This window comes from Mus musculus, chromosome 10 (assembly GCF_000001635.26).
Source record: "Mus musculus strain C57BL/6J chromosome 10, GRCm38.p6 C57BL/6J".
Taxonomy (NCBI): Eukaryota; Metazoa; Chordata; class Mammalia; order Rodentia; family Muridae; genus Mus; species Mus musculus.
In genome coordinates this window covers 80,924,463-81,063,911 of record NC_000076.6, presented here as the reverse complement: position 1 = coordinate 81,063,911, position 139,449 = coordinate 80,924,463, and the positions used below count along the sequence as shown (strand labels likewise).

The 139,449-nt window shown below is 52.1% G+C and overlaps 5 protein-coding genes and 1 pseudogene across 16 annotated transcripts; 5 read left to right on the top strand and 1 right to left on the bottom strand.

Moving 5' to 3' along the window:
* Positions 1–3,640: 3,640 nt before the first annotated feature.
* On the top strand, positions 3,641–19,841 carry Sgta (small glutamine-rich tetratricopeptide repeat (TPR)-containing, alpha). Of its 5 annotated transcripts, none has more exons than NM_001358550.1 (12): positions 3,641–3,784; positions 11,661–11,796; positions 12,583–12,689; positions 12,829–12,913; positions 14,031–14,130; positions 14,555–14,659; positions 14,936–15,074; positions 15,470–15,532; positions 16,236–16,273; positions 17,348–17,437; positions 17,600–17,722; positions 18,909–19,841. In NM_001358550.1, the coding sequence occupies exons 2-11, from the start codon at positions 11,697–11,699 to the stop codon at positions 17,715–17,717; spliced, it is 945 nt and encodes a 314-aa protein (NP_001345479.1). In that variant the 5' UTR covers positions 3,641–3,784; positions 11,661–11,696; the 3' UTR covers positions 17,718–17,722; positions 18,909–19,841. The 5 variants fall into 5 exon arrangements, with proteins under 5 accessions (NP_001345479.1, NP_078775.1, XP_006513940.1 ...); NM_024499.2 differs by having other exon boundaries at positions 12,826–12,913; XM_006513877.2 differs by having other exon boundaries at positions 3,716–3,994.
* Positions 19,842–26,573: 6,732 nt separating this feature from the next.
* Positions 26,574–35,372, top strand: Slc39a3 (solute carrier family 39 (zinc transporter), member 3). Of its 6 annotated transcripts, none has more exons than XM_006513027.3 (5): positions 26,574–26,708; positions 26,801–26,924; positions 28,907–28,994; positions 29,979–30,300; positions 32,212–35,372. In XM_006513027.3, the coding sequence occupies exons 4-5, from the start codon at positions 29,998–30,000 to the stop codon at positions 32,953–32,955; spliced, it is 1,047 nt and encodes a 348-aa protein (XP_006513090.1). In that variant the 5' UTR covers positions 26,574–26,708; positions 26,801–26,924; positions 28,907–28,994; positions 29,979–29,997; the 3' UTR covers positions 32,956–35,372. The 6 variants fall into 6 exon arrangements, with proteins under 6 accessions (XP_006513090.1, XP_030100662.1, XP_011241562.1 ...); XM_030244802.1 differs by having other exon boundaries at positions 28,903–28,994; NM_001358898.2 differs by lacking the exon at positions 26,801–26,924 and having other exon boundaries at positions 26,597–26,708.
* Positions 35,373–38,076: 2,704 nt separating this feature from the next.
* On the top strand, positions 38,077–44,323 carry Diras1 (DIRAS family, GTP-binding RAS-like 1). Of its 2 annotated transcripts, none has more exons than XM_006513438.4 (2): positions 38,077–38,331; positions 41,442–44,323. In XM_006513438.4, exon 2 carries the CDS (start codon positions 41,497–41,499, stop codon positions 42,091–42,093), a length of 597 nt encoding a protein of 198 aa, XP_006513501.1. In that variant the 5' UTR covers positions 38,077–38,331; positions 41,442–41,496; the 3' UTR covers positions 42,094–44,323. The 2 variants fall into 2 exon arrangements, with proteins under 2 accessions (XP_006513501.1, NP_660252.1); NM_145217.2 differs by lacking the exon at positions 38,077–38,331 and adding an exon at positions 38,535–38,573 and having other exon boundaries at positions 41,442–44,322.
* Positions 44,324–48,986: 4,663 nt separating this feature from the next.
* Positions 48,987–115,288, top strand: Gng7 (guanine nucleotide binding protein (G protein), gamma 7). 2 transcript variants are annotated; one of them, NM_010319.3, is made up of 4 exons: positions 48,987–49,056; positions 65,868–65,920; positions 110,966–111,081; positions 112,166–115,288. In NM_010319.3, the coding sequence occupies exons 3-4, from the start codon at positions 110,998–111,000 to the stop codon at positions 112,289–112,291; spliced, it is 210 nt and encodes a 69-aa protein (NP_034449.2). In that variant the 5' UTR covers positions 48,987–49,056; positions 65,868–65,920; positions 110,966–110,997; the 3' UTR covers positions 112,292–115,288. The 2 variants fall into 2 exon arrangements, with proteins under 2 accessions (NP_034449.2, NP_001033744.1); NM_001038655.1 differs by lacking the exon at positions 48,987–49,056 and adding an exon at positions 62,547–62,679.
* On the top strand, positions 108,306–109,664 carry Gm3828 (annotated as a pseudogene).
* Positions 115,289–131,707: 16,419 nt separating the features above from the next.
* On the bottom strand, positions 131,708–133,821 carry Gadd45b (growth arrest and DNA-damage-inducible 45 beta). The gene is made up of 4 exons (NM_008655.1): positions 133,553–133,821; positions 133,363–133,464; positions 132,661–132,883; positions 131,708–132,379 (listed from the first exon to the last, which is right to left on the bottom strand). The coding sequence occupies exons 1-4, from the start codon at positions 133,594–133,596 to the stop codon at positions 132,266–132,268; spliced, it is 483 nt and encodes a 160-aa protein (NP_032681.1). The 5' UTR covers positions 133,597–133,821; the 3' UTR covers positions 131,708–132,265.
* Between the last annotated feature and the right edge of the window lie 5,628 nt (positions 133,822–139,449).

Below are 139,449 nucleotides of genomic sequence, written 5' to 3'. Positions count from 1 at the left end.
GTAGAGGCAGGCCATGAGTGAGTGGCAGGGGCAGGAGGGGGGCGGGAGGGAATGGGGGAAAGTTGGGAAGGAGCGAGAGGACAGACAGCAAGAAGGCAACAGTGAGAGCGAGAATTTTAATTTTAGTTCAGTATTCATGTGCACTGTCCCCTGTGTCTGTGTGTCTGTTTTTATTTCTTCCAGATTTTTCCATTTGCTGGCAGTGAGGGAACAGAGACACAGCCACACTGTTGTTATCATGTGCAGCCTGAGGAGACACCTGATCTTTCTGGACTTGGCTACAGACTACAGAGTGTTCGCGACTTGGATGAGGAAAGAATTTTGTGAGGGGCCTATAAATGAATTATTCCTCTTTAAAAGAGGTTATTTATTTATCTTATGTATGTGCATACACTGTCACTGTCTTCAGGCACACCAGAAGAGGGCATCAGGTCTCATTACAGATGGTTGTGAGCTACCATGTGGTTGCTGAGATTTGAACTCAGGACCTCAGGAAGAGCAGTTAGTGCTCTTAATCACTGAGCCATCTCTCCAGCCCAAATTATTCTTTATATAAATGTTAGTAACGAATTAACCCAGTGGCTGTATTTCTTTACTTTATACATTCCTCAATAATCACATAGAAAAAACCATTTATTTAAAACTCCACTTCAGTATCTGAGCAGTTCAATCATCTGCCTTAGTTGTCTCTGCTAACTCGGCTGCCTCCCAGGCCAGCCCACAGTACTGGCATGTTGCTATTGCTCTGGCTCTTAGGGCTTCAGGTGTGCCTCCATGATCTCGCTCCTGACCCCTTCCTTCACCGCTCTAAATCTCCCATCCTCCTCACTGATCTGAATCTCCTTCTCTCCTCTCCTTCCTCTGGCTGGCCGATGTCCCACCCTATTTTCTCTTCTGCCCAGCCATTGGGTGATCAGCATTTATTGACAAGGCAGAGAATAGATGGGAAGAACTGTTTACACAAACTTGAGACAGGATATTCTTGGTATAAGCATTACAATGCCCTGTCCCAAGATTGAAACAAGATAAGAGAGCAGAGATCAGCATTTGAGTAACACAAGAGTAAAGTTTATATAATGCACAAGAACACTAGTGGCCAGTTCCTGAAGCAGAGTTTGCCAAGGTGATTTGAGATAGGCCATCATGGGGCAAGGGGGAGAGGGAGTCAAAACCGAAGCAGGCCACACGGATACACAGTCAAAAGCAGAGAGACAAACGCAGTGTCTTTCCCAGCCTGTTTTCCTTCAGCATCTCTTTTCCTGGGGATGGTGCCACCCACAATGGGCGGGGCCTTCTCATGTCACTTATGTTTGGTTTTTTGTTTTTTGTTTTTTGTTTTCCCCTGAGACAGGGTTTCGATGTATAGCCCTGGCTGTCCTGGAACTCACTTTGTAGACCAGGCTGGCCTTGAACTCAGAAGTCCTTGTGCCTCTGCCTCCCAAACGCTGGGATTAAAGGTGTGCCACCAAGCCTGGTGTCACTTATGTTTAATCAAGGTCACCCCCACAAGCAGACCAACTTCATCTAGGCACTTCATGGAGACTCTTGCTAAGCGATTCTCGGTTGTGTCAATTCGATAGTTAAAACTAATCTGATGAGATAAAGATCAGAAATCACAGGTTGTAAGAGGGTTTCATTATGTCAGTACCCTTTCCCTGTAAAGGGAATTTTTGGCAAGATTTCTAGAAAACAGTATGTTTTCACCCTGGAAAGAAGAAAAGTCTTAAAGAGTTGGTAATTGCCCTGGAATTCTCTGATAGAGAATGGCATCAGTTCCTGTGAAGGTGGCAACATCTTCTCTCCTCTCACGTCCCTCACAGCTTTTCTATCCTGACTTATTGCACACCTCACATCCCTAACCAACCCAGGACACTAAGTTTGGTAATTATAACTACGCCATGTCAAAGGTGGGGTGTGTGCAGAGGATTGGCAGGATCACAGCATATCATATCAGCACTTGGACACTGATGCAGGGGGATGGACAGAGTTCTTGCTTTTCTTTTCTGCTTCCAAGACAGGGTTTCTCTGTGTGGCCCTGGCTGTCCTGGAACTCACAGAGATCCTCCTGCCTCTGCCTACTGAGCGCTGGGATTACAGGCCTGTGCCACCATGGCCCACCTGGAATTCCATAAATTTAAGGTCAACCTGAGCTACATAGTAAGACATGGTAAAATGAAAATAGGAGAGATAGTTCAATGGTTAAGAGTACATATTGCAAACTGGGTAGTGCAGTTTTAGCCCAACCTTGCCTACGGTATGAGACCCTGTCTCAAAGAAAATAAAAAAAGTAGAGTACATACAGCTTTTGCAGAGGGCCTGAATTGCACTGCACCCAACTCTAGCCTTGGGGATTCCATGCCCTCTTCTGATTTTTATAGGCACTGTATTCCCATGCAGACACCCACACATAGACATCCACATAATTCAAAAGTAAAGATAAGTTGGTTTTATTTATTTTTATTTATTAATTTTTTTTTTGGTTTTTCGAGACAGGGTTTCTCTGTATAGCCCTGGCTGTCCTGGAACTCACTTTGTAGAGCAGGCTGGCCTGGAACTCAGAAATCTGCCTGCCTCTGGCTCCCGAGTGCTGGGATTAAAGGCGTGCGCTACCACGCCCGACCTGTTTTTATTTTTATTTTTATTTTTTTATTTATTTTTGGTTTTTTGAGACAGGGTTTCTCTGTGTAGCCCTGGCTGTCCTGGAACTCGCTCTGTAGACCAGGCTGGCCTCGAACTCATCCCGAGTGCTGGGATTAAAGGCGTGGGCCACCACGCCCGGCTCCTGTTTTTATTTTTTGAGACAGGTTTTTCTGTGTAGCTTTGGCTATCCTTTGTAGACAAGGCTTGCCTCAAACTCACCGCGATTCCCCCGCCTCTCCAGTGCTGAGATTAAAGGCGAGCACCACCACTGTCTGGCTGCTAATCTTTGTTTTTCTTTTAGGCATCAGAAAGAAGTTGGGGTGTGCAAAAGATAAGTTTGTAAATAGGTTTTAAATATAAAAATAAGTGAAGTAGATTGTTTAGTGGTTAATCACACTTACTGCTTTCACAGAAAGTGGGATATGCCAGTTTCCAAGATGGGCGAAGTGGATGAAGAGTTCCGGGCCAGGCTGGGCTCGTAGTATTGTCATTTTAAAAAAAGGAAAAAGAAAAAAAAAATTACGAAAACAGGGGGCTGGTGAGATGGCTCAGCAGGTAAGAGCACTGACTGCTCTTCCAAAGGTCCTGAGTTCAAATCCCAGCAACCACATGGTGGCTCACAACCATCCACAATGAGATCCGATGCCCTCTTCTGGTGTGTCTGAAGACAGCTACAGTGTACCTACATATAAAAATAAATAAATCTTTAAAAAAAAAAATTACGAAAACAGAACCAAAAACTTCATAGCATCAGTTAGTGGCTTTGATTCAGATTTGTCTTGCTGAAAGCAGCTAGATCACGTGACAGACTCCATACCACGTGGTCTGCCTTGGTGCCTCAGGGGTCCGCCGCCGCCCCACCGTGCTTTAGGCCTGACCCGCTTGGTGACTGTCAGACTAACTTCCGGTTTTCCTGATGCCTCCAGAGGGCAGTTTCCATAACAACCAGCTTGTGACCCCCCTCTTCGCGTGACGTCACTTCTGTTTTAGAGCGAAGGGTGCACTTGAGCGCATGCGCAAAAGGAAACCTACACAGGAAATGGTTTTTTTCTGCGCAGGCGTCTTGGTCCTGAGGGCGGAGCTTGGCTGCGCCGCGGTGCGCAGGCGCAGCCGTCGGTGGGTCGGGTCTTCGGTCGACTGAGAGGTGAGGCTGGGGGCTCCGCCGTGCCCCGTATGGGCGTCGGGGGTCTGTGGGTTTAGCTTCGCTGTGCTCGGGAGCCCCTGGGACAAAGGTGGCTTGTGATCCGGACTTCTGCTCTCTTCGGGGTCACGTGAGCGGGCGGCGCAGAGAGGAAACTGAGGCAGACAGCGTCCCAACCCACCCCCACCCCTCGTCGCTTTTTCTCACGAAAAGGTCAGCGTTTAGGTGTGTGTGGGGCGGATCTCAGTTTTCTCGGGGCCCCTAAGGTCTAAGACCCTCTTACATTGCCATTCCTCACCCTGGTGACCTTGCTTAGCCTGTTGCCTGCCCACAGCCTCAGTTTTCCTCTTCTGTACAATGGACGTTGTCACCATTGTCTGAGCAGTTGTGGGTGCTCCTTCCCATTGGGAGGGTGTGTTTGATTTTGGTGCCAAAGGTAGGTAGTGTGTGGGTTTGAAGGGCAGAGGGCCAGCTGTGCATGCTAGGGCAAATAGCTTGACCTCTCTGAGGAGGAGTTTTCTTAAAACAATGGTAAGGCAGGTGTGCTGACACATGGGCAGAGGCAGGAGTATCGTGGGACTTCCATGCTAGCAAGGACTACATACTTTGTCTCAGAAAACGAAACAACCAAAAGCAAAGACTCGAGCAAATAGTCTAGAACTTTGGTCCACAACCTATAATCCAGTCTTTCAATTGAGAGGGGGAGACAGCTGGATCGCGGGGAGTGAGTTCAGGCCCAGCCTTGGATACCTAACACGGTGGAGGTAGCTGGACCACAACGTGAGACCCTGTCTGAAAATGAAATCGACATAATTAATAGTTTGTTTGTTTTGAGACAAAGTCTTTATCTGTCTCTGGCTGTCCTGGAACTCACTATGTGAGCCAGGCTGGCCTCAGCGCCACCTCTGCCAGGACTGTAGGTGCCACCACCTCATCTGGCATCATAATTAACGTAAAAAGGATGTCAGTCTGGGCCCGTTTAGTTGTAAGCTGGGCTTGCTGGCTGTCATCCCAGCTTGTAGGAGGCTGAATCGGGAGGATGGAAGTGAAGTTCAAGGCTATGTTGGGCTACATGGTGAAATCCTCTTGTCTCAAAAGCCAGGTTGTAGTGGTGTCCGACTTTGATCCCAGCACTCAGGAGGCAGAGGCAGGAGGAGCTCTCAGAGTTCGAGGCCAGCCTCTGGTCTACAGAATGAGTTCCAGGACAGCCAGGTTGCAGAGTGAGACCCTGTCCTGAAAAACCAAAACCAAAAATGAAATGTTAGCAACAACAAAAACAAAGAAAGTCAGTTGAAATTGTTATGTCTCTGTGTCTGTCACCTGGACATTAATTGTCCTAAGGTCCATTAGCAGAGGTCTGTTAGCCTCTGTGGTGGCTGGTGAAGGCACACGTTCCCCACCAGTTGATTGAGATGACTTTCCTGTTTTGTCCCTCTGTGGTCATTTATTTGATCAGTCTTTCCTTTTATTGGTCATTCTCATCCACAGGGACAGTGTATGGGGATGTTTGTGATCGGTGTGACTGAAGGGGCTTCTGATGTGACACTGACACTGGGTGGGGGTCAGGAACATTGCCCACAGAACAGTGCTTCTGTTGGGGAAACAACTCAGTGAGCAACATGCTTGGCATGAGGGTCTGAGTTCAATTCCCTGTGGATTCCCCATGGAAAAAGCTGGGTGAGAGTGCTGGGGGCACTTGTAATTTCAGTGTGTGTGTGGGGGAGCACAAGATAGGCAGATACCGGGCTCTCTGCATAGCCTGCCTAGTCCCAACATCAGCTCCGTGTCCCAGGGACAGACACTGCCTCTAAAACATGACATGCTGCCTGGAGGGAGTATACTCACTCTTGATCTACCTTTAGTTTCCACATGTGTATGGACACACACACACACACTACACACACGCACACTACACACACATACACATACTACATCACACATTCACTCACATATACACACACAGACACCTCACACATACACACACCACATACTCACATAGACACACATTCACATAGACACACACCACACACTCACATAGACACACACAAATACATGCGCGCGCGCGCGCACGCACGCACACAAACACACACACACACATTGATGCTACTGGTAGCCGATAATGAAGCATGCCTTTAATTCTAGCACTCCAGAGGCAGACATGGGCGGATTGCCTTAAGTTTGAGGCTAGCCAGCTGTGCATACTGGGCTCTGGTGTTAAAATGGAATCCGAGCCCAGTGGCTCCTCACCGCTGAGGCCTCTGTATAGGTTGTATGGGTCCCGAGGTTGTGTGTGCATCCCATTTCTCGGGGTAAGGGATTGCCTACTGGATTAAGTACCTGGAGCCGCTGTCTGAGGTCCCAGCTGGTACTTCATGGCAGGGTGTTGGCACCACAATGAACCATACTCCAAGCCTTCTTGGTGTTTCGTTTTGAGACGGGGCCTCCTGCATCCCAGGGCTTCCTGTGTGCCGAGTGACACTCCACCCATTGGGACTTGGCCCAGGCAGCTACACTGGAGTCCTCAGCACAGAGTTGGACTCTGTGGCCGAGCCCGGCACTTGCCACACTGACCTCCAGAGAAGTTGAGAGGTTGGAGGGAACAGGCAGAGCCAGTCTGCAGCCCAGGCCACCTTTATACTGGTGGCAGTCCTCCTGCTTCGGCCTCCCACGTGCTGGGTGGCAGCTGATGCTCGGGTCTGGCTGGGCTTGGAGGGTGCTGTCTAGAGCGTGCCCTGAAGTGATCCTGCACTCCTGAGTGTGTATCTAGGAAGTTCTGGTCGTACCGAGGATTTAGGCCAAGGGTTTATCATAGTGCTTCCTGGCAGAGAGTGTGACTCCCATCTGTCACCTCCAGCCCACGTCACATACCTGCCACCCTGTGAGCAAGAGTCTCTGTGGGAATCAGCCCTATATCTTTCTGTTTGACGCAGGGGCTCATGTACTCCAGGCTGCCCTCCAACTCTGTAGCTGAGGTTAGTTAGCCCTGGACTCCTAGTCCTCCCGAGTGCTGGGATGACAAGTGTGTAGGCATGCTCTGCTTCTATATGTTTATTTTTGTTTTGTTTTAAGATTTATTCTTGATTTTGTATGTGCGTGAGAGCGAGTGCATGCATGTGCACATAGAGCCTATGGAGGCCAGAAGAGGGTGTGGGTCCTCTGGAACTGGAGTTCAGGTGGCTATGAGTAGCTCATCTAGGTGCTGAGAACTGAACCCCGGCCCTCTGGCAAAGCAGCAGTGCTCCTAAGCAGTGAGCTGTCCCTACCACCTGCTCTGTTTTCTGAGACAAACTCAGTCTGCAGCCCAGGCTGGCTTTTAACTTCCAGCAGCATCCTTGAGTGCCTAAGCCTCAGCCCCTGCTCTGTTAGGTTTTTATAAGGAGGGGGGCTGTGTTTCCCAAGAGGCTTCTCATGGCTTAGAGGCCCACCTTCTCAGCTTGGCTCTGCCACCACTGTGCTGTGGATGGCAGCTGGGGCTCAGGCTCAGGAGGTGACTGTCCAGAATGCTCTGGGTTTCACAGACTGAGATGAGGCCTGAGGCTCTCTGAGGTTTGGGAGCAGGGTAGGGCTGGGGGTGGAGCCCTCAGGTTTTCAGTCTGCTGTGTGGGGAGGAGGCCAGCCTAAAACTTTGGGGTTTTGGAGTTCCCGCTCCCTCTGTCCCCATGCAGGTGCACGTGAGGGTCTGCCAAGGTCTTTGAGGGCTGTGTGCTGTGACATCTGCTTGCCTTGCAAGTGGATATGGACTGCGGTTTGGGGAGTTGCTGTGTATGGAAGGAGGCTGGGTGGGCCTAGACAGGCAAGGCGGGGCCTATAGGGTCTCTGGGGTGAAGCCCTTCATTTTGTGGTCTCACTTGTCTTTTTATCAACTTTGTCCTGGACAGGGGCCTAGGGAAGGACACTCGTGAGTTGTGACAGGCCTAGGGAAGGACACTCGTGAGCTGTGACAGGCCTAGGGAAGGACACCCGTGAGTTGTGACAGGCCTAGGGAAGGACACTCGTGAGCTGTGACAGGCCTAGGGAAGGACACTCGTGAGCTGTGACAGGCCTAGGGAAGGACACTCGTGAGCTGTGACAGGCCTAGGGAAGGACACTCGTGAGTTGTGACAGGCCTAGGGAAGGACACTCGTGAGCTGTGCTGGGTTGGGTTTGGACTTGCATAAGCTGGGATGGAACTTGATTTGTTGAACGGGCTAATCTCAGACTTTTTCAGCCTTTTCCCTTCAGGCAGGGCACCTCTGTCTCTGAAACTAGGTTGGTGGCCAGCAAAACCCAGCCATCCTCCTGTCTCCACTCATGCACCTGGCACGCAGGTTACTGATCTGTTCATACAGCCACAGCTAGCGTATAGGGTGGGTGCTGGGGGCCTGAGTCAGGGCCTTCCACCTGCCTAGCAGGGTCAGTTACCCACTTGGCCACCTCACCTGTCCCAGGGTTTGGGGTTTGATTGAGACAAGGACAGTAAATCTGAGGCTGGGTGGCCACACTATGTCAGAAAGAGTGGAAGGGGGAAAGAGGTGTGCAGACAGCTGTGAGGAGCTAAGTTTCCTCCTATATAGGGGAACTCTGGGACCCGGTCCTGTTGCCCCCTCACCCCTGTGCCCCACAGACCAAACCATGCCTGGCTGGTGGGCAGCTATACTCATAAAGCCCACACTGTTCTGAGATAATAGGCCTTTGAGACTTTTGTCCCTTAGCCAGAACCTTCCCAAACCCTGCGGGCCCGGGATGTGAGAACTGGGGCCTCATGACCACAGAGAGAGGTCAATGGATGTCGGTTGCTGGACACCCCCAGGGGAGGCGATTCATGCCCCAAGTGTCAGTGGTTCACAGCTGGGTGGGGTCTTGTCAGGGCCACTGTTCCCTTTTGAGTGGTGACAGTGCCTGTCAGTAGCTGGCCCACAGACCCGTGCTGTCACAGAGGACCTGCACATCAGGTCTGGTACTGCAGCAGAAAGTTCCACCCTTTTCCCGAGGACCTCCACGCCCTCCGTGGAGGATAGATGTTCTCTGATGGGGCATGCATCCCTCATCTTAGCCCACTCCAGACCAGGAGCTCCCTGCTCAGACATCACCCAGGGTTCCCTGACTCCACCTAGCCCTGGGTTAGAGTGTATCACTGTGCCTAGCTTCATACATCGGTGCTAGGGATTTGAACTCAGGTCCTCATGTTTGCAGAGCAAGCACTGTGCTCTCTAAGCCATCTTCCAGCCCTAGTTATTTCCGTTTGTGTGCATGTGTAGGTGCTGTGTTGCTGTCTGTGTGATGGTCAGAGGACAGCTCAGGAGTCAGCTCTCTCCTCCATGTGGGACCCAGGGATGGAACTATGTTGCCAGGCTTGGGGCAAGCTCGCTTACCCACTAAGCCACCTTTCTGGCCCACCGGTCCTATTTTTATTTATTCATTTGTTTGTTTAGTCAAGGTTTCACCATAGCCCAGACCAGCCTAGAGCTTGTCCCCCTGCCTCAGCTCCAGAGTGCTAGGATGATGGGTCCGGCATGCCTGGCAGGCTCATGACCAGTGGATGCTTGTGTGGAGAGGGTTCCTTTCGGAGGAACTGAATGAAGGTCCAGCTTTGGCCTCTGACTTCAGCCCACTACCGTCATTTGATCCCTGGGTTGTGTCCCTGGCAGTCCATCTGTCCTTACAACGGGACCCTGAGACCAGGTCTGAGCCAGCTGTACTACATAGAGCAGTTGCCCCTTGGTGCTGGCGGGAGGATGGAGGGCCCTCCGGGTGAAAGAACAGAGTTCACTCTTGTAATCTCAGAGCCTGGGTGGGTGCTTCTGAGGGGAGCGACTATTGCAGGCCCACCCCATCTGTGTCTCCATACAGTGGTCCCCATGAGAGAGGGTTTCAAATATCTTCATCATATTAATGTTTTGAGGATAGGGTCCCAAAGTTGGTACATGCTAGACAAGAACTAGGGACTGAACAGCACCTCGTGACCTCTGCTGGATTTCAAAGCTTGTTTATCTGTGTGCCTGTATCTAGAGCAGAGGGTGTAAGATCCCTGGGGCTGGAGCTGCGGGTGCTAGGAACTGGCGGTGCAGATCCTCTGCAAGGGCAGCTTAGCCTCTGAGCCCTTCCCCACTCTTGCCCCTGTACCTGCCTACTTGTCATGAGCCAGGGTCTCCCTGTGTAGCTGTGGCTGGCCTCTGACTCCCGGCAGTCTGCTTGCCTTGGCCTCCCCAGTGCTGGGAATAGATGTGCACTAGCACACACAATGCCAGTCCTTACTGGTCAACTCAGACTGACCTTGAACTCAGCATTATTCTCCTGCCTCAGCCACCTGGGGACCAGGGATCACAGGCCTGTGCTAGTGCCCATCTAAATTTTTCCTTTTTGGGTTTTAACTTGAATCAAGACCCATCTGGTCACCTCTGTGAAGACTCTGTCTCCAAAGGTCTCTGGGGTTCGGGGTCTCTGTTAAGAAGCTTAGGGGACACTGTGTGGCAGGTGATATGGTCTGCTTGTGGGATCCACGGCCGTGGGTACCAGCCTGGGAGCAGCCCTCCATAATGCTTTCTTAATGTGTGTTAGCTTGAGATCGGATTCTGCTGCTCTCAGGTATTGGTCCAAGGCTGCTTTCTAGAATGTTCTTAGGTGCTAGGTGAGGGGCTGAAAGCATGGCAAAGTGGTAGTAACTGGTGCAGTTGGCATGCATGTCCTCAAGCCAGGGTGCCTGGGTCACACAAGCATGTCTATTGGTGATTGGCCAACACCCCACCACAACTCCTCCATTCCAGGGTGCTCAGGACAAAGGGAATGGCGGAGGTGGCCTGCCGTGCATGGGGGAGGGACAGGCACAGGGAGCATGGGACACGGAAGGATGTGCCTCACATCACCACCTCCATTCCAGAATCTTACCCAGCACCTGTGAATACTGCTGGCTTCACGTCTGCCTCCAGGGGAACTCAGGATGGGGTGCTGAGCTGGGCTGTCCCCTTGGGTGGCTGTGAAGTTCTTCAACTCTACTTAACAGGCACCACAACTGGGCTCTGGCGTGGAGCAGAGGTCCACAGCCTCTCACTATTGTCTTTGAGAGTCCCATGCATGCTGGCCTCTCCATTACATGCAGGGCTATGGTGGCTGTCATGTGATCGCATGCTAGGTGCCAAAACTTTAGGCCAATTTCTTCTGTCTAGACTAGAGAGGCCACAAATCTGAACTGGCATGGTTCGAGCTTCCAGGTGTCTTTCTTTCTGCCTTCTCTCAACTCTGTCCTGTGGTGTCTGCTGTTGTACAGGGGTCTAAACACTCTCTGAGAGTGTCTGTCAGTGCCAGTCCACCCCTCATGGCTCCCTCTGAGGCTCAGGGATGCGGCCTTGACACTGTGCCCACTCTGACTCACCTGCTGCCTCTGAAAGTTCCCTGGGCTGAAGTCACTCTGACGTGGTCAGGAGAGCCACCGTCAACTGTCCCTCTAGAGTCCAGAACTGTCCTTGTGTCACCACATAGTGCACCTTGCAGACCAGGGCTGTGAGCTGCAGCACCTCCAAGCTTTGGGTATAGGGTGGATCGAGGAGCTGGTGTCCTCAAAACCTTGGGATCCCAGAATATAGCCCTGCTCATCGTGCACTGTGGCACTGACTGGCTGGTATGCTGCAAAAGGGTAAATTGAGGAAAAGAGTGCCCTGAGGCAACACTGTCAGCTCAAGGCATGCCCTTCTCCCTAGCACTGTGGCAGACAGGTCTGTGGTTCCATGCCCAGGCTATCCCCACCTGTCATGGGGGAGGAAGAAAGGCTCTGCACGGTGGCCCTAACACTGGAACAGACCAGTTCTCCTGGACTCTGGTAGTGGTCGGGTCTGGGACCCATGAGTCAAGGACAGATCTCCTCCATCTCTGGCTCCTCACCTAGTACTTTGTGCTGTTCCCACAGATCCTGAGCAAGCAGTGTCACCTCACTAGTCTCGAGATGGACAACAGGAAGCGCCTGGCCTATGCCATCATCCAGTTCCTCCATGGCCAGTTGCGGCACGGTGGGCTCTCGTGTGACGCCCAGGAGAGCCTAGAGGGTGAGTGTGGGCTGCTGCCCTGCCAGCCTCTGCTAGGGCTCAGGATGCCACAGATGCAGGAGGCAGGCGGCTTCTGAAGCTGAGAGCCGTCCTTCCTGCTTATGTGTGTGAGGGGCCTGTTACATCTGGTCTGTTTAAGAGGCTTCTGGAAGCTTGAGTTATTTGCTTGCTGTCGTAGCCAGCTTTCCTGCAGCCTGGCAGTTTGTCTCCAGGAATTGCAGATCCACAGTGTGGATACCAGTTTGCAGAAAGGAGGCTGCCCCAGGCCACAGGGACACTAACCTCTCCACAGTGGCTTGTGCTGATAGTCCAGGTCAGAGCCAACCCCTGCATTGTAACCCCAAAGGACACACCACCTCAGGCCCCATGTGTCTGCCCTCTTACTGTCAGCATAGCAGGGGCAGACCAGTGAGCATGTGTGTCTGAGAGGCTGACTGCAGGGGACTGAGAAGGACTGAGGTACAGGGCCAGGTGTTAAGGCGTTTGGAGACTCACTAGGGCTGTGCTGGGGCCTGCTGGGAAGAGCACTTGCCCAGCTCGTGTGAAGTCCCGGCTCAAACCAGGTATGGTCGTGCTCACCTTTTATCCCTGCACCCAGGAAGTGGGTGCAGGTGGATCAGGGTTTCTTGGACATGCTTGCCTATGTAGAGAGTTCAAGGGTACCCTGGGCTTACATGAGAGTCTATCGCAAGAAAAATGGAAGATGTCAGAGCTTCCTGTGGGCTCCAGTGAGGTGGGGCCTCCCATGAGCTCCAGTGAGACTGGCTTATCTCATATCCTGCACAGTTGCCATCCAGTGTCTGGAGACAGCCTTCGGGGTGACGCTGGAGGACAGTGACCTTGCTCTCCCCCAGACCCTGCCAGAGATATTTGAAGCAGCCACTTCCAGCAAGGTGAGCCTGGGCTTCCCTTGACTGTGCCCACGATGGCAGTGTGCCGTTCTGTGCTGAGGCTTGACAGCGCTCTGAGCTGTGTGGCATCCTGCAAGGGCAGGTGTGGCAGGGTACAGTGAGATTGTTTCACCCCCAGCAGGAGATGCCACAGGACCCGCGGGCCCCTGACAGGACACCACCCTCTGAAGAGGACTCAGCTGAGGCAGAGCGCCTCAAAACGGAAGGTGAGGGAGACAGATGTCCCCATGGGGTCTGTGCAAAGTGCTGTAGGGATGCAGCCCAGATCAGCCAGGTCCCATTGGCGGGGGCGGGGCTGGGGAGCTGAAGAGATGGTGTGGCAGTTAGAGGCTTCCTGCACTCTCAGGCAGCTAGCTCAGGGCTGGTTCTAAGCCCAGGTTTGGGGCATCTAGTGCCCTCTTTTGGTGTCTGTGGGCACTGCACCTACACACATACACACACATATCCCCCACTCAGAATAATATATATTTATGCTTTAAAGTGGCAGACTTAGGCAAATCTCTGTGAGTTCAAGACAAGCCCAGTCCACATGGTACATTTAGGCCACCCAGAACTACATCATAAAACTTTGTCCCCAAAACAAAACAAAAAATATTTTTAAAAATTAAAAGATCCTGGTTTGGTGGCTCAAACCTTTAATCCCAGCACTTGGGAGGCATAGGCAGATGGGTCTTTGTGAGATTGAGGCCAGCCTAGTCTGCAGAGCAAGTTCCAGGACAGGAAAGACTACATAGTGAGACCCTGTCTCAAAACACCGAAGCCGAGGAAAATAAAGCTTCATGGCCTGTGTGGATGACGCAGCTCAGGAAACACCCAACCCACGCGCTCAGGCAGACTCCTGGTCTTGATTGCAGGCCACGTGTGGCTCCCAGAAGGCAGGTGGTCTTGGCATTTAACCCAGGCTGACCCTCCCTGTCCATGGCTCTGCATGGGATGTGTTTGGCTGGAAAACAAGCTTGTGTAAGCTGGATTCTTGTTATTGTCACCAGATGCAGCATTGGACCACCATGGACCCTGCTCTGCCACTGTGCACCTGGCACACACAAAGCTGGCATCTGTCCCCAATACCACATTCACCAGGCTTATGTCACATCTGTTGTCCCCACATGGGAGAGGCAGGGAGGGTCAAGAGCTGGTTACATCATAAGTTGGAGGACAGCCTAGGATTCATGACCCCTCACCTGAAGAAAAAAAGTCCCAGTGTGACCTAAGGATCAGATCTTCCTTTGGGAATCTTAGACCAGAGGAGATAGGTGTTATATGGGCAGCATGGGCCAGCCTGGGCTCCTCTGCCTCTCTCTCTCTCTCTCTCCCCCCCTGCAGGTAATGAGCAGATGAAGCTGGAGAACTTCGAGGCGGCTGTGCACCTCTACGGCAAGGCCATTGAGCTCAACCCTGCCAATGCTGTCTACTTCTGTAACAGGTGTGGGTGGTGTGGAGGGCACTGGTGAGCGATGGGGTGGGGTGTGGACTGTGCATGGTGAGCTGCGTGCGTGTGGCTCTGCCTGAAGAACGGAGGTCAGGTGTGGCATGGTGCTCACATAGGACCCTGAGCTGTTTAGTCAGCCCTGCCCAGCAGACAAATGGACAGTGCAGATGCACTGTCCTCGTGGCTCTGGTTGGCATGCAGGCTGCTCTTCAGCTGCCATCATGTCCTTCAGCTTGCTTTGGTGTAGGAGGCAGGGTTTCACGGAGCCCTACACACCTGCCAAGTCCCGTGTGGGCTGTGAGCTTCTGAGGTCCCTGTGTGGTGGGCTACAGTATCCACCTTCTGCCACAGACCAGCTCCTGGAGAGGCCTCCTGTGGAGGGCCCGGGAGTCCCCGACTGACAGTTTCCTCTCCCCAGAGCTGCGGCCTACAGCAAGCTGGGGAACTACGTGGGGGCCGTGCAGGACTGCGAGCGCGCCATTGGCATCGACCCTGGGTATAGCAAGGCCTATGGCCGCATGGGGTGAGTGCAGCGATCTATTGTGGGCCACACTGTGTCCTCAGACCTGTGTGGGGCTGTTTCCCCTGCCTGTATGGGGTCCTTCCCTGGTGTGGCTCTCTGTCCTCCCATGTGACCTGCGTGGGGCCCTTCCCCTGCCTTCGTAGGCCCTTCTCCTGCCTGCGTGGCTTTCTGTCCTCCCATGTGACTTCATTGTTTTCCCCAGCCTGGACAGGGTGGGTTGGCACTAGGTCCCATCCAGCTCGCATCATGGCTCCCCTGGCACACTCTTGTCCCCAGCCTTGCACTATCCAGCCTGAACAAGCATGCAGAGGCTGTGGCATACTACAAGAAGGCCCTGGAGCTGGACCCTGACAACGACACATACAAGTCCAACCTCAAGATTGCAGAGCTGAAGTTACGGGAGGCGCCAAGCCCTGTGAGCCCATTTCTCAGGAGGGGGTGACGGGAGGCCAGGCTGGAGCCCCTGCTCTGAGAGGAGGCTGGGGAGGGTACCTGGGATGCATGCGAGGATGACGCTCAGAGGCTAATGCTGGGTCCTCAGATGCAGGGCAGAGCACTGAGCCATGTGGGTCACTCATGGAGCTGGGGACACGCAGCAGGGACCTTCTGCGGTCTGTGAAGTGGTAATAAGTATGACGGCCACAGACGTGGTGCTGGCTGCCCAGTGTAGTCACAGTGACAGGCGGGTTGTTGGGCCCTCCTGGCAGCACCCTCCGTGGGGAGTGTAAGGTTTCCTAAGGGCAGCCAGACGTCTTCCCCCAGAGTGGCCAGCCTGGCTCCAGATGCCATTAACCAATACTTTTCCTGCAGACGGGCGGCGTGGGCAGCTTAGACATCGCTGGCCTGCTGAACAACCCACACTTCATCACCATGGTAGGCGCACCCCATCAGCTCCCTTGCCACCCAGGCCAGGATCCCTGCCACAAGTCTGCCTCCTGGTGAGGCATCTAATGAGATGGGCCCACAGGGAGTGAGCATGCCTGTGGCACAGCACTCCTGCTGGAGTCCCTGCAAGGCTACAGCTGTGTGAGGCCATTCCTGGCTGTCTCAGCATGCTCTCTGCACTGTGGTCACCGCAGCATCAGCTAGTCAGTGCTGGTTGAACGTCCTTGCTGAGTGCGTTATTTCTGCAGCAGGGCTAACAGAGACAGCTTTATGGGCACATCCTTAGGAGTGGGGTGTGACTACATGGGGCCTTCTCTGTGTGTGACTGAGCATCATTTGTGCAGTCCAGGGGCTTCCTGGGTTGCAAACTTGGCTGTTTGCAAGGCCAAATTCAGTTAGGCATGGTGGTACAGGCCTGAGGGCCACTGGGGCACAGAGACAAGGATGGCCAGTTCAGGCCAGCCTGGGTTGTATACTGACCTGTCTGACACAGCAGGGACTTGGGCACGGCTCTGGTGTCCTGTATGTAGAGTGTGAGGACCAGAGCCCACCTCAGCATTGCAGAGGAGGAGCTAGTGTCCAGGAGAGCCAATAGGAGTAGAGGGCACAGCTGCCCAGGGTGTGTCTGTCTGTCTGTCTGTGTTTCTGCCTCAGGGAGGTTCCTGACACCTGTGCCTTCTGTTCTCTTTAGGCTTCGAGCTTAATGAACAGCCCCCAGCTACAGCAGCTGTAAGTGACCCTGCTCTGGTCCTTCTGTACCTAGAACACAAATGACAGGGACATTCGTCTGTTTCTTTTAACTTTTACTTTGTGTGTGGATGTTTTGTGTGTGTGTAAGTCTGTGCACTGTGTGTGTGCAGTGCCCAATATGGCCAGATGAAGGCATCAGGTCCTCTGGAGGTGGAGTTAGATGGCTGTGGCTGCTCTGTAGGGCATGTGAACCTGGTCTTTCCTGAGAGCACCCAGAGCTGTAACTGTGGAACTATTCTCTGCTTACTTATTAATTAATTCTTATTTTTAAATTTATTTTGATGAAAGAAAGCCAAAGTTTTTTTTTAAATATTAACGTTTTGAGGTAGGGTCCCACCATGTACCTACAACTGGCAGAACTCTGTGTAGACCAAGCTGACATTGAACTCAAGAGTGTTGGATGAAGTCACCTAGGCCACAGTGTCACACATGCAACTGCTACTACTGTCTTGAGAGCCTTCTGTCCCCATGAGCCATTATCCAGTCCTCTCCCCATATTTATGTTCTGTCTTTACAGTGTCCTGTTGTGGACATTTCTCATCATAGTCAGGCATTTTGGGTCTGGCTCTCACATTGACACAGCATTCTTGGTGTCCCTTTGTGTTACAGTGTGTGTCAGCCATGTTCCTGCTCAAGGATTTGTAATATTTCAGTGTGTCATGAGCTGTTTGTCCTGACTACTGTGAATGTGGTGGTGTTAGTCTTGTTCCCAGATTGGGAGCTTTGGGGCAGCTCCTGCTGAACCAGGGCAGCTCTGTCTCGCTAGGCTCAGCTCTGTCTTGCTGGGGGCATCTCTGTCTCTCTGGGGGTGGCTCTGTCTCGTTGAGGAATGAATAGCGGGGTTGGTTTTCCTCTCCAGCTGTACAGGGTTTTCTCAACACCAGCTTTGGTACTCCTGGCTTGTTCTCCACGGGGTGTCCAAGGTCTATTCCACTTCCTGGTAGCTCCCCACAGTCCTTAGCTTAGAACCTGAGAAAGAAGGGGACGTGAGCATGGGTCATGGGAGGTGGAGGGCAGTGGCTGTGGGCCTGTGCTGAGTCTCTTCTCCTGCAGCATGTCGGGCATGATCTCCGGAGGCCATAACCCTCTGGGCACGCCAGGCAGCAGTCCGCAGCAGAGTGACCTGGCCAGCCTCATCCAGGCGTGAGTACTGCTCTTGCTGGCTCTGGTGGCTGGGAAGGGGCTGGCACTCACGAGTGAGGGGTGAGCGAGGGGGGCCCGGAGGAGGGGAAGGACTGGGAGGATGGCCTAGTGGAGGGGCCCAGAGGCGTGGGGAAGTACAGTCTATCTCTTGGGTATCCACAGGGGCCAACAGTTTGCACAGCAGATGCAGCAGCAGAACCCAGAGTTTGTGGAGCAGATCCGGAGCCAGGTGGTGCGCAGCCGGACACCCAGTGCCAGCCATGAGGAGCAGCAAGAGTGACAACGGTGAGGCCCCCATCGGCTGTCCTGGCCTTGCCTGTCAGGACCTATAAGAATGCTTCCTGTCTAATGTGGCAGGGCATTTTCTGTCCAGAATGGCATGGTGGCTCCACCTTTACCATTTTGTCATTTAGAAAATATCTTCATTTATTTATCTTATTTATTTTATGTGTATGAGTACACTTCAGATACACCCATTACAGATGGTTGTGAGCTACCATGTGGTTTCTGGGAATTGAACTTAGGACCTCTGGAAGAACTATGGAGCCATCTCTCCAGCCCCATTTTGTCATTTTTTAATCTCAGTAATGCAGGTGAACCTCAAGGCTTTGTATGTGTAGGCTCTCCTCCCTGACCTCACTCCCAGTCCCTCAGGGTGGGCTGGGGGCTATCTAGGTGAGGGTTCCACCCCTGAACCTCATTGGGGGAATCTGCAGGACTTGACCTTTGAACACACTCCTAGACTTTTTCTAGGGGAGTTCTGTGGTGGGGCTGGACCCCTGATCATGCCCCGGCTCTGTTTTTATTCTTATATTCATGTGCTTGTGTGCGTGGACATGTACAATCATGACCGGCCTCAGGTGTTGGTCCTCAGCCCACCTTAGGGAACTGTCTCTGGCCTGGAGCTTTGTTACGTTATCCAAGCTGCTTGCATGGGTGGTGGTTTCCAGGGATGCCCTGTCTGTAGTCCCTGCCCCCCTTCACTGGATTTACTAGCTCATTCCGATGCTTGACTATTTAATGGTTCCTGGAGACTGAATGCACTTCAGGAAGTGAGCACTTCAACAGTCGAGCCGCCGGGCGTGGTGGCGCACGCCTTTGATCCCAGCACTCGGGAGGCAGAGGCAGGCGGATTTCTGAGTTCGAGGCCAGCCTGGTCTACAAAGTGAGCTCCAGGACAGCCAGGGCTACACAGAGAAACCCTGTCTCGAAAAAACCAAAAAAAAACAAACAACAACAAAAAAAAAACAGCCATCCCAGTTCTGATGTTTAGTTTTGTATTGTTTTGGGTTTTGTCTCAAGTTGCCAGAACTGTTCCTAAATTCTTGATGCTCCTGCCTCCTCCTCTAGAGTGCTGGATGACAGGTGTGTACTACCACATTTGGATATCAAAAGTTTTACTGAAGCCCCAGGTGCCCCTCACTGGCTCCTCGTCTGGCTGTAGCTCTCACTGCCCGTCTTCTGTCTGCAGGTGACCCGAGTGTCCCTTCGCTCCGCGGCCTCCTGGTGTTTTAGCATTTTCTCCGTCGGGCAGCTCGAGAGAGAAACTGGACCTGCATGTTAAGACGGACTCGTCCCCACCTTGTGTTTTCCTTCATCCCTCCCCTTCGGTTTTGTACTCTTACTGGCCCCACACCTCCCTGGAGGAGTCTACAGAAGACGACACACCAGCACCAGTTCCTCCAGCCACCTAGGAGCTGCAGGGAGGGGTGGGGTGAGTGTGAGTCACTGAGTGACAGCCTGGGCCCTCAGGTCTCAGGCCCCACCCTGCCGGGTTCCTCCTAAAGGGACTTGAGTAGCTGACTCTCATCCCCACTGCCAGCCCCAGCTGGGCACCAGCGTCCCACACCCTCGCCTGGTTGCAGGTCCCAGCAGGTGCCCCCGCCTGCCTTATTCCAGTGGCCTGTGCCACATAGGACTGAGGCCTGTGACTTCTGCCCAGCGTGTGGACCATCCGTGTCTCTTTCCAGCTTCCCCTCCATCTTTACAGCCATCAGCCAATCCTAACTTTGTGTCCAGTCCAGCACCATCCTCAGCCTGGGCAGCAGACATAGACATTGACCCATCTGTGTCATCCTATCCTTGATCTCATGGGAATTCAATGTCTGGGGTTGGCAGGGAGTTTCGGGGTATCGGCCCTGAAGCAGCCACCAGAACCATCTTTGTTGGGGTCAGTCTGAGTGAGGGTGTGGATGTTCCCACACACATTCTTGGCCCTAGGAGCAGGTGATGAGATCACAGGACAGCTGAACCCTTGGGGGGTCATGATGGCATCAGGCTTTGGCAGATAGTGTCAGAGCTGTGTGTGTGGTAGGTAGCCAGTAGGAAGATGGGCCCCCGAGGGCAGCAGCGCCACCTTGGGCACAGAGTGCCTGGAGAATAAAGACAGTGATGACGCTCTGCCTCTCTGCTTCCTGTGTCAGCCTCTTGAGCCCCTCTGAGCCCCACTGCTCTGAGAGCTAACATACCACAGCGGGAGAGGCGGTCTGTCTGGCCTGCAGGATGCAGTTGCTGTGGGCTCCAGTGAGTGTGGCCTGTGCACCGCATGGGAAAGGAGGTTCCCACCCTCCCTGAGGGCCAGGCCATGCAGCCAGCAAGCCGCCCCCCTGCTAGTTCCCTGCTGAGGGCCAGACAGCAGGGGACATTTAGGATTCAGTGAGTACATCTTGTCCGGTTTCCATAGATGACAGGAAGATCATGTGGGCTGCAGGTCTGTGGCTGTGAGGGCTCAGGCTCACTGGGGCAGGCAATGAGAGGGCACCCAGCTTCTGGAACCAGTCTCTCAATTTCTGTGTGGCCAGAGAGAAAGGCCTTGACCTGGGTGTGTAGTCTAAAGAGTGGATATCCCTGGGTGTAACTGCACTCAATCCCCAGTGTTGGTGACCATCTTCCTTCTTGTTAACGCAAATACTTGGCTGGCCATGTCTGGGGTTTGTAGCAGGGAGAATTGTGGGTAACAGGCACCCCGGAGCTTGAGGGTGTTGGCCTCCATCTATGTGCCTGTTACCCAGCCAGACATACATGTGTTCTCTGAATCAGAAACCATAACTTTTTAAGGTTTTGCATGCCCTTAACCCCAGCGTTGGTGAGGCAGAGGCAGGTGAATCTTTTGAGTTCCGGGTCATCCAGGGTTACACAGAGAAACCCTGTCTTTTAAATCGGGGGTGGGGAGGAGCATCAGTGCCACAGGGTGTGTGTGTGGTCAGTCCTCTCCCAGTGATGGAACTTAGGTCATCAGGGTTAGTGATAAGCGCCCTTACCAGCCGGGTCATCATGGTCGGCCCACCCTTGAGGACTTTGTCCCACCTATGTGGAGATCCTCATTTGGGAGGGGAAACAAGAAATAGAACATACTCAAATGCAAGCTGTCTCCCAAAGGTGGCCCATGTGTCTACAGGCTTGCCAGGTGACTGCCAACAGCAGCATCTTGTCTCGAAAAGACTTGCCAACAGATGCCAAGCTAACTTCCGGTTCAGCCTCTGCTTAGAACTCTGCAGCCCCACAGTAGTTGGGTTTCTTCCCTGAGACATGCTCTTTATGTAGAGCCCAGGCTAGCCACGAACTCAGGAGTCCTGTTCCAACCTGAGTGCTGGGATGAGAGGCCTGAGACTTCAGGTCCAACATTGCAATCACAGAAAAGCTGAACCACAGGTCAGGGTTCAGGTGAGTTATACTAGCACTCGGGAGAAGTTGGAGAACCAGGAGTTCAAGGCCACCCTTATCAGGATTGGCTCACCCAGCAGGTGCTTTTGGACTGGACAGGTGTGGGCTCTAACAGCTTTGTGACATCCTTCTCTGCTGACACCTTGAGGGTCCCTGTAGTGGCTGACCTCTCATGGGATCCAGACTGCCTTGGGAATACAAATTGTCACGGGAACTGGGCCGTATCTAGGGATGCCTGGCTGACACTGAGTCCCTTCCTGCAGTGGGTATAGGCCCCAGAGACAGAAGGGCCCAGACATCTTGGAGCACCTGTCCCATTCCCAGCATATCAGAAGTGTTGGGTTGGGTTTAGTTTTTCAAGACAGGATTTCTTTGTGTGGTCCTGCCTGCCATGGAACTCATTCTGTAGACCAAGCTGGCCTTGAACTTAGATGCATATAGGCATAAAAATTTTTCAACCTGTCCTTTAGCCCACTACCCATTAGAGATAGTGGAAGACAAAAGTTATTAGGACATGGGTGAAGTGGACCTGTTTAGAAATAGTTCTTTGATTGAAAGTCCACTAATTTGTTGTCAGGATACCAGGAGTTCAGTCCACATATGAACCAGCAGCTGCAGTCTAGTCTTCTTGAGGGCATTGAATCCCATCATAGATGCTCATGAGTTATGCAGCTCCCGGGGATTGAACTCAGGACCTCTAGAAGAGCAGTCAATGCTCTTAACCGCTAAGCCATCTTTTCAGAATTCTGACGTTTTGTTCTTAGTGCTTGCATGGCTCTTCACAACTGTAACTCAAAGTTCCAGTGGGTGTGATGCTCCCCGTGGCCTCCTGCAGCACTGCATCTGGTGCACAGGAACACCCACGCAGTGCACAGGAACACCCATGCAGGTGTAAAGGGAGTAAATTGAATCCCGGCACTGGGAAGGCACAGGCAGGTGCATCCCTATAAATTCGAGGCCAGCCTGGTCTACATAGTTCTAGGACAGCCATGCTACATAGTGAGACCTTGGCTCAAAGGAAAAGAAAGACTGGTGGTCACATAAGCCTCTTTATGTCTCTGCCCCTTTGACAAAGTGTTTCAAAAATATGAACTCAACCGAGAGATGTTGAGGCTGTTCCAAGTGTGGCCAGCAGGGGTCTCTCTGTGCCTTAGCCTCCAGGCCTCCGGACACCCTGCCTGTTCTTGCAACATCAGGACAAGGTGGGCAAAGCCACAGCTTCGCCATCAGTCCTGCATCCTAGAAACACTCCCGGTGCCCAGACATAAGCTTTGCGCTCTTGGAGTAGGTTATCCTTGCAGGAATGAGAAAACGTCCCTCTAGCCTGAAGTGGCTCAGCTGGCCACCCATGCACAAGTCACAGAGGGACCCCTCACAGGACCTGGCTGGCACAGGCTCACAAACTTTCCCTACAGGAGCTGGGGCCTGCGGATGAATGTGCACAGTGCTGCCTGCAAGGTCATTCTCAGAGCTGTGAGCTCCTTTCGGGAGGTTGGTTCCCACCCCCCTCCCTGTCCTGTTCAAGGTCCAAACTACTGAGCCAGCTTCACTCTTGCCATCTCAGCACTAGGGAGGCTGAGGCAGGAGAATCAACTTTCAGGCCAGACAACTACAGACCTAAGCCCTGTCTCAAAATTCAAAAGAGTTCAACAGTTTGCATGCTTACTAGTGGCTAGACTAAGCTTCCTTCCCTCCCATTACTATTGTCTGTGTACATTTGGGGGTTGTGACGATAAACATTCATGTGACAGTACTCCTTACATTTGGGATCCTCTGCAGATCTGCAGCCCCAGCCAAAAGAAGGGCAGCTTTCCTTGTGCTGCCTTTTCCTGGAATGTTCTGGAGTGACAGCCCCTGCGTATTCTCTGTGTGTTTCGAGTCATTTTGAGTATTGCATACTCTTCCACTGTATGAATTTACCACAGTATTTTTTTTATCTACTTCTCAATGAATATTAGGGTTTTCAGCTTGAGAACTCCATAGTTTATATATATTTTAATATAATATATTTTTATACATATGGTAGTTTTGTCTGCACATCACTTTTCTGCCCAGGACCACAGAGGCCAGAAGAGGAGGTCAGATAACCTATGACTGGAGTTATTAATGGTGGTAAGGCACCATGTGACTGCTGAGAATTGAGTCCAATTCCCCTGCAAAGGCAGCCATGCTGCTAACCACTGAGATGTCTCTAGAACCAGTTATATCTATAGAAGAGTTATTTTTTTTTATTTGAGTGTGTGAGTATTTTGTCTGCATGTATGCCTGGTGGCATGGAGGTCACCATCCATCGTCAGATCTCCTGAATCTGGAGTTATGGATGGTTGTTAGATGCCAGTTTGTATCTTTTTTTTTTTTTTTTTTTGAGACAGGGTTTCTCTGTGTAGCCCTTACAGGCCCTGACTGTCCTGGAATTCACTCTGTAAACCAGGCTGGTCTGGAACTCAGAAATTCCCCTGCCTCTGCCTCCTAAGTGCTAGGATTAAAGAAGTGAGCCACTACTTTCCCCGCTCAGTTTGTATCTTTTAAAAATCTTTATCTATGTCCCAATTTGTAGTGCAGGCTGGCCTCAACATCTCAAATGTCAGAGCTTCTGCTGTGAACCAACTCCCAACTCCCTTTGTTTGTTTTTCTGTCTTAGAGTTTCATGGCTGTGAACAGACACCATGACCAAGGCAACTCTTGTAAAGGCAGACACTTCACTGGGGCTAGCTTACAGGTTCAGAGGTTCAGCCCATTTTCATCATAGCAGGAAGCATGGCAGCATCCAGGCAGGCATGGTGCATCAGCAGCCAAGAGTTCTACATCTTCATCTGAAGGCAGCCAGGAGAAAACTGAAATTTCACACTGAGCAAGCTTGAGCATAGAAAATCTCAAAACCCACCTCCACAGTAGAAATTCCCCCAACAAGGCACCACCTCCTAACAGTGCCACTCCCTATGGCCAAGCATTCAAACACGTGAATGTACTGGGACCATAGCTATTCAAACTACCACAGTCTTTCTATGTAATCCTGAATGTCCTGTAACTTGCTATATAAATCAGGCTGGTCTTGAACTCACAGAGATCTACCTGCCTCTACTCTTTCCTGAATGCTGGGAGAAAAGGTTTGCACTACTATACCTGGTTGATCCCAGCACTTATGAAGTAAATGTTGTAATTGTTATTACTTCTACTACTTCATGTATGTTTGCACAGTGGGGGTACAGCACATGTATGTGACATGTCATGTATTTGGAGGCCAGAGAACAATTCAGAGTCTGTACTACTTTTCCAACCCTGCATGGTCCCAGGCATTGCAATCTTGTGAGCCAAGTTCCTTTGATCCACTGACCCATCTCAATGTCTCCCTAGCCCTTCCCTGTAGGGCATCATGTGGTTTTGCCTGGCCTTGACCTTAGGAATTAACCGAAGCTGACCTCATCTTCCTGCCTCAATTTTCCAAGTGCTAGGATATGTTTATTTTAGACCTGTTAAAAAAGATAAGTTGGTTGTGTTATCCCAGGACTTGAGAGGCAGAAGCAGGCAGATCTCTGAATTTGAGGCCAGCCTGGTCTATAAAGCAAGTTCTATGACAGCCAGGGCTACACAGATAAATCCTGTCTGAATAAAACAAAACTAATGAACAAACAAAAAATTTAATTAGTTTAGGATATTTGATATAGTGACTTGATGAACTCAGCCATAATTCATATGATGCTGTCAGCCATGTTTGCTTCAAATCTTTGAGTGAATATATATTAGTTTCTATTGACTAGATACACAGAGCTGTGGCTGCGCCATAGGATGAGTATACACTGGACGCCCATCTGTACTGTCTGTTAGCCAGGAAGGAGAAAGTCCCCAGGCGTCACTGTTCTTCACACAATGGCTTCAAATCTGCTGGTTTAGAAATGACCTTTGCTGGGCTTGGTGGTGCACATCTTTAATCCCAGCACTTGGGAGGCAGAGGCAGGCGGATTAATGAGTTGGAGGCCAGCCTGGTCTCCAGAGTGAGTTCCAGGACAGCCAAGGCTGTCCTGAGAACCCTGTCTTGAAAAACAAAACAAAACAAAAGAAATGACTTTTATCTGGAAACACCCCAACTCTCCAACAAAATTCAAGCAGATCTATAGTTAGTTAATCCAAACAATAGAATACTATTTAACAATTAGAAAGGAGGACTGAACACAGCTCATCAGTTAAGAAGACTGACTGGCTGCTCTCACAGAGAATGCAGGTTTGTTTCACACATTGTAGCTCAGGACCACCTGTGACTCTGACCCAAGGTCATGCAACACTTTCCTCTGACCTCTTTGGGCACCAGAGACACACATGGCACTTAGACATGCAGGCAAAGCATTCATACACATAAAATCAAACCAAATAAATCTTTAAAAAAATAAGTTATTTACTTATTTAGATGGACAATGGTGGCGCATATTTTTTATTCTGAGCACTCTGGGAGGCAGAGGCAGGCATATCTCTGAGTTTGAGGCTAGCCTGGTCTACAGAGTGACTTCTAGGTCAGCCAGAAACCCTGTCTCAAAAACCAAATAAATAAGTGAAAATACGAGAAGCTCATGTCACATACATCAGGGTAGGCTCATGTGTTAGTGTGCTGTGCATGGCTCTTTTGATACAGTGTCTCATTCTGTAGGCCAGTCTTGGAAGACAGAGTACATGGATCTTCTGCCTCAGCCTCCAGAGTGTGCTGGGATGACAGACATACATCACCATGTGTAAAACTATAGTGTTCTGTAAAGCTTTGATCTGCAGTGAATGAAGCGTCTTTGTCATCTTTGTTGTCTAGCACAGTAAAAGCACGGTTTACACAGCATACATATTGTGTGAGGTGCTCTAGATATAGCAGGAGGCCAGGTATGGTGACTCACACCTACAATCCAAGCGCTCGGGAAGCTGATGCAGGAGGATTCTGAGCTTTCTGCATGCCACCCAGCCTGGGCTGCTCAGCAAGACCGTAGCTCAAACAAATGAATGTAAAAATAAGGCATACTGTGTAGTATCTGTAGGCTCTACTCAGGTGCCATGTCACTTCAGGAGACATTTCCTAGGCTGCAGGTATGGGTAGAATGATTACATTGTTAGTAACTGTAGTGATTGAGGGGCACAGTAGACCTCTTGAGCTTGAATTTATTCTGGCTATCAATAGATATTTGGTGGACGCCTGTATCTTCTTAAGCCGCGAGGAAAGACTTCAAGAATGTTCCATTCGCTGTAGGAAATCGCTTCCTGCCAAGCCTCCAGCCACACTCATTCAGTACCACGCGACCCTGGACAGCTCCGGGATGGAGGCCCTACTTCCGGAACTATGTTGCCAAGTAGTGTTTTCTATCGGAATCATTTGGTAGCTGCACTCATGTTTAGAAAGGAGAAAACTGCTTTCCGGAGCCAGTAGGCGTTGCAGAAGGATTGGCAGCAGCATCGACCAATGGACTATGAGTTCTGTCGAGTGGCACTGACAGTGTCCAATAGACGCTGATGTGGGCGGGGCGTAGGTAGCAGCTCGCAGCCCCGGGGGTCTCGGCTGGTCCGCTGCGGCGGGGTCCGGACCGCGGGGCAGTTGGCGGCAGGTGGCACTGGCTGGAGGCCTGAGGAGCTGTCAGAGGTACAAGAGGGGTCAGGGCGTGGCCTGGGCGTGGCGGGCTTGGGGCAGGGCGGAGCCGAGGGCCCTGGCCGACCGTGCCTGCCTGTTCACAGAGTCTTTGCTTCAGTGTGAGGCTGAGTGGAGCACACAGTAGGCGCACAATAAGTGATTAAGGAAAGACTGAGCTTGTCGCCCGCCAGCCCTGCCCCGACTGGCCCGATTTTGAGAGCACCCGAGGTATCCCTACCTGACCCTGTCTTCTAGCATCAATTGGGCGCCTGTTGTATGCACTTTGCCTTGTGTTCACAGCAGTGGAGGGAAGGACTTTAAGGGAGTTATTTTTGTTGTTAATTTTTTAAAAAATTATAGTAATTATGTCCTTTATAATATTCCTCTAGAATATTTTAATTTTAAAGTTTAACTTAATTTTAACCTTATTTATTTCATCCTAATTTTCTTTCGTATTTTATTTTCATTTTTTTTTTTGTTTTTGTTTTTGTTTTTGTTTTTTTTGTTTTTTGAGACAGGGTTTCTCTGTATAGCCCTGGCTGTCCTGGAACTCACTTTGTAGACCAGGCTGGCCTCGAACTCAGAAATCCGCCTGCCTCTGCCTCCCAAGTGCTGGGATTAAAGGCGTGCGCCACCACTGCCCGGCCTATTTTCATTTTTAAAATTTACTTTCCTTCTTTTTTTTTTCGACAAAATTTACTTTTCAAATTTATTTTATGTGTCTGTGTTTATGCACATGTGTGCAGTGCCCAAAGCGGCCAGAAGAGGGGAATAGATAGATCTTTCTAGGCTAGAATGGAACCTTGGTCATCTGCAAAAACAGCCAGTGCTCTCAACTGCTGAGAGTGTCTCTGCTGCTACTATCTTATCTTATTATTTCATTTCTTTATTTATATTTCTTTCCAAGTCAGGGTTTCTCTTTGTAAACCTGGCTGTCCTGGAACTCACTTTGTAGACCAGGCTGGCCTCGAACTCAGTAATCTGCCTGCCTCTGCCTCCCAAGTGCTGGGACTAAAGGCGTGCGCCACCACTGCCCGGCTGTATTTTCTTTTTAAATTTTGTTGTATTACTTTATTCTGAAGTAGGGTCTTCCTCACTGTCCAGGCTGGTCTCAAATGTGTAGCCGTTGTCCCGCCTCACCCTCCTGTGTACTAAGATGATAGTCACATCCCTTCAGACCGTGTATGTGCACACGTGAGGAGCCTAAACTTCCATATCAGTGTCTTCCTTGATCGCTCCCATAATTTAACATTTTACATATATGTGTGTTTTGCTTCTTTTCATGGCTGTGCACCTGTTGGGAACAAAATAAAGGGGGACCCTGGGGGCCCTGGGGAAAAGTGGGGGAGGAAAAGGGGTCTAACGTCCTGCTAGGGTTCCTGTGCTCTGGGCAGGCAGATGCAGGCAGAGCTGCCGGACGCTTTTCCACAGGGCCCAGGGTGAGCATGCCTGACTCATTTAAGAGCTTTATTATAGAAATGCAGGGGAGAGAGAGAGAGAAAGGGAGAGAGAGAGAGAGAGAGAGAGGGAGAGAGAGAGAGAGAGAGAGCGAGAAAGGGAGAGGGAGAGGGAGAGAGAGAGAGATTTATGGTCTTCCCTGTTGCTAGGTAACTGGGGAGGAGTTTAGCCTGAAGGTCAGAAGCTTGGGCCATTGCTTACATGACTACTGACCATGCTTCTCTTGAGGGGGCTGTGGGAGGTGGTACCTTAGTCAGGGGCCGGAGTTCCAGGAGCATGAGGGAACACCTACCGTGTCATTTAGGTGAATTATAACCATCGGGGTTCAGACCTCAGTTTGACTGGAGACCAGCCTTCAGTTCCCCACATGTACCCCTTATGTGCCTGGTGCCTGCAGAGACCAGGAGGGGCATTGGGTCCCCAGGAGCTGGATCTACAGGTGGGTTGTGGTCCACCATGTGGGTGCTGGGAACCAAATCCAGGTCCTCTGGAAAGGCACCCAGTACTTTCAGCATTGAGAGCCTAGAGCTGTTGACTGGGCCAGAGTGGCTGGACAGCATGTCCCTGTGGTCCCCTTTCTCCACCTCCAAAGTTCCAGGACAACCCAGATATATACAGTCCCTTTGGTGCAGTAGAAGGGACAGGGCTAGGGCAGGGACAGGATGCCGCTGACTGCAGAGGGTGAGCCGGGGTGTGTTCAGCAGCACGAGGGAAGCAGCTTCACTCCTAATGAACCATGCTTTGTGAGGCAGGAGAACACGTAAGAACAACCCTACATTTTGGCCACCACATCCACTGAGCCAGCTGCCACCTTGCACCTGCCCTGCACCAAGCCTCAAGGTGGGTACCAGGGCTGCAGCTGGGAGCAGGAGTCAGGTGGTCTGCAGGAGGCCTTCCCAGGGACAAAATATAAAGATACCTGTGGAGGATCCAGGGATGTGGGGTGGGGTGGGGCAGGGCGGGGATGCTCCAGGCAGACGAAGTAGTCTGTGTAAAAACCCTGGGGCTGGCACAGTCTTGGCAATCAGGACTCTGGCAGGCTGGTGTGAGTTGAGTTGAGTTGACACCAGTTATGTAAGGCCTATCCTTGGGGTAACAGGTTGAGATTCTCTGTCAGGGCAGCAACACCATGAGAGTGCTCTAGCACCAATGGGATCATTCCATGCTTGTGTTTAACCTGGAAGCTACTCAGCTCAGGTGGCTACCAAGCAGCTGTCAGCACGGAACCAGGAGCTAAATATATTCAGCTTCCTGTGCCCTGCATGAATGTGTGTCTGTGTGCACGTGTGTGTGAATGTACATGTGTGTGAATGCATGTCTGTGTGCATGTATGTGAGTGTGTGTCTGTGTGCATGTGTGTGAATGTGTGTCTGTGTGCATGTGTGTGAATGTGCATGTGTGTGCATCTGTGTGTGCATGTGTGTGAATGTGTGTCTGTGTGCATGTTTGTGAATGTGTATGTGTGTGAATGCATGTGTGTGTGCATGTGTGTGTGTGTGAATTTGTGCATGTACTGAAAGCCAGAGGTAAACCCCCAGTGTCTTGCTCAGTTGCTCTCCACCTTAGTTCTGGAGTCAGGGTCTCAGGAACCTGGAGCTCCCTGGTTCCTTGCAGCTGGCTGCCAGCAGGCCCTGGGTAGCCTCCTGTCTGAGGTCCTGCCTGCCTGCACCACCTCCCTAGCCCTGTATCACCTTCAGTTGTATAAGCGTGTATGCCCATGTCTGTGAGTGACTCCCAGAGTAGACTAGTAGGCCCCGTGTGGCTGACTGGTCACTACCACTCCTTAGTGACTACACAGCTAACATGTCTGCCCTGTCCTCACAGCTTCTGAGCAGAGCCATGAATGCCTGGCCCTGCGACTGGGGCCGGTAGCCCCCACAGCCTTTGGCCTGTGACTCCATTTGTGCTTTGGCCCTGTGTGACCCTGGCGGCCACCATGACGAAGCTTCTGGTGGCCAAGGTCCTCTGCATGGTGGGCGTGTTCTTCTTCATGCTGCTGGGCTCCCTGCTGCCTGTGAAGGTCATCGAGGCTGACTTGGAGAAGGCGCACCGCTCCAAGAAGGTCCTGTCCCTCTGCAACACCTTCGGGGGTGGCGTATTCCTGGCTACATGCTTTAATGCACTGCTGCCTGCAGTGAGGGACAAGGTGAGGCCTCAGTGGGGAGCTGGGGGGCTGAGGGGCTCAGGTGCATGCGTGTGTGTGTGTGTGTGTGTGTGTGTGTGTGTGTGTGCATGTGTGTGTGTGAAGGCCAGAGGTTGGTGTCTTCTGTAGTCCTGTTCACCTCGTTTTCTGGGACAGGGTCTTATTGAACTTGGAGTTTACTGAGGCAGAGGAGGCCAGTAAGCCCCAGGGATCCCTCTGCTTCTGCCCTCTGCCCTGGCCTGTGCTTACAGGCATGTGCCACCACACCCAGCCTTCCAGATGGGTTCTGGGGTTACAGCAAAGCAAACCAGCATCTCCCAAGCTCCCGTGGATTCCAACACAGATACCCGAGGAAGACAGGGAGGAGAAAGCAAATTGTTGTGTGACCTTGTGTCAGACGCTTCCCTGTCTGAGCCTTATCTATTTACCTGGCACTGGGGCTATCCCACAGGTGAGCCCAGTGGGTAGTGAATTTCAGACAGAGCAGTTGCCCACTCCAGAGTCCACAGGCCATGTGCAATGGCTCCTGTTGCTTCCTCTCCATCGGCTCTTGCTACAACATATATTGTGGCATAGCACCTTGACACAGCTTGGGTGTGTCTCCTCAAGCTTCCTGTGGGCCGAGCAGGAGTCTGGGCAGAGCTTCCTGGGGTCCTCAGGGACCCAGGAGACAGACACCAGGACACATTCTGGCCACTTGCCAGCCCTAGGTCCCTGTTTTCACTGGCTGTGGTTGGAGAGGCCCCAGCCTATCCCCATCAGTGTGGCTGCATGGGTCATGAGCAGGGTGGAAGACAGTGTAACCTCCTTCAGGGGACAGTTGTATCTCAGACTGTAGAGGTAGTGAGGGCTGCCAGCTCTGCATATGTGAAGGGAGTCATGTTAGACCTGGGTGGGCCTGGTCTCCCGGCAGCTGCCCTGGCCATTAGGGACTTGGAGACCTTAGTCCTGGAGCTAGAAAAGCCTCTGTCAAGGCTGCAGTGACTGGGGGTTGGGGCATCCTTGCCAGAAGTGAGCAAGGATTCCTGCTGCTAGGATGCTGGTGAGACCCCAGCTCACCACAGGCTACAGTGGCCTCCGTCTGTGCCCATGAGGAGTCTGAGGTGACCAGGTCTTGCTCTGCAGCTACCTGCCACAGCCTCAGGCTGGAACCTGGGCCCTTGGTGGCCTTGCTCTCCACTCTCTGCCCTCGGGTGTACATGTGACAGCTCACCCAACAGGGCTGGGCTTCAGACATCCTTTGCAGCAAGCACAGTTCACAGTGCTGTCTCTCATGACTGGAATCATCTCTTGAGACAGCCCAGGCAAGCCAGCCAGCAGCCTTGTTTCTCAGCACAGTTTTCCCTTCTATTTTATAAGTTTCTGATACCTGTGTGTGTGTGATGATCACAGGCTTTCTGGAGTTGGTTTCTGCCTTCCATCATGTCGGTCCCAAGGGGTTTGAACTCAGGTTGTCAGGCTTGGTGGCAAGTGCCTTGACCCATGAGCTGTCTTGCTGGCCTCTCTCCTCTCTCTCTCTCTCTCTCTCTCTCTCTCTCTCTCTCTCTCTCTCTCTCTCTCTTTTTCCTGTTAAAAACGTATTTTGGACAATGCTGGGAATGGAAGCCATGCAAGACAGAGCTGTGCCTCTCAGCCTCGCTCTGGCCCTCTCTGCTTTAACCTTGGTATGACTTGGGCTGTGTCTTTTTGTTGTCCTATGGAGACAGGATCTCTCTGTGTGGCCCTGGCTTGCTTCTGAGTGCTGGGATTAGAATCCTGCATCATCATGCCCTGCTCTCTGTGCTGTGTCATTGCTTGAGGTGGGGTCTCCTTGGGGCCAGGTAACCCTCGGGCTCGCAACCCTTCTGCCTTAGTCTCCTGAAGTGCCCCTGCCTGGGACGGAGGCCTGCAGCTGACCTAGCCTTGTGTCCACAGCTGCAGCAGGTGCTGAGCCTGGGCCACATCAGCACCGACTACCCGCTGGCGGAGACGCTCATGATGGTGGGTTTCTTCCTCACTGTGTTCGTGGAGCAGCTGGTGCTGACCTTCCGCCGGGAGCGGCCTCCCTTTATAGACCTGGAGACCTTCAACGCCGGCTCAGATGCGGGCAGCGACTCGGAGTACGAGAGCCCGTTCGTGGGTGTGGGCAACCGTAGCCACAGCCTGTACCCTGAGCCCACAGCGCACACCCATGGCGCGGGGCTGCGGCTGCGGGAACTGGGCCGCCCAGGGCCTCTGCGGCTGCTCAGCCTGGTCTTCGCGCTGTCTGCACACTCTGTGTTCGAGGGCCTGGCGCTGGGGCTGCAGGAGGAGGGTGAGCGTGTGGTCAGCCTGTTTGTTGGCGTGGCCATCCACGAGACGCTGGTGGCCGTGGCCCTGGGCATCAGCATGGCCCGCAGTGCGGTACCCCTGAGGGATGCGGCCAAGTTGGCTGTGACCGTGAGCGCCATGATCCCAGTGGGCATTGGGTTGGGCCTGGGCATCGAGAGTGCCCGCAGCGTGGCCAGCAGTGTGGCATCGGCGCTGCTACAGGGCCTGGCCGGTGGCACCTTCCTGTTTGTCACCTTCCTGGAGATCCTGGCCAAGGAGCTGGAGGAGAGGAGCGAGCAGCTGCTGAAGGTGCTGTTCCTGGTGCTGGGCTACGCCGTTCTGGCCGGAATGGTCTTTCTCAAGTGGTGAGCCCTGAATCCCTGAAGGACACAGAGCACGTCCCTTGACAACCACGCTCATGGGCCATGGTTCACACACAGAGGCCTCCCGGGCTGGTCACCGGTCTCTGCCATCCGCCAGAATCTGGCCCTACAGACACTGCTTTTAAAAACGTCTTAAAGTTCTCTACCAAAGCCTGTGTGGCCATGTCACCTCATATCCCGTCACCCCTCCAGTTTTTGTTGTCATTCCTGAGCCATCAAGAATGGAGCCCAGGGTGGGGACTGGCAGATGGGGATCAAAGTGACCTCAGGGACCCTGCCATGTTCTCTGTGGAGCCCAGGCCCTCCCTGCCACTGCCACCCGAGTTTTTCTGGTTGCTCCTGTGTGACAGGTGACAGTTTATGAAAGGAACAGTACATGTGGGTCACATGAGCAAGGGGACAGCCCAGACTGTTTGCCTGGCCCTCAGGAACAGCCCTTCTTGTTCTCTTGCTCTGTGGTGTGGCGATCACCAGAGTGGAGGGGCCTCCTCTGCAGAGGGCATAGCAGTGAGACTCCAGGGCCACATCCTGACAGGGACAACTCCCAGGATGCAGGCAGGAGCAGGGGAAACTCAGCAGCTGGCAACGTTGGTGCATGTCACCATGGTAATGCCAGCATCTTGGGACAGCCTGAGTGAGGACTCTCTGGGGACATAAGCCTGCCACAGCTCACCACCTTCCCTAACCTGGGGTCTGTGTAGCAGGCTTCACCTCAGCACTGCCTTCCCTCCGTTAGCTGAATGTCAGACTCCTCCCTAGTGCCCTGTCGCCATGGCCAGGTGACCAAAATGACTTGTCGAGTGTGCCCCTACCCAGCGACACTCAGATGATACAAGGCACAAAGAGACATGGCCTTGGGGACAGCTGGGGCTTGGGCATTGTCCTCAGAGCCCCAATGCCTGGGCTCCCTTAGTGCTGTAATACACCCAGGTTCACACGCCGCTTGGCACACATTCAGAACCCCGGGCTCCCAGTGAAGGGCCCACTCTGCCAGTGGTTGAAGCCTCTGCTAGCAGTTTCTGGGGTTCTTTCCCGAGGAGCCCCATCATGTAGATGTGGTGATGTACCCACAGTGCCACCTGGGCTTACTGTCCTTCTATCCTCTACTTAACTATGGGTGGGTGGGGGGCATCCAAATGGTTCTCCAGCTTCCCTTGGCCCCAGGTGGGCCCCACGGGGCCACCATGCCCCTGCAGGTATGGGCTCAGGTGACAAAGACTAGGCCAGGGTAGGAAGGTCCTTAGTCTGGCCATCCCAACAGGGAGTCTGCACCTCCCACATGGGTGCATACAATGGCATTCTCTCCTTTCCAGCACCAACTGCTCTGCCCCTGGGGACAGCAGCAGCAGTGGATCTGGACCCTCCCCATTAGATCTCTTGAGTCTCTGAGAGTCATCCCAAGTGCCAGCTCACTGGCAACTGGGGGCCTCTGTGTCTCTTACTGAAAGTTCCAGTTTAGCTGACAGCCCTTGCCCCAGCTGCAGGAGACCCTGGGCCATGCTAGGACCTGTGCAGCTGTCAGGAGGAATGGGCATGGAGGAGAAATGGACATGCCGGGATGCTGCAGGGGCCAGGCCACCCCCACCCCACTGCCTCCTGTGGGGGACACAGCAGGAACACAGCTAGACAGGAGGAAAGAGGGCGGTGCGGGTGGCCCAGCTTCACTGCTGATCTGTGTGTGTAATAACAGCATGTCAGCTTCTCCTATGGCTTGTTTGTGTTCCTGTAATAGAAGTTATTAGTGCAGGCGGGATCCGGCACAGCCAGCTCCTGGCATCCTGCCCTCATTGCACTGCAGGGGCCTGACCGATCTTTGCCCTGCATCCCACCTGCCCAAGGAAGCTTTTCAGCTTGGTATTCCCCCACGGGGCGAGGGTGTTGTCTGTGGGGCACCCCGGGCTCCACGTGCACCTTCCCCCACTGTTGTCTCTGGAGTCCACCTGCTCTGAGCCAGGAGCTCCATGACATGTGTCCCAGATGTCATGCATAGTCCTCCTGGGGAGGGGTCCCACCTGTAAGTCAGCCCCCAATGATGAGAGGGATGACACCAGAACACCACAGCATCATTAGTGAACGCTCCCACAGAAGGGAAATCCAGGGACGCTGTCGGTGAGGAGCAAGCGTGGCAGACCTGAGTGCGATTCCAGGGGCTCACGTGCTGACAGAACTGACTCCTGCACTGTCCCGATCTCCACGGGTGCTTAGTGGCACACATGCACACACTTGTGTGTGCTCGTCCCACACCCCCTGATATGTGTAATAACAGTTTTTAAGCTAGCCATGGTTACCCACTCCGTTAATCCATGCACTCCAGATACAGGTGGATTTCTGTGAGTTCCAGGCCAGCCAGGGTTGCAAGTGGGCCCTTTTGCAAAATAAATAAACAAGTGAAGATTTAAACTATTTATTTATTTGTTTTTTTTGAATGGATGTTTTGCACCACATGGGTCTCTAGTTCTCTAGGAGACCAGAAGACAGCATCATATCTGATCTCCACAGAGGCCAGGCTGCTGAGGGCTGTATGGTGACATGCTATCTCAAACTAACAAACAACAAAATACTGGGCTCCAGAGTGCCAGCCCATGGGGGTTTCTTTGTTTGGCTGGTGTGTGTGTGTGTGTGTGTGTGTGTGTGTGTGTGTGTGTGTGTGTGTGTATGCACACAGTGCCTGTGGAAGCCAGAAGAGGGCATCAGATCCTCTGGAACTGGAGTTACAGATAGTTTGTGAGCCACCAAGTGGGGGCTGGGAATTAAACCTGTGTCCTCACCTTTAATCCCAGCACTCGGGAGGCAGTGGCAGGCGGATTTCTGAGTTCGAGGCCAACCTGGTCTACAGAGTGAGTTCCAGGACAGCCAAGGCTATACAGAGAAACCCTGTCTCGAAAAACAAAAAACAAAAAAACCCAAAAAAACAAAAAACCTTGTGTCCTCTGCAAAAGCAGGCAGTGTTGTAACTGCTGAACCAACCCCAAGCCTCACCTTGGTTTTTAAGACACAGTGTCAGTATCATGGAGTGGAAGATTTATCTAGACCACTGGGTCAGCAGGAATCCTCCTGTCTCAGCCCCTCCCCATGCTACCACAGCAGGATTGAGCCACCCCGCTAGCTTTGGGTGTGGGTTCTGAGAATCCATACTCTGTGTGTTTGCAAGTACGTACTTTACAGGCTGATCCACCCTCTTAAAGGCCTTTCCTCATCCACCTCTGCTGCTGGGGACAAGGCATGGCTTTTAAAAGAGGCAATGGGTGTGTGGGACATGACAGACAGACTAGCGCTTCAGAATGCAGTGCAGGCTGACTCGTCTCAAGTCCCTGAGTCCCAGTTCCTGCGGATTTGCCCAGTTCAGCAAGGCAGGGCAGAGTACAGTGTCCCCACACAGGCGCTACTGCAAGAGGGAGACAGGAACTAAGGTTGTCTTCAGTGGCTCCTGATGCCTAGAGCCTGGCCTGGCATCTATAAATAGCATCAGCATGTGGCCAGGCTCCTTCCAGTGAGTCAGCCTGGGCTGGTGCCTGAAGGAAAGCCAGGGAGCTGGTCAGAGCTGTGCTGAGAGCTCCCCCAGTCTCTCAGGGGACCCAGGCACCCATCACAGACAAAGGAAGCCTGCCTGCTAGCCCCAAACTCCCATCCCAATTCTCAGTACTCAAGAAATAGGGCCTCATTATGGGTTTCTTTCCAGCTACTCGGGGGAGTGAGGTAAAGCTGTAGCCTGGGGCACTTTTTTAGGACAGGGTCTTCCAGAATAGAGCTCTGGCTTCCCACTAGACTGACTCCATCTTGAGGCAGGGTAGGGGGACTGAGCCACCTTCTGAAGGACTCCCACAGGGCCAGACTAAGAAGGAGGTAAATTCATCAGGCAACAGCTTGAGGCAGCCTAGGATGAATGGGCACAAATAGCAAAGAAAGAGCTAGGCCAGCCATGGAGATCCTGACTCCAAGTTGGCATGCTGTGCTGTAACGCCAGGAGAAGGGGCCATGTTAGAACTGAGCAGGGAGCCGGGCGGTGGTGGCGCACGCCTTTAGTCCCAGCACTTGGGAGGCAGAGGCAGGCAGATTTCTGAGTTCAAGGCCAGCCTGGTCTACAAAGTGAGTTCCAGGACAGCCAAGGCTACACAGAGAAACCCTGTCTCGAAAAACAAAACAAAACAAAACAAAAGAACTGATCAGGGAAGGAGTGGGTGAGCCTGGGGGACCAGGAGAGGGAAGAGGATGGCCTTTAGCTGGCCTAAGTGGAAGAGGCAAGAGGCCAGCCTGGTCTACAGAGCAAGCCCCTACCACAAACAAAGATACTTTAAAATCAGTCTTCAGAGAGCTGGCTCATTAATTAACAACTGTTCCAGAGGACCCAGGTTCGATTCCCAGCACCTGCATGTTGGCTCTCAATTGTTTGTGACTCCAGCTCCAGGGGACCCGATGCCCTCTTTGGATGTCTGAGGGCATCAGGTATGCAGGCAAAGCATTCATACACAGAAAATACAAATAAATCTAAAAATTAAAACAAAATTTAAGTGACATTTTCTTTATCAGTTTCTGTGTGTGTGGAAATCAGAGGACAATTAGTTAGAGCTGGGTCTCTCAGCTGGGTCTCTCTGTTCACCACGTGGGTCTCAGGGAGCCACCCAGGCTGTCAGGCTTGGAAGAAAGCACCTCTACCTTCTGAGCGCTCTCACTGGCCCCAATATTTAATGATACAAAGTAAACTTTTGTTCTGTTTTCCTTGCAGTGTGTGGGTGGAGCCAGGGCGACAGCAGGCTTGGCAAGATGGCTTCCCTAGACCACATACCAGATGAACATCGGGGGTCTTTTTCTCTTTTCCTCTTTTTGTTTGTTTGAGGCAGGGTCTCACATTTTCCAGAAACTATGTAGAGGCTGACCTTGACCTCCTGGTCCTCCTGCTCTGCCTCCAGTGTTGGGATGCGAAGTCGACATGTCAGGCTGGGCCTCTGCCACGCTCAGGATGGATCCCATAGCTGCCAAGGAATCGATTGGCCCTCCAAGCTACAACACCAATAATAGGGTTCTTAGTGTTTTGTCTTTTATTCCTCTCTTTCTCCCCTTCTTCCCGAACCCTTCCTTCCTTCTCCCATAGGGGTCTCTACTCTGTATCTCAGAATGGCTTTAAACTCATAGCCATTCTCCTGCCTCCGGCTCCCGGGTGTGGCTGACATCTTAATCTATGAAGGTTTATATACTCAGCTCACACCCTCTTCCATCACCTCCTTCTGCCCGTCGCTGGATCACTCTGCCCCCCCCCCCCAATTCCAGTTCTCCCTTTTTGCAGTTGGGGCGACCCCTGACTATTGGTCACCATGTCTTCAGGACCTCACACGATGGGCCCTGTCACCCACCCGCGTTCCCTAAGGTACAGGTAGCCACGTGGTATGCGTGGGTGTGGGTGTCACGATGCCCAGAGCTCTGCATGCCCCCGGTTGCTGATGGACACCCAGGGCGGGCTTGGCGGTGACCTGGGGCTGCAGCTGCCCGGGCCCGGGTCCTGGCAGGCGGGGCGGGCGGGGCGGGCGGGGCGGAGCGCAGCTGGGGCGGGGACATCGGGACTGCGGCGGCGCGGACAGCAGCGCAGCGGCGGGGACCACAGCGGCCCAGGTAGGCGGCGGGGCAGCCGCGGCCACAGAGGGTGGGGAGGGGTCCCCAAACCACCATGATCCCTTTGTTCCGGCCCCACCCTCCCGGGCCACCGCACCAGGCTTTGCTTGTCCCCGGGAGTCCAGCGGTCACCATGGACAGCTCCCGGTCGCCCCACCCCTACCTGACCACGCAGAGCATCACTTGGGACCTTCTGGGCCCTGGTCCCCTCATACATACCCTGTGCGAACTGCCCGCTGAGGCCCAGGTCCTTCACTGCCCCCCACAGAGCTCTGCACCCTCGTGACCAAGCCCCTCTCTCAAGACTCCTTCCCTCCTCTGAGACCCTGACTCCCAGGAAGCCCCATTCCCTTGAGTCCCTAAAACTGCCCGTTCATCATCATACCCCTAGCCTGCAGCCCCTAAATCAGCCACCCCCATTAGTCAGTGCCCCTGCCCCCAGACTCTCCCCCGCCAAGGCCATCCTGGATTTTTGCACCTGAGGTGGCTTCAGGGTCCCAGGGCCCTGCCCTGTGCTGCTCTGTGGACTGAGAGGTTTGGGGCAGGCTGGCCCAGGGCTTGGGTGACTCAGACAGTGTGGCCAAGCACCTCAGAGCCCCCTGGGCACAGCAGCTGAGCAGGGCCCAGCTTTAAGTCCCTCTGAGTCATACCACCTCTTAGAACGCGTGACCTTGAGCAGAGCTTGTCCCACTGCAAGTTCAGGGCCCTCTCCCTGATCCCCAAAAGAGGGAGATCTGGATTGCACAAGACCCTCCTTGTCAGGGGGCCCAAACCTCAGCATCCATCTAGTGGGCATCCCTACTGGGCACTGCAGCCCCTGGTGCCCACTACCGAGAAGAAGTTGCATTGAGGGGTGCATGCCCCACCTCCATTTGCCACCTTAGATCCCCTCTGGGCAGTAGGGTGGGGTCACCATGCATCTCCTCCCATTACCCACCAAGAAAAATGTTAAGACTGCTGGGCTGGGGAGCATCCCCACGCCAGCACTCCAGCTCTTCCCCAGGCCAAGAAGTACCCTGTGTAGAGGGCTGGAACACTTCAAGTAAGTGTCCAGCTCGAGAGTTTCTGGTGTCACTAGTGTTGGCTCCAGTTGTTGTGTTTTCCTTTTATTTAGGCACATTCGATAATTTTGAATATGGCTTCAAACCCCATGGGGGATGCTCGTCCCCACCCTGGAACCCCAGCTTGCCATAACTTCGGGGGCTCCTTGGAGGCTGGACCTGAGGCACTTACCCCTAACCATATTCCTGATTCTCTATCTCAGGCAAAGCCTAGGTGTGTGCCATCCCATAAAAGAGAAAACTGAACCCCAAGGACATAGTCACCCCTTCAGTGTCATAGTCCCTAAGTCTAACTCCAGGGAGTCCTCAACCATCTCCATATGTGAACCATGCTGAGGAAAAGAATCGGAAGGGACAGCAGTAGTGGGGACAGACCTCCCTAGTGTCCCCTCCACACAGTCTTCCCCTACCTCTCCTAATTTAGGAGTCCTCATACTGTGTGACCCTCTGAGAGCCATGAACTTCTCTGAGCAAAGACAGGAGAGAAATCCTGTCCCAGCCAGGAGTTCTGTTGAGAACACAGTGGCCTGAGCAGGAAGCCAAGGCATGGGCATAGGGAACAGGGAGCCCCCACTTAGCTTCGAGGCTTTCTCGGCTTGGCCTGGGCTGTGAGTCCCAGGAACCTCTGCTTCAGGATTTACGCGTGCGATTCCTGGATGTCCTCAATGTCAGAGTCAGTTAGGAGGCTGTTTCATGTGGCAGGTTCCCAGGGCCAGGATGGAAGCCTGTCTTCAGGACACGTAGGGCTGAAGCACTGTGTTTGTGTGATGGTTGTTTTCAGGTCTGATATCTGCTTACCGTCTTGTTTTTCTTGTTGCTTTTTTTTGTTGGTTGGTTGTTTTTGTTTTGTTTTGTTGGAGACATGGTCTCAATGTTCAGTCTAGACTGGCCTCTGACCCTAGGTTGTATTTTTTAGACAGAATCTCACTCTGTAACCCAGAGTAGCCCATACTTCACTGACCCCTTGCCTCAGGCTCCCTGGCTCTAGGATTATGGCTGTGTACCACCACATCTGATTTTTCACAATGTGATTCTTTTTTTTTTTTTTTTTTTTTTTTTTGGTTTTGGTTTTGGTTTTTTTGAGACAGGGTTTCTCTGTGTAACTCTGGCTGTCCTGGAACTCACTTTGTGTAGACCAGGCTGGCCTCGAACTCAGAAATACACCTGCCTCTGCCTCCTGAGTGCTGAGATTAGAGGAGTGCGCCACCATGCCCGGCTGGGATTCTTTTCTATGTATTTTTCCCTTCTGTTTATGTGAGTCTGAACAATACATGTGTGCAGTGCCTTCGGAGGCCAGAAGGGGGCGTAAGATCCCTGGTGGTTGTGAGCCGCCATGTGCGTGCTGGGAACAGAATCAGGTCTTTGTGAGAACAGCCCATGCTGTAGTCACAAGAGCAGACTTTTCAATACCCACCCTGTTTTTTTTTTTTTTTGAGACAGGGTCTCTCTCTCACACATAAGGATGGGGCAGGAAGATGGCAAAATGCAGGGAGTGAGGCGCTTACACTGGTGCAGAGCTGGAGGCTGGGTGGAAGTCAGGTCTGAGGTGGGACCCAGAGTGCTGACTTGAGTGTCTTTGCATCCTGGCCTCATCAGCACCATCTCTCAGGCTCAGCCCGGCCTCTGCTCCGGGCACTCCTGGCCTTATATTTGTCAGAAAGGGCAGCCAGGGCAGCTGCGAGGACCACTTGGGAGATACTTGGGTGGCATGGAGGCAGGACCAGCACCACTGTGACCCGGCCATTGGGACAGGGAGCTATCCTGGTCTCATAAGGCCTTACATGTTTCACCGTCCTTTCTCCAACAGGGTCGGTCTGGGGTTCTAGCTGCCGGCCCTGTCCTCCAAGCCGGCTCCGGAGAAGATGCCAGAACAGAGCAATGACTACCGTGTGGTCGTGTTCGGCGCAGGCGGCGTGGGCAAGAGCTCGCTGGTGCTCCGCTTTGTAAAGGGGACGTTTCGTGACACCTACATCCCTACCATAGAGGACACGTACCGGCAGGTGATCAGCTGTGACAAGAGCGTGTGCACACTGCAGATCACGGACACCACCGGCAGCCACCAGTTCCCGGCCATGCAGCGGCTGTCCATCTCCAAGGGCCACGCCTTTATCCTGGTGTTCTCGGTGACCAGCAAGCAGTCGCTGGATGAGCTGAGCCCCATCTACAAGTTGATCGTGCAGATCAAGGGCAGCGTGGAGGACATCCCCATCATGCTGGTGGGGAACAAGTGTGATGAGACGCAGCGGGAGGTGCACACGCGCGAGGCGCAGGCCGTGGCACAGGAGTGGAAGTGCGCCTTCATGGAAACCTCAGCGAAGATGAACTACAACGTGAAGGAGCTGTTCCAGGAGCTGCTGACGCTCGAGACGCGCCGGAGCGTCAGCCTCAGCGTGGACGGCAAACGCTCCAGCAAGCAGAAGAGGGCTGACCGCATCAAGGGCAAGTGCGCGCTCATGTGAGCCCGCCAGAGCCAGCTTGAGTCTCCCGGGCTCCTTCTCCCCTCCCTCCTCCCTTCCCTCCTCTCTCCTCTTAGTATTCCTCTCCTCCCCACCTCCTCCTCTCTCCTCCTCTCTGCTCCTCCCTTCTTTGCTCCTGCTCCTTCTCCCCCTCCTTCCTTCCTTTGCCTTGCCCCTCCCTCCTCCATCTCTCTTCCCTCTTCCTGTCCCCACCAGCCTACAGTAAGGTTGGGCTCCATCCCTGCCTCTTCACACCTCCATAGCTTCATCCTTTGCAGACCTCTCCCTCTATATCTCTTTGCTCCCCCACCCCCATTCTATCTGCACCCCACAACCACACACTGGAGGTTTGATCCCTGTGGATCTGAAAACAGGGACCTGGCTAAGGAACTGCTCATCCCAGTCAGGCCCAGAGAGGTTACCTTGCCTCTCCATCTCTGTCCCTGTGTGCCCAGCCATGCCCACTGTCCCTGTCCCTCACATTCTATCACTGTGACCTCTGGGGAGTGCCCATTGACCTCATCTTCCTTCACTAATATCTTATTTCTTTCACCTGATCCTGTCCTTTCCCCGTGACCTCTGACCTGTGGCCTTCCCTGGGTCCAGAACACCCCTGTCCTCTCCTGTCTGCACACCAGGGTGGATGGGCCCGAGGGCTGGGCCTCAGGCACCAGGCAATAAACACAGGGCCTGCAGCAATGCCCTGGCCACCCCGAGTACCACCTCTGGAATAGCAGACGCCCACAGCACAAGCCCAGGACTGTCCCTTCAGGGGAGGCACACTGGAACCCTGAACTTGGAGTGTGGAGTGGCTGCCTGGACACTGCCCACCTGGACACCAGCCTTCTGCTGAGATAGAGACCTTGGCACAGTGGCACCTCGACAGCCACCCCGACTGGGGGTTTGGGGTGCTGAGGGTGGGGTGCCCAGCTGAGAGTCTATCAGCAAAGTCCCTGTGTGCGGTGATAGGACTAGTGGCTGCTGCCCTAGGGCTCTGACAGAATCTGAGCCTCTTTGCTGGTCATGTGTACTCTGGAGACTGTCCCCCATGTCTGCCCTGAGTTACGGAGCCCCTGTGGTATCTGCGAGACTGTCCAGGAGACTTGAGTGGCTCCTGGGCCTGTGTCCCACCCAGATGAGGGTGACTTAGAATTCTGTGTTTATGTGCCTGTGTGTGTGGATGGGTGTGTGTCTGTCTTGGGATGGGGTGTTCTTGCACCACTTTGTGTTCTTAGTGAGACCACAGTGTAAGTGGCCGTGTGTGTGTGTGGGGGGGGGCACCTAGACATTGTGGTGTGTCTGTATGGCTCTGTGTTTTCAGGGGTGGGTGACACAGGCCTGTCTGATGAGCACCAGGTCTGTTCCAGGCTGTGGCAAGCTGGCTCCTGGCTCAGAAGTGACAAAGCTGCAGTACAGAGGCCTCAGTGTGAGGTCATCACCTCACAGTGGCTACAGACCAGGCTGTGGCCTGAGTGAGCTGGAACCTCTGGGGTGGGGACGAGAAAGAGAGAGGGAGAGAGAGGGGGGAGAGTGAGTGTGTGTGTGTGAAGGGGGAGAGTGTGTGGGGGAAGAGTGAGAGAGATAGAGTGTATGTGTGAGAGGGAGGGAGAGTGGGAGGTAGAATGAGAGAGAGTGTGTATTGGAAGGGAGAGAGAGAGTGTGAGAGAGTGTGAGAGAGAGACAGAGACAGAGATAAAGGAGATAAAGAGAGACAAAGACATGGTCACAAAGAGACAGAGAAGCAGAAAGAAGGCTGAAGCCAGATGACCAAGTAGGCCGGACCCCACTGTGTTCCCTTCTGTGTGCCAGGCACAGGGAGAGCCACAGCCTGAAGCCTGAGTCTGAGCATAGCTGAGCCCTGACCTCTAGCCAGCCCAGGGCCCCCACAGCTGCCACCTGCTCCCAAGCCCCGGGAGTGGCTCCTGGCTGGACAGGGGGTCACAGCCCTTTCTCAGGGACACACCCTGATAGCACAATCTCTGGGCCACCCCAGGCTTCTCCTGGCTGGCCTTGCCCATCCTGGGGAGAACCGGGCTGGGTGGCAGGGGAGGCCGGAGCCCACCCTGGCTGCTGGCCAACCTGCCCAGGCATCTCTGGTGCTGGGGACCCCGCCAGGCCTCGCTTGCTGTGACCCACCCCTGCCCCCCGCATGTGGGAGCCCCATCCCATGTGGGGTCTGTGTACCGTTCTCTCGTAGACCTTGTCTTCCTGCAATAAACACGTGGATCCTGCCTCCCCTGTGCTGCATGTGGCTTCTGTGGGGCTTTAAGCTGCCTGCTGCAGCTGAGGGTGGGAAATGGAGGGTGGGCGTGGGGGACACGGGGAGGGGGGATTGCAGTGGGTGTCACAGCCAAGGTCACAGCCAAGCTTACTGGGCCATGAACAGTGTCCATTCCTTATGTGGGCCTTGCTGGCCTCCCTGGATCCTGCCCCAGGGGCTCAGTCTTTTACTCAGCCTCTCTCTGATTCCCGCCCAGTCCTTCAACTTCCCAGGCTGCCCTCTGCCATTTAAAGGACAGATTGGCTGAGCTCATTCATTCACTCACTAATTCATTCATTCACCCATTCACTGTGTGTAAAAGGCACCACAGTACGCCCAGCTCTGACCTGGAGCCCAGGTTCGGCCACAGTGTGCACCGGCCAGGGTGCCTGCCTTCTCAGCCCCTCCACCTTCAGTCATGTACAACTGAGCATGGCCACCCCTGCCTCGAATCCCAGCATGGGAGGCTGCATAGGGAGGCACATTGCCAGGAATCCCAACAGAAACAAGGGCTGGAGGGGTGGCCCAATGGTTAGAAATGCTTGCAGCTCTCTCAGAGAACCAACGTTCAATTCCTAGCACAAGGAAACAAGTCAGGATTCCTGTAACCCCAGCCAAGGGAGCCAAGAACAAAGCAACACCCTCCTTTTAGCCTAGGATAGAAAACATAAGACCCAGGTTCAGGGAGAGACCCTGCCTAGAAGAAATAGGCAGAGCCAAAGAGGATAACAGCACCCTGCATTGGCCTGGCCATGGCGTATCAGCCAGTGCCCACACTCAGGCACAAACATACGTGAACAAACAACAAACAAAATAAAAATTTAAACCTCACAGAACCAGAGAAATAAAGAACAAAAAGAGAGAAAACAAAAACAAAGGAAAAAAAAACATAAAAAATACCTACATCCTGGGAGTGTGGTCATGGATGGTGCCCCGCCTAGAATCCTCCAATAAGCGGCGATGAGGGCGTGGTCAGGATGGAACTCCGCCTAAAATCCTCCAGTGAGGGGCGATGAGGGCGTGGTCATGGGTGGAGCCTGCCTAGAAATCTCCATTGAGGGGGGTTGAGGGCGTGGTCAGGATGGAGCTCCGCCTAGAATCCTCCAGCAAGGGGCTGGAGCCTCTCCTAGGTCATATGAGGCCATGGACTCCATGCCCAGAAATGGAAAAGAAAGGCTGCATTTATCTTTCGTATAGTAATAGGTGAAATTTGGCTGTGTCTCTCCTGATGTGGATGAAACCCTCGATGCCGTTTCTGTCCTGTATAACCTGCATGTGATGTCTCATGTACAAACACACACACACACACACACACACACACACAGAGACACATGCGTTTGGAGGTGGAGCAGCCAGTCCTCCTGGCTACACAGTGAATCTGAGGGCAGCCTGGGGTACATTTGTGAGAAGCTGTCTCAAAAAAACAAAAACAAAAACAAAAACAAAAACAAAAAAAAAAAACCAACAGTTTGTGTTAGTTTAAGACAGTCCCACTCTGGAGCTGGAGAGATGGCTCAGCGGTTAAGAGCACTGACTGCTTTTCTAGAGGTCCTGAGTTCAATTCCCAGGCACCACATGGTGGCTCACAACCATCTGCAATGTAAAAAGGGACCTGATGCCCTCTTCTGGGGTGTCTGAAGACAGCTACAGTGTACTCACATACATTAAATAAATAAATAAATATCTTAAAAAAAAAAAAAGTCCCACTCTGTGGCTCAAATTGGCCTGAAACTCACAGCAATCCTACTGCCTCGGTTTCCTGACTGCTAAAAGGTTATGTGTGCGTGATTATGGCATACATGATAATATTTATTTATCTGATTGTTTGTTTATTTGTTTATTTTGGGTTTTTTTTTTGAGACAGGGTTTTTCTGTGTAGCCCTGGCTGTCCTGGAACTCACTCTGTAGACCAGGCTGGCCTCAAACTTAGAAATCTGCCTGCCTCTGCCTCCCAAGTGCTGGGATCAAAGGCTTGCGCCACCACTGCCTAGCCATGATGATTTTTTTAAACATTTAAACATTTATTTTTCTGTCTATTTATTTATTGTGTGTATAGGTCAGAGGACAGCACACAGCGGTCTGTGTTCTACCATCATGTGGCTCCTGGGACTCAAATTCAAGTCTTCAAACTTAGCCACAAGTGCCTCTGTACATCAAACTGTTGCTGGCCCAGCTCAATTTTTTTTTTGTTTGTTTGTTTTTAAAAGATGCATACTGGCTTTTAAGACAACAAGAGTCATAGAAACAGGCTGGCTTGTGGCAGCCAAACCTTTAATTCCAGCACTTGGAGGTAAATAGATGGGTGAATCTCTGTGAGTTGGAGGCCAGCCTTGTCTACACAGTGAGTCACTATTTCAAACAAACAAACAAACAAACAGGGCTGGAGAGACAACACGGCAGTAGAGAACACTGACTGCTCATCCAGAGAACTAGGTTTCATTTCCAGCACCCAGTCCCAAGGGATCCAATACCCTCTTCTGGACTCTGCAGACCACTTGCATACACACACACACACACACACACACACACACACACGGTGAGCACACAGACACATGCATGCACAACATCTTTACACACAAAATAAATACGAACAGTTTTGGAAAAAAATAAAACAAAACAATGTAAATCATGGAAATGAAAGAGTCTAGGTAGGTCAGGGTGACAAGGTCTGGACCTAGGGGAAGGGGATGTGCCCAGGGCGGGCAGCTCCAGCGCTCCCCCTGGTGGCCTCTGGGCTCAGTGCGGTCTCCTGAATCTACTTAGACTCAATTGCATGCCACAAAAGGGTAATTTTTGTGGATCTTGTTTTGAATTACATTTGGGAAATTTGTGTGTGTGTGTGTGCACGTGTGCATGTACACACGCTCCAGTATGTGTGTGGTAGTCAGAGGACACAATGGTCTAGCCTTACTGGAGATTAGATTCTCTCAGGCTCTCAGGCTTGGAGGCAGATACTTTTCCTGTTGAGCTACAAACCTCTTAGTGTTTGTATTTATTTATTTATTCATTTATTTATTTATTCATTTATTTATTTATTTATTTAAATTTTATGTGCACGGGTGTTTTGCCTGTGTGCATGTCTGTGTGAAGGTGTCAGATCCCCTGAAACTGGAGACAGTTGTGAGCTGCCATGTGAGTGCTAGGAATTGAACCCAGGTCCTCTGGAAGAACAGCTAGTGCTCTTAACCACTGAGCCGACTCTCCAGCATTAGTTAGTTTTTGAAACAGGGTCTCATGTTGCCTACAATGGCTTCAAACTCACCCATGTAGCCCAAACTGAACTCAAACTTGGGGCAGTCCTCCTGCCTCATCTTCTCAAGTGCTGGAAGATAGCCCAACTCTGCATCTACCAGGTGAACCACAAACAGTAGTAGGGTCTGGGGACAGCCTGGATGGGATGTGCCAGGGAAGAACACTGAAGAAAGGTTCTGGGCTTTCTCTGAATATAAAGTGCAGTGTTTGTGTGTGTTTGTGTGTGTGAGCACACGTGCATGTGTGTGCCTGTCTGTGCATGTCTGTGGTGGGGGCATTCATATGTGTGTGCATGTATGTGTGTGGATGTGTGTGTGGATGATAGCCAGGTTCCTTCAGGAATGACAAGAGTCCAGGGAGCCGAGCCAGTAGATTGTCTGTCACAGAATGTCAGTCCACACCAGAATCCTGAGGTCACCCACCCAGGGGCTGCACTGGTCTTTCCCTGGGATGGCTGTTACCTGCAGGGATGTTCCAGATGTCTCTGAGGTCACCAAGAAAACTTGTAGAGAATGCAGACCCATGGGCTGGGGCTTCCAGCATGAGTCCCTGGTGCCACTGCCCCCACTGGAGAGTCAAAGTCATCCTCTCCTGCATGGTGAGTTCAAGGCCAGCCTGGGCGGTTTACTGTGACCCTGTCTTAAAATATATATATATGGCTGAAGTTATAACCCAAGCCAAGTACTGCAAAAGCCAAAAAAAAACCCAAGTAACAGAGAGAATAGAAAAAACCGGAGATGAACATCAGAATACAGAAATGATAAACAAGCAAATAAAAAATCAGTATTTCCTCACTATCCTGGGTCTCTGCTCGGGATTCAAACTCGTTCCTTGAAAACCACAAGGGAGCTTCCTGTCCCTGGCTCCCATGGGGTTTTTTGACTGGACCTTGCTGTTCTGTTAGATCTGGGCTGAGATGGGGAGTTTGATCGGTGTTTTCTTACTGCTAAAATGATGCTCAGCGGAAGATGAATATTATCACAATATGGGATACAAATGTATGCAAACGTCATAATGAAACTCATTATACCATACAATAAATACACACCAATAAAATAAACTCGAAAATCCAAACAAAACAAAGCCTGACTTAGTACATGCCTAACGTTAAGCAGCTTCTCCTCAGAGAGGCCCCTTTGATTGCACCATTGATTGCCAATCTTTAGACGCATAACCCCGCCCTCCAGCTAGTGAATGGCCCGTGGAGACGCCATTCCTGGGTTTGGCCCGCCCACTCGAGCCCGAAGCCCCGCCCTGCCCCCAAGGCTAAGCCTACCAGACTGTCGGCCCTAGGCTCCTCCTCTGGACCAACCTCCGCCACCTTGGCTTCTGATTGGTCCGAATGCTACAGAGGCTCCGCCCTCATCGCGGGAGACCCCGCCCCATGGAAGAGCCCTCTCTAGGCCCCGCGGTGCGTTCGGCTGTGCGGCTGCTGAGACACTGGCTGGAGGCAGGTGAGCTCCGCATGCTGAAGAGACTCGGGGTGTATCGGGGAGGAGTGGGCTGCCTCAGAGAGGACGGGGGCAGCCCAGAGAAGTGGGGTGAAGTCAGACAAGAGTGGGGTGCAGTCAGAGAGAGTTGGGGTGCAGTCAAAGAGGAGTGGGGTGCAATCAGGGAGGAATGGGTGGCAATCAGTTATGGAGGAGTGGGGTGCAGTCAATTAGGGAGGAGTGGGGTACAGTCATACAAGACTGAGTTTGGTGCAGTCAGATACGTATTGGGTAAGGTGACAGGAGTGTGGTGTAGTCAGGGGAGTGGCGTACAGTCAGGAGAAGTGGGGTACAATAAGGGAGGAGTGAAGTGAAGTCAGACAACAGTGGGATACAGACAGAGAAGAATGGAGTTCAGTCATGGAGAAGAGGGGTGCAGTCAGGGAGGAGTGGGGTGCAGTCAAGGAGGAGTGGGGCACTACCTGTTTGCTGTTTGGTTGCACACAGTACCAACACCTTGGAGACAAAGACATAGAGCAGGGGGAAGGTACCTGTGTGTCCCTCTCAGGGACTCAGGGTACATAGGCTTAGATCTTGGGGTGCACAAGGCTCCAGTGTTGACTGACTGTTTCAGAAACTTCCTGTGGGAGTGTTAGGGGCAATAGTGTTAAGGTGTGTGGGCAGCTCTCCACTGCGGGGGTGGGATGGGGTGGGGGTAGGGGCGAGGTGGGAGAGAGGGTGACGGTGGCTGGCTGGGGGACCTCTTGTTATAGCACTGAAACTGTTGCCAGGTGTCAGGGAACCAGGCACCAAGTTCACCGGTTTGCAGCTGCAGACAGGTCTAGTGCTCTCAGTGGCTTTGGGACTCTGCTTTGATCTGTTAGCTGCTGTCCCTCAGTCCTCAGTCCCCCCTACCTCCTCATGAGGGCAGGGCAGCTAGCCCTGGGTAGGCTCCCTGCAGTATCTGCCAGGGAAGATATGTGTTAAGGCCATTCTGGTGCAAGCTGTCACAGAAAGACTATGAGGAACCCCCCTTGACTCCCACCATCCTGGGGTGCAAATGAGAATCTCTACCCCGGTGGTGGCAGGCGTGCTCTCCCAGTCCTTAGGAAACTGAGGCAGAAAAATGGAAAATTTGAGGCTAGCTTAGGCTACATAGTGAGTTCCAGGACAGCCACGACTGCAGAGTGAGACACTGTCTCAAAAACACCACAGTCAGCTTGCAGTTTAGTGTAAGATTGTCTCTGAACTTGGGTGACTCTGCTGTGCAGGGAACACTGGGTAACATCTAGGGACATGTGTAACTTTCTCAAATCAGGGAGGAGGTCCTGGCATGCAGTGTGGAGCCTAAGACTGCACAGTGCCTTGCAGGGCCCATAGTGTCCCACAGACAATGAACAGGCCCAGTGTCCACAGCCCAGAGGTGTGAAAAACTGCCTGAGATCTATGCAGCCAGGTTGGAAGGATGTGGACTGGGATAGAGCCCGGGGTGGAGAACCTGCCTAGAATCCCCCAGTGAGGCACTAGGGTTGGAAGCCATGTCCATCCTCCTGCCTCAGGCTCTACAGTGCTGGGATTACAAGGTATTTGTTAGGATGCTTAGTTCTTCCAGGTGGCTCGTTCTGTTCTGTTTTTAAGACAAGGTCTCCTGTAGCCCAGGCTACCTCCAACTCTCTCCTGATCCTCCAGTCTCTGTCTTGAGTGGCAGGACAGGTATGGGTCACCACACTTGGCCCTGTGAAGGTTGCTCATACTCCGATTTCTATTGCTTTGCTTTTCTTCCTTCCTTCCTTCCTTCCTTCCTTCCTTCCTTCCTTTCTCTCTTTCTTCCTTTCCTTCATTCCTCCTCCTCTCTTCTTCCTCCTTTGAAGACGGGGTCTCATTGTGTAGCCTAGGCTGGCCTGGAACTCCCCCTGCCTCTGCTTCCTGAGTGAGCTTAATGGAGTGACTTTCACACTCAGTTCTGTGTGACTTTGAAATTGTGAGTGATTGAGCCTGCATCGCCCGCACCCACAGTTTGTTTCGTGAAGGATCTTGGGGGTCCCCTAGTGAGTCCAGTGTGCCCAGGCGAAGAACACTCAGTGGGGCGGCTAATCTTTGTCTCCACAGCACAGACTTGTTTTTTGCTCTGGCACACCAAGTAGTAACAGGAAAACTGCCCCCGCCCGCCAAGGTGTTGTCGCAGGTTTTTAATTTGTGTCTAGAAATAGTGACTGGAATGATGCTCACTGGGTTGGGGACCTGTCCCAGCATGCACCAGGCCCCCGGTGCTGTCCCCAGGACCTCAAGAATATATCATAATCTCAGGAGCAGGTGGATCTCTGTGAGTTTGAGGCCAGCTTGGGCTGCACAGTGAGACCCTGTCACTGTGGGGATTGGTGGAGACCTTGGAACTTTCTAGAAAGAACAGCTACCACAGCCACTGTGGTTGACACAGGCTGAAAGTCCAGACTCTTTTGTTTCCTCTCTGGCTGGTGTGACTATATGACAGCGGCCTGGTAGGTCACCGCTTACTTGCCTTTCTTCCGTGGAAGATTGTCCCACGCCTGAGCCCTTTCATGGCTGACCTGACCCTGGCAATTCCAGGTTCTTGTGACACCAAGGCCAGGAGGGAGGACTTGTTTCTGTTGCCTCCTGTCCCACTCCCACACTGGGAGGCAAAAGCCGCCATTTGTGACTGAGTAGGAGACACCTCAGCCTGCTCCCTATCTCCGCCCCTCATCCCCATGGTCTGGCCGCTTTCTCCCTGGCTCCTGGGAAACCAGTCCTGTCATAGTCTCCTCTGGTGGGGGTTGGTGACAGGGTCCGCGATGGGACATCGGAGAGCCTTCTCAAACGGCTGCCAACTTCTTCCTGAGAACTTGGGAAAGGGGATAATCTGATCGATTTTCATGTTTTAAATTCGGGTCTGATTTGCATATTTTAAAATTCAACATTTTAAGCATAATAATTTAGGGTTTTCCTGAGCTCATCTCCGGGTGCAGCCATGATCCATAGATGACAGGCTAATGCCACGTTCTCCGCCCCGCCCGGCCCCCGCCCGCCCCCGCCCCCGCCCAGCGCCCACAGATGCACTTCCAGACTCTCAGTTCTCCTGATTTGGACATTCCCATCATGGAGTCTCAGGTTGTGCGACCTTATGCCCTGGTCTCTCACTGATCTCTGTGTCCTTCGGTTCCTCAGAGCCTGGCTCTTGTTCACTGTTGTGTGGTATTCCAATGTGTGGGCTGACCATGCCGTATTTACACCATCCATTTGTAGACACCTGGACTGCTTCTGACTTTTTTTTTTCTCTCGAGACAGGGTTTCTCTGTGTAGCCCTGGCTGTTCTGGAATTCACGGTGTAGACCAGGCTGGCCTCGAACTCAGAAATCCGCCTGCCTCTGCCTCCCAAGTGCTGGGATTAAAGGTGTGCGCCACCACCGCCCGGCTGCTTCTGACTTTTGTTGTGAATTGTTGCGTTGAAGTGAGCTTGTCCTGGTCATATTGGCTTACTGTACTGAACTTAGGCTTTCTTCTTTGTTCTTTTTGAGGGCGAAGGTGTGAGTTTATCCATTCTCCTCGGCGGGCCCTTCTCATCCCAAAGCCCCCAAGCTCAGAGCCTGTCCTCTTGCTGGGTCTAGCCGGTTAACAACTGACACACAGATCGCAGATCAGTTTCCTACTCTCACTAGGACCTCGGTGGCCTTCCTGAGAACCCTGACTAACACCCCACTGCCTCTTCCGTGCCCCATCCCCAGCCAAGCAGAGCTTCCCGCTCCTCTTGCTCTCTGCTCTGAGGGCATTCCTTCCTCCCAGCCCAACAAAGGCACCTTGTGAGCCTGCTCTCAACCCCAGGACCCGTGCCAAGTCCCAGATCATGTGATTGGACGGCTGCATGCTTGTGTGGTGTGTGTGTGTGTGTGTGTGTGTATGGGTATGTGTGTGTGTGGTGTGTATGTGGTGTGTTTGTGTGTGTGTGGTGTGTTTGTGTGTGTAGTGTGTGTGTATGTGTATGGGTATGTGTTGTGTGGTGTGCATGTGGTGTGTTTGTGTGTGGTGTGTGTGTGTTTGTGTGTGTGGTGTGTGTGTGTGTGTGGTGTGTGTGTGTGTGGTGTGTTTGTGTTTGGTGTGTGTGTGTGTGTTTGTGTGTGTGTGGTATGTGTGTGATGTGTGTGTGGTGTATATGTGTGGTGTGTGTGTGTAGTGTGTGTGTTGTGCATGTATGTGTGTGGTGTGCATGTGTGTGTGGTGTGTGTGTGTGTGTGTGTATGATGTGTGGTGTGTGTGGTGTGCATGTATGTGTGTGTATGTGTGTGGTATGTGTGTGTGTATGATGTGTGGTGTGTGTGGTGTGTGTGTGGCATGCATGTGTGTGTGGTATGTGTGTGTGTATGATGTGTGGTGTGTGTGATGTGCATGTGTGGGGTGTGTGTGTGTGTGTGCACACCTAAGGGACACACTAGGTATGTGGCATTGACTTGCCTGTCATCCCAGCACTTGGTCTCTGAGGCAGGGGGATCATGAGTTCAGTGTCAGCTTGAACTAGAATGGTAAGACCCTGTCTGAGAACCCAGAAGAGAGAGGCTCCATGGGTCTTGCACCAGCATGAACATTGAATTCAAATCTCAAGAACCTTCCTAATAAGCCATGCATGGCCACGCCACCCGTGACCTCAGCACTGTGAGAGCCAGAGACAGGAGGAGCTTGCTGAAGTCCAGCCTCGCTTTAGGCTCAGTGAGAACGCTTGTCTCAAGGCAAAAAGGTAGAGATAGAGGAAGATACCCAGCATCCTCCGCTGGCCTCCATACGTGTGTGCAGGCCCTGTGTGTATACACTATATACACACATGCAAAGCAATATTTTTAACCCAATAAAATAATTGCTTTGGGACAGAGAGGTGGGTCTGGGTTCTCAGGGGGCCTGGGGCCCAGGAACAGGACCAAGGAGGAGTTTGAGATGGAGTACTACTTGGCCAGGTAAAAGATGTGGCTAGAGCCCCCTGAGATTTCCAGTCTCCTTCATGTCAACTCAAAGTGGTCGGGTATGGTACTAGCATCATGAGTTGGGGTATTTTGAGGCACTTTCCTGGGCCTAGTTGGTGTTGATTTTCAGCCTGATACTCTTCCATTGTGTGTGGAGCCCTGGTTGTGTGGGTTCGCTCATGCATTTGAGCTTGTTTTAGGGCCGTTCCTTCCTGCAGGCTATTTTGTCCCCACCCCATGCTGGAACCATGTATACAGGATTGGTTTTGTTTATTTTTTTAAGTGTGAGTGCTTTTATCTTTCTTGGTCTGAGAACACTGAAGGAAGTGCCCAGCGGGGCCATTAGCCACCATCAAACCCACAGATTGCATCTTCTGTACCCCTTGGAGTTTTCTTTGTACATCAGTGGGTCTTTTGAGGTGGCTTGGAGCTTTGGGGTCTCTGTAAAGATGGGAATGGATGTAACCCAGGCTGTCCACCCGAGTCTCAACCTCAGGCTCGAGTTCCCCTCTGTCCTCTGTGCCCTACTTCTGTGGAGCCAGCCAGCTCCAGATGTCTGTCTCTGCTTGCATTGTGTCCCCGTGATGAGAGTGGCTATGTGGCAGTCAGTGTGTCCTGCTGCAATTTTGGCCCTTGTGGCCATGCATAGGACTCTCCTCTCCAGTGTCCCTCAAGTTAGAGGCTTGTAGGCTTTGTACCAGCAAAGCAGGTCCTGAGGTCTGGTGAGACGGCCCAGTGCATAAGGGCACCTGACTTTCACATGTGAAGAGCCAAGTTCAAATCCTCAGCACCTGTGTAGAGGCTGGGTGTGAACGCACAGGTCTGTGACCCCAGCATTAGAAGGGGGTAAGACAGGCTGGAGAGGTGGCTCAGTGGTTAAGAGCACTCACTGCTCTTCCAGAGGTCCTGAGTTCAATTCCCAGCAACCACATGGTGGCTCACAGCCATCTGTAATGGGATCTGATGCCTTCTTCTGATGTGTCTGAAGACAGTGACAGTGTACTCACATACATAAAATAAATTTTAAAAAATTCTTAGAAGGGGAGCTCACTGGCTGGCCAGCCTGGTGGAGAGACCCAGGCTACTTGACGGTGTGACCTCATGAGAGGAAATGTCCAAGCAGGAGACTGCAGATGATTTCAGGGTCACTGGAAGGAAGTTGACAGGGAAGTGAAGAGGAGGCCTGAGGAGATGGCGACTGTGCTCTCAGGAATTGGATCTGTGAGGGCAAGATAGAAAGGAACGAAAATATATGATAGGTTTCATGGCCCAGGCCTTCACTCCCAGCACTCGGGTGGCAGAGGTAGGCGGGTCTCTGAGTTTGAGGCTAGCCTGGGCTATTCTAACAGACTGAAACTGTGCCCCTGTAATAAGCTTATATGACTATTGTTTATCTAATGTGTTAATATTTATTAAACCAGTGACAGGATTAAGGGACCCAGTGGCAGAAGCTGTAACTGGTCTCAGCTGACTCCTTTAGAAACTGGAGGGGCTGTCAGTGGATCCTGTGGGTTCTAGAGCAGGGAAGGTGACCTGGTGGAGGCTGAGGGACATGATGGAAGGCCTGGACTTCGGCTAAGGCCTAAGGCTGTGGCATGTTAATGCCTGGTGGGCATCTCAGGCCCTGCAGGGTTCTGAGCACTGACTCTGCCTTCAGGACCCACTCTGTGCCAGGAGATCCCCAGAGTGACAACAATATCCCTGGTCACACATCTATAGGGACAGGCTCATCCTTGATCCAGAAGGCAGACCAGGATCCCGGGCAGCCTGGTTAAAGGAGTAATTAAGTGGCCCTGTTTCCTCTCGGGCAGTGACACAGATCTGTCCCTCTCTTCAGAGCTGTCAGTGATTCAAGAATGAGAGACTTTGGGTGCTTTGGGGACATCAATGTGAGATCTCTACGTCTGAGTGTGTCTCCCTAGTGTCCCTTGTGAAAATCACCCCCTTCAGCTGAGGAGCCACAGTCTCAGGGATGCAGGATCGGCACTGTCAGCACTCTGCGGTCCCCCAGAGCTGTGGGGCTGTGGGCATCTACCCAGGAGGGGCACCACGAAAGACCGTGGATGGAGAGGATACAGGGGGCTTAGTGTGGATTAGTCACTGTGCCAAGCCTGAGACAGACAGCTAAGAGGTCTCCTCGGGGCTTCAGGACTCTCAGTCCGTTGGCTTCTATTCCTTCACAGCCCACTCCCTCCATCCAGGCTCTGCCTCCTGACAGCCTATTTGGCTATGATGGGTTCGATGGGTTCACCCATGGATGAAGTGAGCGCTGTCCTGTTACCTGCCCTCAGCGCCACCAGTTCGAGAACAAGTTATCTACACATGAGCCTCAGTGGGTGAGGGGGAATCTCCAAACCATGGCATGATGCCCTATGCAGGATCACAATCTGAGGGCGGGCAAAACTGCAGAAATGTATTTCCTCAGTTTGAAAGGCCAGGAATGGGGAGTGGTCAGAGGTGGAGCCCCAGCTTAGAATGCCCCAGTGAGGAGCTGGGGGCGTGGTCGGGGTGGAGCCCTTGCCCAGAGTCCCTAGGTGCTGGTCTGGGTCCGGGTGAAGCACTGGCTTAGCATACCTCAGGGTTTTCGGGTTATGGCTGCTGTAATTTCTATTTGTGGGCTCCAGGCTGTTTTTCAGTCACAGTCTCCCCTACTGTTCTGTCTGTCTGTCTTGTTATACAGATTGCTGCCAGTTAGTTTAGGACTCTCCAAACTGCCATGATGTTCTCTTCTTGAGTCTATGAAGACCCTTTTTCCAAACGTGCCGACCTCTGAGGTGTCTCAGAATAGTCTCATAATATTTAATAGTTAAATTAACCCGGTGTCTCCGCCCTGGGCACTGTAGACACTACACTGTTCCAAGTCGTTCTTTGTGGCTGGGTTTGGTAGTGTACATCTGTCATTGTGGCACATGGGCCATGGAGGCAGGAGGACCAGAAGTTTAAGGTCAAGCTCAACTACATAGCCAGCTTGAGGCCAGCCTGAGCTACATGAGACCCACTTAGACTTGCTAGTGTTTTCTTTGTGTTTTTTTTTTGTTTTTGTTTTTGTTTTTTTCCTGAGACAGGGTTTCTCTGTGTAGCCCTGGCTGTCCTGGAACTCACTCTGTAGACCAGGCTGGCTTCAAACTCAGAAATCTGCCTGCCTCTGCCTCCCGAGTGCTGGGATTAAAGGCGTGCGCCACCACGCCCGGCGCTAGTGTTTTCTTGAGCTCAGTGATTGCACACAGCCAGGTTCCGACAGCCCAGGCGCTTGCTGCTTGAATGGATGACGGCACAGCTAAATTGGGCATGTTGTGTTCCAGAAGGGTATGGCCACATTGGTTGTGTTTTGGGGGAGGGGATGATGTGTTTCCTCTGTGCTTGTGACTATGTCTGAGAATGGTTCATTGAAAGATTCTGTAAATGGTTTGCAGCTGCGCACAGTCTGACGTAGTCTCTATAGCACGTTCTACGTGTGATAGTGTGACTGTCCCCAAGTGTGTAAAACTCCAGATTTTTAAAAAGTCTATTCTCATCTCAACCAGACGGGGAGGTGTTAGCATACTTCTGTTTTAAGAGGAGTGTCACAGTATATATAACAGCATGGTGTCATTTTCTAACCAACAGAGTTCTCAAAAATGCTCAATTTTCAAGCCTGGCTAAGTAGAGAAACTCTCTGAAGAGTAAGGCTACTAAGTAAGGACATGTGGGCAGCTCTTTATGTATTCTGGACTGCCACTAAGGATTGCAGTCTCACAAGGGTGGATCTGAATGAGAGACTGTATCAGTCAGCCAGCACTGTGTAACAGCACTGTCAGCATCCCACTGAATGACAGATTGTATCACTCAGCCAGCACTGTGTAACAGAGTACCAGCAGCCCACATTTAAACATTTGTTGCCTATTGTAGCATGCTCTCTTGGGTTAGGACTCCAGTACAGTTAGCAGGTCTGTTTGAGCTCTTTGGGGTTGCTGGATAGGTGTTGGGCTGGGGTGATGTCATGGCATCCAGGGGGAATCACTGGAGAGGCCCACCCTGGCGAGCTATGATATGACAGACAGCGAGGCCTCTCGATCCACAGTATTGGTGCTGTGTGTTACAGGGTGTTAGCTGACTCATACGAGCCTGAGAGCCAAATCTACCCTCGAAAAACACAGATCTGAAAAGGTTTTGAAAGACCTGGATTTAGAATCGCTATCAGTTCTTCTTTGGGTGCCCCGCTGATGCTGGGCCAGTTTTCCGTGTAGCCAGGCCGCACAATTGGGCTATTGTGTGTGACCAGAGTCCTCCAATGCTTCCAGAAATGTCACACGATGTTGTTTTCACTTAGGAAGGATTGCTCAAGGTGATTATTTAGAGGGAAGTTCACCAGTTAATTTATTGAACTCTCCTGGCTTTAAGAGGTGAGCATACAGGAAGTGAGATAGAGTCTCTTATAGGCTGGCCTTGAACTTCTGATAGGCTTGCTTAAGCCTCCTGAGTGCTGGCTGTTGCATGTGCACCCTGTGTCTCTTACAGCCAATTACCTGTGCTCTGGAGCAGGGTGAGGGACAGGGGCTGGGTGTCTTGAGATAGGACAAGAAAGGACAGCCACCTGGATGGCATCTTTTGGCGGTGACTTTCATCATGATGAGCCCATAACATCCCTGAACCTCAAATGTCCCAGGTGAAAAAGAAAGAGGTGCTTTGGACCTCATGTGGAGAATTGGGACCCCAGGCAACACATATAGTACCTGTAGGCCAGGAGGCATTGGGTCCCCTGGAACTGAGTTACAGTCAGTTGTTAGCGATGTGTTGGTGCTGAGAGCCAGCCGAACTGGATCCTCTTCAGGAGCAATCAGTGTTTTGGACCATTGAGTCATCTCTCCATCTCTGCCTGGGGCTGATCTCAAGTTCATGGCCCTGGGGCCAGGCCACTCTGTCCCTGCAGGACAGATAGCCCTCCAACAGTAGTTTCTAGACCTCAGAGGAGTGCTGGACAGCGGGGCCCACAGTCAACTCAGCAGGCTGGATGTGAAAGACATATACACGTGCACACAGTTTCCTGCTGCTCAAGATTAGAGCCCACAGCCTCTGGGGTGACGGGAGGCTTGACAGACTTCTTCTCTCCAGAAATCCCAAGGTGGCTGTCAGGATCGCATCGCACGTCAAGCCCTGGAAAGCTTGGTAACATAATGCTGAGTGTTGAAACCTCAGACACAGACAGACTCGGATTGCCACAAATGGAGTATGGGGCAGTGTCATTGGCCTGGCTAAGAGGGGGCCAGGAACTGTGCTCACACCCTGCAGAGCCCAAGAGGAGGAGGGACCCCAGGGAACGGTGACTCTGCAACGAGAGAGCCTTTTGTGGAAAATTAGCTGTGTGGAGCCAGGGCCAGTAGCTCAGTCCTGTGAGTCCCCAGTGCAGGCACAGGTCATGAGCCCCCCTGGACAGACCAGAGTGTGAGGGGCAACTCAGCCCATCACTGTTACAGTGGAGGACAGGAGCTGCTGGTGGATCTACTTGTCTGAGACCAAGCAAAGTCCATTTTGGATTTTGTTGTTCTTGTTTTTTTGAGTCAGAGTTTCTCTGTGTAGCCCTAGCTGTCCTGGCACTCACTCTGTAGACCAGGCTGGCCTTGAACTCAGAAATCCGCCTGCCTCTGCCTCCCAAGTGCTGGGATTAAAGGCGTGCACCACCACTGCTTGGCCCATTTTGGATTTTTGAGACAGGGTGTCACATAGCCCAGGCTGGCCTCAAACTCACCATGGAGCACAGGCTGTCCCTACATTCCTTCGTCATTCTGAGTGCAGGGTGACAGGCAGGCGCGTGCCGTCACACCGGGTGTATATGCTGCAAACGGATCCGGCTTTGTGCTTCATGAGCTGAGAGTGCCATGCTCTCACTGAGCGAGCTCCAGCTTCAGCTCCTTTGAGAAAACTTGAGTTTTCCATCTGTCTGTCTGTCTGTCCGTCTATCTCTCAGGGGCTCTTAACTCACTAGCAGGCCAAGCTGTGTACTTTGCCTGGAGATCCTCGTGGCTTTGGTGGCAAAGTTCCTGTTTCTCATCTCTCCTGAAGTGAAGGACATTGTGCCTTGGGGGCTGTAACAGGAGCAAACCAAAGGCCACATGTGACCTGTGGGCACTGAGTTCTAATCAGATCCACACTATTGAATACAGTGGCTCTGATGCGTTTCTGTTTGCTTCCAATGCTAAGGTTTGAACCCAGGGCCTCATGTGTGTCAGGCAAGCACTCCCCCACCTCAGGAGACAGAGGCAGAGGCAGGAGGATCTCTGTGATGTGGAGTCCAACCTGGTTTACACAGTGAGTTCTAGGACAGCCAGGGCTACAGAGTGAGACCCTGTCTTGGAGACTGAACTGAACTTTAGTCATCAGACTTGGCAGCAAGCTTTTTTCTGTACTGAGCCCTCTTGCTGGCCCTCTTCCACTTTTTCTTTCTGACACAAAGGCTGGATTTGAACTCTCTCTGTGTTGAGGCGAGCCTTGGGCTTGTCACCCTCTTATTTAAGATTTAAGAAGCTGGGGTTCCCAGTCTGCCTCATTCGGCTTACTTATTGTAACAAGCTTTGTTTTTATTTTTAAACAGAGTCTTGCTATGTTACCCAAGCTGACCTCATACTCCCAGCAATCCTCCTGCCTCAGCCTCCCCACTCCTCCGTGCTAAGATTATAGGCTCATAATCCATTCCAGAAGCTTCTTTCTTTCATCACTTCTGGTTTTCTTTCCACCCGTAAAGCGGCTGCTGACTTTCAGTCCAGCCCCAGCTGCACGCTGTACGCTGTACAAGGCCCAGGAGTCAGGCTCATGCGTGAGGGCACCGTGCTGTCCCCAGCCACCCTCAGTGTTCCGGAAGCTTCCTCCAGCACAGCCCCCTTGCATGGGGGGCCATCTCCCCTACCTGTCTCCTCCACGGACCCACCCCTCTCTAATTTGCATATTCTGTTTTTAGTATCTTCTCTGGATTTTATATAATAGTGTCGTTAGGAGGCTGTCATGGGAACCAAAGGCTCCGGTTTCAAAGTCTCCTCTGGAAGCACGGCGTCTTTCTCCATTTCTTTTTAAATGAATTTTACATTTTGGAATAGATGGACAATAAGCTAATTGAGGAGCGCAGGGCAAAGGCGGCTCCATGACTCAGGTCTCAGGATGGCCGGTCCCCTCTCCTCTGGACAGTAAAGCAGCTCACTGACAGTCTTTGATGTCTGCCTGATCCAAGGTCATAGCCTGAGGCAGGAGAGTGCTAAGGAGGCCTGAGTGGAGGTTTCAGAAATATCTGCTCACTGGGAGCTCCTCAATATTCTCCAGTACTGACCTTGTTCTACGAGGCCTCCACCCAGTGAGGGGCTGGGTCCCGGCTCCGCTGTGAGTTCTGCTGTGCGTGGGGGGTTAGTTCTACCCCAGCACTACAGCGGGACACCAAAGGGAACCAGGATTGATGGGAGCCCAGAGCCACAGCCACCCTGAAGATAAGCCAGGGTGTTTGTGTGTGTGTGTGTTGTATCTGTGTGTGTGATGTGTGTGTGATGTGTATGTGTGTGTGTGTGATGTGTGTGTGTGTATGTGGTGTGTGTGTATGTGTGATGTGTGTGTGGTGTGTATGTGGGGGGGTATATGTGTGTGATGTGTGTGTATGTGTGTGTGTGTGTGATGTGTGTGATGTGTGTGCGTGTGGTGTGTGTGTGTGTGTGTGTGTGTGTGTGAGTGAGTGTTCACCATTGGGCATTTTTGCAAGGTGACTGTGGGTCCCCGTGTGCCTCTTCCTTTGGACACAGCTTCTCTACATTCAGTTGTCTCGCTCTGTTTCTGCTCAGGCCTTGGTGAGTGCCTGGGTCAGAGGACGACTCCTGGGGCCAATTCTCCCTCCACCATGTGAGTCCCAGAGATTGAACTGGGTCATTCCTCAGGCTTGGCGCCCCCTCCCCGCCCCCAGCCACCTGCAAGCTGTCTCCACACACCAGTCACTGTGCCATATCACACCAGGGGAACTCCTGCCATGGAGTTTGTGCAAGCCGGGGACTTGCCGAGCACTTGCAGGGTCCGGGCCGCCCCCACCCTGTGTGCCTGGTACCCCAGGGAGGCCCCATCTTGTCTGTGTGTCGGACTCCATTGCCTCCCAGCTAAGAGGAGACGACTGCACGGATCCTGCTGGCCACAGGCGCAAGGCGGGGACCGGAATGTTCAAGAACAATCAGGAAGCTGGCCACCGTGGAAATGTCACTCCAGCGCTCTGGGAGCTGAGGCAGGAGGATTCAACCTGACCACAGTGCCCGCAAGAAGCATAAAATACTTTGAATGGTTGGCGTTCAGTCCTTAAGTTCAACTGTTCTGCCCTGACCACTCAGGGCTGTGACACAGCCAGCTCCAGGTCCCCTCTCCCCCAACCTCAGTCACTCAGCACCCTGGTCCCTGGTGCTTCAATGCTCTCTTGCCTGCACCCCGCACCCCATCCAGAGTGGAACCGTCACCCTCTGCTCCCTGCCTTGGCAATCAGTGTTCCTGGGTGACATATTTAGATGGTTGCTATGGTGATGATGTTGACAGCTTCATGTGGCACAAAAGAAGGGCCCCGCTTTGCTATATCGAGCCTGCAGGAGAGCGGTGCCTGAGCCACGTGCCCATGTCAGCGTGGGAAGGGAAGGGGGCTCAGACAGCCCATCCCACCCACTCGCTCCCTGCGGAGGAGCTGCGACCTGCTGGAGAGGTATGCCTGTCACCTTGAGAGATGTGCAGGGAAGAACAGTCTCACCTGAGGGTGACTGTGTCTTCCAGGGGACACTGGGCCATGTCTGGGGACACGTGGCTGCCCCAGCTCAGGAAGCGCCTGGCATATGGGGTTGGGGGCTTCTGTTGAGCATCTTCAGGGCCCAGAGCACCCACTGAAGATGACCCAGGACCGTGTGCATGGCGCCCCTGGGCTAATCATTTGGAAAGCCGAGAGTCCTAGTTTCGGCTCCTGTTGTCTCTGTGACACAAGCAATTTATGGGACCGAGGGGTTTCCTCTGGCCACAGTTCTAATGTCCATCCAGGCGGGGAGGACGTGGTGGAGGGAGGTGGGCGTGGCGGCGGGAAGTGGGCGGGGTTCTCAGTCACGAAGCAGAGAGAGGTGATCACTCTGGCTCAGCTTAATCTCTCCTGCCTCCTCAGTCCAGGACCTCAGGTTGTTTGACAGCCTCACCAAGTCAGGGTGGGTCCCACGTCAGTTAACAATGTGTAGACTTCCTCTCAGATGGGCTTGTTTCCTTGTTGATTCACTGTCACTGTCAAGGTGATGGTGAAGATTAACACCAAGATCACACTGAGACAAGAAGATAACTGAGCTCGAGACTAGCCTGGATTGCATAGTGGGGCCCCGGTTCCAATAAACCAACAGATGCGTGATCGATGGGCCTTCCTACAAATGAATAGTTATGTGCGTTTCTCTATGACAGCCTATTCCCAGGGTGCACTGGGCAGCGCTTTTTGTTCGTTGTTTTGAGACAGGGTTTCACTGTGTAGCCCTGGCAGTCCTGGAACTCGCTCTGTAGACTAGGCTGGCCTCTGTAGACCAGAGAGCCTCCTGCTTCTGCTTCCTGAGTCCTGGGATTAAAGGCGTGGGGCACCGCTGCGGCCACCACCACCCGGCTTGTTCGAGTCTTTCAAGTACCTTGTCCGTTTAGGTATCACTGTCAGTTGATGGGAAGATGAAATTTGGGGCCACGGCTGTTGGGACTTAAATCAGCTAACAATGTACTTATTTTTTTTTAATGGGTCTGACTGGGACTGGTGGCAATGCGCAGTGTTCTAAAAGCACATGTTCTTGCTTCTGAACTGGAGTTTAGTCACTGGCTCCCACAAGGAGCCCTGACGTGTGTGACGTCATTCCCCGGGGCTCTGATGCCCCCTTCTGGACTTTGAGGGCGCTGCATACACTTGGCCAATATATGGGCATGGCTGTGCGTGAGCACGTGTTTGTAAGACGTTTTCTCATGGTCACCTCCTCATGACTGTGCCTGCTCATTGTCCACGACGGGACCCCGGGTGATGTCGGGGACACGCGTGGCTGTTACCCTAGGCGAGGAGTGGGTGGAAGTCCTGGATGCTGCGGCCACGGTGTCCACCCTGGGGATGATCCTGGAGGATGGGGGGCTGAGGGGAGTGTCTTAGTGTAGCTGCGGGGTCTCATGCTCCCTCCAGCAGCCCTCATTCGCCAAAACGATACTCTCCTGCCCACTGCAGACAAGAGCAGGAAGGGGTCACGAGTCAGAGCCTCGGGAACAAGGAGGGTTGTCAGTCCGGTGTCATTCTCAGGGAGGCCAAGGAGACCTGGAGTCCTCTGAGACTGATGAGAATAAGCATGGGCAAGGGAGACGCCCCCCCCCGAAGGTTCTAGAAGAGGCTGGAGCCAAGGGATCCAGGGCACCAGGGCAGCTCTGCGACGCCTCGACCTGCACGCGGGCGTTCTTGGCAGAGTGAACGCTGCTCCTCGCCCCACATAGAGCCAGGCCAAGGACAGGGCGCCTAGGGGGGACCCCGAGTTAATTATTTAGGAATTTTTTTTCTGCTCAGCATAGGCACCAGCGCACACCCCGTGTTTACAAGACCCCAGCTTCTGAGATAAACTCCCTGTCCACACAGCATGCACCCCAATTCCTCCTAGATGACGCTGTCCAGTTTGTGTCTGAGCATGTGTGAAACTCAGTTTCCTGAAGTGTGATTGCGGGACAGCTGGATGGCAGGCACCCAGGGCCCTTCCGTAGTGTTATTTTATAGATGCTACCATCGAAATCCACTTTATCTCACGGAATCTGGACCTCTAAAAACTCAGGGGGCTTGTTGCTCCAGCTCTGGCTTTTCATCACTGGGCTAGCCTCGGAGCCCGAAGGTTCCGGCCGTTTCCTTCAGCGACGCTGCCACCTGCAGGCAGTAGCCTGGATCACAGCTGCCTGTGACACCATGCAAAAACTCAGGAAAGGTGGTGTTTGGGTGGAGCACTATCCCAGAATGCACCAGGCCCGGGGTAGCCCCAGCGCCACACAAGCAGCATAGCATAGCGAGGCAAAAAAAAAAAAAAAAAAAAAAGTGCAGGTGCATAGCCCAGGCAGGAGGATTGTTAGTCAGAGCTCCGTAGTGAAATCTTGTCTCAATAAAATAAAAATAAAATAAAATAAGGGCTGGCTAAAGGGCTCAACAGATGAAAACGTCTTGCTGTCAAGCCTGAGGTCATGAGTTTGAATGTCAGAATCACCACCCCTCTCGATGGACCGATAGATAGACAGATGGACAGATGAATGTACAAAAAACAAACAGGAAAATAGTGTTGGGGATACAGGGGTTTGGAGAAATAAACCCATAAGCGTCTTTCCCTATGAATCATGTTGGGCAAGTGCAGCATTTATTTTGCTCCCACTGTATACAATGTATACAAAGTGCTTTGTAGAAATGACCTGGTTCAAATCCTCAAAGAGTCTGTGAGTGCTGAGCGTGCCTATGGCTGGGGATCTTCCCGCGTGTCCCGCAAGAGTGGCAGGAGAGGCGCACTGTGAACCTGAGCCAAGTGCCAAGCCTTCTGACTCGGCAGCCCCAAGATGGACAGTCCCCTGCCTCTATTCCCCTGATCCTCTCTCCAGTTCTGCAGACAAATGTCTCATACTCACCCACTCCCACCCGCGATTTCCCTTTCAAATGCGCGGGAGATTAATTATGAATTCCGCCTCATCCTTTTAGCAAATTGCTGTTCCCAGCAAGCCGCCCACACGGGAACCGAAGCCCACAGTTTGTCGGGGCCTCAGGAGCAGCTGGTTGAGGGTTCCTGTCGCTGCCTGAGCCAGACGTGACCTCCCATCCAGAGACCCAGACACTAGCCTGGCACCCTGCGGTGCCTAATTAATGGACAGTGTTTCTCTTTTCAGGGTGTGAAGCCTTTCTATTGGAACCTCAGTGCTGGGACGGTGGGACGGTGCAGGTAGGTGCTGTGCTCGCGGCATTGAAGACTGGGTGGGAGAGGGGCGTCAAGGTGGCTGTGGGGGCGTTGGGCTGTCCAGGATCATGCAGAGATCATGCAGGATGGGGTCTCGATGCCTGGCAACACGGCGTGGATGTTCTGAGGGAGGCCATGGTGCTGTGTGGGGTGATCTCGACCTCAGACAGGGTCAGGGTGCAAAGGTTACAGCCATGCAGTCAGTCTCTTAGCTGTCTTGGTTCCACCCCAAGATGCTTTGGGCCCGCATCCCGTTTCCCACACCTATTTTGGCACCCCGTTTCCCACATCCCATGTTCCCTGCACCCCATATTCTGAACTCATGGGTTGAGGCTCCTTAGACCTAAAAGCTGGATGTGTTCAGTCGTGATGTGCCTTTGAGATTTGGCTTTGTTTTCTGGGTGTGTGAGGAAACCTGCAAGATTGATACTTTGAGGAGAAAAGGTTTCGTTTTGACTACCAGTCCTGTTGAAAACTTGCGAGGTTAGTCTGTTTCTGTGCCTGTGTCAAAGTGCCCAAGGCTGCAGCTGCTTTAGAAGGGAAAAGGTTTGCTGAGGCTCAGGATCGAGTATGAGCTGCATCGTCTTAATTGATTCCTGTGACTGTTACAAACTGCCTAAGGCTGGAGCCATTATAAAGAAAAAATTTGTTTGGACTCTCAGTTCAGAAGGGAGGGCAGTGTGTCGTGTTGGAAGATCACCTGGCAACAGACTGAGGCCAGGCCTGGGCTGTTAATGTTTTGTTTTGAGAAAGTGTCTCATTATGTAGTCCAGGCTGGCCTGGAACTTGCAGAAACCCTCTTGCCTCTGCCTCTTGAATGCTAGGGCCTGTGCCAGCACAGCCTTCCTTGATTGTGGCCACAAATTCTCTCTGGTAGACCCTTGAGTGTTGGAATTGAACAAATGCCCACCATGGGGCATAAGAAATGGCTCAGTGGCTACAGCACTAGCTGTTCCCATAGAGAGCCCAGGTTCAAGTCCCAGCACCCACACATGGGCTCCCAACTCTATGACTCCAGCTCCGGAGGAAACAGGACGACCCCTTCTGGGTGCTTCGGATACTGCACACATATGTAGGGACACACATTTCATTGAAGATATAAAAAAGTATAAGAATACTTTCGTCTGTATGTCTGTCCAAATGTTAAGAGTATATTAGAAGCCACGTCTGCACTACTTGATTGTGCGACTCACCCCACCAGAACATAACCACACAAGGGCTTGGGATTGGGTGCAGTCACGCGCTCTTGTCTCCCAACACCCGGAAGTGGAAGCAGGAGGATCTGGAGTTCAAGGTCATCCGCAGCTTCAAAGTGAATTGGAATCTGAGACCAACCTGGGCCACCTTTCTCTCTAAAAAATAAAGGAAAATTTAAAAGGTCAGCTCAGCATGGTGGCGCATGCCTTTAGTCCCAGCACCTGGGAGGCAGAGGCAGGAGGATTTCTGTGAGTTTGAGGCTAGCCTGGCCTACCCAGTGAGCTCTTATCTCAAAAAACAAAACATTAAATTTGGCTTTTATATTGTCAGGGTACCCCGTGTGACATCAGGGCACATCGTGGCAGGCATGATGGAGAAGCCCCGATGTGGGGCGGACATGAGGCTGTGGGTGTCACTTAGGGTTCAGTGTGCCCCACAGAGAAGCCTCCAGGGCTGAGTCCCTGACCTTGGGGACCTACCAAGGAGCTCCTGATATGAAGACTTTTCTGTTGCAGAAGAAGCAGTCTTTCTTTCAGGAGCTCCACACAGAGTGGGCTGAAAGATAACTCCTGAATTTTTTATTCTTTCTTTGTCTTTTTTTGTTTTGTTTTGGTTTGGTATTTTGAGTTTGTTTTTCAAGACAGGGTTTCTCTGTGTAGCCCTGGCTGTCCTGGAACTCACTCTGTAGACCAGCCTGGCCTCGAACTCAGAAATCTGCCTGCCTCTGCCTCCCAAGTGCTGGGATTAAAGGCGTGCACCACCTTTGCCTGGCCTTTTTGATTTTTTTGAGACAGGGTTTCTATGTAGTCCTGGCTGTCCTGGAACTTGCTCTATAGTCAAGGCTGGTCTCTCAATTCAGAGATCTTCCTGCTTCTGCCTCCTGAGTGCTGGGATTAAGGTGTGCACAACCACACCCAGGATCTTTAATTTTTTTATTTTAATTTTATGTGCATTGCTGTTTTGCCTACATTTGTGTCTGAGTAAGGGTGCCTGGTCCCCTGGAACTGGATTTATGGGTGTTTGTGAGCTGTCATGTGGTTACTGGGAACTAACCAAGATACACTGTGAGAGTAGCTGGTGCTCTAACCACTGAGCTGTTAGTTCATTCCAGTGTCGGCACTTTAAAAAATTACTACATGTATTTATGTGGGCACGTGCGCATGTCCTGAAGCATGTATGGAAATTTACGGGACAATTTGTAGGAGCCTGGCCTCTCCTTTCCCGATGGGGAGTCGAACTCAGGTCTTCTGGCTTGATGACCAGTGTATTTATTGCTGAGCCATCTCCCTCATCATTTTGTGCAAGTTTGGCCGGGATAGCAAACAATGTCTGCTGTTACCACGTGTGACCACTAGGGGGCAGGAGAGATCCGTGCGTTTCTGCACCGCAGCACACAGGGGAGGCGTCAATGGGTTGTGTATCTCATACAAAGCTTGGAAAAGGAAAAGTGGAGGCTGACTCCGCCGTCCACGATCCTGGGGTGACAATCACCACTCCATGCCCCCCAACCCCATGGACAAAACGAAGCTCGAGAACATGTGGCAGGATGTGGGTGGGAAGCTCCTGTCACAAAGTCAGCGGACACAGTCAGCTCAGCACCCTGCAGACCCAGGGATGTCAGGAGAAAATAGCATGGCCACAGAGCCGCTCGGGAACCCTTCTCCATAAAACCTTGACGCTCGGGGGATCCACGTGAGCTCGGAGCCCCGGAGCAGCCCCAGTACAAGGTGTTTCTTCAAGTTCCCATTTTTCTTGCAATTTGGGGACATTTTTGCTGGGAACATGACTGGTGCCTTTTGTCAGGAACCGCCCTTGTGCAGGTGGCTCAATCTCTGGCTTCCACACACACACACACGCCCTTGGCTGCTCACCCTCCGGGTCTGTTCCAGGTGTGTTAAAATTGTGCTGTTATTGGGCCTCTGTGGACAGGCTGTCCTGGGAACACACCACAGAGATACAGGTCTGTGGTGCTTGGCTCACAAGGTCATAGCAGCTGCCAGAACACCAAACATGCCCAGTGCTTTGTCACAGTGTGTTCACATTGTGTCTCAGCAGGAGTGTCCCCTGATGTGACCTAGAGGCTTCTCCTTGCACAGTCTGCAGCTCAGAAGTCCAGAAACTTCTCAGAGCATTGAGGACTTCGAGTGTGACATTTACTCTGAGAAACAAGATGTGTTAGTGTGATCCTACCCCACGCTTCAGGGGATCCTAGGTGACATCTAGGGACATGTGCAGCTGTCACTCTGGGAGTGCTTCTGGCATGGGGGTGGAGACTGTAGAAGCTGTTGTGTTCTGTAGGGTCAAGGACACCCTACAGAGGACAACTTTGAGTAGTGTCTCCAGCACCTGGGGACACTGATGCTTTTTTTTGTTTGTTTGTTTTTGTTTGTTTGTTGTTGGTTTTTTTTTTGTTTTTTTTTTACTTTTTGAGACAGGGTTTCTCTGTGTAGACCTGGCTGTCCTGGAACTCACTTTGTAGACCAGGCTGGCCTCGAACTCAGAAATCCGCCTGCCTCTGCCTCCCAAGTGCTGGGATTAAAGGCGTGCACCACCACTGCCCGGCTGGGACACTTAAACATTTACTGGAGTAGAATATGTCACCGGGACAGGGGACTGACCCTCTTTTCTCTCGTGGCTTAGTGTGTGGGTTTCCATGTGAGCAGGACCTCAGTGGGAGCAGGTGGTTGGGTGGCACAGAGTCTCCAGGGTCCCTGGGAACCCCTAAGCCAGGACATCTGTGCTGAGGACAAGCTATCCCTTTTGCCCATCAGAATTGGTGGAGACTATTGCAGGGACACAGACCCTGACCAAGAATGACCCAGCCCCAAGCATCCACAGTGCCGCTGACCATGGAAGAAGAAGCGTCTGTGTTGTTTGAGACTCCGTTTCCTATAGCCTAGGCAAGCTTCAGATACTCTTTATGTGGCTAATGACGACATCGGGGCTCTTGATCCTCCTGTCTGCACCTCCTGAGTGCTCTGTGACACGTGTGTACCACCACATGCTAGGGACAGAGCCCAGGGCTTCATGAATGCCAGGCAACTGAGCTACAAGTACCCCACCAACCAAGCTACAAGCACCCCACTGACTGAGCTGCACCCCCATCTCAGGATCACTGTCTTTATTTTCTACAATGCCCTCTGGTCCCCTTCCAAGCCCCGGCAAGCAGCTCACTCCTTGAAACGCCATGCACCCAATTTACCATTTGAAAATCGAGATCCAGAGAAATCTGCACAGAAAGAGCTAGAAGTTTCCTCTGCAGTGGATGCTGTTGCTAAGCAACCACCTGAAGCATCAGCTTCCCCCAGAGTGGTGCTGATGCAGGAATAGGTCATTCTTGGATTTGCTGGGCCCCAGCCTCTGTTGACTCAGTGCACATGGGGGTGACAGTCATGTACGATGATGTGTCAGGGGTGGTGGAGACACAGGGGAGTCAGCAGAGGCTAGATACAGCTCACCTGCAGTGGGTGGAAGGCATCCCACAACACCCCAGGTCCACGCCAGTGTCTGCAGAGCTGGACCCTTGCCTTGATTTAAGATTATCCTTATTTGTGTGGGGGAGGGGGTGTGCAGCACAGACAGAGGCCAGAAGGGGCGTCATCGGGTCCCCTGGAGTTGGAGTCATAGGTAGTTGTGAGTAGCCATGTGGGAACCTCTGCAAAAGCAGGCAGGGCTTTTGTCCTTATTTTCTACAATGCCCTCTGGTCTCCTTCTGAGCCCCTGCAAGCAGCTCACTCCTTGAAAGCCCATGCACCCAATTTACCATTTGAAAATCGAGATCCAGAGAATCCAGGCCCCCTCAGGCATTTATTTCCCAAGCCAGGAACCCCAGCTTGGGTTTCTTACATTACTGCCTCTTGGGTTTAGTTCACAGCAGCTGCTGGGTCCCCACCTGGATAACACACCTGGTTGCATCCATCCTGATGTGCCACCAACCTCTTACCTTCCCCTCATTGCCCATGGCTCAGGGACACCTATACTCCAGGCACCTGAGCACAGACAGCCCAGCCTGCAGCCTGCATAGGTGTCTGCTCCATCCCAGTGTGTGTGCATGCGTGTGTGTGTGTGTGTGTGTGTGTGTGTGTGTGTGTGCCTGCGTGCAGGTGTGTGTGCGCATGCGCTTGTGTATGTTGGGGGCTATATATGTGCTGGGCCTCTGTCCCCCAGGTGCCTGATCTTTATTCCAAGTTATCCATGAAAGAGGAATTCTCATTACGAGCTGGGAATGAGGAAGTGGCTCAGTGTGTGGAGTCTTTGCTGGCTGGGCTAGTATGAAGACGTGAGTTCAAATCTCCAGCATGAATGTAAAAAGTTGGCTGCAGCTAGAACCTATGGTGGTCCCAGCCAGGAAAGGTGGAGGCAGGAGGATTCCTGGGATCCTGGCCAAACAGCCCAGCTTAACAGATGAGCCCTAGGCTCGCTGAGACCCTGTCTCAAGGAGCAACTTGAAGTTGCCAGCTGAGGTGAAGGAGAGAGGCTTGGACAGGAGCAAGCCTGCTGTGTTAAGGACAGTGGATGGAGCCCCTGGGCAGCATGCCTGCCACACCACAAGAAGAGGTAAAGATTTCATGAGGCTTCCCTGGCTGAGTCAGCTGTGAGCCTCCTGGTATGCCACATGCTGTCCCCATCACTCTGACACATTGTGCTGAATCAGGACTGTGCTGAGCACACAGTCCCCACAACCCAGGAGCCCAGCAACCCTGGAGCCCAGGAGCCCAGCAACAGCAGGAGGGACAGAGGACAGGGTAGGGTAGTGGTGAACATGGGGCCTTGAAGTCAGAGGCTCTGGCTTTGCTCAGACCAGGTGGCACGGTGACTCCTGGTTGTGCCTCATGTGTGGGACCCACTTAGTATCAAGGGTAGGATGTCTTGGACCCTGCAGGCTGCTGAGCAGCTCCATCAGTGTGTCAGCCACAGCGTCCCTAGAAGTCCTTCTGGAGTCCCCTGGTAGGAGGAGTCAACCTGGGTCAGACCCCGGTGACTTTCCTAGAGAAAGTGAAATTAATATTCTGGTCCTGATTGGGCAGAGGGAGCCATAGAGGATTCTATGTTAGAGGAATGTTAGAGAAACCTAACATTCCTGGCTGAAGGAAGTGAAGGCTCAGCGTGGTTAAAGATCCTTGTCCTAGATCCTCAGATTACTGGGGACAGAACGTGCCCTCCCTTAGCCCTGACCTGTGGGAACATCGAGTCACCTTGAACTCACAGGTGTTGGCTAAGCTTGCTGGCTAATGTGCTAAGGTGAGGCATGTGGGGTGCTTAATCAGCAACCAGGATCCATGTTTCTCTCTCTCTCTCTCTCTCTCTTTTTTTTTTCAAGACAGAGTTTCTTTGTGTAGCCCTGGCTATCCTGAAATAGCTCTAGAGCAGGCTAGCTTGGAACTCACAGAAATCCACCTGCCTTTGCCTCCCAAATGGTGGGATTAAAGGTATGTGTCAGCACCACAGGGTTTCATATTTCTCTTCTTAAATTGTTTTTAGATTGATTTATTTATGATTGTATACAACGGTCTGCCTGCATATATGTCTGTAGGCCAGAAGAGGGCACCAGATCTCATTATAGGTGGTTGCTAGGAAATGAACTCAGGACCTCTGTAAGAGTAGCTCTTAACCTCTGAACCATCTCTGAGGTATCTCTCCAGCCCAACGTTTCTCTCTTTAAATCCATGATAATACACACAAAACATAAAATGTCTCATGCACACCGTGTCTTAGCTCAGGAGCTCAAAGCTTATCCATAAGGATGTGTCTGCTCCCAGGGTTCTCTCTGGAACGTTCCATTTCCCAGCACCGAAGCTCCGTCCTCATCTCACACTACTCCGTCTTCTCCCGCGTCTTGTCCCTGAGTCTGAGGACTCCCGGGATGTCCTGGGAGTGGATCCCAGGTGTGTCCGGCTCCTGCTGCTGAGCTTCGTGTCCTTGAAGTCCCTCCATGAACAAGTGTCACGTAGCTTCTTTTTTCTCATGACCAAGGAGTCTGGTGGGGATGGACTGTGTCTGTTGATGGACACTTTTGGCTCTGGTTTCTGGCTTCCAGGAAGCACATTGCTATGGAGATGCAACCAGTTGTGCAAGCCCCTATTCCCAGGGCCCTTGCAGATCACCTCCTCACTCATCTCGATACCTGTGCTCCCTGAACACTAGACCCTGTGTGGGGGTGGCTGAGCCTGAGAATACATCGGTAGACCAAGATGCTGCTTGCCACCCCCGCTGGCCCCCACAGCTGTGTGAAGAGCAGTGAACTTCACACTTCAATAGCTGCACCTGGCGTGTGAAGCCACGGATGCACTTGTAGCCAGGGACCCGGTCGCCCTCACAGCCCAGGCCCAGCTCTCAGCACCCCTTCCCAGAATTGCCTGGGAAACCAGTGTTCCCTAAGTATGTTTGGTTCCACAGTTCTGCATGCTCAATTCTCCCCCTCCCCTCCCCTCCCCTCCCCTCCCCTCCCCTCCCCTCCCCTCCCCTCCCTTCCTCTCCTCTCCTCTCTCACACAGATGAGGTTGAACTCTTTTTTTTTTTTTTAAAAGATTTATTTATTTATTATATGTAAGTACACTGTAGCTGTCTTCAGACACTCCAGAAGAGGGAGTCAGATCTTGTCACAGATGGTTGTGAGCCACCATGTGGTTGCTGGGACTTGAACTTCAAACCTTTGGAAGAGCAATCGGGTGCTCTTACCCACTGAGCCATCTCACCAGCCCGAGGTTGAACTCTTGATCCTCCTGCCTTGTTGGGATGACATGCCTGCTTTAAGCCCTTGGGGTGGAAGCCAGGATCATGTGAGTGCTGGAGCAACCTCTACCCACAGAGCACAGCCCCGGGCAGAGCATGGGCTTGGAAGGAATGGGTCCAGCTCTGCTGTGAGTTATGGTGTGTGGAGTTAAAGATCAATAAAGCGATTTTAAGGAAATGAAACTCAATCTCTGGGCACAGTTCCTATAGAACTTCACCTTCATCCCATCTCCTGTGCCCAGTGTCTCTCCACCTCCTCCTCTGTGGACGCTCTGTGACCACAGACCTGAGCCAACCACAGCCTGCCCCATCAGGACAGCCTCAGTGGTGGGAACTACTCAAGCCACCAGATCAACAGGATGTCAAAAAAAAAAAAAAAAAGACGATTGAGAAAATGATGCAAATTAGAGAGACGTGGGCGGGGCTCGGAGGGCAGAGCACCTTCCAAGCAGGCAAGGGGGGCCTGGGCTTCACCTGCATCACCACAGGAGTCAGGGTGCTGGGGAGGTCAGCTTAGAGTCATCCTCTGCTGAATGGGGAGTTCAAATCCAGCCTGGGCCACATGAGAACCTTGTCTCAAAAGAAAGCCATACGGCCAGAGGTTCCCACAGCAGCTGGACTTCTTAATCTGTGTGGACAGCCACCTGGGAGCCCAGGGCTCCCCTACTGCAGCAGCTGGCTGTGTGCACAGCAGGTTTCCTTGCTGAAACTTGGCAACCTTCCTGGCTCACCTCAACTTACCTTTAGGTAAACTCAAGCCCCACTCCTGGTTTCTCTCCCCCTCCTCCTTCTCAGTGGGTAGAGTGCTCCCCTAGCATGCACGAGGCCCTGGGTTCTGTCCCCAGAGCCATGCAAACTGGGTGTGACAGGACACACCTGTTGTTCTAGCACTTGGAAGGTTGGACGCAGGAGGGTTAACCTCAGCTACGTGAGACCCTGTATCAGAAGTGCACAACGGAACTGGGCAGTGGTGGTACATGCCTTTAGTAGGCAGAAGGAGGCAGTTCTCCGAGTTCAAGTCCAGCCTGGTCTACAGAATAATTCCAGGACAGCCAGGAACTTAACGGCTCAAGAAACCAAAAAAGGAGGAGGAGGAAGGAGGAGGAAGAGGAGGAGGAGGAAGAAGAAGAAGAAGAAGAAGAAGAAGAAGAAGAAGAAGAAGAAGAAGAAGAAGAAGAAGAAGAAGAAGAAGAAACAAACACAGATGGGCCTTGGTTCTGAGATCTCAGAGGGGTCAGGTGTGGTCCTGAGTAATAAATCCTACACAGAGAAGCGTGGCTTGATCTTAGGAGATATGTGAGGTGACTGTGGGCCACAGATTCTCCTAGGATGAATGGAATCCTCTAGACAAAGGGTTAATTCAGTTTGGGGGGATTGTGGGTGGTGTCTGGGGACACGTGTGAAGGTCCCACTTAGGAGCTCTTTGCACGAAAGACATCAGAGACCGGGCTAAGCATCCTGCTGACCTTGAACTACTTATCCTCCTGGCTGTGGATCTGGGATGCTGGGATGACAGGGATGTGCCCTGCCACTCCTGGTTTATGCAATGCTGGGGGTGGAACTCAGGGCTTCCTGCACTCTGGACAAACTCGCGCTCCACATACGGAGCAACGGCTCCAAAATATCGTTCTTCATTTGCAACACTAAATTGTGAAATACGTGGAGGTTTTTCTCTTTTGATACTCCCCTTGGGTTCCACACAGCCTTGGACCTCTAATTGTGTTGTGTTGAATCCAAAGGTGGAGTGTGGACATGGCCACCAGGGGGCAGCACACGCCACCCCTGGCCTTGCTCCCGCCGGGTCCCTGCAGCCTGAGTCCCACAGTCTAGACGCTGGCTGGGCGGAATTCCTCTCCCCTGAAGTCAGCCTTGTCATCCCTCCCCAGCCTGCTGTCTGGCCATGCATTGGCTCAGGAGGTCTGGGGAGCCCTTGGGGAGACTTCAGGTCAGGGGAGCCCCACCTTCTGCAAGTTCCTGTGTGACAGGAGGACCAAGATGTCCCTGTATGGGGGGGACTAGGCTAGGTGGACTCTCAGGCTCCCTCACCGGCCACAGGATTGGGGACAGGCTGAGTTTCTGTCCTGACTTCAGTTTTACTGTTTAGAAGCAGGTGTTTGTGGAAGCCCTAGCCAGACAGAAACCAAGCCTGAGAGACAAATCTCACAACTACCTTGGGGCCTGGCCCGTGCAAACAGGAAAAGGTTTGATGGGGCTGTAGTGTGGCTTCATAGTGACTGCTGCCAGTGAGGGAGGCTCTGGGTTCCAACCACAGTGCCTTGAAATCCAAAACAATGAAAGAAAGGGAAAGGGGCACTTCCTACAGGGCCCTGGAGATAAATAGGGACATTGCATTAGGTAGGAAAGCCCACTACTGCTGACCATGCCCCCAGCCCTCTTTTTACTTTATATTTTTTAAAGACTCATTTATTTATGTATATGAGACTCTTGTTTGCACGTATGCCTGCATGGCAGAAGAGGGCATCAGATACCCTTCTAGATAGTTGTGAGCCACCATGTGCTTGCAGAAACTGAACATAGGACAACTAATTAACCACTGAGCCATCTCTCCAGCCCTCTTTACTTTTTGAGACAGTCTTGTCTTGTCTCTTTCCTTTCCTTTCCTTTCCTTTCCTTTCCTTTCCTTTTCTTTCCTTTTCTTTTCTTTTCTTTCTTTTTTGAGACAAGGTTTCTCTGTGTAGCCCTGTCTATCCTGGAACTCTCTTCTGTAGACCAGGCTGCCCTGGAACTCACAGAGTTCCACCTGACTCTTCCTCCTGAGTGCTGAGACTAAAGGTGTGTGAAGTCTTACTCTGTAGCTCTCTGGGAACTTGGGTGTCCTGATCCCTCAGTCTTCAGAGAGCTTGGGTAGACATACATGCCTTCCCTGTGCACCACACCCTAAGGACCTGAGAGTCAAAGCAGTCATATGTGAGAGACTCTAGTCCCCGAGCCTGAGCCCCAGTCTCCTTCTGTTCTGACCCCTGACAGGGAGGTACAGGGCAGACACAGCCCAGGTTACAGAGGCAGCTGGACTCCGATGTGGCCCTTGGCCAGGTGGGGCAGAGGGAAGTGCTCACCGGTGCTGTCTCCAAAGCTGATAGTGTCCTAAGGAGGCCTTGGCAGGCTCCCAAAGCTTCATGGGAACACTGCAAGGTCAGAAATTCTTCACGGGATCACCCTACCTTCATGTTCTTTCTAGTCATGTTCTGTAAGAGCCGGGCGAGCAGATGCATACTTGTGATCTTAGCAATGAAAATACACAGGCAGGAGGATCAGGAGCTCATGGATAGCCTGGGCTACATGGGTCCATGAAGTAACATCAACAACAAAAACAACAACAATAGTAAATGTAATAAAATAACAGCAGACTTCAATAAGATACATTTCCCTTAGTGGTGCAGGGGTCCTCTTGGTCTATCCCAAGACTCTCTGCCTGGCCTTGGGAGGGTAGGGGTCATGGGAGGCTCAACCCAGCCTGTGTGCTCACACAGAGATTCACAACAGGCAAACGTGGGGAAGGCCTGGGCACAGGCACAGGGTGCGCATCATGCAGTATTATGCAGCCATAAACAGGAGCGATGCTCTGATAACAGGACAATGTGGCAGGACCTTGGGAGACTCTGTGACAGGAAATATCCAGAACAGGAAAATTTGGAGACAGAAAGTGGATTGGTGGTTGCCAGGGTTTGTGGGACTGGATAGAGGCGGAGTGAATGCTACGAAGTTTTTTTTTTTTTTTTTTTTTTGGAGATGGGTATTCTAAGACTGGAGCTTGCACAAGGTTGGGAATGTACTTAATACCACTGGCTCGTGTGCCTACAAATGGTTCAGTTTATACTCTGCAAACTTAAACCAAAACCGAAACAAAAAAATTCACACGAAAGAAACTCTTCTGGGTTGCCCCCACCCCCTGCCCCAGGGTGGCACCTGAGATTACGAGCCTGGGCTGGCTGAGTCCCTGCAGGGACCCACTGCAGTCTGCAGGGACCCTGAGTCTCTGAACCTCCCTGGGGCGGCAGCGTCCAGCCCTGCGGGTGTCCCTTGTCCCATAGGTAGCGTGGGGACAGGTGCACCTGCTCGGACACGTAAACCAGCTGCTGCTGGATTAAGCAACTGCGTCACGCAGGGGGAGAGTAACAGGTCGCTCCGGGGCTGTCCGGTCCCGGGTGCGTGAGCACTGGGAAGCCTCGCCGTGGCCCCAGATGCCGGATCTGGCGGGGAAGAGCGGAGTGGGGGAGGGGGTCACCTGACCCGGCTGGGGTGCGGATGGGAATCGCTGCTGAGTCACTGGGGACTCCGGGTTTTTCCCGGCTCAGGCTCCACCTCCGGGCATCCGAGAACCTATTTGCCCTTTTCCAGATTTCATAACCGAAGCCTCCTGCCAGGTGCTTGTCACCGGTGGCAGCGAGAAGGCTCCGCCATCCTATTCTGTTCTCCATTGCCCCCGCACCCCAGAGCCAGTACCCACCACCTCTCCCCAAATGACAGTAGCCCCGTGCCGCAGCTCCTAGAGCCTGGGGCTGCACCAAGCCCCTTCATGCTGGGCCTGGGGGCCCTTGCTCTAACAGCTTGTGGCTGACATTTAAAGGGAAGAAGTGACAGTGACAGTAGCCGGACGTGGGGTCCACCCGCGCAGCCCACGTGCCCTGTCACCCTCCTGGTAATGCTCCCTCTCAGCGCTTGAGCGAGCAGTAGCCTTGCTTGCAGAGTACCTGAGTTCAGTTGCCAGCACGCAGGTCAGGGGTTGGGGACCGAGAACTTCCTATGGTCCCTAACAGATGTATGCCTCCAGCTGGGACATACCCCCACAAGACCCCACAGTCCAAGGAATACGGTCCTACCCCATGACTCTGCAGCCACACTTGCTGCATGTGTGTGTGTGGTGGGTGTCTGGATGGTAGTGTATGGGCTAACCTAAGTCTGGGGGAGGTGTGTGGGTGGGCTAACCTAAATACTCTCAGAGCAGTCTCCATCTTTGCCCTTAGAAACAAAGTCATCACAGAAGCAAGTCACTGCTTCTTCCTTTAGTTTTAAGTGACTTTGTTTTATTTTTATTTTTTAGTTTTTTTGTAACAGTGTGTCATGTAACCCAGACTGGCTACTAAAGTCACTGAGTATCTGATGAATGAACCTGAGCTTCTAATCCTCCAGCCTCTACCTCCTGAATGCTGGGATGACAGGTGTGTGTGTGTGTGTGTGTGTGTGTGTATGTGCGCACACTCGCGCGCGCGTGTGCCATACCCAACTGCCTCGTCATATTTCCTAAGAACTTCAGTAAATATATTTCCTTAGGATTTTTGTTATTGATTTGTTGAGATTTTTACATATGACAGGCATATGACACTGTGGTTGATGGTTTTCTTCTAGCTTTTTACTGGTCTCGCTCCTTCTACCATCTGAGCCCCTCCTGTTTGAAGCCGGGGATATAAGGTTCCCCTTCATTGCTTCTTTAGGTGAAAATCTTTAGCGAGGAGTTGAGGGAGAGAGACAAACTCAGGGTCATAGCTGTGGTTCTGCGTAATTTCTCCCTGGAAAATAATAACTTTTGTGAGAAGTGGAAACAGGGACAGGCCCCTGAGGTCAGCGCCTGACGGAAAGGCAGCTGTGCTTCTGTGAGTCATCTTCTAACTTCCACAAGTGCACACACATGTACACGTGCACACACACACAACTATACACATACAATAACACACACGCATGTACATATACTCACACATATAAACATGCATGCACTCTTGAGTGTGTGCACAAAAGGTATGGATACACATTTGCACAAACACGTGCACACATGCATTCACGCACGCGTGTGTGCGCGCACACACACATTTTTTGAGATGGTGTCACATATATTCCTAACTGGCTTACAATTTGTGGTGATCCTCTTGCCTCTGCTTCTCTAAGTGCTGGAATTAGCCATCACACCTGGCTGATTTAAAAGAAAAAAGTCCAAACTTCTGCAAACACTAAAGCAAGGAAGGACACAGTGGGAAATCCTCAGAGCAGCTCGGGGTCAGACAGGAGTTGTGACTTTTTAAAGTGACACAGAGGTCAAGTTGGCTACCCCAGTGGTCCTCAGAGATGCTGAAGCTTCCTGTACCCGGGCAGGTCCCCAATCCTGCATCCTGCCGTGCAGCAGGATGGGGGAAGGTTGGTTTTTATCCTCCCTTTGCCTTGGCATTGAGTGCAGAGGTGAGCTACACTTTGAGAAGCTTCCTGTCTGTTCTCAGGACCTGTGTGGTTGCTAGGTGACCGAAGGCGTCAGAGTTCCTTGTGATCTCACTCAGCTCAGAAAAAGTAGAGATCGATGTCCAGAAACAATAAGAATCAGTGCTCCACAAATGGGTCGCCTCTGTTCATGTGTGCAAGTGTGGATGGAAGAACGGATATGTGGATGGATGGATGGGTGGGTGGATGGATGGATGATGGGTGGGTGGATGGGTGATGGGTGGGTGGATGGATAAATGGATGAATAGATATGTGGGTAGGTGGATGGATGGATGGATGGGTGGATGCACTGGTAGATGCACAGACACACAGATGGATGGCAAGACAGGTGGATGGGTGGATGTATAGTTGGATTCATGAGTGCATGTCCAGGTCAGAGGACACTTGGCATAGGTTTCAGGAATCAACTTTAGGTCTTCAGATTCCTTTGTAGCCAAGAGTTCCCAAAGCACAGCCTGGATCAGCAGTCTCAAAGCTGAGATAAGATGATCCGAGCTCATGAGGACGAGTGATTGGAAAGGCCTGGATGGGTGCGTCTTGTTTATATGGACAGGTTCTTTCTGTGTGGCTGTCACCACTGTCACCACTGTACTGTACTGGTGCTCGCTCTGTGGAATCCATGGAGCTCCGCCTGCGCTGCCTCCAAGTGCTGGGATTGACGGCTGTGCCACCAAGTGCACTGCCAGCAGCTTCCCTAAGATAAGATGTTATACGTTCTTACGTTCACACAATCATTCTTGCTGTCTGTTTCAAGAATTTAAACCAGACCAAAGTTCTCTCTTTGTCCCCTGGCCACTTCTGTTCCTGTCCTGGAGTCCACACAGTGTGGCCCTTGTGTTTGGGTGCCACTGATGCAGATGTCCTCAAGACACACTGTGGGAGGAACTGGGTGACACTCTAAGTGACTGAGGTAGACATGGCATCAGGCCCTGTCCATCCTTGTCACAGGCCCCACATAAAGGTAGAAGAGCCAATTCAGATACAAGGCTGGAGAAATCTGAGAAGATGCAGAAACCCGAGATCTCGGGGCTGGTGTCCCCGTCACACCTGAACAAACAAACCTCTAAATCTATCAGTCAATCAATCAATCAGAAGGTTGGGCTGGAGGGTGGCCATGGAAGAGAAACTGGCTTCCTGGGAAGGTGGCATGTGCTACAGTGCAGGGCACCAACAACCAACCTAGGCTAAAGAACACAGAGAGCCCAGATGACTGTGTCACCCAGGCCACCATGTGGGCCGGTCACTGTGAACTCAGTTCCCACAGAGAGGCCAAGGAGAGTTACGTCATCAGAGGAGCGAAGGTCAGGGGAGGGTGGAGAAGAAATATGGTTTCTGACTTGAGAAAGCACCGGAGGGCAACATCCAGCCTTGGCCTCCCTGGGCTCTGGTCCCCTTTCTCAGCAGAGGGGGCAGAGGGGGCAGAGGGGGCAGAGGGGGCAGAGGGGGCAGAGGGGGCGGCAAGCGCTTTGACCACCCCAGCCCCACTCCATGCAAGTCTCCAGCTGTCGGTCTCGAAGGCAAACAACCCATAATACCTGTACCCTCCGCACAGCCGGTTTATTTTGATCTCTGTGACTTTCTTTCTCTCTCTCTCTCTCTCTCTCTCTCTCTCTCCCTTCCTTCCTTCCTTCCTTCCTTCCTTTCTTCCTTCCTTCCTTCCTTTCTTTCTTTCTCTCTCTCTCTTTCTTTCTTTCTCTCTTTCTCTCTCTCTCTCTTTCTTTCTTTCTTTCTTTTTCTTTCTCTCTCTTTCTTTTTCTCTCTCTCTCTTTCTTTCTTCCTTCCTTCCTTTCCCTCTTTCTCTCTTTCTCTCTTTCTCTCTTCCTCTCTTCCTTTCTTCCTTCTTTTGCTTAGTTTTGGTTTGTTCTTGAGACAGGGTTTCTCTGTGTAGCTCTGGCTGTCCTGGAGCTCCCTCTATAGACCAGGCTAGCCTTGAACTCAGAGATCCTCCTGCCTCGGGATGTGTGTGACATTCTACTTTGTGGTCCTCTCTCCCTTCTCGAGGGATCTGATTAATATGCACAGTCTGCTGCCCTGGCCTTCAGTGGCCCTGGCGCAGCCCCACCGGATGTCTTGCAGTGCATGGCGGTTGGAACTGTTGTGCCACAGACCTTAGCTTCCAGGAGGCCTTTAACAAGCGGCCTTTACCTCTTCTGTCCCTGTTTGTCTAGCTTGTATCTCCCCCTCTTGTCCTGTTACCGCAGCTGGCACTTCCAGACTAGTACCTCATGGAGGTGGAGGAGGAGGCTGGGGCCCTTAGGTGAGCAGACTTAGCCGCTAGCACCTTTACCCAGTGAACCATCTCACTGGCCCTTATTGCCTTTTCTTGGTGAGAATCTGTCCTGGCTGCCCTGGGCCAGTGATTGTGGAGGTGTAGGGCTGGTGGTGACTCCTGAGTCATTCTGGCCACTGTTTACAGGGAGTAGACAGGGACATCTTCTTGCTTGTCCCACCTACTGGAGGTGGTGTGAACACCTCTAGGTCTCACCCAGCCCTGGTCTACACAGGCTCCAGTTGACATGCCTCTGTTAGGTTTTCTATCACTCTGTACTCCAAGCTGATCTCAAAGAAGATCCTCCTGCTTTTGCCTCTGATAGTTCAGAAAACAGGCACACACCACTGTGTGTGTGTGTGTGCGTGTGCGTGTGCGTGTGTGTGTGTGTGTGTGTGTGTGTGTGTGTATACACAGAGGACAGATGAGGACATCTTGTTCCCTGCTATGTCGCTGTTCATCTTATTCCCATGAGGCAGAGTCTCATGAGTGGAGTTGAGCAGGAGTCAGCAGCCCAGTTTTCCTCCTGTCTACCCCACACAGTGAGTGGCGTTTAGGTATGCACAGCCCCATGTTTAACGTTCTGTGGTTGTAGAGGATTTGAACTCAGGTCCTCATGTCTGTAAAAGTACAGGGACCCAAGCCGGGCGTGGTGGCGCACGCCTTTAATCCCAGCACTCGGGAGGCAGAGGCAGGTGGATTGTTATTAGACGCGTTCTCACGACCGGCCAGGAAGAACACCACAGACCAGAATCTTCTGCGGCAAAGCTTTATTTCTTACATCTTCAGGAGCAAGAGTGTAAGAAGCAAGAGAGCAAGAAGAAAGAGAGAGAGAAAACGAAACCCCGTCCCTCTTAAGGAGCATTCTCCTTCGCCTCGGACGTGTCACTCCCTGATTGGCTGCAGCCCATCGGCCGAGTTGACGTCACGGGGAAGGCAGAGCACAAGTAGTCATAAGATACCCTTGGCACATGCGCAGATTATTTGTTTACCACTTAGAACACAGCTGTCAGCGCCATCTTGTAACGGCGAATGTGGGCGCGGCTCCCAACATCTCCCCCTATCCTTTTAATAAGAGCAAATAGGCCACCCATATTAATGAGAGTGGAGATAGAGGTCAAATCCCCAGTGTGTAGGTAAAGGAGCCATGTACAGGATTAGCTCTTAGGCTCACAGGCTTTTACCCAGAGCAACCCTGACCTGCTCCCGTGTCGTTTTGCCTGGGGGAAGGGAACTAGGACACTGAACCTTCATGAAAGATGACATGTCTCCCTAGAATAGGCTCATATATGCCGCAGAGCCTTTCCATTGCAGTGCTTAGCCGTGCAACTCTCTCGGGCTGCTGAAGCACACTCACTCTATCCCGTGCAATGAGTCTAGCCTCATGGGATATAAGAGCTGAGTGGCCAGCGACCTATTGCCTAAGCATAGATATATCATATATCAGGGGGAGCTCCATGTTCTAGTCCTGCAAGCGCCTGGGCAATAACCACCTTGTCTCTCCTAGTTTAGGCCTTAAGCTTACAGACCAATCAAAGAAGCAACACTAATCCACAGCAAAGTGTATCTCCAAATAATATTAATCCCACCCATTTTTTAAAGAAAGAAAATGCTGAGGAGATCCAATTGGGTAATCCTTTGGTCAGGGACAGGTCCAAGCGCGTGGAGTTGACCTGAAGTCTCAATTCCCGAAGGATCTGTTCAAATTCAGCCATCCAATTCTGTAACATATACTGAAAAAGACTTTTTGACAAATTAGCTGCCCTAGTAAATTTAACATACTGAATGGAAATAACACACAATCCCGGAAACTTTTGTTCACATCCCTGCTGAGTTATTTGTCATAATACATCTAGTTGTATCTGGACAAGATCTATGAGTTGATTAACCAGCATGAGACCTCTCTGTATCTTGACATTAGCTGAGGCCTGTTCATCTATGACTGTAGTCACTGAGGCTGACAAAGTGTTAATGGTGTCAATCATCTGGACCTGTCCAGACAGAGCCAAGGCTGTCTGAATTAAGGCCAAACCCAGTTCCTAGTTAGTGGTAAAAAAGCAGGAGAATACTTGAGCATTATACATCACCGTCATTGGGAGTGGAAATGTCGACATTATCCCCCAACGCTGCTCTCTCTTTATTATTGACGCCCTGGACATCACCAAGACGAGGGACATTAGTATTCCCTTGGTCAGTCTGGATTTTTCGGGTGAGTCTTTCTGGTACCCAAAATGGGTTGTCTTCATTCTGTGGGAAAACACAGATAGCTCCCCTGGATCTTATCAAGATAGGATCCGGGCCATACCATTTATTATCAAGGACATTTTTCCATTTAACCATCTCATTGGGCCTATCTGGCTCTGAACAATGACGTTCAGCCGCAGTATGGCCATGAACATCAATATTTAAAAAATTGAGTGTAAAGAGTGCCAAAGACACCGACACTCTTGGTGCTCGGGGTACAGTCTCCTCAAAAGTTCCCCTCTTCTGTTTTATAAGATAGGCTTTGAGGGTGCGATGCGCACGCTCAACAATACCCTGACCTTGAGGGTTGTATGGAAGTCCAGTCAGGTGGGTCACGTCCATCTGACGGCAGAACTGTTGGAATTTTTGAGACGTATAAGCTGGTCCATTATCAGTCTTAAGGAGTCTGGGTTTCCCCCAAGCACTCCATGCCTCAAGACAATGTTGAATCACATGTGAGGCTTTTTCTCCGGTTAACGGAGAGGCAAACATGATGCCAGAACATGTGTCAATGGACACATGGAGATATTGAAGTTTTCCAAAGGAAGAAACATGTGTAACATCCATTTGCCAGACCTGTAGAGGTCGAATACCGCGTGGGTTAATTCCCACATGAGGAACTGGCAAGAACTCACAGCAGCTTTGACATTGAGTAACAATGTCACGGGCTTCTTTTCTTGTCAAGGAGAAACGACTGCGTAATGTTTCAGCCGTCACATGAAAATTGTTATGAAAATTTCTTGCAGCCTCTACCGGGGATGATAGGGCAGCAGCCACCACTTTAGTGGCCTTATCTGCCAAATCATTTCCCAGAGCCATGGGGCCAGGTAGGCCTGAATGGGCTCTAACATGAGTAATATAAACAGGAGATCTTCTAGATAACAAAACTAATTGTATCTGCTGAAAAATATTGGCAACTCTACTGGAAGGCTTAATCACTCCAGCCACTTCTAAAAGATTTACTGCATTTACCACATAACAGGAATCTGACACAATATTAAGGGGTTCTAAAAAGGTTTTTAAAACTTCTAAGACCACTAAACATTCTACCACTTGAGGTGAATTTTCATTATATTGTTTGGATACCACTTTACCATTAGCCACATAGGCACCTATGCCAGTTTTTGATCCATCAGTATATACCACAATCCCATTTTTAAGTGGGTTTCTTACTGTTATTTGTGGAAACACAACAGATTGATTTTGGGCAAACTGTAAGATTGGATGTTTTGGATAATGGTTATCTATTTTTCCTGAAAAGGAGGTAACTAAAACTGCCCAATCATTAGATGCGGCTGCCAAGGTTTGAACCTGTGCAGCGGTATAAGGTACAATTAAAAGATATGGACTTTGCCCAAAGTGGGTGATTGCTGCTTTTAGACCTTTAAGGGCAAGCTGTGCAATTGCATCAGGATACCAATCTATTATTTTAGCTGGGGATACGTTTGGATGGATCCACAACAATGGCCCATTCTGCCACAAAACTGCAGTTGGCAATTGTGCTGTCTTAAAGACACACAAACTGAAAGGCTGCGAATCCTCAATACGTTGTAATTGTGCATTCTGTAAGGCCTTTTCCACTTTTTGTAAGGCCTGGTTAGCAGCTAGAGTAAGAGTCCTAGGGGAGGAGATATGAGGATCTCCTTCTAAAATACTAAACAAAGGCCTTAACTCAGCGGAAGGAATCTTTAAAAAAGGTCTAAGCCAATTAATATCTCCCAACAGCTTTTGAAAATCATTTAAGGTATGGAGGTGATCTCTTCTTATCTAAACATGTAAATATTGATTTCTCTCAAAGGAGGAAATATGCGTGACATCCATCTGTCAGACCTGTAATGGCCTGACGCCACGAGGGTTTACCCCTACGTGAGTAGATAAAATTTGACAACAATCTAAAGGCATTATTAAGTAATCAGAATCACTTTCAGTAGAACCAATCCCTCTGGCAGCTCAAGGAATACCAGAAGAAGAAAAAACAGCCATGTAGGCTTGGCAAAATTATTATTAGTTGAGCTATTCTGTCCCTTTGTGATATAGAAAAGACAACTTGAGGACAAGAACAGAGAACCTGAAGTTCCCCTTTACAATTTTGATCTACAACTCCAGGGTAGACAATAAGACCTTGTAGGCTGCAAGAGCCTGCCTCTGTCATTATTGTCCAGTGGCTTCACCTGCTCGGGAGAGCGCCTTCCAGGCCCTAATAGCCTTTTCATTTGATTCAGAACTACTAAAAACTGGCTCCTTGAGCTCATCTAGTGATGAGTATAGGCTCCTTCTCTTAGAAGCCTCCGCTGATTGATCTTTTTTCTTTTCTTTTTCCTTCTCCTTCCTTCTAATCTCTCCCCAGGTATTCTTACCTGACCTAAACTTTTCCTCAGGTTCAAGACCCTTGGAAAGGCCTGTATACTTATTTTGTGAACCATATTTTCTCTTTGCTCCTACTCTCTCTCCCCGCTTTACTTCTGATAGATTGTCCTGAATTTCATCTAGAATTTTTAGCCCTGCCTTAATCACTTGATAACATGTGAAAAGGAACAAAAGGGCTTCTAACACTAGAGAAAGTTTAAGGCCAAGCATACCTCGTAAAGCCATTTTCCACTTTACTTCTGATAGACTGTCCTGAATTTCGTTAGAAAGTTCAAGGCCAGGCGTACCTTGTAAAGCTATTCCCCACTTTACTTCTGATAGACTGTCTTGAATTTCGTTAGAAAGTTCAAGGCCAGGCGTACCTCGTAAAGCTATACTTACTGGTATCCACCGTTCCCCAGCTGAAAAGTTCTGAATTCATACAGTTGAATCCTTCTTAACAGTCTGCTTTACGGGAACCTTTATTACCGCGACCCGCAGTTCTGGTTCTGGAATGAGGGATCTTCCTTGCGCCAGTCCCGAGTTTTTTCTCGTCCCGGAATTCGGCACCAATTGTTATTAGACGCGTTCTCACGACCGGCCAGGAAGAACACCACAGACCAGAATCTTCTGCGGCAAAGCTTTATTTCTTACATCTTCAGGAGCAAGAGTGTAAGAAGCAAGAGAGCAAGAAGAAAGAGAGAGAGAAAACGAAACCCCGTCCCTCTTAAGGAGCATTCTCCTTCGCCTCGGACGTGTCACTCCCTGATTGGCTGCAGCCCATCGGCCGAGTTGACGTCACGGGGAAGGCAGAGCACAAGTAGTCATAAGATACCCTTGGCACATGCGCAGATTATTTGTTTACCACTTAGAACACAGCTGTCAGCGCCATCTTGTAACGGCGAATGTGGGCGCGGCTCCCAACAGTGGATTTCTGAGTTCGAGGCCAGCCTGGTCTACAGAGCAAGTTCCAGGACAGCCAAGGCTACACAGAGAAACCCTGTCTCGAACCGCAACCACCCCCCCAAAAAAAAAGTGCACGGACCCACTGAGACATCTCCTTGGCCCCTTCACATGGTCATTCTTGATTCCAACCTTCTCTTGGGGACAAATCACTCACTGTAGACAAGAACACACCCCCACCCCTCAATTAGGAGTTTTCTTATGTCTCCTAGGAAGATCTGGCAGTTCTGTATTTGGGTGCGTCCCGCCTGAAAAGTGCAGTCCACTGTGCGCATGCGCAGTGTCAAGAGTCCCAGGCGACAGAGACACACCTCAGTTTTAATTAGTCTTGCAATTCCCTCGCTGTCAATCAGTAACTTGTGTGAAGATACTCTGAGCGCACGAGTGAACTCCGGGGATTGACCTTTCTACTGCTACTATCTGTTAATGATTTCCTAATTTCAATTTCCTTCTAGAAGTTCCCGCTGGCCATCTGCTGCAAAGAAGGCTATGTCCATTCCTTCATTCACGCTCAGATGTGTAGACGTTTGCATGACGTTAGTACTCTAGTTGTCTCCAATGAGTATGGAGTTACCTCCTAGTTTGTTTTGGCTATTATTTTTGCAGTGATGGGAGAGGGACCTGTCATCTCTCACGCTAATATAGAGTGCAACCCCTGACCACGCCCCCAGGCCCCTCACTGGGGGATTTGGGTCGGAGGTCCACCCTGACCACGACCCAGCTTTGCCATAATTCTGAGCTCTGCATTGTCTGGCAAATGTCTCCTGTGCCAGCCCTGAAATAGTTTAGGGAAACAGCTACCTATCCTTTTCCCAGTCACATGCACTGTAAAATGTCTGCATGGACACTCCCATGCATGCAGCTTTTTGGAGGAAAGTCAAATCTTTGGCTATAAAATCTACTTCGGTGTCAACTATGTGCTGTGGATGTACGAGGCTGCCCCATAATATCAGTGGGCCATCTCTCTAGCCCTTCTTCTTCTTCTTCTTCTTCTTCTTCTTCTTCTTCTTCTTCTTCTTCTTCTTCTTCTTCTCCTTCTTCTCCTCCTTCTCCTTCTCCTTCTCCTCCTCCTCCTCCTCCTCCTCCTCCTCCTTCTCTTCCTCCTCCTTCCTCCTCCTCCTCCTTCTTCTCTTCCTCCTCCTTCCTCCTCCTCCTTCTTCCTCCTCCTCCTCCTCCTTCCTCCTCCTCCTTCCTCCTCCTTCCTCCTCCTCCTCCTCCTCCTCCTCCTCCTCCTCCTCCTCCTCCTCCTCCCCCTCCTCCTCCTTCTTTCTCCTCCTTGATAGGATTTCTCTGCTGGGATTAAAGGCCTGTGCCACCACTGCCTGACTGTGTGATTTCCTTTTAACACAACTTCTCCATGAAGCCCAGCTATGCTATCCTCCTGCCTCACCCTCCCAGTGTTGGGATTACAGACTGGGTCCCAAGAGCTGGTTAAGAGCACTGACTGCTCAACCATCTGTAATGACATCTGACACCCTCTCCTGGTCTGTCTGAAGACAGCTACAGTGTACTTACATATCAAAATAAATAATAAATAAATCTTTAAAAAAAGAATGGGCCTGAGGTACCCAGCGGGACGCGGGACCTCCCCCAGGGGCGGGGGGTGGGGGGGAATCCTTCCCTTCCCTCCCAGACATTCTCGCTGCCTGTCGCAAGTGTGGAAAAGGTAGAGTGTCAAGGTTTCATTTGATTGTACAAGATGGTTGTAACTAAGAGTGTGTATATGTGTGGAATGTGCTGTGTGTGTGCTGTGCGTGTGTTATTTTGTGTGTGTGTGTTGTGTTGTGTTATATGTGTGTGTAGGTGGATGGATGGGTATTCATGTGGATGTGAGAAGACAACTTTGGTGGGAGATGGACCTCTATTTCCACTATGTGTGTCCAGGGATGAAACTCAGGTAGCCAGGCTTGGCAGCAAGCTCTTTTATCTGCTGAGCCATCTTGGTAGCTCAAGAAGGTACACAACTTATTCCGTCAGGGTGGTCAGCCCATGATTCAGAGCAGAGCAGAAGGGCCCTGCCAGGTGACTCCATGACCCTGTAGATGAGACTAGAGGACCCCACAACAGCTGGCAACTTGGCCTTGAGCTCAAATCTCTTGACTGATTGGCCTCCTGGGGCTGCTGAGTGTCTCCACACTTCACCCTCCCCTCCAGACCCACAATCCTGCTGTGTGAGAACTCTGGTGTTTCTCTCCCTTCCTAGGAAACCTCCAGTCTTTTACAAGTGAGCCATGGTCATGTGGGACCTGGGAGTCTTGTGTTTAGAAAAGACAGTGAAGAGACTGCGCAAGTGGGGGATACCTCAGGTCATATGAACCTGTGACTCCTGTGAACAGAAGCATTGGGCTTAGGATATCAGGGCACCTGCAGCCCAGGGACACTTAGAGGCCTGAGAGGTGGGATGGAGACATGCCCCAAGTAGTGCGTGTGTGCGTGTGTGTGTGTGTGTGTGTGCATGCATGTGTGTATGTTTGTGTGCATGGTGTGTGCATTTGTGTGTGTGTGTGTATAATTTGTGTGCATGTATTGTGTTCATGGTGTATGCATGTGTTTGTGTGCATGGTACATGGTATGTGCACGTGTGTGTATATGTATGTGTATGTATGTATGTGTGTATGTATGCACATGTAAGCATGGTTTGTGCATGTATGTATATATATGTGTGTGTATGTATGTGTGCATGTACATGTGTGTATGTATGTGTGTGCATGTGTGTGTATGTATTATGTGTATGTGTGCATGTGTGTATGTGTGTTTGAGAGCACACTGCTCTACACTTTGTTTCTGTGCACACTCTCCCACCTGCTGCTGCCTTGTTAGTGCTGTTCCTGAGTCCAGCCTGATGGCCAGGTAAGGAGGTCATACTCACCCACGTGCCTCAAGTAAAGCTAGCTGTGCAGCAGCCAGTGTCCCCAGGAGGTAACCCTGCTTGATAACTGTCACTGGAACCTGCTCTGGCATGAGTGTGAGTCCTGGGTGCCTGGCTGTAGCCTGAAACCCAGGGAGCCACACAGAGCTTGTCCCAGGAGCCAGGCGGCAGAGGAGAAATTTGCATTCTTGGGATGTTTTTCCTTAACAGTTCCGCTGCCTCTTAACCGTTCCAGCCATTTCTTGACTTCAGGCAGAGGAGCCACAGATGGGCCAGGGACATTGGCTCCCTGCCAGCTGGAGGTTTTTCATGTGTGGGAGTCAGTCCAAGGTGTGAATCCTTCATATCACAGCCGGTAGACAAAGGCTGGAGACTCTGTTCCCCCCTCCCAGCTGTATGACCCGAATCTCTTAGAGCGGGGTCCCTCCCCTCGTGCATGAAGATGGTGGAGTTCCAGCATGGGTCTGCAGGGCCCAGGGCACCCCATAGAGAACAACCCCAACCAATGTCTCCAGGGTGCCAGGCCCATGTGTGTGTGTGTGTGTGTGTGTGTGTGTGTGTGTGTGGTGTGGTATGTGTGTGTGTGTTTGTGTGTGAGGGGTGTGGGGGGGCTCCTGATTGGACCTATTGACCTCAGGCTGTAGCCCAGACAGAAAACTGCCAGTTGCCTCAGACAGCCAAGGCAAGGGTGACACACGTGTGCCACACCAGCATTTTGAAGGATGATGTCCAAGGATTGTAAGTCCAAGGCCAGCCCAGATCCTCAGTGAGTTCAAAATAAAGAGTAAAGAGGGCTGGTAGCTGTTTGCAGTGAAGCACTCAGAGGCAAAGGCAGGTGGGTCTCTTTGTCTCAAGCCAACCTGTTCTACACGGCAATTTCTAGGACAGCCTGATCTACAAAAATGAGACTCTTAAAAGGGGGCCAAGGGTGTGTGGCCAGGGGTGGATTTGTTAGCTGTAGGAGAGTCTGACTTTCATCTATGTCGCCATTAGTAAAAATAAAACAAAACGAAAAAACCATCCTGCTGACCTGTCCTGAGGCTTCCCACCTGTGAGGTGACACCCAGGCTTTTGGGACAATTAGGGCGGTCCTGGTGACTTCAGAATGTGTGGATTTCACCCATGCTGTGCAGTTGTGTGGAGACAGTGGCAGCCCTGGGGCTTTGCCTATGGTGTCCCATGTGCGTCAGGAGGTGACCTGGCTGACTGTCGCTGGCTAGCCCTGCGGCACGTCACCGGAGCCTGAGGGCTGGGACTCTGTCTGCCTAGGGCAGCAAGAGCACGTATGTGTGACACACAGACGTGGGTGTGCTGCGCGGTGGCTTCGAGTGGCTGTGCGTGCACACGTCTCCGGCTGGCTCTGCCTCTCCTGGGCAGTTCTGTTTCCCAGAAGCCTTCCAGATGCATCCCTGATCGAGGCCAAATGAAAATAAATCAAAGTCCCTGCCTGCTTCTCTTTCCTGCTTGAAGGCTCGAGGTGACCTTTGTCCTACTTCAGCAAGCTGGAGCCATTTGCGCAGAGGCAGCAGGCCACCCCTGCCCCAGCCCACTCCAAGGGCTCCCAGATCCTGAGCTCCTTCAGCAGAGGAGGGTGCAGGGCTGGGGAAAGTGTGAGGTTTTCTGGAAGTTGAGAAAACAGCCCAGCTTCACACAGGGAAACTGGCAGTTAAAGTGAGTGAGTGCAGGGTTCCTTATGACCCCCACCCCCACTCCATCCTACTGTATCCTCAGAAGAATGGGAAGCCAGGGTGGGAGCAGGTGTTTGCACATGTGTCTTCACAGCTGAGAAGTGGAAACAACATCCACTCATATGGTGGTATGTCCATACAGTGGAATATTACTCAGCCATAAAAAAGAGAAGGGCATTCTGCTGCTTGCTCCAACATAGATGACCCTTAAGGACACATGCTCCGCGACATAGGTTCATACCTGTCACCCTTGCACTGAGAATTCAGAGGCAGGAGGATCAGGAGTTCAAGGTCATTCTTGGCTACATAGTAGCCTCATCACTAGGGAAGAACTCACAGCTTCCCACTTGTGAGGCTCTGCCAAGCAATCGGTAACCCCAGCAAAGGGCAGCACACACCCTCAGAGAGCTCGGGCTGCCGAGAAGCAGAGGCCTGGCTGTCTCCAACCGACATCTGTGCAGGCTGTGTGGGGCAGGCTCCTGGGAAACAAGCACACACTGGCGCTGACGCTGTGGGAGCCCAAGCTGTGGGCTACATCTGCTAGATCTCTGGAACTTTCTAGTTCTTTCCAGACTGTGCTACATTGCTGCTCACCCTGCAGGCAGATGTCATCTTCTGATCACTCCCCTCAGGTCACAGCTTCTACCCAGATTTGCAGCCGATCCAGGACCCGGCTGGTGAGCCCCTATCTTCCACTGGCTTCCTTGTAACGAGCCTTCCCCTCCCCACATGTCACCCCTTCCTTCCATTCCAGCTTGAATCCTCCCAGAGCTTCATTTGACCTTGACCTTTGCTGCACAATATTCTGTCAAGCAGCCTAACCAAGAACTAAAGATTTTGCTTTAAATTTTTCATCTCATTTATCTCTCTCTCTCTCTTCTTTTTTCCGAGACAGGGTTTCTCTGTGTAGCTCTGGCTGTCCTGGAACTCACTCTAGACCAGCCTGGCCTCGAACTCAGAAATCCGCCTGCCTTTGCCTCCCAAGTGCAGGGATTAAAGGCATGCGCCACCACTGCCCGGCTCATTTATCTCTTTTGTGTGTGGGCATGAGCCAGGGCACGAATCTGGAGGTCAAAGGACAGACTGCAGTTCTCTCTTTTCACCACTTAGACCTGGGAATAGGATTCAGGTCATCACATGGGGTTGGCCACAAGCCTCTCTCACCACTCAGCCATCTTGCCGGCCCCAGAGGACATAGAGCTTGAAGGTTTTGCCAGAGTATGTTCAGTCACATCGGAAACCCAATGGCTCTTGCCAACCTGGTTGCTTGAGAGTCAACTCTGTTTACTTATGCTTATTTCATTATTTGTTTCTGGGTTGTTTCAGGTTGCTAGCCTGAGCTAGCTTTGAACTTACTCTATAGTACAGGCTAGCCTCCTACTCACAGTAATCCCTCTGCCTCAGCCTTCTCAGTGCTGGGATGACAGGTATATGCTATCACACCTGGCTTAGTTGGAACAGCTTATGGACATAGGGTCTGTTCAATGGCAATGCAATGTTCTGGAATTAGTCAAACTTTGTTAAACTCTGGCAGGATGCTACCTCACTCACTGAACGGCAGCTGGGAAGACAGGCGAATTCTGCAGAAATGAACTTGCCTTGTGTAAAATGGCTCCACTTCTGGAACTCAGTGGGCAGGACACTTGGCCAGTGTGCACGAGGTCCTGGACTTCACCCCTGGTACCCAGAAACCAAGCCTGGGAGTGACACCCAGCATCCCAGCATTCCTGAGGTAGGAGCAGATCCTCAGCTGCTCAGAGTTCCAGGCCAGCCTGGGCTACATGAGATTCTACCCACGAAAGGTGGCAGCCCAGCTGCTCTGGGTCCCAGGAGCCTCAGATGCCCAGATCTAAAACCCCTCAGGTTCTCTGGGGTTTCTCTCACATCTGGCCTCCTCCTGAGAAGACACGGGAGAAGGCTTGGGGGTTTCCCTTGCGCTTGCTGAGATGCTGAGACCTGGGCTGGCTTCCTTGGTTGCTTCTGAGGGACAGAAAAAAGAGAAGTGGGAACTCTTTGTTTTCAGATCCTTCCAGGAGGCTACTAGGTGACATCAAAGTCTGGGCTCTTGGAGACTTTGAGGTGGAGACTGAGAGGGGAGCAGGCCTAGGCAACCTAGAAATGTCACCCAGGGAGCTGTCCCCCAAGAGGAGCCTGGGCCTGTGGGTCTGAGCTGAGTCCCTGCTTCCTCCCACTGCAAGCCGGGAGCTCTCCCTGCACTGTGGCTGCCACGTGCCTGCACGCACACCAAGTTCCCAAAGTTCCAGGCTGCTTAGGGTCAGAGCAGGTCTCCCCCTGTCTTAGCTTAGGGAGAGAGTCGACACTGGCACCCCTCACTCATTCATGCAAGCAAGCACCCCTGTCCGTCCACCCTGTATCCAAAGCAGAGTCGTGGTTGTCAAAAGGCCAAAGGAGAATATCTGAAGATTCTGGATCGCCCTGTCCACTACTTAAAGGGGAGCGAGGAGCCTGGCATCATGGTGCCTATTTTCCATGGCTGTACTCCGGTCATGGTAGGAGGGCCCCACAGCAGACCATGTCTCAGACCACAAGCAGTCTCAGTGGCCTTGAAGGTGCTGGTGGAAGCTGCCACGGCCAACTCGCTCAACTGCTCTTTGGTTCCCCTTGGTCTCTGTGACCCTCACAGCAGTGACTCTCCCTTTTTCTCTCTTGCTTGCCTGCTTTTCTCCAGTAGGATAGCTTTATTCTGCAGCCCAGGCTGGTTTCAAGCTGGTGGCCATCCTACTGCCTCAGCTTCCTGAGTGAGGGAATGGTAGGCAGGACCTTCTGTGCTGAATGCTCCTTGGTGGTGATGTGGTAATTTTGTTACAATTGTAGCAAACTTTGTGTCTCTTAGTGATGGTTATAATGTCTGGCTCTGTTTTCTTTTTCATTATTGCTCAGGGTCTTGGGATGTGTCCTCGGGTACTGAAGAGGCACTACTGTAACAGGGATCACAGCAACATTAGTGTCCTGGTGCATGCTGGGAGAAGGTACTCAGAACCTGGAGGAGCAGGCATGTATGAGCTCATATGTGCGAGTCGTGGGACCTGGAGTTGGGCTGCTTGCCTGTGAGGCTCTCATTTCTACCTCAAACAGCTCTGATTTTACAGCTCCACACAGCCACCCCTGGGGACTCGAACTTGTGTCTTTGTCCTTGCAAAGCACGTGATCTTACCCACTGAACCACACCCTACTGAGGGTGACTAGGACACAGGTGTGTGTGCTTTTAAAATGTGTGACATTATCCATCACAGGAATAGCTTCTCTGAATTTGCACTTCAAAATAAAAAGGTGTGTGAATGGATGGTGGGGGTGTGGTGGCAGACATCTTTAGTCCCAGCACTCTGGAGGCAAAGGCAGGCGAGTCTCCGTGAGTTCAAGGCCAGCCTGGTCTACAGAGTGAGTTCCAGGACAAGTCAGAAATACACAGAGAAACTGTCTCAAAAATAAAATGAGAAGCAGACGTTTGGGGGGCGTGGGATGAGAAATCACCTTCAAGCATCTATGCATCTCTAAGATGAGGTACAGATGACCCAGAGCCTCAGCCCTCAGCCCTCAGCCTTGACTCTGTGTGACTTGTCGTACCTGAGTGATGTCTGTATAAACATGTGGCCATGGAGAAGGTGGAGTCCAGGAGTCCTGCTCAGTGCCCGGGACGCCCAGAGCAGAGGGTCCAGGCCTCAGGCTTCCTTCAGCCTCCTTCTCCAGTAGAGAAGGCTGGACTCAGGCTAAGCAACCACCCATTGTGTGGGTGGAAAAACCCCTGTTGGTTTTGTGAGAACAGCTACTGTTTGTGAAGGAAGAGGGGCTGAGGTGGGTGGCAGGAATCACAGGGACTGCCCCAGTCAGAGGGCAGCAGCCTCCTGCCTCGTGAGCCACCAGCCTAGCCTGGGCAGGAAGTCCAGCCTGGATTGGCCTCACCAGGGACAGCCCACTGCAGAAGCAGCCTCAAAGATGGGGATTCCCCCAGGAGTGATGACTGTCTTCTAACTGCCTAATCTCACCAGGGACCTCAGCTTGGGTCAGGGAATCTGCCAACTAAGGCCCGAGCTGAAGGACAGGACCCCTATTCCCCTGCTCTCCCCTCACCAGCCCAGCTCCACCCAGCGTCCTGCACAGCATGAGGGGCAGGCAGCCCTTGAGCCCAAGTTCAAGGCCAGCCTGGGGGCTGGGAGACATCTAAGTTGGTAAAGTTCTTGCAAACACTTTATGTAACCTCAGAGCCTGGGGGATGGGGCAACAGGACCCTAGAGCTTGCCAGCTGCTCAGCCTAGCCCACAGTCTCAATAAACAAGATGGCCAGCAGCCAAGGAGTGACTTGGGTTTTCCTTTGGTCTCTACATGAGTGTGTACACAAAACACAGCTAATAAGACCGTGTGTGTGTGTGTGTGTTCATGTGTTTGTGCATGTGTGTGTCATGTTCATGTATGTGTATGTGTTGTGTGTGTTCAAGTGTGTGTACGTGTATTATCATGTATGTACACAAGTACGTCTTCATGTGTGCATAAACATTCATGTATGTGTATAAATATTCATGTGTGTGTGTATTTGTGCATGAGTGTGTGCATGTTCATGTGTGCGTATGTGTCACGTGTGTGGTATGCATACATGTTCATGTGTTTGTGCATATGTGTGCATGTTCATGTGTGTGGTGTGGTATGTGTTCATGTGGTGTGTATATGTGTGTGTGTGCTCATGTTCCTGAGTGTGTTCATGTGGTGTTTCTATATGTGTGTGTGGTGTGTACATATACCACAGCTTGCCAGACAGATAGTCCACAGTCAGCACTCCCCTAAAGGGTCCCACTTCCCTGGCTCTCCACCCGGCCCGCTCTAGTCCCAGTCACCTGTCAGCTGTGGGTCCCAGGTCACAAGCTTTAACCTAACTTCTAGTTCTCCGCCCCTCCACAAGTGGCTTACATCAAAGCAGCCGGCAGCCGGCAACCCTCCCAAATGTTCCATGCACACTCGGGGCCCTGGAATTTTGTTTTCCTTCAGCCGGTGCACGTGCCTGTGTGCACTCTGACCTTGGCTGGGAGGATCCAGTGACTGACGTGGAATGATACAAGTTGGAAGACAAAACTGAGAATGTAAGTGTGCCCGTCTGCGGAGGGAGGTGTCACTCTTTATCTTTGCTCCTTCGTTCCTTTGTCTTCTTTGTTTATGACAACATTTTACACAGCCCAGGCTGGACCACAACTCATGACTCTCCTGCCTCAGCCTCCGAGGCCTGAGTGGCATTACAGTGGGGTGGTGGCAGTGCACGCCATTAGTCCCAGTATTCAGAAGGCTTGAGTTCCAGGCCAGCCAAGTCTACACCGAGAAACCCTACTCCTAAAAACCAAAGCAAGCAAACAAACAAACAGATAGGAAAAGAAAAAGAAAAATGGAGCCCGCTAGTGAGTTGTTTGGTTTGCAGTGCTGGAAACAGAAGCCATGGCTTCTCCTTCCATCATGACCCATGAGGATCCTCTTGTCATCTCAGAATAGGCGCAGAGCTAGGAGTTCAAATCCAGATCCCTGCAGGTCAGCTCTGCCCTGTGCGGGTAGGTCCTGTCCTCTCTACTGTGTAAGGATGTGGCCAAAGCAGCAAAGGCTAGAAGCCTGGTTCAGCAGTTACAGCCCTGGCTGTTCCTGCAGAGGACCCAGCACTCCCGTGGCAGGGGCTCACAACAGTCACTCCAGTTCCAGGGTGCAGACAGACATGTAGGAAACACCCAAATACACAAAAAGTAAAATAAATAAGTCTCTCTCTCTCCTTTTTAAAACTTTTATCTGAGTCATGTCTGATTCAGTAGTTTATCTTTTTTTAATAATTGATATTTTGGCCGGGCAGTGGTGATGCACGCCATTAATCCCAGCTCTTGGGAGGCAGAGGCTGGCGGATTTCTGAGTTCGAGGCCAGCCTGGTCTACAGAGTGAGTTCCAGGACAGCCAGGGCTATACAAAGAAACCCTGTCTCGAAAAACTGAAAAACCAAACCAAAAAAAATTGATATTTTGTCTTTTAGGCCAACTGTTTAACTTGCTAGGATACAGATGTACCACTTTTTTTTAAAAAATAAAATTATTTTATGAAGGAGCCTCTTTAGTGCAGTAGGTAGTGTCTCAGTCTCATAAAATTATACTATGTGTGTTTTGCCTTCATGTTATTCTGTAAACCTAAGTGCAGTTCCTGAGTGGCAAAGGCCAGAAAGAGGGCATCGGGTTCTCCAAAGCTGGAGTCACAGAGGGCTGTGAACTCCATGTGGATGTGAGAACTGAGGTCAGGTCCTGTGTGAGATCAGAGTGGTCACAGACGCAGGGCTGTCTCTATGTGCATGCATGGATGGGTGGGCTCACAAACTGGAGACCCATGTTTTGAGGGAGGTGACTCAGGAGACTACTCTAGGCATCCTCCTGTCTCAATCCCTGAGCACAGATCCCAGGTCTGCACTGCACAACCCAGATGTTTATGTGGGTTTGAACCTGTGACTGCCTGGTCACACAGCAAGCATTTTACCCCCTAGCATTTCTCCAGTCCTTTACTTGTTTTGTGTTTATTATTAGAGAGAGAACCTATGGCCTCACTCATGCTAGGCAAGCCTCACTGAGCCACACAGCCCAGGGTGTTCATGAGACTCTTACAGTTCCTCCCCCGAAGGAACAGATCCCAGCCCTGGAGGGCACTGTGGGGACTTTCATGTTCCCACAGAATAGGAGCAGCCACCAGAGGCCAGTACTTCGGCAAGGTGTTCCATTCTCTGGTTGGGCTGTCACCTCCCACACAGACAAATCAAGGCCATTTGTGTGCCCTGAGTGGCACCAGCTGAGCTCCATCCCAGGCACCTGGCCGTGAGAGCCCCCGTCCTGGGATAGACAATGGATCTGGGGACAGAATCAGCTCAGTGAAGCAGAATTATCAATGAACTCTCTGGAGTTGGGGGGGTGTTTGTCCCTGCCATTTTCCGGTGCCAGCTCTGAATATCAGCTTTTAGAATGTGTTGGAGGGGGAGCTCTGTAAACATCTACATGTGAAATCTGAGGCTTGGGATGGCATGCCCCTTCCCATAACAGGTAGATTCAAACTGAGCTGGGGCCATCACACCATCCACGGCATAATGTCTCCACGTGGTTCTCTGCAGAGCGAGACAAGGGGTGGAGGCAGAGAGACCAGGAAGTTTCAGGCTCATGGCTCTGACAAGACAGGAAGGGGCCACAGGCCAAGGGATGTGAGACCTGTGAATACTGAGATAGGCGGGAGCCCCTGTGGAGTCTGCCTGATCTTTCCCACCTGGGGCTGGTACCCAGGGAAGCTGGGCCATGCTCTGATGCCCAGCAATACTGAGTCAAGTACTTTGTCAGAATTTCTTGGAGGGATTTCTTCTGATTGTGGAAAAGTAATATCCCAGAGGCTGCAGAGAGACGGAAAGGTTTCAGTGTCACTTATAGAAGTTCATTGAGTCCCCACACAGCCCTCTCCTCTCTCCAACCAACCCTCCCTTCCTTCAGCCCAGGAGCTACAGGCTCACGAGACCCAGGCTGCCCTGTGCCCTGGCATGGATCCAGGGTGACAGCATTTCCTCAGGACCGGGAAGCTGAGAGTGGGTGACAGGAGCCACGGGGCTGCGTGTTCTGGCCCAGCCCCCATACCCAAGGTTACAAACTCTCACATGATCATGGCTACCCTCCACACACACACACAGCCAGAGAGGACCAAAGGCCACCACCCACTGCCCCCAGAGTGCCAGATGGGTAAACAGTGCTCCTTTCTCTCCAGTTCCTGTCACTAAGGTGACAGCCCCGTCTCTGTCAGCACAAGTCAGCTCATTTTGGGGCTCTGCACTGGGAGCAGGGCCCGCCTGAACTATCTGTTTTTGCCTCTCGTGGACATTTTACTCATAGCTATTCTTTGGCCCTTTTCTAAATATAGCCACACAGGGACCCATTTACCCTGTGAACAAAGGGGCCACGGCTGACAGAGAGTCACAAGATGCTGTTTTTCATCTGGGTCACTGGTTTCCCTCGGAAATACACCCCCAAGTCCTGTTGTGAGGTCACACACTGTCCTCACGTGGCCAGCCCCACGCCATGACCCTGAGAAGCTACAAGCTTGACCCATCCATCTTAGGGAGGGCTCACCAGGGAATCCCAACATGCATGCATTCCTATGGTTGGACAGAGGGTGTCAACCTCTGTCCATGGCTCTTAGCTCTCTCTAGTGTCCACTATGACAGGAGAGCCTGCTGGGGGTCAGGGGACACAATGAGGGTCCCCATCACAGCTGCCAGGAGAAGCACAGAGGAGCAGTCCTTCAGAGGCTTGCTCAAGGCCAAGGGCAGCACCTGCTGTGACCATCACCTTCTCTGTGGAGACAAAGCCAAGCTGAGATCCCCTGGGTGCTAGGGACATTATGCTATAGCATTCTCTACGGGGGTGGGGGCTGCACCCATTCCATACCAGGAGCTCCCCAAATGTCACAGTCACCTCCATATGGGAGCCCCTAGGCCAAGACTCACTGAATAAACACAGACCAGGCGAAGCCAAAAGAACAGTGCAAACAGTTGCACAACTAAATTGGAAAAATCAACTAGGGTTGCACGGGTGGGGAGAGGAGACGGCACAGCTGCCATAGAAAGCAGTTTGGCAATCTCTGAAAAAAATTAAAAAAAAAAAAAAAAGCCAAACCAAGCATAATCAATCACGTGACCCAGCAACTTGAAATTCACACACCCACCTCCCCCATCCTGGGCTCCTTCCTGTGTACATGCCCCATGGACATGCATTCATCACCAAGGTCCTGGTGTATACAGCTGGCATGCAATTGTGTTCAAGACCCTTGTATATATAGTGGTGTGACATCGTTGCAGAGACCTTGTTTTCAGAATTGGTGTGCAGTCATCACTGGGACCCACCCCTGTGTATACAGTGGTGTGCAATCATGGCTGAAACGATTTTTGTATACAGTGGTGTGTGTTAGGCTGCACAGGTGCAGGGGGGCTACAGCCAGGCTCTATGAGTAGCACTTCAGCCTGGTTTGTTTGGCTTCTGATCTGGGCTCTGTAAACACAGCTCCTTTCTGAACACCATGTGCTGGGAGCGAGCAGGCGTCCTGCGTCTGCCTCCTGCCCATCCGGCCTCGCGGTTTGGTTGTGTTTTGTGTTTGTTTTCCACTTATTTCTTAACTTATTTTTTGGCAGGCAGGAGGAGAAACCAGGGAGGGAAAAAGTGAGCCGGATTCCTGGATGTTAATAGGAAGATAGGAGTGAGACATGGTTCTCTAGGAGGCTGAGGAGAAAACTGAAGTTCAAGGCCAGACTGGGCCGCTTAGGGACGCCTTGTCTCAAAATAAACAGTAAAAGGGAACGTGGTCAGAGAGGAGTCCCTGCCTGGAATCCCCAGTGAGGGGCTGTGGGGGTGGCCAAGGAGAGGGTCCACTCCTTACACGCTAGATCCAGCCTAGAATCCCTCATGTCCAGCTCCCCCCCCACTCCCCCCTGCCCCGCCCCCCACCCAGTCATATCCAGCCTCCAACTTTCACCGACCCAGTCTGGACGTTAATTTTTCTTCCTGAATTAGACAGAGTTCATTTCCAATCCAGTCTTTAGACACACACACACACACACACACACACACACACACACACACACACGCGTGCGCCGTCTCATGTAGCCCAGGCTGGCTTCACACTCACTCTGGGTGACCCTGGGTTCCATCCTCCTGCCTCTGCCTGCAGAAGCTGGCCACAGAACTCGGTTTCTGTGGTGCAAAGGATGGAGCTCTCAACCCCAGCCACTTCCGTCTCATCCCTTCATGAACACGCGGGGGTGGGGTGGGGCTGGCACAGGGGGCACCAGGGAGTCCCTGGGACCACACCACCCCGAGGCCCTGATCTTAATCCTTTCCTTTGCTGGTTTCTGGCTCCCGCACTGGAAAGGGACAGGCAGACACACAGCCTGGTTCCCTCCTATTCCCATATCCAGGCCCTGCGGGGAGGGAGGTGGGTATCTTCCCAGCTGAGACCTCCCCAGGGTTGGCTTCCTTCTCCCACCTGGGGACCCTTGTCTCTTTCCCCCACCCTTTCCCCAGCATTCCCCACATTCCGGTCCCCTGACACAGGATTCCAAGCTGGCCCGGGACTTTCTCAGCAGCAGAGAAGACTGCGGGAGGGGAGGGGCGGCTGTGCTTTCCCAGCCTGTGGGAGTGGCGGTGTCCCAGCTATGAGAGCTATGCCCGGCATGCACAGGTTCTCCAGCATTTTTGGATCTGAATGTCATTGTTTCCTAAAGTGGATTGCGGGGGGGGGGGGGGGCGCGGACGTTAATGGCCCCCTCAGCTCTACTTTAGAGCCATTGTAGCCTGGGGAGATAGCCCAGGCTATATCACACTGCACTGACTGCTTCAGCAGAGGACTCCAGTTAGGTTCCTAAACCCACATGGGGTTCACAACCCTCTGTGACTCCAAGCTCCGGGGGCGGGGGGGGGGGGGGGGAGACGCCCCCTTCTGGCTGCTCTTGGAAGTACACAAGGCATTGTGTGAGTTTTAGGCCAATTGTACTGCAGAAACAAAATTTAGCCAGGTGTGAACCATACCTTTAATCTCCTTAGAGGCAAGAGGATCTTTGTGAGTTCAAGGCCAGCCTGGTGCCTATAAAACCTTGTCTCAATCAATCATCAATTAATGCTACAAAGTGCACAGCTTGGAAGACAGCCATGTGGGTAAAGGACCTGAGTTCAATCTCAGAGCTAGGTCAACGCTCCCAGCCTAGGTTCACGCAGCATTGATTTAATTCCAGTTTTGTTTTTCTTTTGAGCCTTGGTCTCACTGATGATCCCAGGCTGGCCTCAAAGTTGTGACAGTCCCTCTGCCTCAGCCTCCAGATTTGGGTAGACAGGTACTGCAGAGGGTGGATGGAGTTACTCATGGCTGGTGCTGGGCTCAGTGCAGAGCACTTGCTTGGCATGCTTAAACCCTGGGTCTATCCCAGCAGGTCAGGAGTTCAAGGCTATCCTCAGCTACTTAGGGAATTTCAAGCCAGCCTGGGTTACATGAGACCCCATCTGACAAGGAAAGGAAAGAGGGCTGGTGAGAGGGCTCAGTGGTGAAGGGGCTTGTTGCCAAGCCTGATAACCAGATTCAGTCCTCCTCAGGACCCACTTAGTGGAAGGAAACAACAGACTCCCCAAAGCTGCCCTTCGACTTCCACACATGTGCACTTGTAAAGAGTTCCGGGTCTGCCGAGCTTCAGAGCAAGGCTGTCTCCACAAACACACAATGAGCTGGTGACAGTGTCAGGCAAAGAACTCCAAGCTACATAGGAGGCTGAGGCAGGAAGATTGCTTCAATGCAGAAGCTTGAGACCAACCAGGTCACAGAAATTTCCACCACCCTAGACCGTCTCTTCATTATTGTTATTGTTGTTGTTATTGCTTGAGCCAGAGTCTCATGTAGCCAAGGCTAGCCTCAAACTTCCTATGTGGACAAGGATAACCTTGAACTCCTGATCTTTCTGCTTTTGCCTCCCAAGTACTTGGATAACAACTTTGCAACCCCATGCCCCATGCTGTACATGGAACCCAGGGATTCAGCATGCTGAGCAAGCACCCTGCCCACTGAGCTACAAGCACTGCCAACTGACATACAAGCACCTTGCCCACTGAGATACAACCACTACCCATTGAGCTACAAGCACTGCCAACTGACATACAAGCACCTTGCCCACTGAGCTACAACCACTACCCACTGAGCTACAAGCACCCTGCCCATTGAACTACAACCTGCTCACTGAGCTACAACCACTGCCCACTGAGCTACAACCACTGCCCACTAAGCTACAAGCACCCTGCCACTAAGCTACAAGCACTGTTCCAGCTGAGTTGTCTTCCCCATGGCTCTGGCTGTGAACATCTCACCATATTGCGCTCACAACACCAGCACATTCCAGAACATGTTTTCATTCTCTGTCCACAAACAGGTGACCTGAGCTCATCACCTGACCAGGTTGTGCAAGGTGATGATCTACAGGTATTTTCCTCAAAGTCCACATGCCTCAGAAAGAGGTCATGGATGCGGGGTTCCTGTCTTGGGTGCAGAAGGACAAGCGTGGACCTGTTGCTCCAACTCAAAGCCACTGTTTTCTGGTTAGAGAAGGCACGATTTGAATCTGGGGTATGGGAGAGGGGATTCCAGAGTATTATCCAAATCCATGTCTGCATGGACCCGTGACAAAGCCAGGTTCCTGGTGGTACCCTCATCATGCCCAGAGACCTGGTCATCCTGTGGACTCTGCCATGGAGTTATGCAACAGGAGTTCAAGGGGAGACATTTCTATTGATTTATAAGCAGTCTGCAGTGAAGTATCCCAGGGTGCCCTTGAACTCCTGATCCTCCTGCCTCCACTTCCCCAGTTCTGGGATGGCAGAGGTTCTACCACACCAGGTATATGCAGTGCTGGGCATGGCACCTAAGATTTCATTTATCCAGGCAAGCACAGAGCCACAAGCACTATAGCAACTGAGCTTTAAGCACTCAACCAACAGAGCTACAAGCACCCTGCCTACTGGGCTCAGTTTGGGCCCTGACTTTTCCCAAGTCCCCCTAGGCCCATCTGGGTAGTAGTGACTTCTCCGCACAGCCTCTGGACAGATCAGAGGAGAGGCCTCACCCTGCACATGGTTTCTCAATAGAAAGCATCAAACTGGCCCGGCCACATTTGCAGGAAGCACTGGTCACCCAGCTGTCAGCAGCCACCTCTGCTCCAGGCTGTGCTGCATCTGACTCCTGACCTGGATCTACACAGCACATCTTTCTCTATGGTGGCTGTGGCTGCTCAGGTCCCCCTTCCCCACAGGATGTTCAGAGATGGAGACTCTCCCTGCCAGCATTCAGTCCTCTATCTTTCTTCCACTGTGTCTCCCCTTGAATCCACACAGGGACTTTGTATATAGTTTATTATTTATTTTGTGGTGACTAGGTCTCATGTAGCACAGGCTAGCCTCAAACTGGCTATGTAGCTGAGGGTGGTCTTGAGCTCCTAATCTTCTGCTGGGTATGCTCTACCTTGCTTATGGGGTGATCTGATGGGCCTCCTGTGTGCTTGACAAGCACTCTACCAACTGAGCTGCAAGCACCTTACTCACTGGGCTACAAGTACTGTATTGGCTGAGCTACAAGCACCTTACCAACTAGACTATGAGCAAGCTGTGTCAGTTGAGCTGCAGGCACTGTTACAGAAGGTCTCTGGTGAGGACAATGACTTGGTTGGAGGTGGCTCTGACCCATCAAGCTCTTGGTGCTGTGAAGTCACCAGAGTTCACCTTGTGAACCTCCTCTTCACCTACAGGGTTGTTGGGGTCACAGGGTTTCTCTTACCTGGGAGTCCTCCAAACCCAGAGTTTGCCCCAGGCAACAGCAGGTGGTGCTCGGGAGTCAGGCCAGCATGCTCTGCACTGGAGGGACCCCTGCACCCCGCTGCCCTCTTGGTCCATGTTACCATGATCAATGGCCCAGGCGAGGTGAAGGGCAGTGGGCAGGGGGTCACGGTGCTGTAGGTCATAGTTGGCTGTTGTCCACACACCCAGGCCTGTGAATTTGTACCTGCCAAAGTAAAACCTTCCAACAAGCACACTCCAGTCAATCTGGTACTGCATAGTGGAGGCTAGGGGAGCTGGTCTTCCTCAGCTACATGCGCATGATGAGAACAGCCCAGGTGACGTGAGACTCACAAAACAGCAGAGCAGGAGCTAAAGAGATGGTGTGTTTATATATGTTTGTGTGTGTATATGTATATGTGGATATGTGTATAAGTGTGTTTATGTATGTATATATATGTGTATATGTATATATGTGTGTCTGTGTCTGTGTGAGTACATGTGTATATATATATGTGAGTGTGTGTAGGTATACATATGTATATATGTATGAGTATTATGTATATGTGTGTATATATGTGTATGTATATGTGTGTGCATATATACATATGTGTGTGTATGTATGTATATGTGTGTATATGTGTGCACATATATGTATGTATATATTGTTATATGTTGTATGCATGTATATGCGTGTATGTCTGTGTATATGTATATGCATATGTGTATATGTATGTGTGTATGTGCCACAGTATATGTACAGAGCTCAGATAACTTCAGGAAATCTATCCTCACTGTCCACTCTGTGGGTCCCAGGGACTTGAGTTCTCAGGCTTGGGCAGGGCACCATTGGCTGCTGAGTCTCTGGCCTGTGCCTTCTGTCTTTGATGTCCTGTTGCTTACTCATGAGAAAAAGCGAAGTGTGTGAGTGTGTGAATCGCAGCAGCAGTGTCATGCTGGGATAATGAGGCCAGAACCTAGGTAGTGTGAGATTCCAGGACTTTCAACCTACAAGGAAACGAAAGCTGAATCCAAGGTCACTGAGGTCACTGCCATAACACAGGGCAGTGCAGTAGCAAGGGCGACAGAAATGGCCCCTGTCCTGTGGCTGGTGACGTGGCCACGTGTCCTTCTAAAACTGTCCACTGTGAACCTAAAAGGTTTTCACCATTAATAGAAACCTTGTCATCAAACAGAGTCCAAAAGGGTAACGCTCAGTGGGCCATGGTGGGGCACACCTTTAACCCCAGCACTCAGGAGGCAGAGGCAAGTGGATCTCTGTGAATTTGAGGCCAGCCTGGTCTTCAGAGTGAGTTCCAGGGCAGCACAAAGAAACCCTTTCTCGAAACCAAAACCAACCCAAGCACAAACCAGCACAAAGGCCGTTGTGCACCCTCCCCTTTCTCCGGTGTCTTATTGGCTTTTGCTAGTGGTTGTGGTAGTGGTGTTTTGTTTTTGATGTGGTCTCATGTTGCTAAGGCTGGCCTTGAACTCACAATGTAGTCAAGGATAAGCTTGAATTCTTGATCCTTCAACCTCCACCTCCTGAGTACTCGGGTAAAGCGATGCACCTCCGTGTCTGCCTTAAGAGCATCCTGTGTGAACGGCCCCGGCCAGTCTCTCCTGGTCTCCTTGGTTCACTCTTCCTGTGGCCAGTGAGCACCCCATCATTTACTTATTTATTTAGGGATTTTGAGACAGGGCCTCATTGTGTAGTCATGGTTACCCTAGAACTTGCCTTGTAGACCAGGCTGGCCTCTGCCTCACCAGTGTAGTTGGGATAGGCTATATAAAGCTGTGAACACTGCTCAGCTGCATAGAGAACCATCCAGAACCATCCACAGAGCCTAGGTACAGCTGCCTGATGCCTCTGCTGCACTAGACCCCCAAATCATCCACCCAGAGGACCCCAGATCCCTCCCCTCTTGGCATGTGGGGTTCCATGGCTTTAGTTTGGCTGGTGACCGGGTTGCAGGGTCTCTTGAGATCTGTGGAATCAAAAAGAGAATGCCTGGTCCCCTCAGGCACCCCAAGATTTGTATGGCCATCACAGGGGAGCTCCTGTCTGGAGTGGCGGAGGCAGGCACCAGGCATAGCATCCTGGTAACTTTGTGAATTTCTTCACATTCTCTGCGTGTCTGAGTTCTATGTTACTTCTATCGCTGTCTCCTCCATGCTTTGTTCTGGGGTGGCCATTTTCATCCTCCCCAGCACACGGGAGGTGTAATTATACCTCTCGCCACATGGGGAGCTAAACCCCAGTCCTGGCTTACAACTCCTGCAGGATGCTCAGAGCTTCTCCAAGAGCAAGGGCTTCTCTGAGAGGCCTTCTCCCCAAGTCACCACAGGTAATTCCTGAGTTCTCCTGTGCTGCCCGGAGAGACTGCGCTGTGGTTCCCGTGGACACGGCCGGGAGCTCTACAGGCCCCACTCCACCCACAAGCCTTTCCCCCAGGGTGGCCACGTGTTGAGCCTCATGGTGAGCTGCCTGTGAGGAATGAGCCTAGCTGACTCACATCTCAGGGTTTTAGCTACAGTTGATTCCCTTACTACCTGTATGTGTGTGTGTGTGTGTGGGGGGGGTGATGAGGGGGCATGGCTTGGACGTGAGTCAGGGACTGGCTGGTGACACAGTTCTCTGCAGAATCACAGCTTGGGGTCAGCAGACACAATGAAAAGCCAAAACTGCCCACCAGGAAAATCATGGAAAACAGAAACATGTCCAGACACATATGTGGACAAATGCAGCCATGTCCATAGTGATGATATGCAGAGGGGTGTGTGTGGGTGTGTGTGTGTGTGTACATGATTAAATACTGGCCAAGGATGGAGGTGTGGCTCCTGAGTAGAGTAAAGCCCTGACTTGGCATGCACACAGCCACACACACATGATCACAGAAATGCCCGTGCCCTGTGCCTGTCTGAAGACATCCTCACACACAGCACATACCTGAAGATAGACTCTGACACACTCCCACTTGTATCTGTGTATGCTGATCTCTGCACACATGCCTGCACTCGGATGCATCTTTAGTGGACACACACACACACACACACACACACACACACACACTCGGCCTGGTCTGTGTTCTCTCTACCCAGCTATATTTAGCTCAGGAGAAATCTCGGGCTGAAGTCCATGCGGTTTCCATGTCCTGCCTGGAAGCCCTGATGAGTGATTTCTCTGCATCCCATGCTGAGGCCCGGCTTCTCTGTCCCCAGGAGGGGAGCTGGATGTCAGCCCACACACCAGAGAGCCAGGCAGGCTGAAGGATTTTTTTGTTATGATCATTAATTGAAAACTGATTAGGGGACAGGAGTGCATCCACCCTTCCCAGCAGCCTTCTCAAACAGCTGGATTTCTGTGGACACCAGGACTTCAAGATGGCGTCGCTCATGCCATTGAAGGAGAAGTGGCTCATGGAGGTTAAACCTGGAGAGCTGCCAAGCTGGCTATCGATACGGGATTTCACCCCAGTGGCGCTGCAGGAGCCTTTCGGAGAGGGTATGACCGGTATTACGAGTTCGGAAAGGCAGCGTCTGTCTCGGGGATTAACATGGTACTGGCAGCCTGTGTGGTTTTCAGCTACTGCATTTCTTACAAGGAACTCAAACATGAGCGGTGACACAGGAACCACTGAAGAGGGGTCACTATGGAGGGCACCGCATGGCTGAGCAAAGCCCCTACCCCGCTCTGATCCAGGAAGAGTTCATCTGGCCAAACCTTCATACCCTGACTGAGAACTAGTGTCTGATAAAAGGTGACTGAATGGTTCAGGTAAAAAAGAAAAAGGAGGGGCTGGTGAGATGGCTCAGCAGGTAAGAGCACCCGACTGCTCTTCCGAAGGTCCGGAGTTCAAATCCCAGCAACCACATGGTGGCTCACAACCATCCGTAACGAGATCTGACTCCTTCTTCTGGAGTGTCTGAAGACAGCTACAGTGGACTTACATATAATAAATAATAAATAAATCTTAAAAAAAGAAAAAAGAAAAAGAAAAAGGAAAAGGAAAAGGAAACTAACTAGGAACATTGTTAAACTAGATGTGGTGGCTTATGCCAAGCTGAGGCAGGAGAAGGGCCGAGAGTTCCAGGACAGACTGAGCTACACAGGGAGACTCTGTCTAAACAAAACAATATTCATTGTCTGTTCATGGCAAGCTGAAACAAAAAATATAAGGCGGATTCCACTGAGCATTACCAAATGTGACACTTGATAACCTACAGGCAAGGGCTGGCAAAAGGGCTCAGCTGGAAAAGGTGATTGCAGCAAAGACTGATGACCTGTGTTGTCCCAAGGAACCACAAGGAAGAAGATAGCGGGACTTCTACAACTTGTCCTCTGACCTCTGCACGGGTGCTGTAACACATGCAAATGTGTGCACACACACTCACACACATGCAAACAGGCATGCACATGCAGATATTTTTAAACAATAAAGTGTTATTACTGCTGAGAGGGCTCGGCAAGTGAAGCACTTGCTGCCAAGCCTAAGGAGATGGGCTCAATCCCCAGAGAGAACCAACTACTGCAGGCTGTCCTCTGACTTCCACATGCACTCCAACACCCCCAACACTAAATACATACATACATACATACATACATACATACATACATACATGTAAAAGAGGAGCTGGGTGTGGCTCAGCAGGAGGGAGTCACTTCGGAGCCCCCTCTGCCACCTGGACTATCTGAAGAGTCCCTCCAGCGGTGGCCTTCCCAGAAGTGAATTCGGTTCGCCCAGCCCATCCAGGTAGCCCAGCCCATCCAGGTAGCCCAGCCTATACCCAGATCACTGGTTTCACTGCCATCTGGGGAGGAGCCTCTGCTTGAATCCTCTAGCCCAGGACAGATAGACAATCTCTAGTTGAATTATCATCAGTCCCTGGCCTGGGCCTTGGTGGTCACAGTTCTCTAGACCCTTTTGATGAGTGAATGTGTGATTGTATGACTGGCTAAGGGAGAGACCCGTGGCGAGGCTGGGATGACCCTGAGTGGACCAGTGGCTGCTGTCCCTTGCCACTCCGCCTGCGGGAATGGACAGCAGCAAGTGCTGCTTCCCTTACTCTGAGAGGCCAGCGGGGTTCCGGGTCAGGGTTCCCAGGGTCTAAGCAGCAGGTTCACGCCATGCCATCTGTGCCCTCCAGCTCTCTAGACGCCAGGTCCACGCTCATGGCCGATGATGTCAGGTACTAACAACGTCGCCCAGGCCCGGAAGCTGGTGGAGCAGCTGCGCATTGAAGCTGGGATCGAACGCATCAAGGTGAGCTGTGTGGGGGGAGGGGGGGCGAGGGGGACCCGGTGAGTGAGCGCCTGTCCTTAGCCATAGATTCTGGCTGTGTAACCTGGGACACAGCCGCCCAAGAGAGCCACAGCCGCTCTGTTGGGCGGGACAGAGCCTGGGGTGAACGTGGCTTTCCACATCAGGCCGGTTCAGTGTCTTCCTCTGGTTACCACAGATGCAAGCAGAAGATATATACACAGAGGAATGGCGCAGATGGGGGTCTAACTGCTTCCACAGTTGGGCAAGGTTTTCATTTCTTGCAGTGACAAGGAAATGAAACAAAACATTCCATTTCAAAAAGATGAAATCAAAAGAAAACTGTGTAGCCGGGCGTGGTGGCGCTCGCCTTTAATACCAGCACTTGGAAGGCAGAGGCAGGCCAATTTCTGAGTTCGAGGCCAGCCTGGTCTACAGAGTGAGTTCCAGGACAGCCAGGGATACACAGAAAAACCCTGTCTCGAAACCCCCCCCCCAAAAAAAAGAAAAAGGAAACTGTTTGATCTGTGTGGTAAATAAAGAAAAAGGGGCTGGGGGCGTGGTCAGGGCGGAGCCACCACCTAGACTCCTCAAGGAGCCCAGAGGGTCACTTGAACATGGAACATTTGTACTCTAAGCCACGCCCCCAGCCCCTCATTGGGGGGATTCTAGGCGGGGCTCCACCCAGACCACATGCCCAGTCCCTGTGGGTGGTTCGCAATGCTTGTTAGACATCCTCATGGTCTTTTGGGACCATAAGCCCACGCTAAGATCTCTCAAGGGAGCCATCACTTCATCCCATCTCTTTATCTACTTCCTATCTTGGATTGGTTCATTCTAGAAATACCTTATCATGGAGGGAGTATATACTATGTGGCTTCTGTGTCTGACTATGACTGAACACAAGTTCCTCAAATTCCCTTTATGTTGTAGCCTGTGTCAGGGCCTCATTCGTTATCATGGCTACGTACTATTCCACAGCATGTGTACCACAGCGTGTGTGTGACCTTCTCTGGGCTCTCCCTGCCTTATGGCTGCTGTGATCTGTCCCATCTGACCTTTCCTTTCTCCTCCTTGTGCTACACAGGTCTCCAAGGCCTCGTCAGACCTGATGGGCTACTGTGAGCAACATGCCCGCAACGATCCCTTGCTGGTTGGCGTGCCAGCCTCTGAGAATCCATTCAAAGACAAAAAGCCTTGCATAATTCTCTAGTTCTCTCTCTTTCTCTCTCTCTTCCCCATCTCTCCCTCTCTTTCTCCCCACCCCGGAGGTATTGGTCCAATTTTTCCTGTAAGGAAAATATTTGAATCCTTCCCACTTTGAATTCTAAAGGAACAAAAACCATTGTGAATGCCGGGATCTTCCTGACCTAGCTGGAGTTTATGAACCCAGGTGGGGCTCTGACTGTCGCCTGGCCTAACTGAGATGTTAGCCTCGTCACCCCCACCCCCTCTTTTCAAGAGTCACTACTGTGGCCCATTTTTAAAGCTCCCCTTAGTTGCCTTGGGGAAAGGGCTCCGTTGATAAACGGGATTGCCTTGCAAGCGTGAGGACCCTAGGTGCGGCGCGGTCCTCAGGTCCCACAGAAAGCATGCAGGTGCAGTGTCACAAGGTTGTATGTACTTCAGCACTTGGTAGGCAAGGCAGAAGGGTCCCCAGGGCTTGAGGGACTGCCATTCTAGTTGTCAGTAAACTCCAGACAGAGGAGGACACCCAGCCTTGACCTCTGGCTCCACCCGCGCGGGGCACACACAATGCACCCTGTGCTGCCCTGTGTCCTTCCAGAGTGGCCCTGTCATGTACACAGTGACGCCATTTCTCCAGAGACATGGCCCATTCCAGAGACGGGCATCTGGGTCTCCATTCAAAGGAAGCTCTTGCTGGTATGACCGAGTGTGTAATTTTGTCTCCTAAGCCTGAGATCCACGTGGTCATTGGTGGCTCCCCATTTTCTCCCAGTTACACAGTTATCCAGGTAGTTGTGAGGGCAGAAATGCAGATTAGTTATCTCTCGAGGTGATCGAGGAGTGACGGGGTTCTCCGTCCCACATCGTGACTGTGGCTCCAGATCCCCCTGCCTCCTTCCTAGGACAAACTATTTTGTAACTAGCTAGAATCCAAGCCCCTCAGTGTGGGGACTGTAGCCCTGGTCTGCACTCCCAGATTGGGGGATTCTAGGCAGGGCTCCACCCAGACCACACCCCAATGAGGATTTGGGGACTCTAGGCGGGGCTCCACCCCGAACTGCGACCTCAGCCCCTTACTGGGGCATTCTAGGTGGGGCTCTACATTGACCACTCCCCCAGCCCCTCACTGGGAGATTGTAGTCTGGGGCTCCACCCTGACCACGCCCCTAGACCCTTGTTGGTAGATTCTCCACAGCATTCTACCCCTGAGCCAGGCCTCTTCTCTTTCTATTTTGTGAACAGAGCCCTAGAGTCCAGGCTGGCCTGGAACAGGAGATCTTCCTGCCTCTGTCTCCAGAGTACCTACATGACGGTCTTGTGCTTGCATGCCTGGCATTGGATTGGACTGAAGAAAACATGCCCTCTGTCTGTAACAGTGACAGTGGCAGGTATAGGGAGGACACGACTTGGGTGTGCCAATGCGGTGTGCAGCCACACACAGAGGCAGCCTAAGCATTTGAAAGACCCCAGCTGCCTCTTTCTCCTGCCAGATCAGTATGGGAGCAAACCGCAGAACTGAAGCCAGTCTAGTTGTTCCCTGTATCCCTGGTGGAAATCTGCTGCCAAAAGCCTGGGCCAGGCTGATCCCTGGGCAAAGTGAAAGGGGTGAGCACAGTTAGCTCATCTTCTAGCCAGTTAGGCATGACCTACCGCCTAGGTAAGGTGGCAGGCTCCCCCAAATCCATTTGATGGAAACAGGAAAAGAAGTCTGGGGTGTGACTAAGGGGAGGCATTGCAGGTGCTAAGAGCGCCCCCCTCCCACTTCCCCCTCCATGGGCTGGGTCCCAGAGAGCACAGACCAAGGGTCTGGCTTCTGTGCATCAGCTCCCATTACTGGTCAGAGAGGGCCAGCAACTTTGGTCAGCCTGACTCTCAGAACCTGGCTTGAGTCAGAAAAGCCAGTTTCCCCCACCCTCAAACTACAGCCACCTTGCATTAGGCTAGGAACCAGGTCCCAGGATGTGTGTCCCCAGCTACACTGGCAAGGAGAAAGGAAAGCTGGAAATCTGGGGACCAGGGCTGCAGAGCACCCACCCAGCATGCTGGAAAGCTGGGTTCCACCCCAAGCTCGAAGTAACCAGGCACGGGCACTGGGGTAGGCAGATCAGGACTTCAGGGTCTTCCTCAGCTACATAATGGGCTCAAGGCTAACCTGGACTACATGAGACCATGTCTCAAATTCAGTGCACTCTCTCACTCTCTCACATCACGACAGCAGATGCCTGCCTGGCCAGCCTGTGTGTGGTCGGAGCATTTTGTTTCTCTCCTCTGGGACAAAAAACTCAAATCTGCATCTCTGCCCACACTTCCAGTTCTCCCTCCCTAGGTGACTCACAGGCCAAGGACAAAGTGACTTCTTGTTCCCAAGGAAGGTAGGACGTGCTTGGCTGATGTATCCAGGATGGACCTTGGGCCCCAATAGCCCTTGTGTGCCCTCCTAACCACTGGAGCCCTGCCTCAGCTTAGAGATACTTAGGGAAACCAGAACACAACAGAGCCATCAGGAGCCAAGATTGGGGGCCCTCACCTTCAATCCCAACACTTGGGAGACAGAGGCAAGGGGATCTCCGTGAATTCGAGGCCAGCCTCATCTACAGAGTGAGTTCCAGGACAGCCAGGGTTGTAGAGACACCGTCTAAAAACAAAATAAAACAACCAAAACTGTTAGACCTGCTGCAGCTTGAGCCACCCAGGAGGGACTTCCAACCTAAGGAGAAGGTTGGTGGGCATGGGGGGGTGTATCCTACACAGAAGCCATATACACTGGCCAGATGTCACATGGCACTTTCCATTTCCGTCCCCACTTCAGGGCTGGCTCCTCCCCCTCACGCTCCAGGGCTGGCTCCTACCCCTTCAGACTCCTCCCCCTTCCCTCTGCTTTGTGAAGCTGGTTGGTTTTTATTTCTGATTAAAAAAAAAACTTTTTCCCGTGTGCCACGCCCACTCTCCCAGTGTTACTATTGTGTGGAATGAGGTCACAGGAGAGTGACTCCTCCATAATAAAAGCCTCGATTTTCCTTTTGTCTCGACTCTAAATTATTTTTCTCTCCCTTGCCTGGATGGCTCAGATAATGTAAGGGACAGTGGCCAGCCTTCCACACCCCCTTCCTCAGGGACTCCATCGGACACCTGGGATGAGGGAGGAGTGAGGCTCAGGCCGGGTGGACTGTAGGTCTGCTCATTGAACTGTTTTATTTTGAGACAAGCATCTCACATAGTCCAGGCTGGCCTCGAACTCATTGTACAGTGTGGGCTAGCCTGACCTTCCTGCCTGTAACTCCTGAGTACTGGATGACAAGTATGGCCAGCATAGTTGGGTCCCCAAAGTGCTAGGAGTGGGAGCCAGGTATTTGTTCATACTGGGTTAGTGCTCCACCCACTGTGCTCCACCCTGGCCTTTTGTTTTGTTTGGAGACAGGCACACTGTTTACCTGCCTAGAGTCACCCAGTAAGGGGCTCAGAACATGGGTTAGTGAAAGAAAACTCACACTACATGTGCAAAGGCCCTGGGTTCAATCCCAGCACCATAAAAGATAGAAGACCTTTCATTCCTAAACACTTGTGCGATCAGAGGTTCAACACAGGCATCCCTTGGCTGCAGTCCAGGCCTGCAGGGACTGTCCAGGAAGAACCTGCAGTTGTTCCCTCACAGTAGCCTGAGGCCCTGCATTCCTTGGCTCAAAGCCCCAGCCTCCTCCTTTGGAGCCAGCAGGGCAGTATCTTCCAGTCTGTCTGCCTGTCACCTATCTGCCTCCTTCTGAGGACCAAACTGATGCAGCAAGTCCTGGATAATCCAGGACAGCCCCCAGCTCGGGACCCTCAGCTTGATCTCTGTAAAGTTTCTCCTCCCTGGGAGATGACGTGTCACAGATCTGAGGGTGCAGATAAGGTGGTCTTTGGGGCTTGTAGCAGCCCCCATGCCTGACTGCCACAGAACTTGAGTTTGAGGCAGACATCTATTGGACCCAAGGTTCAGGGTGAACTAGGACAGCGAGGAGGGAGGGAGAGCCGACTAGAAAGGGTGTGTTGTTGACTTAGCCACCACTTACTGTGGCCTGTGGTTTCGTCTGAGGGACCATGGCCTGACAAACTCACCTGGGCATCGATCTGGGATCCCAGGGGAGGAGGAGGAGAGGATAGCTTCCAGGCTCCACTTTGCACAGGGGTCCCTGTCTGCTCTGTGAGTGGAAGGCTCTCCTGTATAAGAGGTCACAGTGTGAGACATCAGTGACAACCCCCACCCCCAAATAGAGTCAGCCTTCCCAGGACAGTGAAGGCTCAGGAGGAAAAAAAAGAGAGAACAAGACAGTTTTATGGAAGTGTCTGGTGTGTGTGTGACAGTGGCAGCAGCAGCATCCCTGAACCAAGTTAATGCGAGTGAATCACAGGCCACACCCCCATAGGCTCTGCAGTCCCACACACCCTCCAGAACAGCTTCTCAGAGGCCCTAAAGGTCCTAAAGGGCTCTGTGTAAGCTTTCCCGTGAAAGAGGCAGATCAAGCCACAAGACTCAGGGGCAGCACATGGGGAGGGGGTGGTGTCCAAGGCAGGAGGATCTGGAGTGCAAGGCTAGCTTGAGCTACAGAATGAGTCCCTGGTGCTGGCGAGGTGGATCGGCAGTTAAGAGCACTGACTGCTCTTGCAGAGGTCCCAGTTTCAATTCCCAGCAAGTTACATGGCAGCCTACAACCCCCTATGACTTCAGCTCCATGGGAATCTGACGCCCCCTCTGGCCTCTGCGGGTACTGCACTCGAACGCAGTACAAATAACTAAAAGCAAGAGAAATGTTTCTTTTAAAGGAATGTTCTGAGTGGCTCTGGTTCTAGAGACAAAAGCTGGAAGCATCTCAGGTATTCGGCCACAGGTGAACAGGGAAAGGAAACGTTCATACCAAAGGACACAACTCAGCCCTGGGAAGGAACGTGGTGCGAGCACGGGGGTGACTCGCCAGCACTACACTGAGTGAAGCAAGCTTTGCACAGAGAACAATGGGAGTTCATGGACAACAGGTGACCCTCAGTGAGGGTTGTGATCATCAGGAGGACAGCCTCAAACACACCCACATCTAAATAGGAAAGCCTGGGGCTTGGTCCACTCACATAGGAGCAAAGAACCTGGCAGGGGGCTTCTGAGCCTTCTACATCATCCAGGCCCTGAAGGTCACCGCTGTTTTTGCTGGGGAAATGTATGCAAATGGTCTACTGGACAAGTGTGGGGGCTTAAGACTTCATCTCAGTGCTCAGGAGGTGGAGGCGGTTGCGAGCATTGGCTGCCCTTTCAGAGGACCCAAATTAGGTCCCCAGAGTCCACATATAACTCCAGCGGCAGGGGATGTGATGTGCCCTTCTGGCCTCCAAAGGCACCCACAGGCATCTTCACAGATACACCTACAAATGCAATTGAATTGAAAACAGTTAAGCAAACAGGGCCAAAGGGACAAGGGGGTGCAGGCACTCACTGCCAAGCCTCAGGGCCTGAGTTCCATCCCTGGGACCCATGTGGTAGATCTGACTCCTGCAAGTTGTCCTCCGACCTCCTCACTTAACACCATGGCCTGTGTGCCTGGCTCCCACAAGTAAATAAATGCAATACTGTTTTTTTGTTGTTGTTGTTTTGTTTTGAGACAGGGTATCTCTGTGTAGCCCTAGCTGTCCTGGAACTCACTCTGTAGCCCAGGCTGGCCTCGAACTCAGAAATCCGCCTGCCTCTGCCTCCCAAGTGCTGGGATTAAAGGCGTGTGCCACCACTGCCCGTCTATTATTAATTATTATTATTAATTTTCTGAAGGAATTCTGTTTGTTTTCTCTGTCTAACTCTGGCTGTCCTGGACTCAGAGTGTAGCTCTGCCTGTAGTTGCCTCTGTGGTGCAGGAACACCAAGTGTGCATCGCCATACTTGACATGGTCCAAGGAGTTTCTTGAGATTCCTTACAGGAGCATAGGCCACTCAGGCAGCTGCCCTACAGGAACATCGGTCTCTAGTGGCATAATGACCACCTCTTGGATAGTTGTGCCACCTGAGTTCCCAACCTCAAAGCCACAGTGTACCCCTTGTGCACTCTGGCACCCATACATCAAGAGTGGCTGGAAGAGAGGGGCAGCCCACCCCACAGATGATGATCCTCACAGGACATCAATGGGTTAAGTGCTTGTATGCAAGCATCAATTCTGTGTTCTGTGAAATGCCTTGTGTCAATAAGCAATGAGGAGAAAGATTGCAGAAGACACTCTGGCCCCCACACAAACACACCAAGGCAAGGCTGAGCTATGAGGCATGCTGGGTACCACTCAGAATGCCAACGCCACCTCTGCAGACCCAGCGTGGTCCCTACCACACATGTGGATGGATCCACACAGGGAGGGTGTGATAGCCCCTACAACAGGATTGAAGTAAGGCACCCCAGAATCATAAGCTGTTCCCCAAATCTAACAAGGCCTACTGTAGACTTCCAGTTTCCTCTTGGAAGGGACAGAGGTGAGAGTCCTGGGCCAGCTTTCCTTGTTATCCTGTTCCTAGCTATGTATGTTTCCTCTCTGCAAGGGGACATTATGGAAATTACACATTTCAGGTTCATGTGGCTTGCAAGACATTTACAAAGCTCAGGCTCAGGGCTTCTGTGAGCAAGAAACAATTCTGTGAGCGAGAGGAGAGGAGGGCACCCCACACCCCAGAAACTCAGCTCTCGCGAGTCCTTACCCATGTCCTGGCGACTGTTAGGTGATCAGTTCCCAAATCACCCAAGCTCCTCTAAGCAGCCCCAATAAGCTCATTCGGTTCACACACAAATAAAGAAATGAAAAATGAAGAACTAAAAAATAAAAACATTTTGAACCAAGGTCTCCTGTTTTGCTGACTGACGCCGAACTCACTACATAGACTAGCATGGGCTTGATCTCACAGAGATCTGCCTGATTACCTGATTACGTATCCCAAGAAAAAGTACTTTTAAGGACATAGGCTTCTTAGGAACAGTCAGTACAGGTCCAGGTGACTCTGACAATGACCTGGTCAGTTTTCGTCATCAACTTGACACAATGTACCATCACCTGGGACTGTGCGGACGGTGCTGGTCTGTGGTCCTGTCAGTGATGGATGCTCTTGATGACATTAACTGGTGTGAGGAGACCCCAGCCCACTGAGGGCAGCACCATTCTTACGCAGCCTTGAACAGTATGAAAAAGGAAGAATGAGTGGAGGATGGACTGGCTGCTCTGACTCGATGGTTGCTTCACTTTCCTGTTGCCTTGACAACTTCAGTGACAGACCAACCAGAACCCACAACCAAATAAACTCACTCTCTCTCTCTCTCTCTCTCTCTCTCTCTCTCTCTCTCTCTCTCTCTGTTGCTTTTTCTTAGGGTCATTTATCTCTGCAGTAGAAATTAACACACTACCTGAGGATTCAGGCTGATGATGAAGATCCAAAGAGATGAGGGAAAAACTTTCCCTGTAAAGGGAAAGGTCATGTAGGAAGGAATGTGGAGTGTGTGTGTGTGTGTGTGTGTGTGTGTGTGTGTGTGTGTGTGTGTACACGCACGCATGCGGTCGCGCGCACTTGCCCTCCAGAACAAGTGGGACCCTAACCTTGGAGCCAGCAGGGTTTACTGTGGAAAGAATGATGGAACGCTGCCTGCTGATGACCTAAGGATGCACCCACTTAGTTTCATCGGAATTTATCATTCTGGGACGAACTCCAAGCTCAGGATGGGAAAGAAATGTGCTCTTGTTCATGTGAGACTTACACCAGGCCAGCCAGTGGGATGTGGGGGCCAAGCTGTCCAACAGGTGTCCGGGATCGGAAGCCATCTGACTGCTCCTCTCAGGCTGCAGTCACCATGACCTTTCTTCATACCCAAGGTGTTTTTCTGTACTTCAACGGATGAAGCCCAAGGCCTTGTACAGACACAGGCTCTACCCATGCTCCCAGCTCCTCACTGGTGGATTCTAGGCAGGCTACACCCCTGGGCAGGTGCCCTCTGAGTCCAGAAACGGTGGATTTCCTGGAGCTAGTCTGGATGCTTGAAATCAAAACCTTGTCCTCATAATGACAGGTGAGGGTCACTGCTGACCTCAGCTCCTCCCCCATACCTCTCAGCTCCTCCCCCATACCTCTCAGCTCCTCCCCCATACCTTTTGTTGCTCTGTCTGTAAGTCTGTAACTATCTGTAACCTGCACGAGCTCGTGAGCTTTGCCCGTGTCCCTTCCTTGCTTGCCCTGTACTTATCCCCAGGTTCTGACTCCTTCCCTTTTCTGAACCCTGCTCCCCCCACCCCCCCCACACACACCATTTTCACATTTAGATTTCATATACAAGATCAAACACGAGGTAATTGTTTCCTGGCTCTGGCAGTGACCCCACCATCATCCACCTTCCCTCACCCTGCTCCCTTCTAAAGCCCAAACCTAGCCGGTCTTCCTAGGCTTCATAGTGAGTTTGAGGGAGCCCTGGTGAGGTAAGATTCTGACTTCCCCATCTGACCAGCAGCTTCCTCTGCACTTCCGGCCGTTTTCTCTGAAGATGCTCCTGTCTCCTGCCCTGCCAGGCCTCAGGGCGCGGGATTCACCTCTTTCCTCTGAAAGAGTCTGGCTGGGCCTCAGAACCTCAGTTTCCTGATCCTGCCTGATCTTGCTTCCGGGAGGACGCCAGGCTCAGAGCAGCTGAGGGGCAAGTTCAGAGGTCGTAGGTGTCCCTGGCCTAGGGACAGTCTCAGAAGGGCTGGGCAGATTAGACTTTGCTGGCAGAAACCAGGGCTCAGGGATTCTCCTGCACTGCTGCTGCACCATGGATTTTACGTAGGTGCTGTGGGTCTCTCGTGGCAATTCCTTTACTGAGCCATATTATTGCCTGTGCCCAAATTATTATTTATAATAATAATAATAATAATAATAATAATAATAATGATAATAGTGATAATTTAGTTCCACACAGGGTTTCTCTGTGTAGCCTTGGCTGCCCTGGATTCACTCTGTAGACCAGACTGGTCTCAAACTCAGAGATCTGCCTGCCTCAGCCTCTGAATGCTGAGATAAAAGGTGTGCACCACCATGCCTGGCTGAAATTCTGATTTTTTAAAAAAGATTTATTTATTTATTTTATGTATGTGAGTACACTGTAGCTGTCTTCAGACACTCCGAGAAGAAGACATCAGATCCCATTACGGATGGTTGTGAGCTACCATGTAGTTGCTGGGATTTGAACTCAGGACCTCTGGAAGATCAGTCAGTGCTCTTAACCACTGAGCCATCTCTCCAGCCCCCCAAATTCTGATATCTTCATGAGGTCATGGTGGCACACTTGTCATCCAAGCACTCTGGAGGTAGAGGCAGGAGGATGACCACAAGTTGCAGGCCAGCGGCGTATACATAATATTTTCCACATCAACCAGGGATACATATGAAGACTCTGTCTTAAAACAGAACAAGATTCTGTTATTCTGAGCGTGGACACTGAGGAGTAGTCTGAAACCACTCACTGCACAGTGAGCCAGAAGTCACAGGTCTCTGTAAGTCCAACCCTGGGCTACAGCATGACCAAGGCAGCCCTGGCACAAGGTGTAAGTCACCACCAATGTCAAGCCAGGAGCATGTGCTGGTCTGTGTGTCACCAGTCATAAGACCCTGGGAGCCCAGTCCATGGCCTCAGTTTCCTGGGCTGTAATCTGGGTTCTCCCCCATCAAGCTTTCAGAACAGAAGGCCTGGGCCTCATCGGATATAAAACCAGAGATACCAGAAGGAGCTCCTTAGCTGGGCTTGGGTACTTGGGTACTGACACTTTATAGAGTACTAAGTGCTAGGTTGCTAAGTACTAGTACTTCAGCACTGGGTGCCTGAACTTGCCTCCTTCCTAAGATCCTGGCTCAGTCCTCTGGGTGAATCTCATTCTAAGTTCTCTAACACATTTGTTCACAAATCCTGTTTGCCATTGTGATTCCCAGGTCATATCCTGAAAGGAAGCCCAGAGAGGTAAAGAAACTGTCCCTAGGTGGCCCATCACTTAGATGTAGTATGAACAGAAATAAGATCATGTTCCCTCTACCCCAAGAATCTTCTATGCCTCAGTTTGCCCTTACCCTGTAGCCCACCCGTGGGGACAAGGTACCCTCCCCCAGCCAAAGGAGTTATTAGGCATTCTTAACAACCCCAAAATGAGGTGAAAGGTTACAGCCAGAGAAGCCTGCCCTGACCTGGAGGCAGATGTTAGTTGTGGGGTGTCACAGATTCCTGGAGGTCGGAAGGCCTTGCTCACTGAGATCCTAGACATGCCATTCCCCCATCAGAGACCAGGGGAATGTCCCTACACTAAGGCTCTTGGCAGGTCAGAGGGTTAGAGGGGCAATGCCCACTCTGTGATGGGTGAGACAAGCCCTGGGCCTGCCAGCCAGGAAGAAGAAGAGGAGGGGGAGAAGAGGGAGGAGAAGGGGGGGGGAGGAAGAACAGGCTAGCCAGGCTGGGTGGAGGGATCCCCAAAGCAGCTAAATATAACCACGGAAAGTACGATGTGTCTCCAAATAGAAAGCAGCCAGTTTGGCCCAGGAGAAGGCCAGGCAGGCTGGAGAGAGCAGAGGGTCTGAGAGAGGCACCTTCACTAAGATTCTCCCTCCCCCTCTCCTTCCTCTTGTCCTATATAGCCTTCCTCCCCAGGTCCACCTGTCATCTAGGCTGCACAGAGGGTAGGGACCTCAGCAAATGAAGCAACCCTCCTCCCTTTCCCCCAGGTCCTGGCTGGCCTCAAGATTGCTGACCTGGGAACTGGGAGGACCCAAGCCATCCAGGCTAAAAATAGCTCTCACCGCCTCCCAGGCTATATTTAGAGTGTTGTCTGCTGTGGAGTCAGCGGGAGCCAGTGGGCACACCCCAGCCGAGCAGGCCAGCCGGGTGTGCTGGCTCCCATGTGGGCATGGCCTCAGGCCACAGCAGAGGGCAGGGATGCCGAGCAGGGAGCACTTGGCTACAGGTTTGGTGCCTGTTGTGCTGTGTGTAGCTATGCTACCCAAAGAACTTTTCTGAGCCAACTTGTGCCCTAGAGACTGAGTGTGACCGTAGGAGAGGGGGCTGCCCTGCACAGAGCTTTGCTGTGGTCTTTTGGAAACAGACTAAACTCTGACTCACTATGCAGGGAGGATGACCTTGAACTCCTGACCCTCCTGCCTCTCCCAAGCCCTCAGAAGGAAGCCTGGTGGCATGCTCTGAACTACAATCTCAGTACTTGGTGGGGGTGGGGTGTTGTTTGTTTGTTTGTTTGTTTGTTTGTTTGTTGTGTTTTGGAGCGGAGGGTTTGTATGTAGCCTACGTGGCTTCAAGCTCACAGCAATCCTGCTTCAGCCTCCTGAGCAGTTGCAGTGCGACCTGTATCACTATGCCTTCAGGTTTAAGCTGTGCTGGGGAGAGAACTCAGGGCTAGTTATTCCATGGAGGCGCTGGACCCAGTTTTACGGGCTAGGGATGAATATATTTCCAACCATGAGCTGGTAAGGTAGGCAGGACCCAGCTTCAGTTTCTCCATGCGTGAAATGAGGGTCGCATAGTTAAAAGCACTTTCTACAAGTGCATACGCAAAAAACACAAAGGAAAGCCCACGGACACATTTTATTTCTTTTTTCCATGTGCTCGGCCTGCGCAGAATCAAACGTAAGGCTGATGTCATTGGAGCTCGGCTCCAGCGTAGCCCACGCAGGACGGCGCCACCGTCACGGGTGATCTCGGCCAGGGAATCCCGGCGCGGGTGGAAACCCGTGACGCCCACACAGGTCTTCCGGCTCCAGGAGCAGTGGGCGTGGCCGCCAGCCTGGGCGTGGCCTCGTCCTCTACAAATGGCAAATCCAGTGTGCTGCTCCCGGAGTGCCTGCCTGCATGCCCTGAGTGCGTGCAAGCAACTGTGACTTCATGGCATGCGGGGGATGATCCAGCTTGATATGCATGTGTGAGATCAGGGTCTGTGCACCCGCAGGCTGTGCGCGGACTGAGGGACCTGAATCTCGGGCTGCAGTTCAGTGGATACTAATCCCTGAGTGCCTTTGGTAGTGTCACTACATATACTGAGCCTGGTGCGTGCCTGTCACCCCAGCACAAGGATAATGAAGGCGGGAGGGTTAGGAGTTCAAGGTCATCCTAGGCTATACAGTGAGTTTGAGGCCAGCCTGGGGCCCCAAAGTATCCTCTTTCCTGACTGGACACACACACACACACACACACACACACACACACACACACACACGCCTCGCACACACACCCTGCAGGTGCCTCAGTCCTGTGGGCACGGGGCCGCCGTGATGACTGGTGGGCTGTGGGCGGACTGTGGCGGGCTATGGGCGGGGCCGCAGTGGTGACTGGCGGGCTGGGCTGTCCTGTCTCCCCACCAGTCTGGGATCTAATTACCGACAGGGTGAGACAGGCTGGCTGGAAAGATGAACACATCCTAGTGTGTCTGCAGCCTGTCTGGGTCTCCCTAGCCCTTCAGGGTCAGTTCCAGGGGCTGTTGGGGAGAAGAGAGCCTGGGTGGGGTCTGGGATGGCCTTGGTGTGGTCACTTGGGTTTCTATGTGGGTCCTGGACGGTGGGGGATGGCTGAGTGAGTGATCTGCGCTCCTGTCCACTGTGTGTGTGTCCCTGGCAGACAGATGCATGGAGCATGCTGCTGATTGATGGCAGAGAGAGCCAGAACAGCCTCCTGCACCACACGTTAGTTCTCTGTCGCCCACAAGCATGCTGTGTGTGGCACTGTGCATGTTTCCCAAAAGAAAGGAAATTTAAAACAATTTTAAGGTAAAGGAAGAAAGAAAGAAAAGGTATTCTTTTATCTGTAAGGATGGACTGCACAGAGCCAACCCTCCTTCAATCCCCACTCTCTGGATTGCAGCTCCTCACCCCCTTCCACATCTGCCCTCAAGTCCTCACTGCCTACATCCCAGCAGGGTTCCCAGAAGTTGGGACAGAGATGTCCTCCCTTCTCTGGGCCTTAGTGTCTCCACTGTGGAAGGAGAGGAGGCTTCTGAGGGTACCTAGATGTCAGTTCCCCAGGACACTGCCCCTCCCCAGTTCTGAGCCCCACTCATGTCCATTGTTTTGAAGTTTTTTGGAATGTTCTGCAAGCAAAGGAAATCTAAATCATGAAAATACTTGCAGGGAATGTGGGGCTTACCACACTCTAAATGTCCTTCCATACCAGGCCTGGGTGCCTGGCGGCCTTGGGAAGAGGAGACCAAGGAAGAGGGAAGGGGCACCCAGGAAGAGAAGCAGGATTGAGCAGGGAAGGTCCTGATTCGTTAACCCGGTTCTAGTTTCTGCCAGTGAGAGATAGTGTAGGTAGGTGCTTACGTGCTCAGACTGTCCTTTTTCTTGTTTGTGATGTACAAGTGCCTGGTCCATAATTACTGCACATTTACAAACTGAAATGTCTGTGTATTTTTGCAGCGGTTCATTAAACAAATATTTACTGAGTGTTAATAAGCCATCCAGAGTTGGGTATCTGCAAGTTTCTCCCAAGGACACAAATGTCTGTGCCTGGGTAGCATGCAGTACCCTGGGGACAGCTGTTAGAGGCATGCATGGGAGAGCATCAGTACTACGGTGCAGAGCGCAGCGACCCCACCCTAGCAGACCCCTCAAGTGTACACGCTCAGCTCCAACCTCGGTATCTCTTGTGCAGACCTGCTCAGGCTGAGCTGGTGCCTCTTGGATGCCTGCCTGCCAGCCCCGCCCATCCCCGAGAGTGCCCCAGGCCAGGTGGGGCTGGGCAGGCCCCGGAAACCTCTCCCAGCTGCTGTGCCCAGTTTCAGGGAAGCCAAGGACTGGCACACTGCCCATGGAGACTGCCTGCCCTTGCACCTGCCTTTGGCACTTCCTGGAAGAACCCTTAAGGCCCAACCCCCACCCGCAGCTTAGCGTGTCTAAAGCCACCTCCCAGGCCTCCCTGGCCAAGTCTCCAACAGTAAGATGCTTCCCTCAGAGTCAGAACCCGTTTCATGCAAAGCAGAGCCCCTGACAACAGGGCCCAGAGATGTGAAGCTGATACTGGTTGTTTCTATTTTTCCTCCTAAGCTCGGGGGCAGTTGGCCCGTGCAAAGCACATGCATGCTTCCTGAGCAGCCAGAGTGGACAGAGACCTCTCCAGTTCTGTCCTGGTGCACACACTGAGGCTTTTACAGATGAGAACTGGTTCAGACAGGCCAATGTGTGAGGCTCTGCTGATGGCTGTTTAGTTCTGCTGTGCCCAGCAACCAACAGAGCTCCTAAATGTGTGTGTCTGCTCTCTCTTGGGGTTTGTTTATACACATGGATGCCTGCACCACAGTAGGTGCGGTGTGTAGCATGTCAGTGTGTGCACACAATAGGAGCTGAGCGTGGCATAAACTGCAGGCAACAACGAAGCTATGCACGGGTGGCCGGGCAAGCGTGTACACACTGGGAAAGGGCTGCACACACAGTAGGTCCTGCAATGCTCAGCAGGCTACATACACAGGCTTTTTCAGGAATCCAAGAAACACAGTAGGCTCTCTAAGTACTCTGCTTCCGATGATTTGTCACTTCACACGTTTTCAGGAGCTGAACACTGCAGGCTCTGCAAGCATTCAGGGACTGCACCCAGTAGGCCTTACATTTGCTCAGGATTTGCCCAGAATAAATTGTTGCACTCTGCATGCATGTTATAGGTTGTGCATGAACACTAGGATTGCACAAGTAGGCTTTGCACCTTGGATGCCTTAGGTACCACACACAGTAGGTTGTGCATGAGCTCAGGGGTTGCACATGGGTCCTGCACAAGCTGAGAGGCTGCACATAGTAGGTTCTGTCCGTGGTCCGCGCTCAGGAGCTGCATACAGTAGGCTCCTCGGATGGCCCCAGGGCAGGCTAAGCTGTTGGGGCTGGAGCGCTTGGCCAGAGGCTGTTCCTGAGCTGGCTCTCTGCCCAGCGGTGAGCGCCAAGCAGCCCAGGGAAGGCGCCGTTCACAAAGGGAGGGTCTGTGCGAACGCCCCGCCTCCCGCCGCCGGGGCGGACCCCCCACCCCCGCGGGCCGCAGACACCCGGCCTGGCGGGCACCAGAGAAAGGCTGGCACCGTGCTCCGGAGGGGGTCGGCGGCGTGCGTTCAGGGCACACCCGAGACGGGCCCTAGAGTGGGTCGGTGTGACCCCAGGTTGGGGAGCCAGAAGGGCCCAAACGCCTGCAGAGTCGCCCACTAGCACCGTCTGTGACTCCAGCAGCCGCCTCTGTCTCCAATTATCCAATTTAAGGACCAGGGAACCTGGGACTCCTGCCTGCTGGGGAGGATGGGAGGGGCGCCTGGGGTCTGGGTCAGCGCCCCACTCCACCCCCAGAGTGTCTGGCGAGAGGGTGGGGTGGCTAGAAGCCATAATGAGGGTTCTGGAAACAACTAGCTTTTTGCTGAGCGCTCTGCAAGCCATGGAGTTCACCTTACCAGGTGGGAGGGCCCTCGCACTTTCCCTTTTATGGGTGGGGAAACTGAGTCACAGCTGGCTGGGCTCCCTGGGCTCAAGTAACCCGTCAGCGTGAGACAGGAGTAACGTCAATCCTTGGCCTTCGTCGTTTTTTGCAGGGGGGCTGAGTTCTGACCTTCCAGGCAGCCTTGGAGCCAGCAGAGAAGCACTTATGGCACGCTTGCTGTGTACACGAAGACAGCGTAAACGTCACTCCGGCGTCCTTGTGATCTCAAATTTGCCCCCCCCCCCCATGTTCGTGCGTGCGCAGTCCAGCCTGGAGCGCACACTCCACTGGAGCACACGAGGGTCTTCGGTTTCTGCTGGGGAAGATTCTCACTCCACCCACTCCCAGGGTCCTGGGAACAGCAGAGTCCAGAGAGGGGGTGGGGTGGGAATCGCGCAGGGAAAGAATAGGGCCAGCAGAGAGAGGAAACCCCCCTGTGGATTCTGCAATGTGGATCTGGTTGCGGGGAGGGGGGGTCGAGTCCAAGTCTTCTCGGCCCCTGGTGGAGGGGTGGCGTTTAGGCTGTGTGCCATGGGCTGGGCGGGGGGTGGGGGGGGGAGGCTGTGTTGGGTTTTTGGAGGTGATCCTGGGTTGCTAGAGTCTCTAGGGAGTCTGTGTGATATGACTTTGGGCTTGGGAGCAAGAATCACCCAGATTGGGGGAACCCCAATTCGTCCAAATCTATCTGAGCTCATCTGCTTCCTTCCCCTAGGCCAGCCCCTAGGGACGGGTTGAGCAATGAGGCTCCTCTAGTGGTGCGGTACTAGGGGAGAAATGGTCTCCTTTGTGGACTGGGCAGAGCCAGTTTGATGTTTCCAGAACTGAGAGGCAGGGAGAAAAGTCAGAACTGTCTGGGGCTTGGTGACACACAGGCCTGGGATCCCAGGATCTACAGGGAGTTCCAGGCCTGTCTGAAGTCATTAAAAATTTAAGGACAGGATGGGAGAGAAAGCTCAGAGGGTATAGGGGCTTGCAGCCAAGCTCATCCTAAGTTCAAACTCCAAGAGCCACATGCTAGAGATAACCAGTTCCCTCAAGTTGTCCTCTAAACTCCACGTGTAATACATAAAATAAAATAAAATAAAATAAAATAAAATAAAATAAAATAAATTTCTTAGGAAAAATAAAAAGCTAAACAGTGACAGCACAAGTGTTCCAAACCAGCACTGGGATCTCTGAGAGTGTGAGACCAGCCTGGTCTCCACAGAGGAGTCCAGTCCAGCCAGAGCTACACCGTGAGACCCTGTCTCAGATACAAAATAAGGGGCTGGAGACTGCTCCACATGGTGGCTCACAACCAGGGCACCAGAACACGCAGGGTGCACCAGATTCTAGACCAGATCTAGACAGGTTCTGCTGGCACTGATACTCGCACCCAGAAGCCCTTGGCCAAGGCCCGCCCCCTTTCTAGTGCGGCCCCTCCCCTTCTCAGCTCCTGGACATTAAAGATGGCATAGCCAACCCTGTTGCTTCTTGTGACCTCTGTGTTAGCTGTATGTTCCCAGAGGAGCAGGAAAGGCCTGGCACACAGTCAGAGCTACATAAATGCAGGTGACACAAAGAATCACGTCACAGCAAAGGAGAGTTTGATGCATAGGTGACTTTCTGTGTCCCAGCCTCAGGACAGACTGTTTTGTCCCTCAGGGATTCACGTTAGCCTGCAGCATGTTATGTCCTCACCAAGTCTTGTGACACCACTCAGTTATGGAGCCCTGACCTGTAGAGGTGACCAGTCACCAGTCACAGGACCTTGGGCAGGTGGCTCCATCTCCTCCGATTGTTACCCTAAGAAGTAGGGACACTAATCATGGTGTCTACCTCCTGGGGATGTCCTGAACAGTCAGTGAATTAAAGTAGAATAATTGAAATGGGCTGGGGGCGTGGTCAGTGGTGAGCCCTGCCTAGAATCCCCCAGTGGAGGGGGCGTGGTCAGGGTGGAGACCCCACAAGAAGACCCCATTTTCAGGCCTTGAATTTTTCTCGCTCCATCCCCTAGCACGACCCGCACTTCATATCCTCACCCCGCAAACCATGTGAGATGAAATATTCTCAGCTATCTCATATGATTTTCCCCAACATCTCTGCATATTTGATCTGCCCTGCGCTTGCCCCAGCCTGGTCCCTTACGGCTCACAGGGGCTTCACTGTCTGTGCCTGGAAAGCGAGGTTCAGGGAGCGAGCTCCTGTGTAGTGTCCATCCGCCACCATGGATCTGTAAGAAGGTTGTATTCCACAGGATACAGGTCTGCGTGAACATACACCTGCTTGTACAAGCACGTGCTAACATGGACTGCGTGTGTCACAGACAGCCAGCTCAGAGAGGTTGAGCAACTCGGCCAAGAGGAACAGGAGTAAAACCAGGAAGTAACTCGGTGCAGGGGCTGGTGTTCCTACAACTAAGTGCTGGGGGACTGCGTGTGCATGCGTGCGCGTGCGTGAGCGCCACGCCCATCTGCCTGAAGTCCTCATCGCCAAGTTTTTCCTGCTTAACGTCCAATAACACACCCACGTTTCCTGGCACACGATGATGTCCCTAAGGGGATCAGCAGCCCAGGACAAGACCAAAGCTCGATGACCTGGGACAGCTATCCTTGCTGACTGGATGGAGTCTCCTCTCAGCCGGCTAGAGTTTTCCCCTCCCCCACCCATAATTCCAGACTGCAAGCCAAGCTCTGAGCTCCAGTATCTTTTTCTGGGGGGAAAATGAGGCTGGAGTAGTTTTGAGTGTGGAAGGAAGACGCTGGGCTGGTATGGCTGAGTCAGCGAACCAGGTATTCATAGCGATTTCTGCCAGGAAGACTTCAGAACTTTGGAATGGAGGACATTTATCAGAGGGAGAAACTGAGACAAGGCAAAAAAGTGTTAGGTGTCTTGTTTGTTTAAGGAGGCCGCCAGGTTAGAAAAGGGACCGCAGGTTACAAGCCCTTAAGGGAAGAGCTAACATGTACCTGCCTGGGGCCACTGCCTGCAGGCAGAGACTGGGAACTCGAGAGTCCACATCTTGACCACCAGTGGCCCCATCTCACCCCATCCCCTCAAACCCACCCCTGCCAATTCTCTCACTCCTTCAGGCTCCAGCCTGATCATTTTCTCACCCTAATACCTCTGAGCGGCCCCCCAAGGTGACCCTCTCCCCTGTGTCTCACTCCAAGACTCTCCAGTCTGTATGTAGCCTAACTCTTAATCTCCCCTCACTCGCTCCTCCCCGCCCCCATGGCTAGTGCTCTAGCAAGCCCAACACCCCAGCTTCTCTCCTTCCCTACCCCACACCCTGCACCCCAGATACCCTTCCCCTCCTCCAAACCCTACACCCGGTCTCTGGGGACTCCCCTCCTTGGGGCTCCCCCCTCGCGTGTGACTCCCAGGGCGCCCCCGGGGATTTTCTCCACCCACGAGGGTTTTGGTGGAAAGGTCGCTGGTAAACTGAGGCTAGCGAAGCAGGGGAGCCCTGGGATGGGCCGGGTAGTTTCGTTTTGGAGAGAGATGCAGCGGGTGCCAAGGCTTCCAGGGTGTTTCCTACTGTTGATTTTAAGCTTGGGGAAAGAATGAAAAAGCATTTTTTTCCCTTTGTGCATCCACAGAGCCCATCCCAGGAACAAGAGACCTAGGGTGCGTCCCCAGGGGAGGACAGGGATCATCCCCCACCCCCCAGAGGCCCCCAGCTGAGCCGCCTCAGGCGTTCTCACCACCTCTCTGGTCTTTCAATTGAGAGGTGGCAGGTCAGTAGGGTGGGGACGGAGATTGCAGTCCTCTTCCCGACGTTCTCAGACCCGGGCTCCAGCACGGTGGGTAACAGTGGGGGATGGGCCGCCAGGTTTCGTAATAAACCCGCGTCTTAATTGCTATGAAGCTGGAGTTGGGTGGTGGCGCCTACAGCAGACGGCAGCAGCGTCTAGAGCTGCTGAGCTCAGAGCTCCTAACAAGGGTTGGTGGCCCATGGCGCGACACAGGGTAGGCAGAAGGGGCCGGTGGGAGCGGGGGTAAAATACAACGAGAACACGAAGGCTTAACGAGTTTATTGGAATGTCTCTGTAGTAGAAATTTTTAAAAATATGCAAGCGATCTGTCTTGCTCAGCACAATATTAAAAATAGATGTGCTGTAGCTGCGAAGTCCCGGGCTCGAGTCCCGGGTCCCGCGGCGAGGGTCGTCGCCCTCCGCTGACTTATGCACAGTTCACTGTCCCGCAGGGTGGGGGACGCCTCACCCCACCCCTGCGGCGGTGTCCAGACCGTCTGCGGCTGCGAGCAGAGGCTGGCTGCAGGACTGCCAGGCCTTGGCTCTAAAGTCTCAGTCTCCTCTTGCCTGAGGTGCCCTCCTTCCGACCTCGGCGACCACCTGTGGTGCTGCTCCTGGCTCCACAGCCCAGAGGGCGGGCGGGCGCACGTGCCCCTCTCCTCATCTCAGTCTCGGTGACTCCGCCCCTCCCAGAAGGTATCACGGGTAGGGTAGCCTTTGAGGGATTGTTCTGGGGGATGAGGGGGCTGTCAAATATGTATTTTATTTACTTTTTTTAGGGGACAGCAACTCGACAGTTGCTTTAGATGTTTGGAGTGGGTCTCAGCGTTCCTCTAGAGAGATATAGGGGACCCATTGGTTATTGCCTCTGCTCTCTTCACAGTAACTGGCCACCTCCACCAAGCCTTGGCTTTTCCAGGAATCTGTATGACAGTTCTGTTGGAGGGAGAAAAAGAAGGGTTTAGTGGGAGTTCTAGGAGTTAGGTAGGGAGCCTCTGTTCAGCGCCAGGGGCCCTACTGGGGAAAAACAGGCTGGCTCAAAATAGCTGCCAGGGTGACTAGGCAGCCCACGGGACATGCCAAGCATGGCTGGGCACTGAGCTGGTGCTGGACCAGCCAGCCCAGCTATGTTGACAAACACGGGACCCAGGTGACCAGGACGGGTGGGTGGGGCGGGGAGAGAGAGAGACAGAGACGTGGGGGGGGGGAGGGCTCACCGTGACCAGGAGGCAGTGCAGGTCTCGGGCTTCGGTTGTGCCCAATGTCTCCGCCGGCTCCCCCAGGAGCTGCGCCAGCCTCTGCATGCCTGATACCCGGACGATGTCAATGTCATTGTCGCAGCAGAACGACTGGATCAGGGTGAAGTGAATCTGCAGAGCGATATCATCCTCCTCTTCTTCGTCTATGGCCAGGAGGCACAAGACCACGCTGTCGGGGTCCCTGCAGGAGAGAAGGAGTGTCAGGGGGTCGTCAGACCAGGAGCGGGTGTCACCGTGCACGGGGTGGGATAGGGGGATATGAGCTCCAGGAACCGCAGGCGGGAAGGGTGGACAAGACCCATCGTGCATCAGGAGTGTATATAAGAACAGCCCCCCAGCCGCAGTACTGCACGGGTGCTGGGGTGGCCGACTATGCAAATACTGATGGCGGTGGGGGAGGAAGCACATAGTCCAAAGTTACTGGGGTTGCCTTGTCAAAACAAAAAACACAAAACCTCAAACTTGCGAAGTCAGGGTTCTGCAGCGACTCTCTTTCCTCCTCCCCAAAAAAAATTCTCTGAGAAATGTCGCCCTCCACTCCCCAAAACCGAGAGCGCTGGGAAAGTCCCCCAAAGCCCCGAGCCCTATAGGGATGTTGGAGCGCGCGTGCATCAGAGGGGCGCCCCCACCCACGCCCGAGAAAGGGGGGTGCTGACTCACACATTCATCAGTTTGGCCGCCTCGTACACCCCCACGGTGAGGCGATCCTGACGCTGCGCGGCCACCAGCAGCTGCTCCACCGCGGCAGTCACCGCCTGCATCCTAAAAGGCCAAATGGGGAGATTAGCCGATGACAGCCCCGCAGACCTCAGGCGGCGGGCGAGAAGACCTCAGCCTCTGTTGTACTCACTTCTGAACCGCGTTGTCGCTCGCCACCAGCTCTTCCAGGGTCATGATGCAGTCACACTCCACAGCGGACCCCCACGGAAGATCCCCAAGAGCAAAGTACAAGTCCAGATACGAACCCAAGAGGCAAAAAAACCTTCCCGTGCGACCAGAAGTGTCGGAGGCCTTCCGGAGGCGGTGGGACTTCCCTTCCCAAGAAAAAAGTAGGGGTAAAAAGAAGATTGCAAAATCCCCCTCGAAATTAATCCAAGAAGACAGAGATGAACGCAGACCCAGGGTTGCTGCGGAGTGAGCGCGCGGGCGCTGCGAGCGGTTTATATGACTTCCCGGGTGGAGGCGTGGCCACTGGAGGCATGCGCTTTCCACCCATTGGTAGATGCACAAAGGGCCGAGTATCCCGCGCTGAGATTGGCTGGAGATGGAAAGGGCGGAGCTCGGAGCTCCGGCGGCCCCACGTGGGGGTCAGGGCTGGGAGGAGCGTGAACGCCAGCAGCGGCGACAGCTAGAAAAGCCAGAGAGCTCTAGAGAGAGAGCTCTAGAGAGAAAAAAAAAAAAAAAAAAAAAAAAAAAAAAACCACAGAAGTTTCTCTCCTGATTTCCCGGCAGCCGCGCTACGCAGGCCGCGCGCGGGGTTTCCAGCGCGAGAGGCTGGCCTGAACTTTCGGGGAGGGCTGTCTGGAATCCCCTCGCTGTCCCCGGAGAGTCCCTAGCCTTTCCCAAGCTCTGAAAGAAGGGATGTGCATGCGCCAGGAGGCTTACTAAGTGTTCTGCCGGCCTTGTAGAGTTGGAGAGTGTTTAAATAACGTCTAGGGTATACAGTAAACGTTTGGTAAGTTTGAGGACGGTGGGATCCTCTCCCCAAAGTGAGAACTACCAAGGCACCCTAGCATCGCCAGCACGAAGGTGCTTTGAGAACGCTCAGCCCTCTAAGGCCAGGGTCGCGGGAGGAGAGGCACACAGGAAGCTTCCTAGTGGTCGTGGTAGGTGGCTTGGCGGTGCCCCAGGGGTCCTGGCTGCAGAGCACTAAGGGATCGCAGGGGGAGAGATCCGGAACCCTTTCTCCCTCCTCCCGGCACCCCGAGAATTTCACGTGTGCACGGGAGGCGCAGGTGAAGAGCCCTCCAGACGCTCTGCGGAGTGACCCTGCCCCCTGCCGGCTGCCTCACCGTCTATCCTCAGATCGATTCGCCACACTTAACCCCTGAGGGGGAAGCCAAGTGGCAAAACCCGAAGGGTACTGACCCGGGGAGAGGTGACTGAAAGGCAGCCGCTCTTATGTCCCTGGCATTTTTGTAGTGCGTAGCATGAAGCACAAGCCCCTTCTTCCACGCGTGTCATTTATCTTTCCAAGATTTGTCAGGCAAAGGAATTGATATCTGCATTATGCAAAATGGAAACTGAGGCTTCCAAGGGCGTTCCAAGCCACAGCTTGAGGGCTGGTAGTCGACAGCAAGGACACGAGCGAGGCAGATAGACCCGCGTGGGATTCTCCCACGGTGCACGGGGGCTCCCGGTGAATCACCCTGAGTCGCCTCCTCCGCCAGCCTGGGTCCTGGCCTCGGCCGCGCGGCTCGGTTCCCCGGATCCCCGGATCCCCCGATCCCGGGTCTGGTGACGCATCCTGCTTCCTCCGCGCCACCCACCCAGCATGCGAAATGTCCCTGGCGTGAGAGGCGCGGCGGCGACACCTGGTGGCCTCATGAGGTCTCTGCTCACGCAGCTTCCGGAAAGGGAGGGGGAGAGAACACTTGGAATGATTTTTTTTTTTTTTTTTTTTTTGAGACAGATTTCTCTGTATAGCCCTGACTGTCCTGGAACTCACTCTGTAGACCAGGCTGGCCTCGAACTCAAGAGATCCGCCTGCCTCTGCCTCCCTAGTGCTTGCTGGGATTAAAGGCGTGGGCCACCACTGCCCAGCGATTTTTTTTTTATTAATTTTTTTTTCGATGCTGGTGATGAATCCAGGACTTCGTGATGCCTAGCAAGCTCATCACCAATATCTACATACCGCTATAGCCCAACCTGGAATAATCTATACATACAGTATTTTAAATATCAAACATGAAGGGCAAGACATCCTCCACAGGATGGAGGGTTCGAGCTGACTCCTGCGAATTGTCTTCTGATCTCCGTACCTACTCCAAAGTGTACTGTGTCCTCACACACAAATAAGTAAACTTTACTAGATGTGTATTTTAATAGTCTAAATTGGCTGCTGGACTGTAGCAATGGTTCAATGGCAGAGCACGTACTGAGCATGTGTGAGGCGCTGTTTTCCACCCCTGTACCACACGAACCCTATGGTGGTACACATTTGTCATCCCAGCCCTAGGAAGGAAGAGACCGGAAGATCAGTCAGTAGGTCAGGATCATCCAGGGCTATGTAGTGAGTTTGAGACTAGCCTGGGCTAAATGAGACCCTGTTTTAAACCTGGGGGTGGGGCTAGAGAGATGTCTCAGCCTTAAAGAACACTGGTTGTTGCCAGGCAGTGGTGGCACACGCCTTCAATCCCAGCACTTGGGAGGCAGAGGCAGGCGAATTTCTGAGTTCGAGGCCAGCCTGGGCTACAGAGTGAGTTCCAGGACAGCCAGGGCTACACAGAGAAACCCTGTCTCGAAAAACCAAAACGAAACGAAACCAAAACAAGACAAAGCAAAACAAACAGCAGGGGCAGAGAAATGGCTCAGAGATTAAGAGCACTAGCTGCTCTTCCAGAGGAACAGGGTTCAATATGGCAGCTCACAACCATCCGTAACTCCAATTTCAGGGGACCAGACACCCTCACACAGACATGCATACAGGCAAAACACCAATGCACATAGAAAGTCAAAAGGAATGATTAAAACACAACCAAAATCCCAGAGGCCTTACTTCTAGAAAGACACCCTGAGTTGGAGCTGGGCTAGACAGAGAAAGGAAAGGTCAGGAGGAGGGGAGGGTCTGTTGGGGCAGGGCACTACAGGACTCTCACAACAAAACCGGAAATAGGGTCGGGGGCGTGGGAACTGCCAAGACAAAGGCTGGAGCTCCTGAGAGGAGATGCTTTGGCTGTGGTCAGGAGGCCACCAGGAAGGGCCTAGACTCCTGGAGGGATCCCAGAGCATTTTTTTCTTTTTTGAGACTGAATCTCATGTAGCCCAGGCTGACCTTACTTAACTGTGTGAGCCCCTGACAATCCTGCTGTCGTGAGTTACATGGGCCCCCACAGCTGATTTATACCATGCTCTGGGGCCCTTGGATACACTAGGCCAGAGCCCTATCTACTGAGCCCCAGCCAAAGGGTTGTGATCACAAAAAGAGAAAGAGCTGTAAGAATATGTTCTGGTGGGGTGTGAGTGAGGGGGATGCCTCAGCAGGCCCATGACCAGGCAGCCCTTCCCCCGAGGGACCGGACATACACCGGTATAGTATAGTATGAAATAGAGTTTAATTAGGGCATGGGGAGGGAGTTGAGAGAATAGTAGAGGCAGAGAAAGGCAGAGAAAAGGAGAGAATAGAGATGTGGGGCCCGGCCTTGACCATGTGGAGAGTGGGGGGAAGGGAATGGGGAGCAAGAGGGCAAGAGGTAAGAGAGAGAGGAGGGGCCAAGCAGCCCCTTTCATACTAGGCCAAGCCTACCCTGCTGCTGCCAGGAACTGTGGAGGTGGAGTTTAGACAGGTGGCATCCAAACTGATTCTGGAACATGAAAAGGCCAAGGAGGGTGACCTGTGCAAAGGACCTGGGGCAGGACAGAGTTTGTTGGAATAGCATCCAGGAGGTGTGTGTCGCCAGAACAGAGGGAAGAAATGCAGATGAGGAGAGAGAGGGCCAGTGGGGAGTGGGAGGGCATAGGCCAAGGCCTAGGTGCTTCAGGGAAAACTTGGGCTTTGACCCAGAGGAAGCTGGGAGCCACACAGAAGCCTGCAAGTTGAGAGAGAAAGGGAGGGGGAGAGGGAGGGGGAAAGGGAGGGGGAGGGGAAGAGGGAGGGGGAGAGCAGGACAGTACAGCGGCAGGCAGGGCAGCTGGCCACTGAGGGTCTGGATGGGCTTGTGGTGAGAAGGGCTGGACTCGGACTCTCACATAATGAAACCCGTCCCTGTCCCTAGGAGAAGTTTCCAGGGCAGTGACTCATGTTCTCATCCTATGAGCTCCCAGACATTTGTAAGACAGGAACCGGCTGGGAGGAGCGCAGGTGTGGGAGCTGGGGGCAAGGAAGCCACTGTATCTCCTTGCCCTGCTGTGTCTCCAGGGCGGGCTGACTGCTTGAGGTCCGCAGCCCCTGGTGGTTTGCTTCCTTTGGTTAGACAGACTCACACTGTGCATCCTTGAGTTGATAGCTTAATCTCTCTGAAAGTCTGCATAGAAAAAAATCATTTCCCAAAATGACCACATGCTGGACTCGCAACAAAAGATATTCATCACACTTTCCCCACAGCGGACACTTGCAGGACAGTCACCCAAGGCCAACCAAATTTGTTCAAATGAGCCTCAGCAGCTCAGGTTCTAGGTTAGCCTGGACTGTAGAGATCAAGGACGTTTCTGGGTAATAAACTGACACACTGTCTCAAAAAAAGGGGGGGTTGGTGCGTAGATCAGCAGGAGAAAGCCCTTCTAGAAGCCCATGGTCCTACAGGGATGGAGAATCCATCCCAGAATCCCCCAGTGAGAGGCTGGGGGTGTGGTCAAAGATGTAGCACCACCCACAATCCCCCAGTGAGGGGCTGGGGGCGTGGTCAGGGTGAAGCCCCAATCTAGAATCTCCCAGTGAGTTTGTGAATTGCCTTTGATCCCTGGGAAGGACCCTGTAAAGGTGGAGGGAGACCAAGTTGTCCTCTGACACCTAAGCTAAGGTCATCAGTGCATACACATCATCCAGGCATGCACAGGCACACACACAGAAATATAATTAAAATAAGACAACAAGGGCTGGTGAGATGGCTCAGCAGGTAAGAGCACTGACTGCTCTTCCAGAGGTCCTGAGTTCAAATCCCAGCAACCACATGGTGGCTCACAACCATCTGTAATGAGATCTGACGCCCTTTTCTGGAGTGTCTGAAGTCAGCTACAGTGTACTTATGTATAATAAATAAATAAATCTTTAAAAAAAAATAAGACAACAAAACCGCAATTAAGCTTTGACACTGCTCTTCACGCTGGAGGGACATGCCTTACCAACCAACCGTGTGGACTAATCCAGGACAACACTGAGCGCTGACTCTTCTATAAATCACGTCTTACATACGCAGCTTGGACCAAATTTAATTTCTAGGGTTAGCGACATGGCTCAAAAGGCAAAGGGGGCTTGCTGCTAAGTTTGCTGATCTGAGTCCAGTCCTTAGTATCTGAACAGGCAAGAAGAGCTGCGTCTGACCTCCAACACTCACTGTGGCCTCGGGCACACCGTCACACATGAACATTAAAAATAATTTAAAATCTAACAAAAATGTCAGTGTCCTGGCTGGTTTTATGTGTCAACATGACACAGGCTGGAGTTATCACTGAGAAAGGAGCTTCAGTTGGGGAAATGCCTCCATGAGATCCAGCTGTGGGGCATTTTCTCAATTAGTAGATCAAGAGGGGAGGGCCCCTGTGGGTGGGACCATCTCTGGGCTGGTAGTCTTCGATTCTATAAGAGAGCAGGCTGAGCAAGCCAGGGGAAGCAAGCCAGTAAAGGATATCTCTCGAGCGGGGGGGGGGGGGGGGGGGTTGGGGGTGGGGGGGTGGGGGTGGTGGGGGTGCATGCCTTTAATCCCAGCACTTGGGAGGCAGAGGCAGGCGGAGGACAGCCTGGTCTACAAAGTGAGTTCCAGGACAGCCAGGGCTATACAGAGAAACCTTGTCTCGAAAAACCAAAAAAAAAAAAAAAAAAAAAAAAAAAAAAAAAAAAAAAAAAAAAAAAAAAAAGAAAGAAAGAAAGAA

What these genes read in the sequence shown, in the direction of transcription:
- Diras1 (XM_006513438.4), top strand. Translation starts at nt 41,497, where the DNA reads ATGCCAGAACAGAGCAATGACTACCGTGTGGTCGTGTTCGGCGCAGGC.
- Slc39a3 (XM_011243260.3), top strand. Translation starts at nt 29,998, where the DNA reads ATGCCTGGCCCTGCGACTGGGGCCGGTAGCCCCCACAGCCTTTGGCCT. An exon ending in TGCCTGCAGTGAGGGACAAG is followed by an intron (nt 30,301 to 32,211) that starts GTGAGGCCTCAG and finishes TTGTGTCCACAG; the next exon opens with CTGCAGCAGGTGCTGAGCCT.
- Gadd45b (NM_008655.1), bottom strand. Translation starts at nt 133,596, where the DNA reads ATGACCCTGGAAGAGCTGGTGGCGAGCGACAACGCGGTTCAGAA. An exon ending in AGCGACAACGCGGTTCAGAA is followed by an intron (nt 133,465 to 133,552) that starts GTGAGTACAACA and finishes TTGGCCTTTTAG; the next exon opens with GATGCAGGCGGTGACTGCCG. An exon ending in TGCACTGCCTCCTGGTCACG is followed by an intron (nt 132,380 to 132,660) that starts GTGAGCCCTCCC and finishes TCCCTCCAACAG; the next exon opens with AACTGTCATACAGATTCCTG.
- Gng7 (NM_010319.3), top strand. Translation starts at nt 110,998, where the DNA reads ATGATGTCAGGTACTAACAACGTCGCCCAGGCCCGGAAGCTGGTGGAG. An exon ending in CTGGGATCGAACGCATCAAG is followed by an intron (nt 111,082 to 112,165) that starts GTGAGCTGTGTG and finishes TGTGCTACACAG; the next exon opens with GTCTCCAAGGCCTCGTCAGA.
- Sgta (NM_024499.2), top strand. Translation starts at nt 11,697, where the DNA reads ATGGACAACAGGAAGCGCCTGGCCTATGCCATCATCCAGTTCCTCCAT. An exon ending in CGCCCAGGAGAGCCTAGAGG is followed by an intron (nt 11,797 to 12,582) that starts GTGAGTGTGGGC and finishes TATCCTGCACAG; the next exon opens with TTGCCATCCAGTGTCTGGAG. An exon ending in ACCCACACTTCATCACCATG is followed by an intron (nt 15,533 to 16,235) that starts GTAGGCGCACCC and finishes TGTTCTCTTTAG; the next exon opens with GCTTCGAGCTTAATGAACAG.